General features: G+C 45.6%; 3 protein-coding genes across 5 annotated transcripts; 1 reads left to right on the top strand and 2 right to left on the bottom strand.

The window, feature by feature from the left end:
• Positions 1–5,877: 5,877 nt before the first annotated feature.
• LOC126517485 (uncharacterized) lies at positions 5,878–78,728 on the top strand. 3 transcript variants are annotated; one of them, XM_050167213.3, is made up of 13 exons: positions 5,878–6,284; positions 20,716–20,921; positions 45,816–45,952; positions 46,521–46,619; positions 49,009–49,119; positions 55,758–55,844; positions 57,990–58,115; positions 59,805–59,879; positions 63,245–63,349; positions 65,776–65,871; positions 69,013–69,064; positions 71,597–71,651; positions 72,700–78,728. In XM_050167213.3, exons 1-13 carry the CDS (start codon positions 6,094–6,096, stop codon positions 72,707–72,709), a joined length of 1,350 nt encoding a protein of 449 aa, XP_050023170.1. In that variant the 5' UTR covers positions 5,878–6,093; the 3' UTR covers positions 72,710–78,728. The 3 variants fall into 3 exon arrangements, with proteins under 3 accessions (XP_050023170.1, XP_050023169.1, XP_050023171.1); XM_050167212.3 differs by having other exon boundaries at positions 71,594–71,651; XM_050167214.3 differs by lacking the exons at positions 5,878–6,284; positions 20,716–20,921 and adding exons at positions 36,403–37,914; positions 39,219–39,346 and having other exon boundaries at positions 71,594–71,651.
• Positions 78,729–84,221: 5,493 nt separating this feature from the next.
• LOC126517487 (tRNA wybutosine-synthesizing protein 2 homolog) lies at positions 84,222–93,024 on the bottom strand. Its single transcript, XM_050167216.3, has 5 exons — positions 92,663–93,024; positions 92,090–92,240; positions 90,048–90,157; positions 88,394–88,551; positions 84,222–85,612 (listed from the first exon to the last, which is right to left on the bottom strand). Exons 1-5 carry the CDS (start codon positions 92,943–92,945, stop codon positions 85,274–85,276), a joined length of 1,041 nt encoding a protein of 346 aa, XP_050023173.1. The 5' UTR covers positions 92,946–93,024; the 3' UTR covers positions 84,222–85,273.
• Positions 93,025–96,303: 3,279 nt separating this feature from the next.
• LOC126517489 (uncharacterized) lies at positions 96,304–101,873 on the bottom strand. Its single transcript, XM_050167219.3, has 3 exons — positions 101,687–101,873; positions 100,528–100,806; positions 96,304–96,728 (listed from the first exon to the last, which is right to left on the bottom strand). Exons 1-3 carry the CDS (start codon positions 101,780–101,782, stop codon positions 96,525–96,527), a joined length of 579 nt encoding a protein of 192 aa, XP_050023176.1. The 5' UTR covers positions 101,783–101,873; the 3' UTR covers positions 96,304–96,524.
• Positions 101,874–107,302: the final 5,429 nt, after the last annotated feature.

The following is a 107,302-nucleotide window of genomic DNA, read 5'->3' as shown; positions in this document are numbered from 1 at the left end:
CTAGAAGAGCAAACATCCACAAACGCTGCCATGGGAAAATTATGATGATGCATACCCACTGAACTTATGGGCACCGTGTACTAGGAATCAGTGTTTGTCCGGCGTGCCAGTCCTGGCACCTAGCTCCGCCCCCCCCCCCCCCCCTTCCCTACGCATGACTCTTTCGTAAGTGGTAAAAACATCCAGATGCAACACGCATCTTGGAATCTCTGTAAACCGAAGCTTTAGTATAGCGGTTAGTTAAATGTTTTCTAACTACCTCAGATGCGTAAAATTTGCTTTCATCCATAGCAACGTGTAATATAATGCGATACTTGTGCGTTGGCAACGCAAGGATCACAAATGTATACTTATTCAATTTTTATGTTTATGCACTGCATCGTTTACAAGCTACGCCGAAATGCGAACTCCAAATTAGGCGGATGACGTGTGAGAGATCGACGCGGCGATGTCACAAGCACAAAGGCGATGTATGATACTTGTCGAGGGAAGAATGGGGATAACAGGTGTACGCACTGCAATGTACGACAGGTGTCAAACAACATTTAAATACTCTGTACCTCTGATGTCACAGTGGCACGTACCCATTCTGGAGGATTTTCCAAGAACTGGCACGCCCACTGGCACATACCAAACGCCTAAATCACAGAAAATAAAGGAAATTAAAAAAAATCTGTCAAATATTTTCGCGTCTTCTCTATGCCTACGGCAAAGCCAACCACGGTAGTGCGGAAGATCCGAAAACTAATGCGGCTCTACGCTTGATCGACTTCTGGAAGATCCTCTTCGACGTCTTGAATTGGTCATTACGCTTCTTGTGATACTGTCTCTTGGAGCGTTGGCACTAGGTCACTGCAATAGAAACGTATGTGATGCCATTTTAATTTTGTAAATGAAACAAAGAGACCGCCGTGTGAATTTTATCGTTTTACTTTCCTCAATATGAACACAAAATTATTAACTTCAAATTTTAAAATAATATTGCCTGAAAATTGATATTAACGACTGGTATCCATTTATTATCATTCTTAAACAACAAAATTTTGTGTAAAATCAAGAAAGGGGCTCACAGAGAGAATAGCACACTGTGGTATAAAGGTTATAAACAGGGATAAGGTACCTCAGAAAGGCTGGCCAACAATTCGATAGGAAGACCTATCTTCGTCAAAGGTGGTCTCGTCATCCTCGGCATGTTAGTTTTAAAGGGTTAGTGCAGTGACGTCACGTTCGTTTGTTGTCGGTGGCGACTGGCCTATAACCTTTATACCACAGTGTGCTATTCCATCTGTCAGCCCCTTTCTTGATTTGGGATCTCCATGCCAGCTGACGATGACGGAACAGGGTAAGTGCCTCTTGTTATCCTTTGTCCATGTAGCAGTCCTTGGAGACAGCCAGTACAGATACCTGAAGGAACACTTTCCACCAGGCCCACACGCGCCGTACATAAGATACCTGAGTGGGGCGCAAACATCAGATATTCTCCCGCTAGTTTGTGATACGCCAATTGACAGCACACACTTCATTCTCAATGCAGGCACAAACAACCTCGGAACAGAAAGCGCCGCGGAAACGATCGAGTCCATGAACGTCGTAATACGAACTATTCAAGCCGCTCACTCAAACGCACACATAATCGTAACAATTGTCGCTCCCCGCCTAAAAAACAAACACCGCCCACTAATACACCAAACTAACGCACTCATCAAGCACAATGAGGAGACTAACAAGCTCAACTCATTAATTTTCAACTTACACTTCCACAAGAACGTTGACACGATGCACCACGCAGAAATACACGAAGCACCGCACGAGCACCTAGCTTGGGACGGTTTCCACTTAAACCGCATAGCAATACAGCTAGTTTTTCAACACATCAAATCCTTTATTAAGGACAAGTACAGAAAAAGACTCTTTAAATCCATCTCAAATACCACCCCCACCGACTCTACCGACCGTGCCGGGCAGGACTGTGCTAGCGCTATGCCGGGCTGTTGCGCATATAACTGCAGCAAGAAGGCTGAAGATGGTTATGCTGTTTTTATGATACCACAGGGAAAGCGTGACGGCTTGCGCAGGAAGCAGTGGCTGCATGACATTGGTCGAAACAACTTTGTTCCGACAAAGAACAGCGTTGTTTGCGAGCTGAGGCGTCTTATAGCTCGTAGCAAAGCATCCCGTAATGCTACATTTTTTCTATTTTTTTTTTTCATTCTTCCGGCCTGCTCACCAGCGTTTTTGTTGCAGTTGTCCTCAGTATGCTTAATATTATGGGGTGGCTTGTCCCCTCGCACGTCGCTAACTGTTGTTATTCAGTCGGAAGTGCACCATTATAGATCCTGTTTTGCGCCCTGAAAAAATTAGTGGCAAGTATACCCGTGGTATTGCAGGTGATGAGCGTTAGCTAGTCAACATTAAGTTTTTTTTTTAGTTTTAAGGCGAAAGCCTTTAGATCTCTATGTTTCAAGGTAGCGTTGTAAGCTGGAAGTATCACGTGGCCCAAGGAAGGCCAGAGGTGACCCAAAGCATGTCCACCCCTGTATAAGAGAATGATTACCCAAGTTAATTAATGAATCATTAGTGATTGACATCAGGTGGATTAGAGAGGATTAAGGTGGATTAGAGTGCATTAAGAAGGATTAAGATGCATGAATAAAGATTAAGGTGGGTGGAGGAGGACTAAGGCAGATTAAGGTGAAGGGTTGATGAAAGGGTATTAAGACCGATTAGGGTGGCTTAGGGTGCATGAACAATGATTAAGGTGGATAAAGGAAGATTAATGTGGATTAGGGTGAATTAGGCTTGATAAAGGAGAATTAAGACCGATTAGGATTGATTAGGGTAGATTAGGATGGATTGGGGACCATGGAGCTGGATTAGGTTTGACAGAGGTGTATTAGGGTGTATTAAGGTAGATTTGGACTACTAAGCAGGATTAAGTTGGATTAAGGTGTATGAATAAGGATTAAGGTATATGCAGGTGGATTATGATGGATTAGGGTTGATAAAGGAGGGTTAAGACCGTATAGGGTAGGCTAAGGTGCATTAGGAGCGATGTAGGTTGATTAGGTTGTATTAAGGTGCATTGGGAGTATTAAGGTGGATGAGGGAGCATGAAGGTGGATTAGGGTGGACTAAGGTGAGTTAGGGTTCATTGAGTATTAAGACCGATTAGCCTACCATAATCCTCCTAATGTACATTAATCCACCGAATCCACATTCATCGACCTTAATCCTCCTTCATTCACTTTAATCCACGAAAGTCCTCCTTAATGCACCCTAATCCACCTCCCTCGACCTTAATCTACTCTAACCCTCCTTAATTCACTTTAATCCTCCTTAATCAACCCTAGTGCTCCCTCATTCACTTTAATCCACTATAATCTTCATTAATTCACCTTAATCCACCTGAATCCATATTCGTCTACCTTAGTCCGCCCTAATCCTCCTTAACCCGCCCTAATCCTCCTTCATTCACTTTATTTCACACTAGCCCACAAAAATCCTCCTTAATCCACCCTTATCCTTCTTCATGCACTTTAATCCACCCTAATCCACTATAATCGTCCTTAATGCACATCAACGCACCTTCATCCACCCTAATTCACGTTCAACGACCTTAATCCAACTTAGTCCTCCTTTATGTACCTTAATCCACCTTCATTCACCCTAATGCACCATATCGACTTTAATCCACCTTAAAAAACCCGAATTCATCTTAATCCAATCACTAATCAATCATTACTTTGCTAACCATTAATCATCTCTCATACGGGGCTGCACATGCTTTGGTTCGCTTCCCGCCTTCTTTTGGTCACGTGATATTTTCTGTAGCTCACAACGGGACCGCGAAACAGAGGTCTAAGGCTTTCGCTTAGTAAGCCACCCACAAAGGGATGTGTCACAAGCAATACTAGATCAGACGCACGAAGTAAAGCATCTGATAATGTGGCAGAAAAATTGTCTGGAGTATGGAACTCGCCTCAAAGCTCCCTTTACATCGGTATACCCCGTTCATACATCTTTAAGAAAAAACCAACCTCCTCATAAACGTTGCCTCCAGCATTGTCGATGCCGTTATTAGCATTTCTCAAAATTTTCAACCCCACTGGGGCGCGCAACTGGCCCAAAATAAAACGCCTCCATAGAATCCCGTGGCCCGTCCGCGGGAGCCCAGGAGGAAAAGCGCGCCGTGCGCAGCCGGCGGGGGAGGAGAAGCGAGGAGGAAAGCGCCGTGAGGAGGAGAGTGTGGCTACTTTCAAATTATCAAGGGATTTTAGGCGGATGCTGCTTACGGCGCGGCCATGCGGCCGCCGTATCTTGAAAGCGATCTGCGACGTTGCCAAATTGCGCGGCCGCCATCTTCGAAGCGATCTGGTGTGTTTTAAGAGCTCGCGTAGTGCTGGTAGCTTCGTATGCAGGGTGCTTTCGATGTTTCGTCCGCGTTGAAGCGAGAAATGTACTAAGGTCAATTCGCTCGCTGCTGCTGCCGCGATTCCTCCCTCCAGCGCTTTGACAGCGTGTTTCAGCGGTCATTCAGCGAGATCTGTTCATGTTTAACTGTGCGCGCGTGATACCGTGAGTCTTTTTTTTTTTTCGGTTAGTAAGCGAATGTTTACGAGTTTATGCAGCCGATAAATCTACTGTACTAACTTCGTATAAGTATCTACTAATTTTCTGTCGCAATCGGTGATTCGTCTTAGGGAGTAATTGCGACTGTTTTATCGCGATAGCAACAATATGGACACTCCAGACGCATTTTTGCTGTCGCCGTCGCCGCGATGTTCGTTATAAAGTCCAAGGGCGTAACACCGTCGCCGCGCGCCGTATGCTGCATATGCGATTGAAAGCACGCGAGGGAAGCAGACTATCGCAGCTCAATCTGGCGCGCGGGAAGGAACAAAGCGGGAAACGCGCTGTCTTCCGTCGCGCTATTGGTCGGGGGCGACGGGAGAGGGGGGCGGCAGGAACTGTCCTCTGGCACGAACTGCGCATTTCTCCACCGCGCGCAAGGGGCTCAATCTCGCGCGTTCTATATGTAGGAAAGCGGGGGGTGGGAGGGCAGCGCGGGAGGGAGAGGGGCGGCTTCGACTCCGCCAACAACTGCGTACTTGGGACAGCCGCGCGCCCCGCATCTAGAAAGGGATCTACAGACTGCCCATACCTTAGTGCGGACTGTGTTGCAGCTGCTCTTGCGTTGAAGCGATAATTGGCACGAAGGTCACTTCGCTCGCTACTGCTGGCGCGCTTGCTCCCACCAGCGCTTTGACAGCGACCGTCCGCGCTCATCGAGTGTTATGTGTTCATGTATGCTTGTGCGCGCTGACACCATGCTTTTCAAACACTAAGTAAGCGAATGTTTCCAAGTTTACACGGCCGATAAAACTACTATCCTTACTTCGTATAGCTGCCGACTAATTCGCTATCGCAATCGATGTTTCGCCCTTCGGGCGAAACTGTGACTTTTTTCTTGAACCACCTTGGTGTAAACCGACGAAGACAAGTCCTTGTATTGTGCGCTAAATGAAGTAATGGAACACGAACATGTGCAAACTTACGTTATTTCAAGTTCCAGTAGGTCGTAACATACACTTGCGTTATGACCACAATGTTTTTAACATCACCCAGGTAGAAGACATGTGTTCTCTTATGTTCCAGCACAACTTCTTTTTCCGGAAACTGTATTGTCTGTGCTGTATTTACCAACGTTACAAGATAAGTGGTATTTACGGCAAAAGCTTTCTGTGGGCAGTGGTATATCGCGAAACACCATTAGTGCTTCATGCTGGTTGCGCCTCAAGATGTTTTATACCTCTAGTTTGTGTAATGTCAAACACTGACTTCGACTCAGGTCAACGCAAGTCGATCCAGACCGCACGACAATCCGGTAAGGGGCCCTAAAGCAATCTTATTGTGAAAGTCTGAGAAGACAGATGTTGCGCTAGAATACGATGCAGTGCCCTCGCCTCGGGTGTTTGCGGATGTGTTTGTCTGTCTGTACCTGTCACCGTTGCGTAGTGAAATGTGCCGTGGTCTGACCTTGCGACGGTAGCAGCAACAACGACGATCGCGGCCGTCCGGGCCCACTGCGACGGCATGTCCCAAGAGCTACCGTTTCAAGAGTGGACCAACAGCGGTGCGCCAACCACGGACTCGACGTTCCGACGCGATGGCCCCGCTCCCAACAAGAGCGAAGCGGCCAAGCTACTCGAGTTGTCGTCGGAAAGTGAATCCGAACCGGAACCGCTTCAGCTTGTGCCGCCCAAGCGCAAAGTGCGCTTCCGAAAGTAAGTCGATCGGAGCGGGCGCTTCTAGAAAGCGTAGAAGTTCACACACGCTGCTGGTGCGTCGTGTAAATCTCAAGGTGTTTGGGGGGTTATTCGCTGTAATGTAGAAATACTGACCTTCCGGAGTTAAAAGGCCTGGCATAGGTTCTCGTCACGGGCTTGATAAGCCTGACTCAAGAGTCGTTTGCTATCTCTGTACATAGAACTGCTCGTATTGCTTTATCATCGGCTCGAATCGTAGTTGTCATCACCTTGGTTGTCTGGCACCCGTTGCGGCGAGTCAGTCCACTATGTGCAACAACTCGTGCCTCAGGTCTGATAGCTGCAAACTTAGTTTCGAAGATTGAACAATTCCCTCCTAGCATTTCTGAAAGAAAGAACTCTGAAGCCTGGGGCTTCTCCGTTCAAACAATTTGGCCCACTCGTTGTTTGGAATTCGCTGGGCACCTCCAACTGATTTTTTTTGTTGTTGTTGTTGTTATCAGGGACATATGTTATGACAGTCCTGTTCTGCAACCTATGCGGCCTTCGGGCATTAGTAGAGCCTTATCGCCTTTCCAGTGAAATAGGGCAGGACTGTTGTTGTCTTGCGACAACAATACGCCCTGACGACGAAGCTGCACCTTCGAGGTTAACTGAAAGGAGGTGCGCAACATTCACAAAACTTGTTGCGGGGTGCAAGAGGTGAAAATTTTGTGAATGCATGGGAAAATGTATGCGACGTGTACACGCCGATCAACATTTCCTTTCGTTTTCAGTGATTGTCGCTTCACCTTTTTAGAGAGAGCCGTAAATTCACCATTTGACGCTTTGTCACTCTGTTTGAGAGTCATAATGAGGACTTATTCTTGAATTACCAATTTTGAAGGTAGTTTCACTCACGAGAATCAACACTGGACGCATGCACATAAGGGTCTGGCAAATACGAGAAAGCAGTTCATTGGCTCTCTTGGGCTGAGTCTCGCAAAATGTCTTGGAAGAGAAACTATTGCCGAAAATGATCGCCTGAGAATACAACCCTTGGTAGTATGGGATTTTATCTCCAGCAGTAGTGCTAACCTAAGTGCGGGATCACTTCTGATGCTTTCCAAAAGTTTAGCAGCAATCGTTTTTCTGATTCCATTCTGTTCATTTGTCAGTGTGTGAGAGATGTTGTTCTCATTCAGTATTCATTTTCCTAAACCACTGTGTAAGATGTTGTGGCGCGCATCCCCGTTCAATTTTCGATCTTATATCATGTGCACAGTAACTTGCTGATTTTCATGCAGTAGCTGCCTCACAGATTTTACATTTACAGTGGTATGTAATGTTCACGGGCTCGGGATCATTTTGCACTGAATTTCTGCTCTTGGAAACCTTCGGTGCCATTCAAAGCCATCACTTCTCAATGATGCTTTATCACCATACACGTTCCGAATCATGTTCCATGCCTCACTAGGGGTAATATCTAGCCTAATGCATAACTTCATGTTAATTGTCTGCTCAGAATTGGCGTCCATCGTGTCACTCCTGTAATGCTCAGCTAAATTTGCCAAGCCAAACGACACATTGGTAAACGTAACCCTGCTGCCTAGGGAGTTTATGTGGAAACTCTTTCAAGGCCATGTTTTCTCTGAGCACATACAAAGGAACTCAATAAAAACCATTCTTGGATTTATGTATCAAAAAAAGGGAAATACGAAATCTGTCCTGTAGCATATGAGACCAACTCGGGAAGCTTCCCTTTGTGTGCTTCATTTGCCAAGTGCCATATAGGGCAGCGACACGTCTCTCATACTATTTTTCACTTTCATTGTCTCTTACTGCAGTGCATGGGTTCTTACAAATGGTTACTGTGAGAAAAGGTTTGTTGATATCGCACACATTGTCTTGCTTTTTTCATGCTTTGAACTTTTTAACCCTTTACAACAGGGTCAGTGCACTTCATAAGTGACTCCATACTGCCACAATATTTCCTCTTGTGCTTGCTTGCAAATACTGCTAGCCATAAACTTTCCATGAAGCGTGCCTCTGCGAAAGTGGTTTGGTGTCATAAATGCCATCATATATTTGATTTATGTGTCGGTATCGTTGACTAAAAACTGAAATTGATTCTTAAATGTCAGTCAAGTCCTGCCTAGGTCAGTGACTACAATTCATCGCAGGAAGCACGAACCAGCGCAGGACATGCGAAGTGGAGGCAAGCACTGTCGGAAAGGTTTATTCCAAAAGTAGGCAGTTTAACCCTTTGACTGATAACCCCAAATATGCTCGTTTTGTCTTTTCACTGCATTCCCTGCCTCTCAAGACACAACTCATGCAAAACTTAACATTGTGTACCTGTTGTACAGTCTATAGAGAGGTTGTAAAAACACCTAATACTTGTCAGTTAAATTTGCAATAGCAGGTGGAGCAAATGTCTCGGTGCTCTGTCACCTTGTCTCAGCGGGACAGCCATGGCAAACCAGGTTGGCAGGTCCGTCTGCAGTTTGACAGACGAAGGGATTTGTAAACTATCGGCGATTTCTGTGACGGAAGAAAGCGACCATGAAAAAGCAGTTTATGTGTAGCACAAAACGTCCACAAATCAAGCACTGGAATAAATCTGGCAGTCAGAAGGTTAAATGAAACCTTGAAGTCATGACCTATAAAAAAGGAAGAGCAAAGGAGAAACAACAGTAAGACATGATACTAAAACAAGTAAAAGTACAGTTCAGGTGATATCGTTTTTTCACATGTATGTAATGAACTAAGTCTAAAACTTCATTTGGTGTGCTTTATTTTGGTGAATATTCTGCTGTAATGATATAGAAAGATATGAAGACTGAGATAACGTTGGTTATAGTGAAGCAAATACTTGTTCGCTCGGCAGCTAGAAGTATGTATTCTGATAGCAAGACTCTGAAATACTGAGCAAAAGTAACATGAAGTTAAACATTCTGGACTTGCACGTGCGTTTTAGCCAGTAGCTTGACATGGCTGGCCTGCAGCTGGGAAGCCAACGTGCCGATCCCGCATGATTGCACCGATCACATCGATACATGTTCAGAACAATGCAAAACGTCTTTGCTGTTTAATGCTATTCATGTGGCATATATCGGCCTGGAAAGCTGCCAACAGCCCATTGAAATTTACAGGAGACCTTTTGCTGGCCTGTCAGAGGCATCAGAAACACTTGAATTTCTGTACGCATATTTCCGATTATGACATTTTTTTCAATGATGTCACTGCGTACACTTGTGGTGATTATCAGATAGGTAGTGAAGAGGAATGCCCGGCGCCGCAGCCACATCGCCAGTCGCCCGGGAGGCGCGAGCTTGAGATTGCCTGAGCTGCTCTGGTTGAGATACGCTGCCTGCTGCTCTCTTGGACCGTATTCATATTAGATTCTGGTGGAGGTGCTACGGTTTTCCCCAACCTGGAATTACGCACCCAAACTCTGCCATACGTCATGCCTGACGACCCCAGCCCAACATCCCCACCGGTTACTCCAGCCATCGTATGTAGCCAGTGCCCAGCGTCAGTGGGATCCTGATATCTTCAGCGGCACTGATGAGAAAGACGATGAAGATTGGCTGGAATCGTATGAACGCGCCAGCAACACCAACAAATGGGACGATCCCCTAAAGCTCGGCAACGCGATCTTCTATTTATCGGGCGTCGCCAAGCTGTGGTTCAAAAACCACGAAGCCGATCTCCGCACGTGCGCTAGCTTCAAAACCGACATCGCAGAAGTTTTCGGCCGCCCTGGCGTGCGCAAACTTCGCGCTGAACAACACCTATGAAGCCAATCCCAGCAAATTGGTGAAACGTTCACCAGCTACATAGAGGACATCGTCGACCTCTACCGGCGTATCAACCCGACGATGGCGGAGGCGGTCAAGGTACGTCACATCATGAAGGGCATTTCCGACGATGCCTTTCATATGCTCCTCTCCAAAAACCCAGGCACTGTCTCTCAGGTCATTGATCTTTGCCCGAGTTTCGACGAGCTCTGCAGACAGTGCCTTCTCACGCGGCACCCTCCTGCGTCTGACGAAACCCTCGCGAGCATGGCCGCGGCTCCTGAGATGGACTCCCTGCTTTTCCAGGTAAAAGAGTTCGTCCGTGATGAGGTCGCTCGTGAGCTTTCGCTGCTGTCCTCAGCCACGCCACCACCTTCGCCTTTGCCGGTCAACCTTCGCCAGGTCATCCAGGAGCAAGTGTGCGCAGCTCTCCCTTCTGCCTGTGAGACTCCGCCTGTGCCGACTCCCATTGCTTTTCCCAAGGTGACTGCACCTCTCAGCTATGCCGAGGCTCTCGCGCGACCACCACCTCCGACCTTTGCACCATCCCCATCGGTCGTGCCACTGTGGCCAGCTCCTCACTTCGTTCAGCCACGGTACAGCAGTGGACCATGGTGCACTCCTGACAACCGGCCAATATGTTTTGCGTGTGGTGTACCTGGCCACGTTGCACGATTTTGTCGTCGCCGCGCAAAGTCCTACCGCCGTAGCTTCGATGCCGCACCACACGTTTCCCCATACCGTCATCCTCCGCGTCTCAGAACCCCAGCCAGATGTCTTCCTACTCAGACCACCGCCCTCTTGTTGACCGCCGTTCGCCATCGCCTTGACGCCATTCGCTTTTGCTGATGCACCGTCGTCCTTACTGGAACGGGAAAACTAATCGTCGCAGTTCCAGAAGCAAGAACTGCGTCACCCATGAACAGACCAAGGCCTCTTCCTTCTCCAACTAATGTTATTGACGTATATGTGGACGGCGTCACTGCACTCGCCCTCCTTGACACTGGTGCCGCAGTTTCAGTTATTAGCACCAAACTTTGCTGTTCGCTCAGAAAAGTTACGACGCCACTGTCCAACGTGTCACTTCATACTGCCAGCGTAGACCGCATCATGCGTGCAGCTGCGTGTACTGCTCGCGTTGTGATCAACGGCCTCCTCTACATCGTCGAATTTTTGGTGCTGTGTTCTTGTTCCCACGATCTTATTTTTGGCTGGGACTTCCTTTCTGATAATAAGGCCGTCATCGACTGGTCATCGAATGCCCCACTCCTTGACGCTCGTGAACCTGTAGATAAAGTATTTGTTGCCGAAGACGTTACAATTCCACTGCACTCATCTGCCCTTGCCACAGTGTCATGCAATATTGTTGCTGATGCCAGCGCACTTTTTGCGCCATCTGCAATTTTCGCTCGTTGCAAATGTTCCCCGCTGCCTTTCGCTCTTTTGGACGTTCATGCCGGCGTCAGCAGATTGCTCATCGCCAACCGATTGTCCTCTCCTCTCACTTTGCTTCGTGGGGAGTGCGTTGGCCATGCCCAGTGTGTCGACCCTGCTGCCGTCATTGACATGCCAACTGGTCCCATAATAATATTTATTTAGTTAGTTAGTTAGTTATTTGTTCGGCTTTTATATGAATATGCCTACTTTGTGGCTGTTTTATCATCTCTTGATGTGCATGATTTATATAGGTCTGTTGTTTGTGCAGTGTGCTTTGTGTTTTAAAACTTTTTGTTTTTTATGATGGCTATAAGAGCCTTGGTGGGACTGACAGTTTTAATAAATAAAATGAAGCCATTCAGGTTAAGGCACCTACAGGTGCAAGTAATACTTGATTTTTACGTGGTGAGGATTATAGGAGTTTGTCTGCTATACCTTTGTACTGAAGTTTCATAATTACGTTTATTTATTTATTGTACCTGCCGGCCGTATTGGCAATAGAGAGAAAAGTGGACTTGTAAGCACAAAATTAATGAACTGATAGCAGTTATTATAGTTACGTACCTTGGTATGGGGGGGGGTGTTTCCGATTAATTCATCTCACAAAGCTACGTTCACTTGCAGTGATAACCTATCTATTAGCGATTCCAGATTTATTCTGGATCGCCTCATATTTTTAGCGTCATGTTAGTTCTATTAGGGAGCTGGCATTGTACGTGAAGTTTGGTGGAATGGTGCCTCGGCCACACATCACAAGGCTCATTGAAGTTAGAGGAAGGAAGCCAAACTTTTTTTTGATGATGTCTCGTTACCAATGTGCAGTATTGGCCAAGTTTAACCCGCAGTGGATATGACGTATTTGCAAGGGTAATTAATAGGGAAAGGACTTAATAATATTTGTTGTAGTAGAACAGGCTGCTTCCCAGGCACCACTAGAGTCAGGAACCATGCTATAGTCAGTCACAACACAGATACGTCACCGTCCAACTGGAAAAAAAGTTCTGTACATGCACTAGCCAATTATGTTTGCTCATTTCCACATTTCCACAAAGGCGAACTGCCTTCAGCATTGACGTCTTACCAAAACTTTTTTTATGTAGATGCACAAAGTGTAGGTGTACTGTGATCAGTGGTGTAGCTTGGTCGTCTGGCACCCGAGGCCGATAGCCCTTCTCCCCCCGGGTGTAGTCGAGGAAGGCGAGGATATCGACAATTTTCGGGTGTTTTCAGACATATATTACAAACCCCCCCCCCACTGGCCCTGTGCACCCCCCCCCCTCGCTTGTTGCTACGCCACTGATTGTGATTGTGTGGGCAGAACTTCTACTGAATGTTTAGGTTGGTGGTCGAATACATGTTCTGCGCCTTTACCTTCAAAAGGGGCAACATAAAGCTTTAGATTTCCTTTTCTCATTCCTTCTAAGCATTGGCTGATATGACAAGCTTAAGCTCATTTACATCAACACGATCACCTTTGCCTCACCTGTACGTACAGAAACCTGTGTTATCCACTTAACAACTTAAAAAAAAAGATTTTGTGCTTACCCAACCACACCAGCACGGAACTTCTACTACAATTAGGTATCCACAACACGCTAGACAAGTTAATCAAAGCCCAACGTCGATCCCAACTAGAACGGCTTACCCTAACGGAAACAGGCTGCAGCATTCTAAACAAGCTTAATATCACCTACCACTGTCAACATGGAGACAAACACCCAATACTACGCGACATTCAGCAATGGATACACGCTGACCCTATTCCAAAAAACATGCACCCAGACTACAACAAAGAACGCAGGAAGGCACGAGCTACCTCCCTCATCAAAGCTTATGCCAACACCGTGAGCGTGACTTCGTCGACACAGCTGAGTACCAAGATGGACGGCGCTTTGTGGCGGTTACCAAGGCAGGCGGCTTGCTCCGACATGCTGCCAGCATCGTTACCAAAAATGCCGAGACGGCCGAGGAAGTCGCCATCGCCCTGGCAACTCTTGACCCAGCCTGTCACACCATACTGAGTGATTCTCACGCAGCAATCAACAACTACATCAAAGGTCGTATTTCTCAGCAATCACTCCGTATCTTACGACAAGCCCCACATTCGCCTGAAAATCAAATCACCCTCGTCTGGATCCCAGCACACGCCGACGTTGTCCACCCGCACCACACCAAACTCAACGAGGTTACACACTCCGTAGCACGAGGACTAGTCGACCGTGCCGGAGACGGTGCTGGTGCACCCGCAGGACGCGACCGCCTTACAAGATACAACGACCTTGTGAAATCATTTTACCTCGCAAGAAGAACCTTCCCCACCCCTCACCGCAAGTTAAACAGGGTACAGGCAACCACCCTTCGCCTGTTACAGACGAATACATACCCCTCCCTCACACGCTATCACATTATATACACCGACATCTACCCGAGCCAGACGTGCAAGGTCTGTAAAACTGAAGCAGCAACACTCCCCCACATGCTATGGGAGTGCAAACGTCAATACCCAGACCTTAATCCCGTGACCCTCTAGTCAAGATGGCACGCCGCCCTGCGCAGCTCCCACCTCGACGACCAACTCTGGGCGACCCAGCAGGCCTACGAAGCGGCGAGGAGGCAAGACCTCGACGTCCCATCGTGGGAGGCCTAGGCCCAGCCGACTGAACTGCTGGTGCTCATTAAAGTTCACTCTCTCTCTCTCTCTCTCTTACCGCTCCTTCATTCTTGCCCAAATTTCGCAGCAAGATTGCATTTTATGATCTGGTTCATTCAGTATAACACTTAGTACATTTACTTGCCCAGTCTGTTCTGCAAAAAAAAAAATTTATTTTGTTGCCTTTATCCCAGCCTCTCGCTGTAAAAAATGTCCAAAACAGGGCAGCTATGAGTCATTTGGTTGCTTCTGTTGTCTGCTACACGGCAAAGCATGGTTTGCTGCTGCTTTGTGAATGCTACCAGTCTGAGCTACCGTCTGGGACATAGAACAGGGAGAGAGAGAGAGACTTTATTTATCCCATCCTAAAGGGAAAGGGGCTGCGAGAAGAAGGCGAGAGAGGTTATCCTACTCATGGTAGGCCTCCTCTACCACCTCAGCCCACCTCAGGATAGCTTCCTGAAGTTTGGGGTTGTAGCTGCGCATGGTAGCCTCCCACAGCTCCCTACTAATCAAAACTCTGCAAAGGTTAGGGGGAGGGGAGTGGTTCTTGCATTGCCACATAATGGGGTTAAGGTCCACTCTGCTATCAGCACAAAACTTGCAGGCTTAAGTAGGGTATATTCCTGGGTGAATTTTGTGACTTAAGGCAGGAGATAGAAAAGTGCGAGTCTGTAGTTTACGCCATAGTACCTCGTCTATGCGTGACAACCGAATCAAAAGGAGCGAGGGTTAGGCGACCTAGGCGGTAATGCCCGCAAATGTCGTGGTATGTAAGTAATCTGTCTTTGGAGGGGAATGCTGGAGGGAGATCATTGGCGTCTGAACCATCCCCTAGTCTAGCCTGTGCTGGGTTTGTGAAAGCTCGAGCACTTAGGTGGGCCGCTTCATTGCCGTTTAGGCCTGCGTGAGCAGGTGTCGAGATTAAACTCAGAAGTTGGGTTGGCGGATTGGGAGATAGAATGGCTAGGGCTGTCCTGCAAACCCTACCCGCTCCGAAGTTGTGTATGGCAGTTTTTGAGTCACTTACTATGACAAAGTAATTGGGTATTGTTGCGGCGAGTGCCACCACGGCCTCCTCCGAAGAGGCTATAATGGATGCTCCCGTCGCAACAATGCCTGTGGAATCAACGACTGATATGGCGAATTTGTGTCCACAGGGATACTCTGCGGCATCGACACAGACCACGTCTTTGTCGTTGAATAACTTTTTCTGCAGGGCTTTAGCTCGTTGTTGCCTTCTATGTTCGTGGTGAACAGGGTGCATATTCTTAGGGAAAGGAGGGATATGAAAGTGCTCATGTATCAGGTGGCTAATATTGAATTTCTCGTTGGTCATGGGTGCTGGGGCAATACTTAGGAAGTGTAGGATGTGCCTACCAGTGTGGGTATTCGATAAGCACTGTTATTGAGCTGTCAGGTGGGCTTCTGCGAGCTCACTAAAAGTGTTCAAGGTACCTCTAGCCAAAAGTCTCACAGTCGAAGCTCTACTTGGCACTCCAAGGGCAAATTTGTAGAGTCTGTGTATCAGTGAGTCAACTTTATCTTCCTCAGCCCTAGTTAAGTGGAGATAAGGCAGGGAGAATGTGATTTTACTGACAGGAAATGCCTGTACCACTCTTAGCAATTCTGCCTCGCGGAGACCTCCGTGCTTATTGTACACCCTTCCTATAAGCCGTGTGGTGTGACCTACGCTGGCAGTAACCGTTTGAAGTGTATATGTATTGAGTCGGTTAGATTGAATGTTCATGCCAAGTGCACGGATTTTGTCTACTACAGGAACTTGCTTCCCATTAATGTTAATCTGAATGTTGGGCGTAACATGTTTATTTGCGGATAGAAGTAACAGCTTAGATGTGGCGGGCGTGCACTCGAGGTTCACGAACCCGGCTCTCATAGCCACTGTATCTGCAGCCTCTTGTAAGGTATCTTGAATGTAGCCGTCTTAGCCACCCTTAATTCATAGGGTAATGTCATCTGCATATAAAGAATATTGGAGATCCGTTATTTGTGCCAGCTTCCCAGCAATAGGCCTCATAGCTAGGTTAAATAGAAACGGCAAGCGCACAGATCCCTGAGGAGTGCCAAAGCCACTTAGGGTGATTGGGGGAGAAGTTTGATCATTGAGACTAATGGCAGCTGTGCGATTGGTAAAAAATTCGCTGATGTAGTCATGCATTTTTCTACCAGAGTTACCGTAATAACATTCAATTCACGTAAGATAGATCCATGATCTATTTTGTTGAATGCACCACGAAGGTCAAGTCCTAAGATGGCTTGGGTGTCATTACTAAATGTAGGAGTAAGAAGGTCATGCTTGAGCCTTAGCATGGCATCCTGGCAAGAAAGTGACTCGTGAAAGCTAATCATCTCTGGCAGGAATAACTGATTGTCTTTCGTGTATTTATTGAAGCGATTAAGCATAACATGTTCGAGCGTTTTGCCCAAGCATGACATGAGGGAAATAGGTCTAAGATTAGCTGTCAGAGTATTTATTGGGTTTGGGAATAAAGATTACTTTAGCAGTTTTCCATGCATTCAGAAGAGAGCTGTTACCGAAGCAATGATCATAGTATTCTGTGAGGGCAGAGATAGATTTGTCGTCCAGATTTCTGAGTAATTTATTATTTACATTATTTGTACCCGGAGAAGATGTAGTTTTAAGGGAAGCTAAAGCGTGTCGAACTTCTGTCTCCATTATTGGGTTGTCGAGAAGTCCATCAGCCTCGCCTGTATAATCTGAATTCTCATGAGTTGTGGTAGAAGGGAGGTGTAATCGTGCAAGCTCCTGAAAAAGATAGGGAATATTATCCTTGCGTTTGTGCAATGATTGAGTGATGTAGTGACTATATTGCGCGCCTGAGGCCAAGGGACCAAGCAAATGTCTCAGCAGTTGCCAAGTCTTTTTACTACTGAGATTACCATGCATGCTCTCACATACTTGGCCCCATTGTTAATAGCTGGGTCGCATATACTTGGACGTCATCATCAAGTCTAGCTATACGGATGCGAAGCCTGCGGTTATGGCGGCGTCTTTTCCACCGCTTTAATAATGATTCCTTCGCTTGCCACATGTTTAGTAGTTTGACATCAGCTGTTTGAAAGGGAGCATCAGGTGGCATAGTTGTAGTATAATTGTCAACATGCGTTTGGAGTTGACTGATCCATTGCTTTAGATCAAGTATGGAATTGGGAGCATTATTTGCATGAGTTATACTAAATTTGTCCCAATCCGTAAGTTTGGGAGGCAGAGTGGGAAAGGGCTTGTGAGAGAAAGTAACAGAAATCTGAATGACGTAGTGATCGCTACCAAAATTGATTTGAAGGTTTTCCCATTTAGTTAACCAGAGAGATGAGGGTGAGACCTGGTGATGTACCTTTGGAGACACTATTTCCTAAGTGAGTGGGTGTGTCGAATTCATTGTGGAGGGTGAGTTAATGATCCTGAATGTGGGTCCATAAAGCTCGTCCTTTAGGTGTGCAAGTAGTATGACCCCATTGCTGATTTGGAGAGTTAAAATCGCCAACAATGAGGAGCGGGTTTCTCCGAGCTTCCTTTTTAGCACAAGCAAAAACGTTAGTAAAACGGTGGTGTTTAGAGCTGGGACTGCTGTAAACATTAAGGATGTAAATAGGAGCCAACCTGGTCTTTTTAGGAAGTATTTCTACGAAGTCATGATCAATCTCGTTACCCTCGAAATGGGAGCAAGAAACAGTCAAATGCTTTTGTGCTAGGATCGCGGTATTGGGAAATTCGCATCTTCTGCATTGGAATGCGTTGTATCCGGGGAATTTAACGTAACCATTAATTTCTTGTAAAGCAATGACTGCGGGCAGTTGTGTGCGATTGGCTATGTAATGTTGCAGACTGGCCTTCTTTTTCGAAAACCCCCTACAGTTCCACCGCCACACAACTAGGTTGGAGTGCTTAGGGGACGCAGCCATGCAGTCGATCGAGTCTTTCGATAATTTGATTGAATTGCTCATCAATTTGGGTAAGTCGCGCGTCATCCTGGGTAAATTTAGTATTTATGTGGGTACTGAGGTTATGAACGTTAGTAGTGAGGGACTCAAGCTTGGCTTCTATGGCATCCATGCGTTTTTCAAGGCCTTCAAAGTGATTGTTAGTTTCTAATGTGTGCGGCGAGTTCACGACTTAGCTTATTGTGCTCCTCCCAAGTATCTCTCCCATCATCAATACATTTGTGCTTTGTGGTAGTGGGAGGAGGAGGACTGTCCATGGTTAGAGTATGATCGTCATTCTCACTGACAGGGGGAGGAGTTACTGTGGGTTGTTCATCAGTAGAGGGTTGAGATCGAGTGGTAGCAGTCGTACATGGAGAAAGGGTTTGGAGGTCGAGAATTTGTTTATGCAGAAGACGATTTTCTTCCTGAAACTGCTGTAGGAGGGCATAGATAGGGGCATCAGGTTGCTTAGGTTTAGGTAAGCTGTGGGAAGCTACCAATGCCCATCTTACCTGAGGAAAGCTTGATTTGTTGTTAGAGGGAGCAGCGGATAAAAGAGGCCAATCTTCATCTTGTTTTTCTTAGGAAGAGGTCCCTGCTTCTTGGGCGAAGGAGAAGACTTGGTCTTGGATTGAGGAGGAGTCTTGTCAGCCTTGGAGAATGAGATTTTAGGCTTATGTCGTAGTGCACATTGAATGGATCCAGTCTCATGACTTCCACTACATAGTACACACTTGGGAATGCACACATGATCAGTCGGACGATTCACAGTTCCACATTTATGGCAGGTATCCTCAGTGTGCGTAGGGCATACGTCCGGTCAATGTCCAACTTTCCAACAGCGTGTGCAGGCCTCCATTCTTTGTTGAAAAGGCTTGCACCAGAGCATCGTCATTTCATATTTGACCCAAAAAGGAACTTTTGTTTCCAAGAAAGTCACGAGGACTGCGTCGGAAGTTTTTCTCATTCGTCTGGCTTCTAAAAAGTGCATTTGTGGGTTGCACTCACAAAGCATGGGTAGAATGTCTTTTTTGTAGATAACTTCTCCCAGGCATACTCTGTCGATGTAGATAATGCCTTTGCACGTCTCGGAGTTTGGAACGCTGTAGGAGGTCACTTCGTGCTCTTGGCCGTCGGCCGTGAGCGACTTGATGGCGAGATATTTCTTCAAGTGATCGCAGCTTTCTATGTTGAGGGTAACTGCGTTGGTGGTGAGGTTGATGGTAACGACGTCTTGGCGCAGCTTCGCAGTGGCTGGAAAGCTGGCTGCCGTAGAGAGATGCTTTGTGAGTTGGAAGTAGCTGAAGCGAGAGGTGTCGAAACCTCCGCAAATGCAAAAAACGGCCTTGTATGAGCCTTCGGGTAACTTGGGAGGCCTCACTTTGTTACTCCTGGAGATCGTCTGTTCCCATGCAGCAGCGTCGGCCATGGCAGTGATGGCGTTCTTGCGGAGTGAGTCTTGATATGCGGCATTGTATATGTGCGTTTGTCGCCACTTGAGCATCTCTGGGGGAAGATCTTTCCTTTCTACTACCTCAACCTGGTTCATGACGGCCACACAAAGCATGTCAACGCCTACGGCGTCGGAGAGCCACCAAGCTCTTGTAGGCGAGGAACCACAAAAGTCACAATAAAAGGCTTTCTAATGTACAGACCTCTTCAAAAATAGTCTTCGAACGTCACGGAAATCTTCACACATGTCGGGTGAAAAACCCACTGGGATATAACAAACATAACGGGCGTTACACCCAAACACTCACAGAGCCGATGAGACACGTTCACACGCGGCGATGCCACCTTGCGTTCCCCCCTAGAACAGGGAACTTTCATTATGTTGTCAACACCAACACTAGACTTTCTCTCCTTCTCCTATTCTTTCCCTCCCCTTCCCCCCTGCAGGATAGTCAACTGGGCCCAGTGATGGTTAACCTCCTTGCCCTTCATTTATCCTTCTATTTCTCTCTTAAGCCTTTCAAGTAAATTCATCTGGCAGCTGATGCATACCTTTGGCTGTGCCCGAGATAACTCGTGAACCTGAAACATCTGTAGATGGATTGCACCAATGACTCCAGAAGTTGGTTAAACTAAAATTTTATGGTTGGCCTTGATTTTATATGACAGATGGCTCAACAATGTTTACCCCCTGTCGGTGTTGTTTATATCTCTCGTTTCTGACTTGGTTGAACAGTGCAAAAAAGTCCACGCCTTTATTAACAATGCAGAAATAAAACAGCTCCTTTTGAATGCCGATTCACAGGCCTTTGATGTTGGTTATGAGGTTATGAGGTGACAAGGACAGCAACGAAAGACCATGTTCCCTGCGGAACACTATCTGATAAAAATCATTAAGAAACATATGTATGTTTTTTTTTTTTTTTTCAGGTTTAAGTCTAAAAACTTGAGCAACATATCGCCAATAAAAAGCATTTGAAGTTAATGTGTGCTGCTGTGTTACTTACACGGAAGTTGAATTCATTGCATTTCAGAAAGACACCTGGCACCCAAATGGTTAATAGGCATTCTAATTGTATGTGTGCAGTAAAAAACTTCGCCTGCTCTGTGCTTCAGGCATGCATGCACCACTCTTTGACGCATGGGGTCATGATCTGCGCAGGCGGCTTCGTGGCGCCCGCGGCCTGGTGCTTACTGGTGGCCCGCACTCTGGCAGTGCGTGCTGTGGGGGCAACAGTGAAGGATGCTTATCGCTGGCCAAAGTTCTAGGCTTTCTGCTCGGGGTGGCCATCTTGGTGGCCCAGGCCTGGTTCCTGCTGAGTGTGCGCTCCCGCCTCGACCATCTGTACACAATCTACCGACAAAATAGTAAGTGTCCACGCTCAGGTCCCTCTGGTGATGGTTTTCCAGCGTGCAAGCAGCTGTGCTCCAAAAGCGCTCTCGCGTGTGTATGTAACTTAAGTAGTGCTGACATGTATAATTTGAATTTGTAGAAACTACCGTACACATCGCACACATAATAGGAGAACACTCAGCAAGTGTGAAGGTTGGGAAGCACTTATATTTGAACGCAATACTGGAGTTGGTCTCAAAATGCCATAACCGGGCATTATCGAAATTAATCGGCATCATGACACAGTGCAAAATTTTCTGGTGTCATGTTCGAATAAGGCTAGGTGTGATGACACTGCTCATAAAGAGTAATCAAGAGCGCTATGCACATTTTTTCTGGCTGTGCTTCCTTGTGTCGGCGTAGCTGCTGCAATTGCGGGAACCGAGTTGGCAAGTGTATTGCAACAACATGACACGTCCACCTGCTGGGTACCGAAACGGAATCTACTTTATAGAAAGAAGTCTTGCAGTAAATTATTCATGCGAAGCATTCTTCTCTGTAAGCCCACTTTTTGTTTTGTATCTAGTACCTGGTCTCTTTCGTGAAGCAGCAAGTAAAACGAAAGAAACTGCAGTTTGGATAGGCTTCTGCACAATGTTAGTTAAAGGTTTTGTGCACTGAAGTAAAGGGTGTAGAAGTGCATAATTAACCATGACATGAATGCTCCTCTTGAGAACCTGCTTTGCACCAAAGGCTGGGCATCCTTTGCTCTAGATTTGAGGTCACACTTGTAGTAATACGAGGGTCCACTCCAGTGCAGTCCTTCTCTACTCGGGTTGCTCCCAGAATGCACTACTTATGCAATTTGCACTCACTCCGCCGTAGTCACCTGCGAATTTCTAGAGATGCGCACTCTCAATGCCAGTGGATGTGATGCCCCTGGCTCTGTGGTATATATACATATATATATTACACGTAGACAGATCGCAAGAGCAATAACACCTATATGATTCGTAACCATTTTCTACTAAACCAAGCATGCTTCGAATTATGTAGATGTCAACTGGAGTTGAGTATGCCTAATATTTTAGGGTTCATCATTTAATGCAATAAAGTGAGAAGTTGCATATGTCATCTCAGTACTCCTCTAAAGTGACAGGGAAAATACAGGCTGAATCTATCTAGCATGGATTGCTTACCCTTCTATAAACCTCACAACTTTTGCTTTATGCAAAAAACAACTTGGTTTCAACAGAAATCATGACTGAAAATGGCCATGCTATTCCTTCATGATTCAAATTAGCTCCCAATCAAATGGACTATTTTGAGCAGCTCTGCTAGTAATCTCGAAGGTCAAGCTCTGGTGAGCAATACTTCCTGCTTTGTTAGGAGGCCCCTACATAGGGTGTGCCACGCCTGTGTAGAAAGTGCCAGTAGGGCAGATAAAGAGGTGGCACTATTGAGTTTTTCTGTAGTAAGAGGGCAATAAAGGTTACAAGCCGCTTTTCTTTTCATTGCTCAAATGCACCATGCAATGTTCAATCAAAATTGTGAATGGTGGAATACAGTTTGTCAGTTATAAGTAGCACATACTACAACATGAGAGATTGTACTGCGCTTTCACAGAGTTAAAGACTGATCCTATCTTACGTTTACATCATTTTTTTAACATGTAACAGATATTTTAACATGAAAAAATCATGTTTAACAAGCTCTATTGTCTGTAAATGGATTGATTTGGGTATCTTGGAGCACTAATCTATCTCTGTGGAGGGACTTGATATTTCCATCAGGGTCCCTTCAAATTGTTCAAACAAGACTTCTGGATTTTGATCATTTACTGGGCTTATAGGAACAAATTTGCTGTGCTTGAGACCAGTTTAGCTGCCACCCCATTCACAGCCCAATCAATCAGTTTTATCGAAAAAAATAAGGAAGGAACATGGGGTTTTATTTTCTTTTTTTATTCATTTAGAAATACTATAGCCCTCACTTGAGGGCAATTACATGAGAGGACTTGTCACATAAAAAGATAAAGTTCATCACCGGCAATACAACATTATACAGCATCGTCAAACACAAATTACAGAGAGGATGAACAAGTGTACACGTGTAAGGTCTTTTAGAAATGCAAGAATAACAGTAAGCATGATCAATTCTTAATTATCCCTTTGCCTGTAATACAATTCTAGTTGAGTATAAAATTCTTTAACATCTTTTGCTGTTACAGTGCAATCCAGAAGGCCATTCCATATATTAATACATGAAGGAAAGAATGAGTATTGAAAACCACCAAGGCTTGCTTTATAAGGCTGTATACTAGCACTGTGGTTTAAACGCGCATTGTGTTCTGGAGGGGGGGGGGGTGCAAATGCATGTTTGTTTGTTTATTCTTATTTGATTTCTGGTTATCTGGAAAAACAATTGCATTCATTGTTTTTCTCATCGTGTTTCTAGCAGTTCCAAGTCTCAACATTTCAACATGTGTGTTACAGAATCAAGTCTCCGATAACGCGACCACACAAAACGCACAGTGGCTCTCTGAATTTTTTTTCGAGTTTATCTCACAAGTACAGCTGGTGAGGGCTCCAAATTGGGGAGGAGTACTCCAAAATCGGGCAAACAAATGTTTTGTACGAAATTAGTTTCAAATGTGTTGGTGCATGCTGCAACTGTTTTCTCAAAATTAACAGTTTCCTGTAGGTCCTAGAGCAGACCTCCTCCACTGGGAGGCGCCAGCACAAGTCGTGATGAATGATCCCCCCTAAGTACCTAAAGTTATGTACATTCGACAAAGGGTTGTCACCAATTTTACAGTCAAAGGAAGGGGTGGTTTTCTTAATTGTTACGAGCAAATGTCGATTTCAAATAATTTATTTCCATTCCCCATTTTATGCACCAGTCATGTAAACTTTGGAGGCATCGATTAATTTTCCTTTGGTCGGTTTTATCTGCCACTGTAGAATAAAGCAAGCAATCATCGGCAAAAAGTTTCATTTCAGCAGGTGATTCCAGAACACTGCAAATACCCTCTTTACTCACTTAAGGATTGCACTTTCTTGTCAAAAAAATTGGCGCAAATTGAGGGGCGCGATCATTATGCAGGTTAAATTTCCCACGAAAGGAAACATTTTGTTTTTTCATCCCGCATTTGCTGTGAGATGACAAGCAGACGGCTGCCGCTGTCAGTGCAGGTCACCAAAACAAAAATGGCGGCCGGAGGAGCAAACTGAACACGCTGAACACAAATTTTTTTTTATAGTGAGTACATTACGCGCATTGAAACACTTTCTTTCGTATCAGTAATGAATATTATTGTTAATATCGGCAAGCTTGCGACAGTAATGTAGCCATGTCCACTTTGAGGGGACAGAAACAGAGATGGGCGCACTTAGCTGCCAGTGACATAGAAACACATGGTGGGCATGCTTCGGAAACTGCGGCATTTGTTTTCACTGCTATCCTAATACGATACGTTTCCGCTAAGGGTGAGCGAATATCTTAGCTGCGTTACAAGCGTCGGCATATGAATAGGGTACACTTCTAGTGTATCAGTGTAAGCGTGGCCACTATCATTGCCGATTGCGATTTATTGCGTGCCCACGAGTGCAGATGAGAAGATTCGAAAGGCACCCTTTATGTTGTTGTTGAACAAGACCATTATGAAGCTTACATATAATAAAGCCCAGGCAAGTTTGGTTGTAGCCTTTCTTTTTTCATGAAAGTGCAGAAAGTGATGAAAGGAATAAAATGGGGCATCTGCTTAAGAATGTTGGGTGCATGCAGACCACCTGGTATGTCTTCAAGAGTCATTTGCGTAGCATTCGACGGATGGTAAGCGCGATCATCATTAGCTAGACTTGGCACACGACATATTGCTGCGACAAGTGCAGGGTGCGATCATTACACGGGAAAGAAAAAAAAAGTCGCATTTTGACGACAAAATTCAGGGGCGCGATCATTACGCGAGTGCGATCATTATGCGAGTAAATACAATATCATTGATGTAAATCGAGAACAATAGCGGCACTGACACTGACCCTTGTGGAACCCCTGACAAGACTTCTAGTGGATGAGACATTATGCTTTCAATGCGAACGGATTTTACATGCCCGCTTAAATAGGGTGCAATCCAGTTCACAGTGTCTGGAGCAATACCTGAATTCTGAATTTTAAAAAGCAGTTTACAATGCGGTACCTTATCAAAGGCGTTTGCGAAATCTATGCAGATGACGTCAATTTGTTCGCAGGCATCCAAAGCTAGATAAAAATCATGAACTGTCTCAATGAGTTGCAAAATAGTGGATAATCCGCTTCAGAATCCATGTTGTAACGAAAAGAAAAAGTTATTGGCTTCAAGGAAAAGAATGATATGCTTTGCTACTACACGCTCTACAGACCGTTTTTTCGTAGGCGCCGCCATATTGTGAACGCAGCGGCGCCACCTATGAGCAGCGCCTTACTGGCTTGGGTGAAAGTGGTCTTTTGCATGGCAGGTATACGCTCGGCGGTAGGTTCTGTCGTTTGTTTTCGCGGTCATGCGGTCTGTTTAGTATGATGTGCGTCTTCTACGGGGTAAACGGTTCTGTGAGACGCGCTGAAGTGGTTTAAGGCGTCATGGCCGGAATTTCTGCTGGCGTTGAGGTAGACAGAACACACAGCGTGATGTGCGCACGCATATTTGAGCCTACAATCAGCCTCGGAGATCAATTGTGTATTTCTGAATGTTCCGATCACTAATGTGACCTTATTGCAGTATTATCCTTTATTTCTAAGCTGCGGTTTAGGAGCCATGAAACATACGTGACGATCGCGACAGCGTGGGTACCGTTGTGCTACGATAGGAGCTGTGCTGTTATACTTTGACAAGCGTTCAAACTGTTCGCTGCAGGTTACATTGCGTGACTACTTGGTTGGAACGATGAGATTTCCACTCATGAATACCTTACAGTCTGAATTAAGCTTGTCCAGCAAAGCGACTGTATACAACTGCACGAGCGTCCTAAGCAGTGGTAGGTGCTGGATTACAGATATTTCTGTTCTATATAGCGCATGGTCCAAGCATACGAAATCAACGGTTGTATATTTATAAACGTTGTGCGGTGTTAGCCCGTTTTCTCTTGCTTTTTAGAGAAAGAGTATGCATGATAACCGAACTTTTTTTTTTTTGGTTGTGCTCATTCAGTTCTCTACGACACACTCACACATATTACGGAAATTTTGCGCTCTAAAATAGCCATCGCATTCTTTTTATGCAAACCCTCTCATATATTATGGCTGTATACAGGCCAAAAAGGCAATGCCGAAGCACATGTGCACAGCTTATATATGTATCGTGCTGGCTCACCAACCGCAGTGGTCGCTGTGTTGCTCAAGCAGTGCCATGGGCCTCATGCAGCAAGGCTAGCGTAGACATATGGTAATTTCAAGCATACTAGACTTGCAATGTGCGAGAACGATGCCAGTGTATCACAAATATTTGATAGCGCCTACCGTTCAGATGTTTCGTGGTTGCCTTAGGTTGGCCGTGCACAAGCATGCGCTCTTATGTTTTATGTTTTACTGCCTACGCCAATCGATCAGACAGTGAGCTGATTTACCATTTAATGCTGGTAATACAGCGGCGCCGGTTTTCTTTGTTGAATTAAAATCGATATAAGCAAAAAAGTAAACAACACATACACGCACGGTGACTGATAATGCGCGTAAACCGCGGCTGATTATGCGCGTCACATTATTGCGCCCCCAAGACATATTTCCGCCTACAGTAGTTACCGATGCACCGAAAGGCTTCCCTGATGACATTATATGAACGAACATGGCATAAATTTTACAAAGTAAGATCTAAAACATCTCGAAATCATTCCGCAGCACGTGACAGCAATACTTTCAAGCAGTGCCGCGCCGGATCGCCCAAGCCAGAGTGGAGAAAAGGCTCTCCGCGCGCCCTATCCTCCTCGCCCAATGAAACGGTTTATAATTTTACAAATCACAGCAGTAAGTGATATGGGACGATAGTTGCTAACTTGACTTCGACTGCTGGATTTAAAAACTGGAATCACTACAGCGTTGCGCTAATCTTGAAGTAGTGAACTGGTTTCCAAGGATTTTCTGAAGATTATTGTTAGGCAGAATGACACCCATTCAGCATATCACCGTAAAAATTCACTTGGGATCCCGTCTGGCCCGCTTGCTTTCATGGTATCAAGTGTAAGCAATTGCTGAAATATGCCTGCCTGAGTGATTTCTAGCGGGCGCATTGCGCAGGCGCCTATGTCACTGCGCTCATTGTTTCCTTGCTCTGTTCTCATCTTCGTAAATACTGACTGGAAGAATATGTTGAAGCAGTCTGCTATTTGTGTCTTTTCCGTGATCATTTGAGATCCGCTTTTTATCTAGTGTATCTCTTCTTTTTTATCCCTTAAGTGCATCCAAAACTTTTGTGGCGAAGACTTCACGAACCCAGGAAACATTATGTTAAAGTACTCTTTCTTAGATTCTCGTAACGCTACCTTTAATTGAGCATGCAGATTTATTGGAAACCTGGGCTGGGCTATGTTTATTTTTTCATTTTATGTGTATTATTTCCCTAGTTTTCCATGGGCTATGCTGCTTCGTTTTTTTCAGGTGGGTAGGAATAAATTTATCTGCGCAATGCTTTACGATTCCCTTGAAACATTGCCACAATTCTTCTACAGATTCACTTGATGACGCAAGTTCGAATTCACTAAAAATGATAGACTTATCTAGTGTTGTTGTATTGTCTGCCCATGCATAGTCTTAGTATAAGTTTAAAAGCATGTGAACGCCGGCGACTGCATATATCGTTTGGTATATCGACGGATATCATTTTGCGGTCTGATATTCCTGGTTCGACTGACACACTATTAGCAGCTATTTTGCAAGATAGGAACACAAGGTCTAACAATGACATAGAATATAAAGTTTCTCGTGTATTTTCTTCAACAATTTGCTGTAAATTATGATAAATCATAATTTCCAGTAGTTTTTCAGCACTCGAAACTTCCGTGTGTCCGGGCAAGAGAGTTTTCCAGCTCATGTGTAGTAAATTAAAATCTCCTGTCATTATTACCCTTGTACTATTATTCAAATGAGTGCACAAAAAGGTGTTTAATTTGTCAAGGAACTCGGGTGTGGTAGCAGGGGCCCTGTATATGCCTCCCACTACGAACGCAATTCCATTAATGAGATTTTGCACCACACTGCTTCTGAAAGACTACAGTCTATTCTTTTGGCCCTAACTGATCATTTCAAAACTACAGCTACCCAAGAAACCCAAGAAAGTGGACGGGGAAACGGCGCCGCGGTAGCTCAATTGGTAGAGCATTGCACGCGAAATGCGAAGGTTGTGAGATCATTCCCCACCTGCGGCAAATTGTTTTTTCATCCACTTTCATTTCCATTGATTTATCGTTTCTTTATTTCGTTTATTAAGCACAAGTCGTTCCCCCTATGTTGTTCTTGGTGTCAGTGTTTATTGGCTTTTTAGACTAGCCATTCACAGTAACTCTTACCTGTACTGGTTAGCCAGGGAACCAGTGCACGTGTTTTTATACAAATCGCGACACGGTGCAGCGAAAAATTGTTCAAATTCGTTGTCCATGCAGGGTAGTGGCCCTGGTACTTACTGTTAGTGTGATATCAAAGCAGTGCTCTTGCTGTTCTAAGTTGTTCTGGTGCTGTGGCTAAGGTTAAAACATTGTTAACAATGTATGTATCCTGCAAAAGGCAAATCCATGCTATTTTAACACTTCAGTGCTGACACATAACGCACCGACGCATTTATGTATCACCTCTAATGTGTTTATGGTACCAGAATTTCATTTAATGTATCATCTTAATGCTCGAGTGATTCCACGTTCTTAAACATCATTAAAGCTATCGAGCTGGTTTCGGCTATCTGGCTTATTCTAAAACTATTCGCAACTTTCACAGACGGTGGCGCCATCATGCGGTGGCGGCCGGAAACAATCGAAAGATTATACTCGCCGCTGGCTGCCGCCCGTTCACGTAGCGTATTAGTGTTGTCTACGCTTTTCCTTCCCTTTTGGTTGGTGTTTTAACGCATTCGAAGCTCCTGTGGGATCCTGAAGGACACTTAATGTGCTCAGAATCAGCAAACATAGAAGTAGCCGTATTTTCTGTGTGCCGCAATGCAAAAGTTTTGCGGTAGGTGATGTGAGCCTTCAATCATTCCCAACGGCTGCGTCCGTGAGAAAGAAATGGATTATTAAGCTGCGGATCAGCCAAGCTGTCGCAGAAGCGATAAAGGTTTACAATGCACAATTCATGCCGGAGGACTTTTTCTTGAAATACGGCAGATGAGTGACAATTCCAAGCAATTGAAATCGCGAATAGACGCACCTCCATAAAGACGCAGGCATAGCGCTATATTATGTGCAGGGAAAGAACTAATGCGTAATCTTAACTCAAATGTGTTGTAAGATGATTGATGCTTGCGTTTTTGCCACCCATGCCTTTGCGACTACGTTGGAGTGCGAACATTCTCCGTGAAGCCTTGTACCTGCTTCAAAATTTCTTGTTCTTGCTCATGAGTTCATGCTCTGCAACGCCAGCGTGACATTCCGTCATTTTTGAACAGAGAGATGAGTTTCTCATTTGCGCAAGGGAGCAAAGTGACACAGGCGTGGAGCGGCCTGGAACTCGTGCTTGTCGTTGTGTACCACTTCGATGCGCGGCTGACGTGTGCACAGGCGCACACGACTGTACTTGTAAGGTAACAAATCCTTAGTCCAACAAACGTTAAACCACTGTGCAGTGTTCACGTAGCGAACCCTCTGCTGATTTGTGTGTATATTATTTTATAAAGATAACTGGAAGAATGAAGCGAGCATTGCCGCGGACCGGTAAATATCGGCTATGTATCGCTTGATCTGTCTATATGCAAGACACGGTAGGACTGATGCAGGCTGTTGAACTACCACAAGACTAGCTTGCACAGCATGCATAAAGCGCAATAACTAAATTACAAGGGTGAATGGTTATCGTTAGCTCGCAAAAGCAGTTTTTGTTTACTTCTCGTGTTCAACATCCAGCTTTGTGAACACAGGCAGAAATAACTAGACAAGAAATTTTAGCTCACGAAACGCTCATTTAAGGCTGCTTTTCACGCCGTTGATGTAAAGAACATGGGTCGTGCAACACCAGGAAGATTTTTTTTTCTCGACACGGCGGCTTATTCAAGCGGTCCAAGTAACAACTTGCACAGTGTACCGCACCGTATAAAAGGTCATGGTACCCGTTCAAAGCGGTCGAATTAATAGGATAGGAAAAAGAAAGCACGGTCACTTCTCTTTATAACACCATCGCGGTAAAACTAAAACCACAGCTCATGTGGTTTGCTTCGAAGCCGCGAAGTTTGCCTGCAAAGGCCTTCAGCAGTCACGGACGTTGACGTGCACGCTTTTATACCGCAGCACACAAGATGACCAGAGTTTAGGACTTCCTCGCCTTCAAGCAGGCTTCGAATCTGCATTCTGCTTGCCCAATGTGAGCCATTACACAGGCTAACGACTGCGGGCGTGTAAACTGAAGAGACATTTGAACATGACGACGCGAAACATGTCACTGAGCAAGACGACTGCAGCACTGCACCGACTGCTCTAGTTCTCAATCTCTCGGACAGCCATGTTGGATTTAAGGTGGCGCCCCCTACAGGCCGTGAAAGTTGCGAATAGCAGAAGGCTACGCCCATCCTAGCTGTGCACATCCCTTCTTCGTGTTTTTTCTCTTGTGCAGATGTCTATGCTCACATGAGCGCAACTGCTTGTATTTCAGCTTGCACATTGCATGACTAAGCTGACCTAAGAAAGCCATTATGCACCTGTCACTTTATAGTTTTACCATTGCCTTTAGGGAAAGAAAAATGTTGAATGAAATGAAGCTGCAATGTTTTCACTGATAGACATAACACAGGAAGCGGCAAGTCATGGTAGCATTATGAGGCTTTATGCATTCTTATCAGGTGCACTTTTCTTTTTCAGAAGAAATTAAATCACCTAGGAGCATTTAGGGTGGTAAATCTTGATTGTGTCATGTTGTGCACATAGAACTCCTGATTCCAGAAGCAATAATTTGTCTCTTCAAAGCTTCTGACCAATCTAGATGCAATCAGAAGCTAGCTGGGTGTCAACCGCAGTTATGCATACAGTGGTCTAAGTTATTTTGACAAAAGCTGTACAGACAGTCTATATCACTGGATATTCCACTACACCAGCAGCAAGAACTTGCTTACAATTGCTGCATGCATTTCAGTCAGCTGGGAGAAACTTGCCATCGTCGTTATAAAATTTTATGCAATAATAATGTTGCCACATAGCATTAGGAGTAGTTAAGTGGCACTACACAAAAATATGCTGTTTGGACACCCTCCTTTCTGCATTCATTTAACGTTCGATTTTGGCCATGGCTTTCCATGTCACATATTTTATGTGCCACTTTGCCTTTTGCTACAGCTACTTTCAGAAACATTATCCTATGCTTTTGAAGTGCTGCCACTTGTGTTTATTTTAACTCGATTGAAGCATCCAGCCTCTATTTCTGATAAGAGCCAGATGTAGCGTTGCTTGGAGTTCTATGAAATGTGCCTTCGTCACAATTCTCAATGGCACCATTGAGACCATAGAGTTTCTTATAATTACCTAGAGGTAAAACTGGTGCTGCGGTATAGGTGTAAGTATAAGAATGACAGGCATTGGTGGCTCTGGGTTGGCATCTTTGTCTGAAAGCCAGGACATCTTGAAGGCACATGTCTTACTAACAACGTTCTGTCTGTCACAATGCTCCATTTTTCACTAAAGCAGCATGCAAAATGCAGTTTTTCTCTTGTTATTATGTAAAAAAAACACTTGTTAATCAATTATGAGAACTTATGCTGATTCTGTAGAATTATACGAAAGATGAATGGTAATGGTAGGCCGCTAAGGTTCGAAGAAGAAACCAGTAAGGTCTGTGCTTACTGGACCTCAATTTCAATTGTCTGTTTTTGTTTGCTTTGTTTGCTTGCTATATTAAATCTGATTTAATAATAATGAGATATATTATGACTAAGCAAGGACTTCTCGTGATTTCTTTCTACAAAAGCTTTATTTATGTATAAATGATAGCCTTAAGAGGAAGCTTTAGCTCGGTCCAACTCCGACGCGGCCTGTTCAAATACATGTAAAAAGCAAGAAGGTTTTTCTGAGATAACCCGTGGACGCATTTTAATGAAATTTGTTTTATTTGAGAGAGAATGTTAAGTTCTGGTGACTGTTGGCAGCGGAATTTCGATTTAGGGCTTGAGTTTTGTTAAAAAGATTTTCTAATATTCGACCGTTTGAAAAAAATAGAGGCACGAAGTTTACAAACTTATAGCTCTGCATCAAAAACAGACATCACGCTTCTGTAAACGGCATCCATTAGATAATTCAAAGTGGACAAATTCGATGTATAATTTTACATCTTACATGAACTTGTTACGTTGGTTACAAGGGTTCTGCAAAAGCTGTATTTCGATATTACAAAATTTTTTTATGTTCATGTGTAACATATCAATTTTGTCCGCTTTAGATGTAGTATTAGATGCAATTCACAGAATTGTATTATAATTTTTTGTTGTTCAGTTACAGAGTTGTAAACTTGATAGTGTTGTTTTTTGAAAATTTTCGATTTTTGCCAATTTTTAATAAAAAATTAAACACTTAAATAAATAATTCGAAACCAACAGTCACTAGATTTTAAATTTTTTTTTTTTAAATGCGACAAACCTCGTCAAATTTGGTGCAGTGGTTGCCGAGAAAAACGAATTCTCCTTTTACATGTATTTAGATAGGAGCACCCAAGCTAAAGCTTCCTCTTAAGAGGAAGCTTTAGCTCGGGCCCAACTCCGACGCGGCCTATTCAAATACATGTAAAAACGCAAAAACGTTTTTCTGAGATAACCACTGGACCGATTTTAATGAAATCTGTTGCATTTGAGAGAGAAAGTTAAATTCTAGTGACTGTTGGAAGCGGAATTTCGATTTAGGGCTTGAATTTTGTTAGAAAGATTTTCAAAAAATCAGACGTTTGAAAAAAATAGAAGCACGAAGTTTACAAGCTAATAGCTCTGCATCAAGAACAGATATCGCGATTCTGTAAACGGCAATCATTAGACCATTCAAAGCGGACAAATTTGATGTGTCAGTTTACATCTTACGTGAATTTGTTACGTTGTTTACGAAGGTTCTGCAAAAGTTGTAATTACACATTACTCCATTTTTTGAGGTTCATGTGTAACATATCAATTTTGTCCGCTTTAGATGTGCTATCAGGTACAGTTCACAGAATTGCGATATCATTTTTTCTTGTTGAGTTACGGAGCTGTAAACTTGATAGTTTCGTTTTCTGAAAATTTGCGATTTTCGCCAAATTTTTATAAATATTTGACGACGTAAATCGAAAATTCGAAACCAACAGTCACTAGATTTTAAGCTTTTCTTTTAAATGCAGCAAACCCCGTCAAATTTGGTGCAGTGGTTGCCGAGAAAAGCGAATTCTCCTTTTACATGTGTTTAGATAGGAGCACCCGAGCTAAAGCTTCCTCTTAAGCCAAACCGCATGCATGACAAGCCTCTCACAACCATATCTCGACATTTACGTGGTGGCTTAGCACCCATTAGGGAATTCTCATAGACAGTGGTACCAGATTTTTTTCTAAGTAGTATATTGTAAAAACTTTATGATCGATACTCTCACAAGAGCTTTATTCAAGCTGTTCTGGGTACTGCTATTCACCCACTTGAAGGCATCATTACTGATGCCTGCTTCCCATATCACACCCAGAAACTTTGTTACCATCCTCTGCAGTTTCTTCTCCAGTGAGGGAACACGAAATCGGTAATCAGTGCCTGAAAAAAATATGAATTAATATAAAACATTTTTTTGGAGAAGGGATGGCTGTATGACTTGGATAGGGTAGGGAGGCTGTTGGATGGAGCTATTGAGATGGTTGCAAAAGTGCCGAGGTCTAGTCAGGTCAGTCCCGTGAGGTTAGTCTTTGTGGTAAACTACCGTACTGAATCAGACATTTACAAAGGGAGATGGGGGGGGGGGTGGCAGGGCGGATGGAAGAGACCCCTCCCCATATCTGGTGGCACTATATGCTCCACTAAATTTATCTCGCGCATCTCGTGTGATGGGACAGTTAGTTCCAAAGCAGTGTTTAATGTTTGGTGTGCTTCTTCTGTGTGACATATTGAGCAGGATGTGCTAGGCTCCTTGCGTGTTTTTGTGTCCTCCTCAGCACTGACAGATGTGTTCCTCCTTCTGTAAGCCCGCCATTTCACCATGATGTGGGGGTCAATGCGAAGCCAGAACTACGTTTTGTGTATTAGAGCATGGCAGGCTCAGGGAAGGTTTTCTGGTAGGGGGGGTCGGGAGTTATGACCACCTCCTTGAATCAACCCTCTTGTTCTGGATTTTTTTCTTTCAGAATGTGTCCCTTTGGTTAATGAGAACTATATCTGCAGAGGACATTGACATTTTAAGCCACAGGGTACAGAAAGCTTGTTGCATGAGCACAGAGTCAGCAATGCAGGAGATGCCTGAGAAAAAAAAACTGCTCATGAAGCAGAGTTTTCAAGGTGGCATTTGTGTAGGGTGCAGCTGAGGTTGTCAGCTGCTTTTGAGTTTGAAATATCTGGTAAAGCTAAGTTGACATGAGTTATACTTAACTGGGGAGCTTGTTGAAATTGGCATTCTGGAAGCAAGACTTAGTTATAAAAAGCACGCTTAAAAAGCACTTGACACAGGAAAGATGAGGACATACATAGCATGCTGATACTTCAACTGGTGGTTTATTACTAAAAGGCTTGCTTTCACTCTCGTTACCGTGAGAAATGTGCTCATTTTCAGTGCTTTTATGATTTTGCATTTTATTTCAAGATGTAGTAGTCGCAACAAAATACTGCAATACATAAAATTGTACCCTGATCGCTGGTGTTTTGAATGGTTCGTATAGCATATGTAGTCTGCCAGTATGTAGTCTGCCAGTCAGACAATGTTCGAGTATTCTTATGTGAAACATTAAAGAAGCACCTCAAGGAACATAAATGAAATTAATAATTTCTATTTTTGGTTTAGGTGCTGAGAGAATAAAAAATATCTGAAATATACAATATATCCACAATATGCAGCTGGTTCATATTTCCCAATTTTTGTAAGTCAGATCACAAAAAAAATTAATATGAAGACTTGTTGGCGTGAATACTAGCCATAGTGATGCCCCTGCTATGCAGGAAAGCAGCAGCTTTGCAAATGTAAAAACTAATAAAGTTCCTGTTGTACAGGAAGAATTCGTTTTTGCTGATTACAAGAGGCACCTGGTTCCTGTTTTACTGAATTGTTTAAGCTTGCCAAGCAATGGTTGTCAGGTTAGAGACCACGCAGAAACCTCATCGTACTTGGTTATTTCAGTCGATCAGCTTTTCTGGGCAAGCAAGGTGGTCTCGTGTGCGTCCAGCTTGTACTGGTGCCTCCACATGCATTGTTCTTGATCCTGTACAGTGTTATACAGTAACGTGGAATGTTCCACATTATTGTATGCTCAAAATGGAATCACATCTCCAACTCAAATAGCATTGTTCTTTTTTCTGATATGAATGTACTATCCATGGCCAGAAATGAGAATGAACACGTTTTCATTTGGGCATTTGGATGGGATTTGGACTTTGTGGGGTTAAAGCAAGACTTTCTTTGTAGAGCCGGATGGGATCTTGTGGTTTGTAGTTGTACTTGAGGAAGGATGTGGTGAAGAGGGGGTGTTGTGGAGTAGAGGGTGCATGCTATCACCTACTACCATCGTGTATCACTTACTGCCATCATGTAGTGGGCACGTGTGCTTGGTTGGTGGCAGAAAAGATGCACCCGGCATTGCATGTTGTGTCAGGCAGGATGTGTTATATGTTGCATAACACTACACGATGAAAGTGAGATGGCCGTTTAGGATGAAATACAAACACAGCAGTGTGTCTGGCTTTCATGCCTGCACTAGATTATGAGGTGCAGCTGTTAAACAGCCACATAAAATGATGCTTCAAATAGGCAAGAAAAGAAAATGGAGAGACAGACGCAGTATGATTCAAAACAGTGTAAGCTTCGCCTACTATGACAATTGTCTTCAATGGTTTCTGCAGACCTTTCTATCTGTTCTTTCTAGCATTTTTGTATCTTCAAAAGCATATGCCTTATGCTTTTCTATATTCCCTTCTATATAATTTCTGCATTGGTTCACAACATATAAAGCAGAGATGTTCTGGTCTGGCAAAGTCCCCGAAGGTGTGTGGATGACTCGTTATCAGTACCAGCTTCATGCAATGGGGTAAACGTATCTACATGGAAGGTTGCAGTACTAAGGCTCTGCATGTGTATGCTCCACTGAATTGAAAACCAAGCTTTTGTCGTTTATGTTGAGAACCCAGCCAGGGGCCTTTCAATGCATGCGACTGTATGTGGAACCTTCAATCAATCAATCAGTCAGTCAACCAATTTTTTATTCAGCAATTTTCCAAGGTGCTAGGAGCGTGGCAGAAAAAGCCAGCTGAAGCATTGGCTTGAGAGGTACCATGTCCCAGTTACAGTGGCAGTGGCATCATTATAAGTACACAAAACAGGTGTCTTATGGAAAAGGAGTGTTGTCAGTGTCCAGAATTATACAGTGCATAGGTTATAACAAATTATCAGTGATTCTTGAAACTTCCATATTATATCAAACAAAAAAGAAATAAATAGAGAAGGACGAAGCTAACTCTGTTTCAAGTAGACACTTTGCATCGTGTTGTTTGAAAATCACAAGAAAGTTGGTACCTGTGGCATGTTGCAAGATGATCTGCAGATAGGGCAGTGAAATAATTTTGTGATTCTGATGAGAAAACATGCGCAGTAGCCAAACACCATATAGTTTCTGCCAGTGATTGGCGTCCAGTGGGTAAAAGAATAAACTGCAAACACGATCTCATTTTGTGAAAAATGGATTGTAGATATCGCAAAATTAATTGCAGCAAAACAGCAAGGTAAAGAACCACACTTTCTTTTTAATTAACGACTATCAGCTTGCCTCGTAGCAGACGACAGGCACCCCTAGCGGCCAGGTGCAGTAGTTAGGAGCCTGGTTCTTCGTCACTTCCGGCGAGTAGTAATGGCGGCGTGTTTATAGTTTCGGAATGAAAAACAAATTTTTGCGAGTTGCTTCTGATGCGCTCGTTAGCGTTTCGCACGCACACTTTTGCACTGAGCCCTCTCTATAAGAATACAATCACTGCAAACACCGTGACTGCAATTCACACGACGTTGACCACGAATCAACGCGCCCTAGGTAACATCCGCGCTCTCCCCGCATCCTTTCCCCCGTCCCGTTGCTCAACCGCCACGCTTCGCGCTGTTACCGGTCCGAAACTTGCGCAACTCTCTCTACAGCTTGTGAAAAAAAAAAAAAGGTCCATCTCGAAGGTGTTCCGCTGCTGCGGCGGATCCAGGGTCGAAGACTCGTCGAGTCCGCAATGCGCCCGTCGTCACGTCACTCGCGGTCGTCGTCCGCGCGTCGTCTGCTCGCGTGAACCGCGTGCCGTCTGGCCGCGACGCGGCGGCGTCGTCTGCCGCTGCCGCAATGGCGTCGCGGGATTGATCGTTGGCGCTTCGCGCCGTATCGATCTGCTGCCGGGCCGTCGCGGACCGCGCGTAGTCGTGGTCTCGAGGCGCCGCGAAGCTGGCGTGCCGTCCGGATGCCTGCTCGGGCCCGCCGTTCAAGAAGATGAAGAAGCGCAAGGAGCTGGACGCCCTGGTGTCGTGTCGTGCGACGGCGCCCCGCGCCGTCCTGTCGCAGCAACAGCAGCAGCACGCGGTGCAGGAGCTGCTCCGCAAGGGAGCCATCGTGGCCGCCGGCTCCAACGGCGGCCATGGCTCGGACTCGTCCGACGTCGAGACGTCATCGTACGCGGCCCTCGCCGCGTACCGGTTGCCCGCGGCGCCGTGAGTGCCCCCCGGCTGTCTCGAGGCGGGAAAGCGCGCGCGGGAACCCCCCCCCCAAGTCCGCAGTCGCCGTCTCTGAGTCATAGCTACGCTATCTGCACTGTCGGGCATGGCCGGTAAAAAGAAAGAGAGAGGTCGATGGAGAGGATGAAGTAGATAGACTTGCGAGGTGCGAAAAAAAAAAATAAGAAAGTTGTACCTTTAAATTTGGTGCTTTGCTTATGTGCTATGGGGTCAAGCAAGAAGAGAGAGAACTCAGAAATGAGGGAACCTGAACGCTGTCATTCCAACTTCCCACTTTCGTCATGCTGCATTTTGTGGCATGAGAGCTGTCTGGTTCATGGCAGTCACAGATGCCTGAGTTGTTCATCTGTACAATGCAGAACCTGTCACAAAATAGAGAGGGGTTATCTATAGGCAAGGATTGTCCTAGTTGTGAAAAGAGGCTGTTTCCCTAGTTTAACAACTGGGACAAAAAACAAATGATTGCATGTGAAAGCATACTACGCCGAGCAAGCATCATGCAAGAATTTATGAACCTGTGTTTATCGTTTACGGGTCCTTGTTTGTAATTTACTGTCCACTGCTATAGTCCTGTCTAAGCTTCTAGATTGAGGCGGGCAGAAAAATGACGGATGGTAGCTTTCTGATTGTTTGTTTTTTGAGTCTCCTTCAGTTCTTCTGTAATGTGTACATTAAATCAACAGATGAAAAATTATATAGGTATAAACCTTCTGGAGTGCTAAAGGAGGTTACTGCCCTTTATGCCTGCCATTTCTTACACATAAAAGCGGGCATTTTATTTAATGCCGAGATGGATGTTTGAATCATAACCCCCATGCCATCCTTATGCAGACCTCCGTAGCTTTATTTGAAATGGCCATCATATTCCCCAGTTGTGAGTGCAGTACACTTAGAGTTGGCTATCCCTTAAGGGTCGGCCACTTCAGGATTAAAGTAATGGGTACAGATTCTGTGTTGTGGAGAACGTGGAGAGAGGTTCTATTGCTCAGTGTGTCATAGCTAAGCTGATACTACACCCTCCTAAAGAATTCCTGTGGTTTACCTTTTTCTGAACAGTATCTTAGAACTAGTGGCACCTAAGAGCTAAATTCTATAGTGGTAGACATAATTCTAAATTCCTGTGAATGTTTCTTGTATATAGAGCCACTGTCGTCGAGATAACGTCTCGAAGCTGCTTTCATTTAAGAAGAGTATCAGGCACAAACCCATGCGTCTGCTCTGATTATCTTTTAATGGGAAAGGCCAAGGTGGTGACTCTGTTGCCCCTTGATGCAACCCAGGCCGGTGCGATGGTGGGCCTGGCTACCTGTGGGGCTGGTGCTGCTGGTGGGGGCAGCGGGGGCACTGGTGTGGTTGCACCTTGCCCTGAGGCAGGACCTGGACAGTCTCCGGGCACACCTGCACCGAGGTAATACTGCCACGCGCATTTGGATAGCCTTGTCTTTACTTCTATCGCAGTCACATTATGCTCGTTTGTTTACCATGCTCTGCAACCGGATTTAGAGTCTGACCCAACGTCCCAGTACAAAGTTGATCCCAGGGTACAGGGGATGCATGTGAACGTCAGGAGGAACGAAATGGAATGGTGGAATGCATATCTTTATTTGCTTATTACTTGTCTTTTACACGGATTATAAGTCTATGAAAGTGGTACAACTTGTCTTGGCCTCATGTTTATTATGAAACGCAATCCAGCCTTATAAAACATTCATAAAGGTTCTCATACTTTAGGTACAAGTTCACCTTGATTTTAGAGAATTGTAAAGTAGGCTGATGATGGTGGGTAATATCTAGTTTGTCAGCAATCTCAAGTTTGGGACAATGTTGGACAAAAAGAAAACTTTGCAATATACAACATGCCTTACATATGTAGTAGATATGCAGTAACTCACAAGATGCTAAGTACATGAAAATATCTGCCATAGATCATAATTCATGTGCTGAGGACACCTCATTCTAGTTCACCCACTGATCATTTTTATATTATACTATCACCATACTTTACCATTAATTGCAAGTATTAGTTAGGTTTTATGAACTCTCGTGGACAAAGGAACCACTGACAAGCAGGGTATCAAACTGAAACTGAACCAAAAGCTAACAAAAGCTGTTATTTACGGGGAAAACAGAACTGAATCGAATTCACTTTTTTACACTCCGGTATAAAACTGCAAAAAAAAAATTTAATAACAGTTTGTGGTTCAGGTTGGCCACCTTCTAGCTTTTTATCCATCCATTGCCTGCACTTGTGGCTCAACCATGTCACCTCGCCTGTAGATGAACATGAATTTGCAATCATTTTAGAAGTGGCAGCATCATTGGCGCAGTTTTCAAAGTATCATATCTCGGTAGGCAGGCATTTTAGCAATACACTCATGAGTGTGTGATGTTGGTGACCATCAAATATTTCTTTTGGTACTGGGAGACCTGTATAATAATAGCTGAAATAAAGAAGCATATCCTAGTTCGGCAGTTGCTTCTGATTACACTGGTACATAAACTAAAGTAGGTGAAATAGAAATAGAAATTAACTATTGCTTTCGAGGTTGTGCTTCCACAACCTGATTGTCTGTTTTGACTGCTTGTAACTTGAAGAGCAGCATGTGTACCTTTTGTGGGGCCTCCCTGTGCAGCTTTGAGTGCACCGTTGTGTTTTTGTGCAAAGTAAGTCCAGGCTCCTTTACTGGAATTATTCTTAATTTATGCAAACAGACATAAACGGGTTCAGACCAGTTTGAACTGCTAATTTATCTTTTAGGAGTTGTTCAGTGAAAATCGCTGAACCGGAACACAGAAAGTTTGTTTCTGTCTATGCCCACTTCTTGTGATGTCTGCGTGGTTTCTGCTTGTGCACTTATTTGAAACCTACACTACCTTTGGTGGGTGGACACCTACACGCCTGCAAAATCACACATTGGGGTTATTAGTACTCGTAAGTGGCCGTCTTGCACTCCTTGCTTTCCTGTCCATATTTCACTTCTCCACAATTGAACTCAGTGCCAAGGACATGCCATTCATGCCATATAATATTCTTCACTTCTATCCTATCATGTGTCCCTTGCTTGTTGCACAGAAGTTATGTAAGTGTGCGAGTCTGTTATTGCTTTGTTGCCATTACTGTAAAATCCCAACTCACTGTCACTGGCTGTGGTATTCTGCTGCTGAAGAGCTGAAGGTTTAATTACCCAGGGGGGTGGTATGTGGAGGCACTTACATAGTTTGATTTAGGTGCATGTTAAGGAGCCTCAGGTGGTCAAAGCTAACCGAGAGTCCCCCTTCACCCCATACGGTATCTCTGATTGCCGGGATATTTCATTGGGATGTTAAAATTAATTATTTAGTCAGTACAAAAGCCCTCTGTCGTGTTTGCAACACAAAGCCATGGTTACCATACTGAGTTGTGGGGAGACAAGGCACTGTGGGTAGCTATTCTTGGTTCCATTAAGCTCTTGCTATGTGCAACCCTCCTAACCTTTCGTTTCCTTCACCACTGAACTGTTTGCCGAGCATGAGAGTTTATTATTCTGCTTGTAGAATTGCTTGCTCCAATTAGATATCTCTTTTGCAGTAAGGTGTGTTAATCTGCATTTGAAAAGCTAGTCTGCGCTTGCTAAATGAACAAGGTGCTTGGAATGGGTTGGATTACCAGTGTTACTATTATTTGGATATCTGTCCAAAAGATTTTAGGCGTATTTGCAGATCACTTATTGTAAAGTACGCTTCCACTTTTGGAGCAGTTGTTTTAGGAGACCATGTATTTTTCAGTGCCCACTAGTTTTCTTCTTTAACATTTGCTTCAGCCCCACAATAATGTCAGAAAGCAGTGATTATAAATAAAAGATTCGCTACAACAGCCAGCGGCCTTTTTATTGTATCCTAAAGCACCCTACCTCAAGGTTGCCTTGCAATACCGCCAGTTGCCTTCTACTGAAATTCGTCTGATTGCGGCTCATGTTTTGTAAGGTTTAGATTGCACTATGTGCACCTGACACTTGCCTTTTCCCTTTCAAGAACCTCTATGCTTTCCTTTGCACTACCTCATTTGTGGTCATTCCACTTGTCACATTCTTAATATGCCACACGCTATGTTACTGAATGTGAAATAAGCAGCATTCAGCAAGTGACAGCCTGCCATGGTCGCTCAGTGGCTGTGGAATTCCGGTGCTTACTATGAGGACATGGGCTCAATTTTCCCTGTAGTGGCTGAGCCCGCATTCTGATGGGTGTGGAGTGACATTCATGTATTATGTGGACATCCTTGTGGGGTAAAGAACCCCAACTGATCAAAGTCAATTTACAGTCTTTACTATGGCATCTCTCACCAACTACTCTTTTACTTTAGGACATGAAACGCTGTCCATTAATACATCAATTGATCGATTAATCAAGCATTCAATCAATGAGTCAATCAATTATATCAGCATGTGGCACTCTCACTGCATGTGCTACTAACTGGCATACCGAGAGCACAGAAAGCAGAGAGTTGGTGGCGCTACAATTAAAAGGAAGCCCAGTAACTCTGTATTAGAGGAGCTGATAGGCATTTGATTACTTCTAATGATGATTATCATTGTCATAGTAACATGACATGCACACCTAAACGCTTCCACTAATACAGGCGGTTCCGCAGTAATGGGCTTCTCCGCATAATGACTCGTAGTGCGGAGAAGCCAGCTTTAAAGTTACCCACAATTGCATTTGATGTAAATGAAGCTGCGTCATTGTTCGCAGGGAGTGTTTTTCCTCTGTAGAACGGATTCAATATTGCCACGAGTATTATTATGGTGGAAATAAGCATAGTACAATGCTAAGCGTGGAGGTTCCATGCTCCTTCAGGGTGTCTACCAACCGGGAAAATCGGGAATTCTCAGGGAATTTGAACAGTCTGGAAAAACTCGGGGAATTTGTGCTTCTATCAGGGAAAATTAGCTGTAACTTTATTGAAAGGGAGCGAAAGTCGTGTTAATGCTGGCTCCAGCAACAGAGGAATCACAACGAATCGTCATTGGCGCCGTGTCATTGGCACGATGTATTGCCAGAGCAGTTAACGACCGATTTTCCAGACGCTTTTTCGGACATGCCCGATAATTTGCACGGCTTCGTGGCACCACCACGTACTCCATATAGTCAATGTATATTGCCCTGACTGCAAGTCTGAAATGGCATTAATCAAAGCCGCCACCGCCGCCATTTTGATTATCTCGCCGCCTCGAACCAGCACTCTCGCACGCAGATCCGCTGGCAGCCGTAACCACCACCGCGGCAACGTTAGGCCTAGCTGTTTCTCCGTTAGCTATTAAGCTTCTTGCCGTGCGGTGCCGTGTTTTTCACTGAAAGAATTCGCCGCTGTCAACAATGGCACCGACTCCGCCTTTGTAATCCTCGCGATTGACTTCGAAGCATGCAGAGCACAACGTGCTGCGTAATGCCAGTCTCTGAAAGTTAGCTTCGCCTCAGTACAGCAATGTTAGGCAGTGAATCATAACAAGCGTGGGAAGGGGCAATCGTCACTGGACACAGTATGTATTCCTTAATTATACACGCGTACACCCCCATCTCCCGTCACAGTACGAGCACCGATATGCCTCATAAGTGTACTGGCAGGCCTTAAAAGCTTTTTCAGACGTGCCTGTGGCAATTTTAGCCCTTAAGGGCTAAAATTGCCACAGGGCGTTGACTGTACAACTCACCAAGAGGATTCTTCAAATGATTCATGGGGTGAAAGCATGGCAGATGGAGGATGAGAACAGAAAGGACCGACGCACTGAGGAATTAACGGGAAAGGAAGCGTGCCGCCGCCTTTTTGAAGGAGCTTGAGCTCAAAAAATAAAGTGTTGGCTGACGCTGAGATACAGGTGTCCCTCATCCAAACCAAAATAAACTCTTTAAAGCAGTGAAACCCAACACTGAGATGTTGTGTACGGGCTGAGAGTAGGACAGTTGCGGTTGACTTTCCAGCTGCTGAGAGAGAACGTTAGTTCTGACAAAGTTCAGGCCTCATACCGATGAGCTTGCTACCAGTTGCTAGAAATAGCTCATATTCATAAATATTTACTTATGTATGCATCTCTTTTTCATTTGTATTTGAATATGTTCGACTCAATTTGGAATGGGTTTTACCATTTATTTCGCTGCGCATTTTACTAGCACCTTCCTTCTGTTTCCTTTTTAAATAAAATAGATATTACTCCTTACTATTCAAACTGGATTAAGTCACTTTTTTTGTTTCAACATGCTTACTTGAGAGTGACAGCATCGGGCAACATGGTGTCAGCCTGTCTTGAGATAAAACAATGTTCTGGCTCTTTCAGGGAATTTTGCAAAGGTGCTCAGGGCTGGAAAACTTGGGAAAATTAGAAATGTCAACTTGGTAGACACCCTGTCCTGGTTTTGTTTTAGCATCGACAGATACTGGCACATGAAAAAGAGGCACAGGACACAACAAAGCACTCAAAATAAACCAGTTGGGAGTAAAACACTTCATGTGTTCTGTGCTTTTTATTTTTCATTCGTCCATGTCTGTCACTACTAAAAAAAGTTTGCCAAACTCACAACACAACCCTGAATCCTCCTAAACAGCACATATAGTGCTCACTTAACATCATGTCATTGTTCCACATCCACTTGTGTAAGCACTATCTCTCCATCAAGGGATGCAAGAAGAGCAAAATGAGTGAAGTTGTGGAGGGGATAGTTATAGTTCTTCAATGTTCCTTTGAGTGCGAGAATCACAGAGCACTTTGTGCCTCTGAACTTTGCAGCTCAGCCACTAACGTTGCTGCAACACTTCTTTAAATGAATGGACTAGACCTTCTATAATAACTGCATTGTATTAAACATACTTGGAGCTCATTTAGTTAGGCCATTGGACAAATAAGCAGATGTTTTTAGACTTTGGCTCACTTTTCTTTTTACAGCAAATGTGTTTTTCTCCTAAATATGGAGCTTAATCATTCTGCTGTGTTGACTATTGCAATGTGGTGGCTGCACTAAATATAGCGTGCACAATTGAACCATTACTGATTTCAGGCTCTGATCTATGCTTGGTTCACTTAACCTATGTACCACCTTGAAGCCACTGTGCTCATTGCTCTAGCATTGGCAGCACACACCCACAATGATTTCAGTATGCATTGTCAAGAAGCATGAACAAAGCAGTGTGTCATTGCTGCGTGCACAAAACAAATTAATGTTATGCATTAAAATGGGGAGAGTGGCTAAGAACGCAAGGGAATGAATGCAGAACTGCTGCCAGACTTCAAGCTACTGCTGGCTTTTGAGAATTTCTTCTCAACCATGAGTAACAGCACCTACACTGAGAAGGACCCTGCAAGACAGAACTAGGATAAAGTTTGATGAAACAAACTGCAGTTAGCTACTGACGATTTTCTTTCGAGGAGTTCCTTCTAAGCATGGCTAGTAGATGTGTATTTGGTGTCAGGTCGATTGGTAGCCACTTCTGGTGGATTTCTTAGCAATGCAAATTATTCTTGTAAGTCGCTCGTGCAGCAACATCGCTGCATTGGTAATAATCACAACAGAGTGAAGCAGTGTGACACCTGCACATAGTGTGGGCTTAAGAGATGAACATTTGTGCACTCTTGTTCTGTGTCATGGCACTATTACCACGAAAATCTTGATCCATATGAAATTTCAATGTGGAACTTACTGCATAAGCTGTATCTCTTGGGTGCAAGTTTTTAAACCATGCACTGGCTGCTGTTTCGAGTACAGTCTTTCACATTTTCCCTTTCCTTCCCAGCAGTGTCACTTTCTTCATCATTCATTTCTTGGTTTGGTGTCGGCATTTTCAATCGGCACATCTAGCTTTCGACATGCGCAGTCCATTTGTGCTCAGTGCCCAGTCGTATGTGCAGTGGACGTGGATGGCAAGAAACTGCCGGCACAGCTGCACGACCTCCACGGCCAGATTAAGGGCCTTGAGCAAAACCTGAGCAGCACAGCCACCGAGCTGCACCGAACTGCGGCAGACCTCGTGGCGCTAGCCAAGCAGGTCAGTGCGCACCACACTCCATGGGTGCTTCCTCTGCCTCACTTTCCGCACAAAAACTGTGCCAATATGTCCCTCAGGCTGTAGGCCTCTAAGCTTTAAACTGTGCCTTCTAAAGCTTGGAAAACATCACGGGGACTACATGATGGTAGTAAAAGAAGCTTTATGGGCCGTAATATGAAGACCATACCACCTTGTTGGCGAGTGACAAAATAATGGCAATTATGAACAGCCCCTGGAGCTTTGAGAGAAATGTGCGACATTAGGGGCTCCAGAAGTAACAATAAAGACATCTTAAAACACCAGTCAGATTAGCCAGTTCTAACCACTTTTTAGCAGGCAGTGGATAAATGTAAGTTTTGTCTAGTCATTAGCTGGTGGCGTATTCATTAGCATTAAATCAATTAACCTTTCACATAAAGGTGTCCGATCAAGCCCTTTGCTTGAAGCGCAGTTTCAGAAGTGTTATGATTAAAGAACTATGGCTACAGGCAGTATAAGCTGCCCGCATTGGCCAGTCCACAAGAGCTATCTGGCAAGATGCACATGTTTCTCCTGGTGCTGTTTGCAGGTGGCTGAGCTCAAGGCAACGACTGGCAGCTTGCAAGAGAGCGTGGCATCGGCACCCCAGATCAAGGGACTCCCCAGTGCCGTCACTGACCTCAAGCAGGTGCGTTTCTGTGCACACTGTCACAGTAACCAAGAGGGCATACACATGCAACTGTTTTTCATGCCATGTGTGCATTGGCCTTATGTGGGAAACTAATCCGAGAAAAGGGTGTTAAACAGTGACATTCGACAGGTACCTACATCTGGTTGGGCAAGTCACTGAGTGACGGTATATAACAACCAGCAAGGAAACTTGAGTAAAAGCAGCAATGCTTACAAATTGTCTCATTTTTTCCTGGCCAACTGGGCTGCTTTTTCAAAGGAGACTGCGATAAAGTAGAGATAGCTGCTTTTGTGAATTGCTCCTTATTTTGTGCAGTCGTGGGGCTAGCTGTGTTTGTTTCCTGCATAATGATGGGAGTCGCTTGCGTGGACCATTTATCGTGTTTCTAAACATCAGCCATTACACACGTAGCAAAATTGAAAAGAGGCTGATTGAACTCTGAGTTGGATAGTTGTATCGGCAGCATGGTGTGAAAATCTAGAAGAAAGGGTCGTTATGACGGGTGCACACATCCACTGAGAGAAGCGCAAACCAAAATGTGGCGCAAGAGAACCAGACAAACGCTGGGTAGTTGTGGCCTCCTGCTGCTGAACAAGAGGTTGAGGGTTCAATTCCTGGCTGAGGCGACCATATGTCAAGGGTGGTGGGATACAAACACACTTCTTTAGGTTTAGCTGTGACTCAAGGGCACATCAACCTTGAACTGATGATAACCGTGCTCTGTTGCGAGCTGTTGGGAGACGTTCCACTGATGAGCACGTTAAGGTCGCAGGTTTGCCACTGCTACAATGTTACATTTTCACTACCTCCACAAGTGCACAGCATTTCTGATGTGCAAAACATAGTTGAGATCGAACACTCAGAGTGTCGCATTTTACTTGTGAAGCATTGTACCTGTTTCATACGTAACTGAAACACAGCTTGTGTTCAGCTGTGCACATTTTCCTATGTGCACATTTGTATATGGGGGTGTGGGTCTGCGTGTGGGCTATATTGCACCCAACATGATTTGCTTCACAGTGGAGTCAACATATGAGATTGGTAAACTAAATACCAGTAAGTAGAAGGGTGTTTAGTTCACCATTTTCTCATATTATTTGCTGCTGTGCATTCTCCAATAGAGTCCCGGCATAGACTCCCGCAGGGAGCCAGTCATGCATCTCTTTTCTTCGTGCCAACTGCTTAACGTGTAATCTTAACGCAGGTGAATTCTTGACATGAACTTGCAAATCGGGCAACTTAGTGGTTGAAGGCAACGCAGTGCATCAGCGAGTGTGTTCTTTCATGGCACGCATACAGATTAAATGGAGTTCGTACAGAAACCAACAAGTAGTAGATGTAGCAGCGTATGCTGTTTTCATGTGGGCATTCATGTCGTTCAGTCTCTGATCACAGCCATGGTTGCATGCCTGTGTGATCGAAATCCCAACTACTGCTTGCAAGCCTGACATTATTCTTGGTGCTTGGCGCAGAAATCTGAAAATCTGATAGACACTGCCACCGTGCATCAGTATGCATGCTTTGCATCATTTTTAGCAGTCATAATTAGATTGGGCAGGTGAATTTTAAAAAATGAGGCACATAAACATAAGCACAGTAATCCAAAATGTGAACTTGAGATGAGAAATCAGGTGCTACTTGTTACCTTTATTAAAAGAAGAAAAAAAACGGTGCTCCTGAGAGTGTCGACAGCACGCATGCTCCTCCTGCATGTACAGAGAGTGGCTTTACCACACAGCTTTCGAACCCAAGATGGCAGACCTTTTTGCAACTCTGATTCCCTGTGAGAGTCTACATGGGGACTCTAAGCCTCGGGTCCTTTGGACCATAGGTCGACAGTATATATAAGAGAACACTCACTCACCATTATTTCTTTAACGCTTGGTTCTCACTTGCACTCATACTTATATCTACTCCCACTCAGTAGCACTCAGTCACAATTGCACTCATTTTGACTCACACAAACAGGTATTCACTCGAATTCATATGCCCACTCAAACTCAATGGTAACTCACTTAAGCCCATACTCACGTTGGCTCATACTCACAGGCACTCAATCACTTTGACAGTCATGCCCACTCCTACGCAGTCGCACGTACTCATTCACGTTCACACTCACATCCATTCGCACTTCATACTCATGTCCATTCACACCCTTCGCCACTCACTCATTCACGTGTGTGAAGTCAGTCTTGAGTATGAGTGAACACTTGTGAATACACCGACTCTTGCCCTGTACCATGGGCGCCATGCGGCAACTCATATTTAGTGCGACAGTACGTGTGTGCATGCAATTTCCAGTTTTCATTTGATATGACCATGTACCCAACTGGAATCAACGTTCAGACTCAGTGTGCCTTCCCTTCCCTCTGTTTGTTGTGTGCAGAATGTAGCCAACCTGGGCAGCCAGGTGTCCAGCCTGGAGAATGGCCTTCAGGCCCTCAAAGAGCAGCACAACAGCCTACAGGTGCTGCGCAAGGACATCGACCAAGTCAAGGTGCGCACTCCTTTTTTTGTATAAATATATTATTACGATATTATCGGGAGATACTCAAGAGACGAGCAGCCACGAGAACGACAACGAAGTGGGTCTGTGCCCTTGGCGCGAGCGAATGTCGGCCGGGCGCTCTGGCTCCAGTCCAGTGTAAATAGCCTGTAAATAGCCTCTTCCGTCTGTGTCTTTCTACACGTAACATTCTGGTGGAGGTGAGGGATCCCTGTCCTCGCCACGGAACTCCAGAGTGGTCGGTACATCGAGCTTGTCACCATGCCTCCCGGTGACGAGGCCGCCTCTGCAACGGCTTCGGCTTGTCCGACTGCTCCAATCGTCACGGTTGCCCAACATCGTGACCCTGGTGTGTTCTCTGGCCTGGAGAGACAGGACGTTGACGAATGGATCAAGCTATATGAACATGCCAGCGCTAATAACAAGTGGGACCCAATCATTATGATTGCCAATGTCATCTTTTATCTCGGCGGCACCCCACGTGTGTGGCGCCAGACGCATGACGACGAGATAACCAGTTGGGACAGTTTCAAAGAAAAGCTACGGGAACTGGGATCTGTTCGGCGACCCCATTGGCCGCAAGGTTGCCGCGAGAAAGGCTCTTGCGTCTCGTGTTCAGACATCTACAGAGCCATACGTTTCATACATCCTCGACGTCTTGGCTCTATGCCGCAAAGCTGACGATGCTATGTCTGAAGCAGATAAAGTGTCACATGTTCTAAAAGGCATCGCCGACGACGCTTTCAATTTGCTTGTTTTCAGCAACTTCTCGACAATCGACGCCATCATTAAAGAATGCCGTCACCTTGAACAAGCTAAGAGCCGCCATATCACACACGACATCACGCGGCTACCCAACACTGCTGCTACATCGACATGTAAGGGTCGACCGCATCAGGCCACTCCTTGTGACGACGTCACCCGTATTGTTCGCCGCGAGCTCAAGGCTGCCTGTTCGCCAGCTTTCTCCGCGACGCCTCCCGATCTGCCAGCAACCACGATTGCGATGATGCAGGCTGTAGTCAGACATGAATTTGAGAACATGGGTCGGAACTCCATGTGTTACACATCCCAACCCAGCGTTCCCCAGTTCTCTACCGACCCTCCCCGTCCCCGGCAGTCTTTTTCTGCCATATCTTGCCGCAACCCGTCCGAATGGCGTATCCCTGATGACAGGCCGATCTTCTTCCACTGCTGTCGCATCGGCCACGTCGCTCGTCACTGCCGCAATCAATGGCCGCCACCTCCTCGGACATATGCTGTCGCTCATTCCCGCCCCTTTGGACCTTCTGTCCCCTATGCCACCCGCCATGAACCCATTGCCGCTGATGCTCCTGCCCCGAACCTTCGCTACAGCCGCTCGCCCTCACCTCGACGCCGTCAGTCTCGTTCGCCCCAACCCCGTCGCTTCTCTCCGTCGCCTATCGCTTCCCAGATCCAGCCGGAAAACTAGGCAATGCAGCTTCTGGAGGTAAAGCTGCATTGTCGACCCTGCCCTCAAATCCTCTGCTCACGTTACCTACGAACCAAAACCTTCTTGACGTTGACGTTGATGGCTATCCTGTCACGGCACTCATAGATACAAGCGCACATCTTTCTGTTATGATTGCTGCCTTCCGACGACGACTCAAAAAGCTCCTCACCCCAGCGTCGGCACGCGTCGTCCGCGTTGCGGATGGCGGTACTGTGCCTATCATCGGCATGTGTACGGCACGTGTGAGCATCGCCGGCCGCCACACTCCTGTCCTCTTCACCGTGTTTGCTCATTGCCCCCACGACCTAATTCTCGGCCTCGACTTTCTCTCCGCTCATTGTGCCCTTATTGACTGCTCTGCCAGTACTCTCCGCCTTGAGTTGCCGATTCTCGCAGAACCTTCTGACACACCCCAGTGCCGCTTACGCCCCACCGGCTTTCTTTGCCTGCCACCAAAGTCGATAGCCTTTATTGAACTGTTGTCTTCCCCACCAGTTCCTTATGGCGAGTACCTCGTCATATGACGTTATCGTGCCTCACATTATACTTACTATTACTGCGAACCACACTCGCATACTTATCTTTAACTTTGGATTGGCAAAGCAAATTCTGCTGCAAGGTATTTGCCTTGCCAACGTTGATTGTCTCGGCGACCATCATGTGGCAGCGTTATCAACCGATAGTTCTTGTGAGCTTCACAGGCCCCTCGCACCAGCCTCGGGCGCCGATCCCAACATAAAGAAAATGGTTGCGACACACCAATGGCAGGACACCTCAGCGTATCTCGAACCTATGACCGTGTACGTCGCCATTTTTTCTGGCCGGGCCTTGCCCGTTCCGTACGACGTTACGTCGCCGCTTGTGAACTTTGCCAACGACGGAAGAAGCCTTCCCAGCTCCCCGCTGGTTACCTGCAGCTGCTCTACATCCCTGCCTAGCCCTTCCATCGTGTCAGCTTAGACCTTCTCGGCCCATTTCCGGAATCTACATCAGGAAACAAGTGGGTTGCAGTCGTGGCTGACTACGCGACCCGCTATGCCGTAACCCGCGCTCTTCCGACCAGTTGCGCAACTGATGTTGTGGACTTCCTTCTACATGATATCATTTTGATGCATGGTGCTCCGCGTCAATTGCTAACAGACCGTGGCCATACATTCTTAGCCAAAGTCATTGACGACATCATGCGTGCCTGCTCAATAAAGCATAAATTTACCACCTCCTACCACCCTCAAACGAACGGCCTCACTGAACGTTTGAACCCCACCCTTATCGACATGCTATCCAAATACGTTTCCGACGACTACCGTGACTGGGACCTGGCTCTAACTTACATTACCTTTGCGTACAACTCTTCCCATCTCGAAACTGCTGGCTTCTCCCCGTTTTACCTCTTGTATGGCCAAGAACGAACGCTACAACTAGACACTGTGCTTCCGTCCACCACAGCTTCAACTGGCGCTTATGCCCGTGATGCAATCGCCCGTGCTGACCATGCTCGTCAACTTGCGTGCGTTCATCTACAAGTGTCTCAAGACAAAAGCAACGCTACGACCTCCGTCACCGTGATGTCCATTTTGTGCCCGGCACCCTCGTGTTGCTTTGGTCACCATCGCATCAAGTTGGGCTTTGTGAAAAACTGCTTCCCTGTTACACAGGCCCATATCGCATGCTCCACCAAGTGACCGATGTCACCTATGAAATGGTTCTAGCCACGCCCACTACGTCCTCTGCTGTGACAACCAGTAACATTGTCCACGTCGCCTGACTCAAGCCCTACAACTCTCTACGCGCTTTGGATATTTAACAGCGCCATGACGGCGCTTTTGCTGCCAGGGGGTAGTATTACAATATTATCGGGAGATACTCAAGAGACGAGCCGCAATGAGAACGATGACGAAGTTGGTCGGTGCCCTTGGCACGAGCGAATGTCGGCCTGGCACTCTGGCTCCAGTCCAGTGTAAATAGCCTGTAAATAGCCTCTTTCGTCTGTGTCTTTCTACACTTAACAATATGTATATGTGCCTTTGTATCAGTGAAGCTGATATTTGGAGCTAGCATCTGCACTGCTTCATCTGTTGCATTTGGGGTTGTGGATGAAACTCATAAACTTGAAGCATGGTGCACTGGATCTGCATACATTTTTTGGTCTTCACGCTGAAAGCCAGTGTGAGTGGCATTTGTCTCCGAGTTCGTTCCTGAGCCAGAGGGGTCATGCTGGGGTTGTACCATCGTCTTGCCTTTCTGAGATGTTCTCTGGCTCATGTGTGGTATCTAAACCCATGCTGCACGCTTTGTCAGTTGCAACTGTAGCATTGATTCTAGTATATACAGTAAAACCTCGTTAAACCGTACCCGCTTAAACAGTAGTTTCGTTTTAAAAGTAGTAAAGTCAAGTCCCCGACTCAGCAGTCATTGAACATAATGTGTTTCTATTCACATAAACCGTACCAGGTTATTGGGTATGTATTGGTTAACACATAGTGTTTCCACTTTTCGTCGTGCAAACACGGCGGTGCGTCGTCTCCATCGGGCCGCCCGGCGGAACAACAAGCCCTCAGAGATCACAACGGCCTCCAAGCGCCCTGTGCGTTTGCGCGTGAAGACACATCAACATCATTTCGGCACCGTGCCAGAGAGTATTGTGGCATCGTGCAAAGAAGGACTCGCGTCGTGCCGAAGCTCAGATAAAAAAGACGCCGGGTGCTCAGCATAGAAGAAAAAATAGACATTGTTTGTGCTATCGAACGTTACATCAAGAAGTCGGCGCTGGCACGCGACAGGGATCTGCTGTTGACTACAGTGTGTGGCATTTCGAATGCGAAAAAGTTGCTCGGCAGCACTGCTGCAACCACGAACAGATGTCAGCTACGAGGTTTGACTTTTCGCCATCGTTGCCTCTGTTGTTGCCGAAGTGTCGACTAGCAACAGTGTTGAGGACGACACGGAAAGCGACAGCACGGGCGGTTCAGGCCCGACTGTGGCAGAAGCTGTGCATTACGTCAGCCTCATGAATGCAATTGTCGCGACGAGAACAGCACCCCGCAATGAAAAAGGCATCCCGCGACTTCTGCAGCGCTACCGTCGCGTGCGCAGAGAACGTGAAACGCCAACAAGCAAATCTGCCGTGCGAGGGTTTGCCGAAAAGAGGGGGCTGGCTGAAAAGCTGGCTCGCAGCTTCTGTAACTTTGAGGCTGCTGTCGTCGCTGCTAGGCTGCCGCGGCATCAATCAATTGAAAATAACACTTTTTGTCGTGCGAAGTGAGTAAATACTGCATGATTTTCTTCCCTTTCATCGCACTCTCTCCGAGTTTCGTTTTTGCCAGGTAAGTGGGCGATCTCATGCTGTTTCGGTTAAGCAGTACTACCATTTAGTACATACTTTTTCCAACCTTTGCCCAACTACGGTTTAACGAGGTTTCACTGTATAATGAAAATGAAGCGTGAACTAGATTGGATAGCCCTCCAACAAAGCAGAAAAGTTTTCCTATTATAGTTCTTCATTCTATTTGTGATGATGAAACCAGTATTAATAAATGTTCCCACATGATGAGTCCACATATCTCTCAGTAATGATCGCGCTTTTTTTTAAAGAGCTCTGAGAAATAACTTCATATAAGTTCAAAAGCGTGGCAGTTTGGGCGAGTTGGTATGTCATTACTTTTTTAGGCTTGTAGCGCAGCTCAGAACGAGCTAAAAGGACAGAGTGTTCCTTTTCGTTACCCCTTCCACCCTCCTTTTAGCTCGTTCTGAGCTGCGCTACAAGCCTCAAATAATTCATATAAGTTGTTGGTAGATGTATTTTCACACTTTTTCTTTTTTACAATTTGCTAGTCGAATCAATTGGATGCCAATGTTGCGGGTGACCTCGCATGTATTTTCCTCATCCTTACAAGATGGTTTCTACTTAAGATGAACTTTAATTGAATGTACAAGTTATAACTGCGTCTGGTGTTTGCATGTTTACAGTGTCATTACTGTTTTGACCCCCCTATAGAAATGCACAACTGGGCAATGTAGGTTCTTGATTGTAAGTGGAATAAAAATAAATAAATTGACTTGACAGCAGCCCTCGAACATTCTGCCCTGTTCAAGGGCACTGATCACGTGGCTGTTTCTATAAGGGGGGGGGGGGGGGGAGTGTACATTTCGGTGTCTTTACACCTTCAAGCCTGCAAGTTACAGAGTGGTGCAATGCCCACCTAACTCCAATCGAGTTCTTGCATAAGTAACAATGTATGGACAGGTAGTCGTGGCCACATACACAGCCAAGCCTTTAATTTGAAGCATTCTCTACTTCACAATAGGTGCTTTGCATTTGGTAGGTAGCTTTTGTCTCAATCCGTTTCAGGTGTCTTCCATAAAAAAAATTCATGCCTCTGATTGTGGGTTTAAACTACGGTCCCTGAAAACAAAACCTTGATGCTCTGTGTGTTAACATGTGTGCCCACTCTCTCTCATTTTTCTTAACCTTTGTGAACTTGGTCTCGTTTTACAATTTTGCCAGCGTTTCATCAAGCTTTACAAAAAACATTTGTAAAAACGTTTCGCTCGCTAGTGTCGGAACCTTAAGTTTGCTTCTGTCACGTTTATACAGACAATTTCCTGAAGCAGGCAAAATCAATTAGCACAGCAGTGTCACCACAATAGTCACTGTGATGTAAAAAATTTTTGCTTGTCAGGTCCCTGCTGTTTTGTCTACGTTGCTGCTTGTATGCTGTGTCTAAACTATATCATCATTAATAAAGCGTGTATGTGTCCCATGAAAGGCATGTGCTCAAGGCTGTCCTTTCTTAAGTGTGCCATAACCATAAATAAATAATTGAAATGTGAATTAGTGACTCTTCTTAATTATCCACCTGGAGAGTGCTATTTGTCGCACAGGTACCATCCACCTCTTGAGGTAATACACCTGAACAGACTGAAATGCACTATATTTTCCATGCCTTTCTTTCTTTATCGTCCAAACTAAAAAGAACATGGTATATTCGTGTGTACATACTGTACTGCTAACAGTAGGATTCAATTCAATTCAAGGCTCAACTAGCTTAGCACTGCTGTTTAGTGTAACTCGAGGAACTGTGCTTAGCGTCGTGCGTCCTTGGGTGCCAGCTGCCACATTCCTTTCCGTTTTTTTTTTTTTTTTTTTGCAACGCAGGAGCAAGTCCAGCGGATCAGCAATGCCTCCGCTGTTGCCGTGGATGACCAGAGCTCGACACACACCAGTTTGCATGACTTGGAACAGGTCAGAGTCTGTCTCTCTCTGGCTTTTACCACTGTTTGCTTTAGCTGTCTCTACGAACCTGCCGAGACTTGGCAGTGACAAGAAAAGTGCTCTGCACTGAAACCATTTAGCCAGATACTGCAACAGAAGCCCAAGGCAGAGAGTAGCTTGCTTGTAGGGCAAGATATTGAGCGCAGCGCTTAATTGTTGTGTACGATGCACGTGAGTTGTTTTTGGTCCTTTGTTTGCATTAACGTTCGCATACTGTGAGTGGTTTACTACAATTTGCCAATAGTAAGAGACACACATGGCATTGTGGGAGCTAGACTACCCACTTGAGCTGTAATATTTGTTTGAAGTTATTTGAGCCGTAGGTGGCGAAGGTTATTCTGGAGCCTTCTGTTACAGGTACCACTTGTAACTCAGCTGGGACTTCGGGACATCAGAATGAGCAAATCGGCCTCTCACCTCCATATTCATTTGGAACTCATTTCCAACTGTTATCGAATTATGCAATCATCCGACCCGATTCCACAATTTCCATAAGTTATACTTACGTACACCTGCTTAAGCTATGCTAGCTTAACCTGTGGCGTATACAGTGAAACCTCATTAAACTGTAGTTGGCTGGAGCTCGGAAAAACTACTTACTAAACGGTAGTACTGTTTAAACGAAATAGCACGAGATCGCCCACTTACCTTTCAAAAACGGAACACAGAACGCTGAGAGAGTGCGATGAAAGGGTAAAAAAACATGCAGTATTTATTCACTTCGCTGGACAAAAGGTTTATTTCCATTTGATCCTGCGGCTGGCACGCGGCTGAAAAGCTGCCTGCCAGCTTTTCAGCCAGCCCCCTCTTCTCCGCAAAAACTCCCATGGCAGATTCCTCGTTGGCATTACGTATTCTCCGTGTACACGCGAGGTAGCGCTGCAGAAGTTGTGGGGTGCCTTTTTCATTGCGGGGTGCTGTTCTCGTCGCGACAATTGCATTCATGAGGCTGACATAACGCGCAGCTTCTGCCACTGTCGGGCCTGAACCGCCCGTGCTGTCGCTTTCCATGTCGTCCTCATCACTGTCGCTAGTTCACACTTCGGCAACAACAGAGGCAACGATGGCGAAAAGTCGAACCTCGTAGCTAACATCTCTTCGCAGCCATAGCAGCACTGCCGAGCAATTTCTTCGCATTCCAAATGCCACACACCGTAGTCAACAACTGATCCCTGTCGCGTGCCAGTGCCGACTTCATGTCACGTTCGACAGCACGAACGATGTCTAATTTTTCTTCTATGTTGAGCACCCGGCATCTTCTTTATCCGAGCTTCGGCTTGATGCAAGTCCTCACTTGCACGACGCCACAAAGCTCTCTTGAACGCCGCCAAAATGATGTTGATGTTGATGTGGCTTCATGCGCAAACGCACAGGGCACTTGAAAGGCGTTGTTCCGATCTCTGAGGCTTGTTCTGCCGGGCCGCCCGATGGAGACGACGCACCGCCGTGTTTGTGCGACACAAAGTGGAAGCACTACGGGTTAACCGACACGTACGCAATACGCTGGTACAGGTTTATGCGGATGTAAAACACAATATGTTCAATGGCCGCTGAGTCGGGGATTCGACTTTACTATTTTTAAAACGAAACTACTGTCTAAGCGGGTACAGTTTAAAGAGGCTTTACTGTACTATGTGCATTTAAATAAAAGCTCGGAGACCCTCCCAATGTAGAAATTGGATTAGTGGTTTAGCAAACCTATTGTTAATGAATTATCACCTGTACTGCTTTTTATTCTTTATTTACTTACTTCACTTTGTTTGAAGGTCAAGCAGAGGGGTAACAACCAAACAAGGTTCATGACAAGGTAACAACACGAGTTGGACGAGAGTATTTCACGGGTCACATTAACAATAGCGACAAGAATAAATGCAATATTTGAACCGTTCGGTCTGTTCAACCTGTTTATAAATTGGCAGCTCTTTACGCATTGACTTTGTACTTGCCAACTCCTCTGTATCTTTAGTTAGAGGACTTGCATGGCTAGTTCTACTGTAGGTACCTGCGGCAGTTTTACTTTGGGAGCTCCTTTTGCTAACCTTTTTCGTGCAGTTTATTGTAACATGAAACTGATGAATAAACCTGGCCCCGACCTGGCCTGAAATGTCATTGCAGAGTGTGCAACAGTGCCTGGGAGAGGTGCGAGCCGTCGTCGACCAGAGGCTAGTCGGCCTCGAGTCCGGTCTCAAGGAGGTGCACACCACTACCGAGAACCACACTGACATCCTGCTGAGGCAGCAGGTGAGTCAGCTTTGCATGGCCGGTGTGATCGAATGAAGTCACGCCTACCACATAGACCAAGACAGAAGCTTACAATTTCAAATTTACAACAAGAAACTTCTGGGAACATTTTGATCGTTTAAACAATGTGCAATTTATAATATCCAACGCCATATACAGGTGGTTAACGCTATTAAATATCTTGGGACATGAATATTCTTCAATGCCATTACAGTTAAACATGATATAACAGATACAGTCAGCAACCAAGTTTTCTGGCACCTGATTTTTTTGGACCTCGCTTGATTATTCAGCCTGAACCAGGGCACTGTCACTTACCCTGTAGAACCAGTGTGTAATGCGACCGAAATTTGACACTGCGTGGCATGTTGCTGAACTTCAATGCTTAAGCATTCTAGGGCTACTTCCCTTGGAAATCTGTCCGTTTGTCTGTCTGCAGCATGTGAGGCAATGCGATCCATAGGTATACACAGGGTCCTATGGAGGTATATATGAGCATGCGTTATGTCCGCGTATGACTACGCGATGCTGTACGACTACAAGCACCACAGGGAGTTTCTGCAGTAATTCTTTTCGGACTGACCTACGCTTTGCGATGTCAAAAACTTGGCAGCTGCGAACAAAGCTGCTGCTACTCCAGTTGTCACCCATCCTCCAACTTTCGTTGTCGAGCTGGCTCCTCTGCTTTGCTAATACCACCACACTGCCACTGCAGAGAGTTTCGTTTACTCGGCGTCAAACCACAAATTTGCTCACAGACTCCCGACGAGGCAGCAATGGCTAGGCCTATACTGAGCGGGAAACGGGTGTGGCGGGGTGGCAAGGTGCTCCAGGAAACTTGCCCTCAATATGTTCATACTTGTAGACAGTTATACCGAAGGTCACGTAGATCGGGTACAAGATGACGCAAACGGGCTGGACTACAGTGACGCTCATGAAACCAAGTTTGGGTTTATAGCCGATCAGCCGGCGACTGCCACAAATGCCTGCTCGCATCTGCTGATGTAAATCTCGGCGAGCAAAAATGGCAATTTTGTCTCAAATAATACATGACATACTGTTGTAGATGCCATGTTTAGACAGTAAAGTTTCTTACAAAAATTTATAGCAGGAGGCCTGGCTCTGGTGTCTGTGGGAGCTGGAAGCATGGCCGCTCAGCCGTCGTGAGAAGGATGATGGGTATGTGGCATTAGCCAAGCAACTAAGGAGGTGGGCCACCAGATAAAGCATCTGTACTGGAGGGCACGAGCAGCCAACATTTTGCTGCGGGGGCGTGCACTGCATCGCAAGAGGTGGACTCGGCTAACAAGGTGACACGTCCTCTCAGGATCCACTGTTCTGGCCACGAGCAATGACACACTTCTCATGCTGCACGGTCACAAGAACAAAAGGTGCTTCATCGTCATTGTCAGAGGCTGATGTGTCGTCTGCCACACAGTGAATTGGCAGCTGCTACCGGGCGTCCAGAGACCGACGGGAGCCTGAACGATATCCGCTTGTCAGAAGGTTCTCGTGCAGAAGGCCGAGAGAGCGTTTGCGCTAATGAAACCGCAGAGGGAAGCTTAGTTCGGCTTGTGCAGAAGGCAAATTAAGCTCTATGAACATTGCTGGTTTCGGCCTGTCGACCTCTTAAGTCTCTTAAGTCTATAAAACCAGTATAAGGATGTACCGTGTGCCCTTTCTATGCAGACTCAGCTGGAAGGCGTGCTCAACTGCACCCACAGCTGCCCGGCCGACCTGTCACCTGAGAACCTCAGCCTAGCCGTGAGTCATTGCTTCAACCTTTTAACACGAGCTTGGCAGTTGTTTATATTTGTAGATGAAGAAACTTGCTGAAGAGTGTATACTTCTGCTGCTGTCTCCTTTTAATTGATTTGTGTGATTGATATTGTAGTTAGTTTATTTCTTTTCTTCTTTACAATTTTTATTTTCTTTCTTCTTTACAGTTTTGCTCCCTTGCAGTTTGCCATGCCATATTATTGGTTAACTTTACTGGTCGATTTATTTATTTGTGTATTGTGTCCTGTTGCATAATATTTATATAACAAAAAGCTCACCTCATTTCCTTTTCTGTATCGCCCCCACCCTCTAATGTAATATATTTTCAAGAGCCTTTAGGGATATTGGAAATTAATAAATGATGCCGAAGATGTGCACAATGCGCTAAAGATAAATTCTGGCAGAACCCATCTCACGAGGAACGTTGACAGTAGTGCAATTGCCATTGAAGCAGTGTAGTGACACAGCGTATTGCTGCTGCAGTGACACATTATATATGAGACGTGTATACAGTAGGATTTCTCTCTCGCACTTTCCTCTAAACACGCTGCACTAACGACGATGACGCAAAGTCCACTTGTGGAGTGTGCAGGAATATATATCCAGACAAAAATTGGCTGAACATATGTGACGGTGGTTCGACTCCGCCTGTCACCACATAATATTTTATGACTTCTTTATTATTGAAAAGTTGCATATACTCAGTGGCACATGCCGGTGAACTAAGTTGCCAGAATTTTTTTGTGCCAGGTTTGTCCTCAGTAAACCTTCCTGTGAAATTGCGTGCAGCCGAAGACTCGCCTTGTGGTAACACAGAGCCTAGTGCAGGTATCATCATCATCTATACTGTAACTGTTATCATCATCTATCTATACTAAGTACAACCCAAAACCACAGTGGCTTAGTGGCTGTGGTGTTGTGCTGCTAAGCACAGGGTCGTGGGATCAAGTCCCAATCGTGGCAGCCGCATTTCGATGGAGGGCAAAATGCATAAAATGCCCGTGTCTTATGCATTGGGGGCACGCTAAAGATTTCCTGGTAGACAGAGTTAATCTGGAGTCCCCCACTATGGCGTGCCTTATAATCAAATCATGATTTCGGCTCTTAAAACCTCAGAATTCAGTTCAATTACTTCAACCCTGACAGGACCGACTAAATTTGACCAGAAATAAGGTGCAAAAAAAAAATAAACACCAAAATGCATTGCTGATTCATTTGCAGTACTTGCGTGATTAGAACAAAGCTCTTGGGTCAAAGAAACAACAACACAGTAGTGCGGATAATCACAAGGCCATTTATTGTACCTTTCATGCACCAATGCCAGCCAGCCGAATTACTACCAATAGAACATGCCAACGGGCATGGACAAATGGAGGAAGTTTGAGTCACCGTAACAGGGTAGCGAGCGAATATGTTCACCCCCACACTGGACAGTAACCCCTAATCGTTTGCATGTACATTCACATGAACTGTAGTGTGTTTGAACAGTCGAGTTCATCCATCCTCTTGTCCCACTCCAAAGCCTTTGCAAGATGGTCCTGCAGAGCATGCTGACAGGCATGCAACAAAGTCCGCACACTTTGCCAACCTCGGGCCAAAGAGAAAGAGACTACTCCCTTTTGCGCCCAAGTAACATCGCTGTTAGGTAGCACTACCAGCGCCACACTTGCGCCATCTCTTGTACTATTTTGCAACTACACCGACCGCCGGCAGCGCTTAGCTAAGCGGCGAAGCCAGATGACAGGAGATGTGAGAGCCATGTGGGGAAAACAAACAAGGGTGCAAGAGAGTAGAGCGTCCCCACAACATATTCACACTGCTAACTGCACAGATGTGCCAAAACACTTCTGTACATCTTTCTCAGCTTATGACCCTTGGCAGTGGGCCTTGATCATATGGGGGCTGGGGAAACCTTAAAGAGCTTCAGTTTCGATTTATACTTACTAAGTTTTATGACAGCACCTGGTCGACAAAATATTTCATTGCCAGGTACAGTCGCTAGCAAAAGTCTGTGGAGCACGGATTCTGCAAAAAATTTATCTTTTCTTTGCAGCCTAAGAATGCACATTAAAATTAAGCAGTTCAGTCTGTGTGTGCCTTTTCAACCAACGCAATGTATTGAGAGGCTGTCACGTTGTGCAGCTGTAGTAAAAGAAATTTATATTTTTTCTTGGTGCCGTGGTCCACATACTTTTTCTCCTTACTGTTCTTGCACACCTATTTGACTACTTTCACTGTTGCTATAGCACTCACAATCACAGCTGCTGCAGTCACCTAGTTTGGTGCATAAATCATTGATGCTTAAAATATTTTTTAGTTGCAATCAACTTGCCATTGACTCTCGTCCAGATCAATGTATGAGAATCCTGTGCTCTGATTTTAACATATCTGCACAGAAAAATGTTTCCTGCAACTTTGCCGGTCGCAGCATACGTTACAGAACAATCGCAGCCAACCAGTGCTATTTTCATGCGTGGACCGCACGTTTTGTACCAGATGACTAAAACATGTCTGTGCTTCCAGCGATCATATGTATCAAAAAGACCAACAGCTGACGTGTGTCATACACGTAGACATTATGTTCTACTCAGCAATTTTGCCAACGGAATGCCTGTTCTGGCATGAGTTATGGGCACCTATGGCTATCTGCATAATTCCCTATGGCAAAGACCTTTGCACAAGCACAACTAGCTTCACAACCTCAGAACTGGTTGAGTTCTTTTCTACTGTTGGTTGACCATGCCCAACTTCTTAGGCTTAGAATTTTTCACGTAAAATGTTAGTTCTCTCTCTCTCTCTCTCTGTTTGTTTCTAAATGAATGCATTAAACACCGTCATTTGTGGTCAGTGTAAATGCAATTATTATTATGAGCAGTTGCTATTTCGTCATCGTCAAGAACGACACTTTGGATTTTAGTTGAAGAAACAGACGATCAAAACAGTGAAGCTTGCAGTAAAAAGTTGTTCTCCACATCGTCTGCTTTGTCTCTGAGCAGTGCTGGCTAACATACCCACAGGTAAACTTGTGCACTTTACACAAATAGTAAGCAACACGATGGTCACCGCAGTAGCTTAGCTGGTAAAACACTGCATGTGTAATGTGGAAAACATGACTTTGGCTCCGACTTGTAGCATGTTATCTTTTCGTCCACTTTCATTTGCCTTTACTGGATTATTTCTACACTTCAACTGAGCATAATTAATTTTCTCTACGCCTTCTCTCACCTCAGTGTCTCTTCCTTCGTGTCGTCGTGACTAACAAAATATCTAGCTCTTTGAATACTTTTAGTTTTCTTGCTCTTTAAAACATGTTTTGCTTGTTTCCCCCCCCCCCCCCCATGTTGCTGCAGTTGGACCGGCTGTTGTCTCCGAATGCTACGGTCAATGGCTCCACTGTGGATGTTTTGAGGGAGGCCAGTCACCTGGGCACCGTCTACCACGGACTGCAGGCGCAGGTAAGCCGAATGGCCTGACTGGTCAAGCTTGGACATTGAGACGGTTGGTTGCAGCACTGTGTCATTATTTAGTCATGTAACAGCTATTGGTGAAGAACAGAAATTTGGGATAGCTAGCATGGCTTCACAGCAGCAGTCTTTGCACCGAGCAGAACACAATAAGAGGACAATGGCTCTACTTGCAACTGAAGTTGCGAAAACCATGCGTTTAAATTATTCCCAAACAAGCCTCACCACCCAAGTCATGCAAGCACAAAAAAAAAAGAAAAAAAGAAGGAAGGTACGAAGGAGTTGCAGACAGCAATGCTAATCATATGCTTTACTTAATAAAGTCTTTCAGATACGAGTGGTGCCTGAAACACCACGATGTGGCGAGGTGGCATAAGATAGCACCATGGAGATTGCATGCAAGGCGTTGCCAAAAGGATGCCTTACGAACGCTTGCTTTAACTTTCAACCTCAACTTAGCACTATTGGCTGTGGGTGCAGGCATCTAGTGCAAACCTTCTAACCTCTCCTTTCTGCCGTCCAAAGTGTGCTTAGCATTGCGCTCTTATTGATAATTTTTTAATGTAGTATTATGCAAGCATATTACCTAAGTATCGTACCAGTGATACTTAAAGCATGCTGTTTTATCATTTTCTTATTAGTATCAAGCGTTTCCCTGTTACTAGCTCAATGCATGCGACATACCTTTCTGCCTTTTTTTTTCCTTTGTGATCAGTGGCTGTTCTTCCTTGTTTATGGGTCTTTTTTTGTGAACTTGTGATAGAGTCATCCTGTATGGCACCACCCCTATTCCTGCCCCATCCTTTATGAAGGCCCCCGCAGTGTAAATGGATCAGTGAATGAGTCAGTAGCTCCTCATGCTAATCCACAGTTTTGTATGTTAGGGAAACCAGCCGGGGTGTCAAAATACCGGTCATAGCGGCCGCGTTTCGATGGGGGTGAGATGCAAAAACACCCACGTACCATGCATTGGATGCATGGTAAAGAAGCCCAAATGTTCAAAATTAACTCGGGAGCCCCCAGTTATGGCATGCCTCATAATTATATCTTGGTCTTGGCACGTAAAACCTCCGAATTTAATTTTAATTCATTTTTTTTTTTTTTTAATATAAGAGGCGTAGGAAACTGCAAAATATATGACGGAGACCGGGAAAACACACGACAGGTCTCATTTGTGGCCTCCATCTACGTTTATTGAGCTGCTTCCAACGCCTTCCAAGACGAACCAAACTAGTACATTGTCGTACCCTTTTGCAGTTGAAAGTTGGATGTACGGCCTGTTGCTCCTGTATATTATTTCCATCACGGTTGTGCTATCAGTGTACCGGGTGTCCAACATAACACAGAACAATATTTTTTAAAAAGAAGAGCTAAGCCTTGCGAGAAGATAAAACCACTTGTGTGTTGTTTACAAACCTCAGAAATAAACCTCCCGTATTTCATTGTGAAACTGTAGGTGGACGGCACCCACTTTGTAGGTATATATGTCCGATTAAAATTGAGGACCAATCCTGAAGTTGGCGCAGTCCAACACAGCGTCTCATGGTGCTGGCAATCACGAGAGGAGAACGTGACAAACTGTCACGTGACACGTGCACCATATGTTTCAGAGAAAGACTTGGGCACGAGAGAAGCTCGCGTGCTATCGTGGCCTCATGGTTGGAGCATCGGGCTGCTCTGCTGGAAGGCCGAAGTTCAATCCCATCATTGGTCACGCATTTCTTTATAGCAGGATACGTGGGCTTCACCCACCTTGGAACTAAGATAATTGAAAACTCAACATGTGTTGACTACATGTGAGCACGTCCCAGTGTTCAATTAGCAGTGCCATGTTCTGGCCTTGCTTTCTTGTGTTCTTATTAACTTCGTAATTAGTTATTAATAAACAACTAACTTAACAACACTTAACAGCTAACTTGTCCATGCCCTTTTTTGCACTCTTCTATATTTACATTATATCATGAACCAACTAGGCCCAGCACCAAGCCGTGTTAAACAACTAACTTTTCAATTGTGAACTTCGTGGTGACAATGTCAATATGAGATTTGTAGAGCACATTTTAAAACACCAGTTGTCATTGTTTTTGCAACGTGTTACTTCTTGCTTAGCTCTTCTTCCATATATAGAAGAAAAATACTGTGGGCTTTCCTTTAAGCTTAATTAATCAGTACTATAATTACTTTATTAACAAGAAAAAAATACAAGAGGCTTCTATGGGGGTCGCCAAACAACATAGAGTTGGTTCCATCTGTCCAGAAAGCTTCTCTCTTTCTCTTTCTTTCTTTTTTAACTTTCTTCATCTTGGTTGGGACAACTAGTATAAACCGAGGTGCTGTCCTCAAGTCAGTTGTGGTGAATGTACTAAAGCGACATGATTAATGCCTCTTTTCTTTCTCTTTCACCATCTCCTTGGCAGCTTGGTGTCAATCACTCGGCAAGCGACGAAGTTGCTGAGCTCCTACAACAGGCTACCCTCTACGCACACTCCCCGCCATCACATCATAGCACCCAGGTACCCATATACAGTATACTTCCGTTAATGTGGCTCCAGTTACTTCAAATTTTCGGTTAATTTGATCCTGACCGAAGGTCCTGGCCGGTGCCCAAGCATTTCTGTGGAGCAAAATTTTCATTATTTCGATCCTAAAATTGACCTTCGCCGAATGATTCGAACGTGACCAGTCATCACGCACGAACCCAACCCCTATGGTAATTTAAACAGCAGCCACTTTAGTCGCAGCGTCTCTCTTGGCGGAGCTTGAGGGACAGTGAGTGTGTTGACACATGTCATCTCCCATTGAAAACCTGACCCACCGTGGTTGCTCAGTGGCTATGGTGTTGGGCTGCTGAGCACGAGGTCGCGGGATCGAATCCCGGCCACAGCGGCCGCATTTCGATGTGGGCGAAATGTGAAAACACCCATGCACTTGGATTTAGGTGCACCCTAAAGAACCCCAGGTGGTCGAAATTTCCGGAGTCCTCCACTACGGTGTGCCTCATAATCAGAAGTGGTTTTGGTACATAAAACCCCATAATTTAATTGAAAACCTGTTTTCGGCCTGTCCTAGGAAGATTTTTTCAGCAGTGACCGCAGCTCACAATGTACGGTTACGGTATTTACCCGATTCTAGCGCGCGCTTTTTCTTTTCGGGAAGATTGGGCTGAAAATTGCGTTCGCAGTGCAACCAGATAACCAGTCAAAAATGCCGTCGCGATGTTTGTATGCTTTACCGCATAACAGGTATGTATTGCGGCGAAGCTGACTGAAGATGCCGTGTGGCGAAGGTGATTTTAGAAAACAGGCTGCCATTGGGCAACACATGGCCCTCCCCCCCCCCCCCCCCCCCCTCCTCCGCCCTTTTCTTTTTGCTAAAAATTGGGTATGCGTTAGATTTCTACTTTGTTAAGGAGTTTTAATCACATTTCTACGTTAGTTTTCTACATTGGACACATGGAAAGTGGACATGCATTTGATTCGGGGCATGCTAGAATCAGGCAAATACTCTCAAATAAATTAGTGGTGTGTTATGGCGTTTTTTCTGCATCTTCTTTAATTCTACCCACCGGATAATTCGATCAATTTCGTCGGTCCCGTCGGTGTCGAATTAACGCAAGTTGAGTGTATTGTGCCTCAGTCAGCTTCCCAAAAGAAGCAGCAAACCGACAAAGCATGTTTAACTGCGCCAAATTATTCTATCGCCTAATAGGTACTGACAGACTAGTCAGTAATCCATGATTTTGGTGAAGCAGCGCACTTGTAAAAATGACGTTCACACAAACGTGATTGATTTCGACACACGCAGGCACTGAAGAGAAACTATTGGTTTATCGCTCAAATGCATACTTTCATCTATGTGTTACTTTTTAAAGCGATTGGCAGTCTTAGGGTACTTCACGCACTTTCCTGGGGCTAACTGTCTTATCTACCTGTTTATGGCTTTAACCATTTTCCCCGCCAACCTGGGTCACTGGGTAGGCCAAGTTAGAATAGTTAAATCGTTGGGCTGCTGTGCTGTAGGAACAGGGCTCGGAACCAACTGTCCGACTAACGTGGGTCGGTGTGCGTGTGGCATTGTGTAAATATGTGCCACTCTTCGCTGAACCTCTCTGTTTGATGCCCGCTTCGGTCACTGGGTGTGTCCACTGAGCATGCACGACTCTTGGGTGATTACGCCAGCTTGGGTGACTATGTGCCACTCAGCATGGCAAAATGGTCAACGGCAAAAAAATCATTTAAAAATTCCCCACTGCCTTGATGGAATCGATCCGGCGCCGCTGAATGATGCAGCACATTCAGTGGGAATCTAGAGAGGAATGCGATTGCACACACGCCTTGTACATAACGCATCTCTGCGGTGGCAACGCGGTGTGTGGATGCATTGCTACAGTGTTAATCGCAAGTAACGTCGACATTCATGGTGAAATTGGTTGTGCCAGAATTTTTGTTATTTGTCTTCCTCGCCATGCAGCTGGCCTGGCGTGTGTGCCTACTGAAGCGCTTACTAAAAGAAGTTTGTCTTTGAGCAGTAAACAAGTAGGCACAGTTCAGCACCTGTGTATGTCCCCGTCATTCATGTTTGTGCAAACGTCTTTTATCCGGGCGCACTGCTTCGCCACAATATTGTACTGCATTGTATTTTTTTTTAACTATATCGTCTTTTTCTTTTTTAATGTGTAAGCTACACCAAAACATTCACGAAGCTTAATGCTGGTGCTCGTTATAACGAGTTTATCCTTTGGGTGCAGGTTAGTGTGAGTGCAAAACACATTGCCGGGGAACGAAGCTGCGACACAATTCAGCTGAGACCATCAGTGCAGGTGGCCTTGGCTGAACATGCAAAACGTGATTGTTTTTGGAGCTTTTGCCTTGCACTGACAGCTGTGCTGGATCGCCTTCATGAACATTTGAATGTTGTTGTATGTATTTACCGGCACAAGTTATGCAGATTGTTTTCATTTCTTTTCTTTTTCTTTTTTTTTTTCTAAGAGGATTGTCCTCAGTGATCCAGCTTATATTCGAGGGAATATCTCACATGTGAATATCCCAACCACACCTATAGCAGTGGTTAAATTGTGCGCAACTATTCATGTCAACTCCAAGTTGAACAACCATATTTGTTTGAATATAAGGCGAGGAATTTTTTCTTCCCTCAGAATTCTTAGTCTTGAAGTAACCCCTTACCTCATACGTGATTTTTGCCTTTAGGTGTGGCTTCACGGCAGCAGACGCTACGATGCCGTGAAGCCACACAGTAAGGCAATATTCATGCTGCCATGAAGCCACACCTAAAGTCAAAAGGCAAGATTCGTGCTGCCGTGAAAGCACACCTAAAGTCAAAATTCGCATATAATCCACACTCTGTGTGTTGAAGCTCCTTTTCGCTCTTTTAATGATCACTGTCTGGCGTTTTGACTCTGTTTGTAATTCATTATTTTGGGAAATCCTTGCCAAGTCTGAATAACCCTTTGGCTACTCCATGTCACTGCACCCTGAGCACCCCAATTGCACCCTCGCCTTACAATCGAACAGATGCACTATGTCAGAAGACGGGAGAGTTTTCACAGCATGTTCTGTTGGGAGCAATTTTGTCATGAATGAATTTGCTGCTGCACCAGGAACAAATGCTGATGCATTCGCAACGTCTCCTTGCAGCCGACCGCTGCACCTGTTCAGCCAGTTGTAAACAAGCAGCTCAACTCATCAGGTCAGTGAAATTCATTCTAGTAACACTGTATCATTATTTCAATCAGTCAATCAATCAATCTTTATTTTCGCTTTATGCATACACGCTTTCTTCAACAAAAGTTCACCTATACCTTCAAAACCATTATAGATTACATCGAGCAACAGTGCGGTGTATGCATTAGGAGCAACTTTCAATAGCCTTAGGCCTTCTTTTCTTTTTTTTTTATCTCTCCTTTTTTTTCTTTCATTTCTTAGTCATTTTTGCAAACGCACACAAAAGTGTGCATCACTGTCAGCTGTCTACAAAGCACGCTGATAGTTTCGTCATTCTTGGTAACTTCTCAGGGCTGTGTCCAGTCCACTCTTTCTTGCCCAATTTCTGCACCGTGTTTTTTTATCGTGAAGCTGCACCATTAATCTCGAGTTCAGGCACTGTTCTAATTTCTTGCAATCAGCTTCTGAACTTCGCAGCGAGCATTTACAAGACCCAACGTCCTGTAAATGTTCTTCGATAATTTATGTCCCGTGCAATTTAGGGGATGTGGCACAGTGGAATGTAGTCAATTCATACATCTGGTTTAGTTTAGTTATGTGTATTTCAGTGTGCGAAAACGACTGGTAATTTGAATGCGTGAGCATTTGCGACGACTAATTCTAACACTCCGCACCGCCGACAGTGTACCCCAGCAGTGCGAACTCAGGCGGCAGCATCCCTGACCTGGCAGTCCCCCTGCTCCCACCTTCCATTGGAAATGCTGTATTTTGGCGCAACAAAATTTTTTTTAATTGAACAGTAAAGTGGGTGTGCGGATTATATGCGAAATTCACCTTGAGTTGTGGCTCCACAGCAGCAAAACCTTTGCATAGAAGTGCAAATAAGTACAGCCACCAATTGATTTTTCTTACACGAAAAGGGGCCGCAGAATTTTTCGAATTATTGGGCAATTGAAAAAAAGCAAATGTTAATGTGAAGACAATCTGTTTTGATATATTTGGTAGTCGGCAACGAATGATGTGGTTTCGTGCCAGGTACGTCGGCCATACCTTCTTGGTGGTACGAATTAAGTGAAGCCCAGCCTCGCTTTCGCGCGCACTCTGCCCCCACAATGGGGCGACGCTATCAGGAAAAGTGCCGGCTGCGGCGAGCGAGCGCTTCATCCGCCTCTCGCTCGAACGGTTCACCGAAACTCCAGATTACGCAACCTCCTATACTAGATGTGGGGTAAGACAGCTTACATGATGCCACGCCGCCTCGGCATGCCCACTCTTTGCGCATGCGGCAGATTACATCTAAAGTAGAGTATGCGGCTGCATATGCGCTCAGTCGCGCTTATAGCCATGTGCAACCACGGCTAAGACATGCGCCAACTTACGCCACACTCCTCCCGAGAGGTGCGTTTGCAAGCAGCTGCTTGTAATTCAATCATTTGACCATCTGCATCCACTGAAGTTTCCATTTGTTGTCTTGGCATTCCTTTGCAGCGTCATTGAAATTTCGTTATATTGGAATTGCATTAAAACACACATCGTTATATTGAGGTTCTAAATACGTGGTGTCCTAAGGACAGGAGGTTAAGAAAAGTTAAATACTTTGTTATATCGAGAATTTCGTTTTGTTTAAGTTTGTTATACCGAGGTTTAACTGTACATCAAATTTGTCCACTTTAGATGTATTAATACGTGCAGTTTACAGATGTGCAGCATTGTTTCTCATTGCCGAGTTACAGAGTTGTAAACTTGAGAGTGGTTGAGTTTCCCGAAATGTTTGCAATTTTCAAGAATTTTTCTGAAAAAGTTGGTGGCCCAATTGGTGCAGTGGTAGCCGAGTAAGACGGTCTCTCTGGTCCCATGTATTTATACGGTAGCTCCCAAACGAAAGCTCCCACTTAAGTGTGTATACTAATTCAGCTTCTTCCACTCGGGCTCGTGTCAGCCAATCAGCAACGAGAGCTCGCTTCATAGTTCAGAGAACGGGGAAGACAACCAATTCCTGATCGCTGCGCAGATGGCGATCAGTGGTGGATAATGGGGGAGCCCTCCTTCTGGTTTTCTGTTGCGATTGGTTGACACAACCTGTAGCTTACACTGTCCAGCCAGAGTTGGCAACATGGAGTTGAGGTGCATAGATGACATGATGTTTACAGTATATTTGTCTTCCGAAACAAGGGTGCCAAATTGCATTACGTCAGAATAAAAGTAATCAAAAACAGCAACTTTGACTAGTCCTAGTAGCCATGACAAATAAGAGGCAGCAGACAGTATGGAGTGTAAAAGAAAAGCAGAAGTGAGAAAGCTACAGCTACAAACTATACGAGCAATTACAAAGCAGTGGAACAGCAATAACGAAAAAAAAGAAAGGAATATAAATGATATGCTATTACCATAACGCAGGTAGAAAGGTCTACTGCGTACTACATTGAGCACTGTCTGTCACAAAAATCGAGTTCACCTAACGGAGAAAGACATGAAACCTGTGTTAGCCAAACTGCACATTGTTTTGGTTGTCATTGGCTCTTGACTTTTGTGTTCATTTTGTATTTCTTTTCAGCAGAGGCCAACACTGGCCAGAAAGTGGTTCCAGCAGTGCCAACCAATGTGCCAACCAAGTGAGTAGTCAAGTGCTTAACCAGCCAATTTTATTCTGAACTTGGCAGTACTATACCGCCATTACAGTAGGACTATCGGTAATAGTAGAGTCGGAATTTGCTGTTCAGCCTGCCAGGATGGCCATGGCATTCTGTTGCTGGGCGTATGGTCAGGGGTTAGATTTACCGCTGCGGTGGCCACACATGTATGGGGATGGAACGCAAAAGTACTCGTGCAGTATTAAGCTCTATCACTAGTAAACTTGAACCTAGTAAACTAGCTGCCCTGAAGCTTTGCTTAGAGTATTAAGCCTAGGCAGCAGATTAAAAGATCTGAGGCAACCAAAATTAATATGTAGCTCTCCACTGTGGTGTTCGTCAAAGCACATAGTTGCTGCTGTAAAACATTAAATACTCTATTATTATTATTATTATTATTATTATTAATAACTCTGTTATTACTATTAGTACATCACCTGGCAGCCGTGACAAAGGCACCTGCCAGGTGATGTAGAGCAACGTCATTGCTATATATATATATATATATATATATATATATATATATATACACACACACACACACACACACACACACACACACACACACATATAAGCTGTATTTGCTTTGCTTTACCTTGTGCAAGATTGTCACTCGACGCGCGGTCTGCATAAAAGGCTCGAGCTCTTTTGCTTATGGCATTTGTGACCCAAGATGCCAATTCATTATACAAAAGGTTGGTGAAAAACTGTGGCTGTTTTGTCTAACTTTGGAGACAGTTGACCTCGATTCTTTTATTTTTTTCATTCTGGGTAGGAAAATATATTGTCTTTGTGTGATGTCAAGAGTTTATGGACACTAACACTAAAACACTAAACTGTTAGTTAAGTAGCAGCATTCTATACTAAACAGTTATATAGAAGCAGTAAGTACTTTAGCTACACTTTAGCCACCTGATTCTTCATTTGGCTACTTCCAAGCACTTCTTGTGAGGAATTTTCTCAGTTCTTTCCTTGTGTTCTTTTTTGCAACGCTATCCCAGAGTGCAAAGTGTTCACGCTTGTGACGCAGGCAGCCGTGACAAAGGCACCTGATGGCGGCTGGCGTGAGTGAGCCGACGTGAGCCCGATGTCCCCGAAGTCCGTCCTTCGTGGCGCACCACGTGGCGTCGGCAGACCCTAGAGTTAGGGCGTCGGCAGCACTCCTTCCCGGATTACGACTGCCTTGCAGCAGTCTAGAGCAAGCCATGCTGAGGGAGCCAAGGCCGTATACGGAAAGCAAGCTGTGATGTTTGCTTGCGTTAGCGCACAGAGTAGGCAACACCTGGGAGGAGAAAATTTGTTTCCCGGCATGCTGGCACGAACGGATATTGTCATGAAACCCTCGGACGATGGTTAGACGTCATCCGGAGCCATTCCCTACAACGTCTCTCCTCTTAGCCGCAGTATTTGCTTTGCGACATCAAACCCCATGAGTCAGTCGAACAATCAGTCAGCCAATCTGCCGGCCAGCTCTGAAACTGTAATATGCTGGTAACACCTGGTGGTGACACAGGCAACTGTCCCGGGCAGTTGTTGTGGTTGCCTTAGCAACCTAGCATATTGGTGCAACTTCGCATTCTGCACCGTGAAACGGTACTTGTAAACTTTACACCCCGTTTAGGATTTTCCGTCCCATTGTGTTTATTTTTATTTTTTTTTCATTAGGTTTTTCTGCCCACACTAACGCTGCCAGGGAATTTCTCCTCCTAGGTATTACTTGTTCTGGTGTCTCCCAATTCCTTCCAGCTGTTTCTAAAGGTCTATTCCTGCACACAGCTGCAGGTGCAGATGTGACTGGAATGTGCCTGCAAAATCTGGCCGTTCCACTCGCACAAGCCAGAACCATTGCCTCGCTTGGTTGGCAACTGAAACCAATGAATCAGACATGCAGCCTAAAGCTGGGGATGCAGTTGGATCTGCTTTTTGATTGCACGAAACGTCTTACCGGAATTGGTTGTAATATTCCAGCCGTCTAGTGCAGAAGTGCACTAGACGTGCACTAGCAGCCATTTCTCTAATTTGCGGCTGCAGCAGTTTGGTGGGAATAGACCCTAAACATGGCCACTTGAGGAGCTTTCGCGCTAAGCTTCATCCTCCCGTGACATCTTGGTGCTGCCGCTGCCCTCTAGTGACTGAGGTGGGACGCGTCACTCCTAGACTCTAGAAATATGGCTGTACTAGGCACTGCAGTGTCCCTTGGCCTGTAAGAACCCTGTCAACATAACAAATCACCAGACATAGATGCTAAGGGGAAGAAGCGTATGGCAGCTCACATTTTGATGAGCTATTTTTCTTTTCTTTTTGTCTTCAAAAGGCTAGTGACTAGCTTTTCATACAGCAGTCCCAGAGGACTTTGAGTGAGGAGTATGGCATTGTGTAGCACAGAAAGGCTGCCTGCCGTCGACAGCTCAAGCCAAACTCCCAAAAGTGGTACATCGTGACGCTCGTTGGAAACTTCGACTGGGAAATGACTCGGCCAGCCTATGCGTCGGTAGAATGCTGCACGCATTTTTATTCCGGCAGTGTACCCGGATTCCTGTTCCTTAAGCTCTCGTTAGTGTCGCCCACGTACACGACTCGGCGTTACGTGGCGGTTGGGCCGAATTTTGCACCTCGCGAATTTTGACTTCCAACCACGACAGCAATCAACCTCTAGCTAGCAGCATTGTTGTGGGTGTCATTGTCGCACCATGTTCACTCGTCGCCGAAGGCTAGCTGCTCTTTCATTTTCTCAGGCTTTGCCCCGGTTTCAATTTGCTTGCCAATCTCGTGAATCGCAATTCTGAGGCATGTATTCGGGCAGGGCCGCGTGTCCTGCTCACCGGAAGCGTTTCACCGCCACAGACTCCCAGGTTCCAGAAAGTGTGAAAATGCCTAGTTTGAGGTGAAATCATTGCTTCACCTTTTTCAGGCCATTACCTGTGTACGTGGTCCCCTCGCCATAACCGCCAGGGCTTGTGTTTGTGTGCTTGTCTGCAGTTGACTGTTGCCATGGCATCTTGTCGCGCCGCTGTTAACGAAAGTCCAGATTCTGCAAGGTCACTGCTGACAGCGCAAGATGAAGCTTTGAAATGCTCATAAGTAGTCAGAAGACCGTGTAAGTCAGTGTACAACTAGGCCATCAGCAGTCAACCCTATTCTTAGGACGTGGCAACGAGTCTCGTACATTTTTGTCGGGGTACAGAAGTTCTCGATCTATATAAAAAAAAAAAATCCGTGCCACTGAATGTCAAAGAGACTGGCTCAAGTTTCATACATCACACTGACATCGAGTGCAGGTCATTTGGGATGTGTGGTGAAGCGTACCTGCGAGTTTTCGTTGCGGTGCCGTTTAAGTTGTGGCAGTTTGTTCTTGGTCCACATGTGCGTTGACTTGAACACTGTGACTGTGTAATCCTTTCCTTCGGATTGCCAGAGCAGGCATGCCTGTTTCTGCTGCTTATAGTATCACGTACATTACCCATTCGCAGACCAAGTCGGACTAGTAAAGAATATGCTGGCATGTTCGCAACCCGAAAGCTCAAAATAGTAATAGGCACAGTTTATGCAGGCTGGCTCCTTGAAATGGTGGTATCTTTCAAAGAGCGCATATTAAAAATGGGGCCAGCTTGGGACACCGTTGTAATGGTTTGGTATTCTTGGTCGTCAGTAGCTCTTTTCTCATGGCCCATTGTGAACAGGAAACATGTGAAGGCTTGGACCATCGGTTTGACTCCTCTTCATTTAATTGCCAATCGCAGTTCTTCACATCTCTACCGCATTCACAAATTAATGCGTGCCACATGAATGGCCTAAAGATGCCTGGTAGTGCTTTTTTTTTTTGTTTCTGTGTATAAATTCCCGAGGGAAATAATGCTCGAGGCCTATCCTCTGGCTGTTCTTCGATATGATGCTGTAAGAAAACAAAGAACACATCTTGTTAGCCCAAAAGAACCTAGCGTTTGCTTGGAAGAAAGGGCCCTGTCACTTGTTATCGAACCAGTCACTCAATGTTTGGCTTTTAAAGGTGCCATAGCGCAAGCTTCCCGAGAGTCCGTCGCTGGGCGACACACTTTTGCGTCCACGAAAGCTCACATTGCAACCGCGCCATGTTGCCGTGCGGCCCAGCTCTGTCCACACGCAGTTGCGTACCTAACCCAGATTGTCCGCGGGAAGGTTGTCTTGCGAGTGAAGTGTGCCATACCTTCAAGCTATGGCAGCCACGAAGGTGCTGTTTCTTCGGCTGAATGAGTGTCATTTGCATGCGCGTTGATGTATGAAAAGAGGACGTCGGAAAAGACAAACTGTAAAACAGAGCTGCCCTCTTGAGCGTGAGGTCATCAGCTGCACGCTCAAAGATTCCGGGTGGTGAAAATTAATCCAGACTGCCCCCCCACTATATAACACCTTTCATAGCCAGTGTGTTGGTTGAGGACTTTACGTCCCATAATTCACTATTTAATTTCGAGCCGGTTGAATCTTGTAGTAAAGCTCTAGATGCTGGCCTACATTACCTTTGCAGCCTAAAAAGCTGAAACACAGTTCAGCGTTAAGGAAACTTGGAAGAACTTGTTTTGCGGCCATGGAGAGTATATTTGTGCAATATAAGGAATGGAATGTTTTCCAAGTAAAAAGACAGTATAGTGATGAGCTTTCTGAGCTATCCTCAATTTAAATCTCGCTCCAGGGTATCAAAAATGCTGCCTCAGAGATAGTATAGTGAAAAGATAGTACAGTAATGAGCTTTCTGAACTATCCGCTATTGAAATCTCACTCCAGGGTATCAAAAATGCTGCCACAGGGTTTGTCACACTAAAAACTGATACATCTGAGGTACCAATCTCGGCGTATCAGAAACTTATGTTACACTTTACGGGGTTAGAGATCCAGTTGGAAGATGTCGCAAGAGAGTTAACAAAATAGGCCCGTCTGTTTCGTGATGGGTGACAGTCTAAATTACGCAGGTGCCCTTGCTTAAATGGAAGTGTTGGCTACACTGCTTAGAGCTCCTCATTGTAGTTGCTGTCCAAAGGATGAAGCCAAGTGACAGAAGACTGCAAATCGACGTATCTCCTCGCACAACCCCATTTCTCTGGTAAAACCGGGGAGCGGTGCATTGTTCAAGTCATGAAGCAGTTATATGTATAGATATAATCGATAGCGAGTCACAGCAATGCTCAAAGAGCGGTTGTAGAAATAATCCAGCGTTTCTCTTTTTTCACGTTAAATGCGGCGAAACCGCCGGCTCACACTGCGCTCCTTTTCCAAGAAAGCATTCCGAAATAAATTGCCCTCGATTCCGTTCTGCATTTCAGCATTGTCGGCGCAGTAGAAATGTGCTATTGAATGCTGCTGTATTTCTAAATGTGACTAAACTTGGCAAGCATTTCTTAGGGTCAGTCAAAAAAAAAACTTTTCTTTTTTTTTTTTCATTTTAGAGGCCTGTGGAGATGAACGCGTGGATCATAGGCGATTTGTGTCTGTTTACATTCTAGAGACAGTGCGAGATTAATTTCCAGGGATTACCGCTAGCTTACGGTGAATCCCACTGATGTATCTGGAGAAAGTCATTTTTTCTTCCACCTATGGCAAGGAATTTGTTTTCTACAATTTGATTTGGAGTATTGTCGAATTTTCTACTAGCTGTTTTGAATCGTGTTGTTCTACGACTCGAGGGACAGGTTCGGCTGAAAGTTCTAGAGTCCATAGCATTGTGAACAAGGAACCTGTATGCGTTCCGATGTGTAGAATAATAAGTCGATTTCGTCAGTCACCTTAATTTTTCACTTTTCGCATAGCATTACTTCTGCTGGATGCGTGCGACAACTTCCACCGTGATTGAGCGCACAATGTTATGTATTTCCTTTGTCAAATATCCAGGTGCAATTCATCTGCTCACTTATGACACCAGGTAGTGGAATTCACTATTAGATTCTTCTTATCTGCTGTGGATTTTTTCCCCACGTACATTGTGTAAAGTAATGCCCTCTTATACGTTTCAGCCTTTGCCAGTTTAGAATTGAGCTCTCGTTTGTTAGGCCTAACTTTTGAAATAAAATTATGTGAGCCAGTCGTGTCCATAGCTACCAGGTAACTCCAGAGGTTCAGTGCGTGCGTGATGCCTTGTTTGGATGTAACAGGCATCAGGCATCACCCACTTCTTCTGAACTAAACTGATGCCCCGAATTAAGGTCACACTTTTCTCATTTCTTTAGATCTCACACGAGAGTGTGGAGCCATGCAAGCGTTTGCGATGTGCATGCATAGGTTGTAATGTTTTATTGCACTGTTACTGTTTTGTCATTTGTCATCATTCCTGCTTTTACTGCAACAAGCCTCTTTGAATTGCCCACACCTAAAAGGCAAACTACTGTCTACCTCGATATAACAAAATTGCATCCGGCACAAAAATAGCTTCGTTATATCCAGTATTCTTCATTTACACACTGATATTGCCAAGTAAGCATTTTGTTTACTGTGTTAAATTTGATTTGTTATATCCGATAGTTCTTTATATACACTATTTCGTTACATCCAGGTTTGTTATATCGAGTTTCGGCTCTACTGGTGTCGCAACATTTTTCATCATTGCATTTACTAGGACATTTGCAGACTGAGATGTTTCATTAGTTGTTCTCAGCGATCATTCATTCTGCTTGCTGAACGATCACGATGTGTCATTGGACAGTGTCGTGCCTTTGCCACTACACACAGACTTTGACGATACCTGGCAATTCTGAGCCCGAAATTCGCACGTTGCCAAAAGCGTTTCGGTCAAAAAAAAAAAAAAGTCTTTTTTTTTTATTGCGGAGGTACGGCAGCTCAGGCTAGACATCTGTCCAATGGCACGATTTAATGAGTGTCTCTCCACACGGCTAACCTTGTTGAGCGCATTTTCTCGGTGTTGCTGCAGGTTGTTGTGTGGCCGTCCGCACGTCACAGCTTGCGTCCACAGCATTTGATCGCAATTGTTGCTGCTCCGTCGTGAGCCAGCAACAGGTGTGCATTCCAGTGCAATGAACCGATGCCGGCCATAGTGCTAAGTGAACAAAACAATAAAACATGCTTTGCCAAAATATACCTGGTGTGTGTGTGTGTGTCTGTTTGTGTGCTGACAGGGCGTCCCCCCACTTTTGGTGCGACGCTCGCACTTCAACGATCTGAGCTCAAACTACTGTAAACTGTCGTTGTAAGGTAATCGCTTTATTCGACCTACTGATTTTTACAAATCTTTTCGTTGTCCTGCTTTACCGACTCTTCCATAGCTCATCCGCATCTATAATAAAGTCAATTTCCCGTCCCAGTGACATTGTTACAGCATAGGTGTCCACAGGTGTTACAGAGACAGTAAAAAGAAAAATCAGTTAATCTGTATTGGCAAATTATTAGTTAGCCTTCTAAATCACCATAAAAGCCACTTCAACTGTAAGAGCATGTTTGAAAGTCAGCAAAGGCACGAGAAAAGCTGGATGGTGACACTGCTTAGAAGTTCCTGCAACAACTCACTCAGATGTCACGAATTTGGACGAGGCCTGCTAAGACCTAGTTGATTTTTTTATCGATAAAAATGGACTTTTCATCACAAGGAGTCACAAAAAAGTAGTTTCAAGAACTTTACTTCACTTAAGTATATCCTAAACCATATATCAACAGCCTAAATATAAAAGAATACATATTTTTAAAAGTCCATGATGTCGCACTGGCAAGCCAATGCTGTGATTCTGGCATGAAATTCAAAGATTTGAAGTTTGGTCTTCATTTTCTCTTCCAGTAATCAATCTCTCACAACGAAATTAACAAATACTGAGTTTTTGACCATTACTTTAAAGCATAGCAGCTGTAATCGTCAAGTTACTATTTTCTTACGTTCTCTTGCACAGTCTCACTCTGATTCACCGAACTGCACGCCAACACATCAATTATTGTGGCTCAGAAGAAACTGTCTTGCCTACTTATCACTTTCGCAGTGACGCCACACTGGTAGTTGGTCGCTCGCATCGGTGCTTCTGTAGTGGACGATCAAGTGAAGCGAGGCTTGCCTAGTTTCGCAGCGAGTCCAACAGCTTTTTCTGGTCCATAAATATATCTTGAGTACCTAACCTCTAAAACAGGTTGGGCCCTGCCCATTTCGACCTATCATGGAAGGCTAATGGTGGATTTGGAGTAAAAACTGATTGGAATAGTTTTCCCTGGCCCAGCGTACAGTAAGTCAGGCAGTTGTGTGCAACAAAGCCACAGAAATCTGCTGTCGTATTATTGTTGGCTGACGGTACTAGTTTCGCACAGTACTGTGGACAACCTTCATGTCATGTATGCACAAGAAAAGAAGCTAAATATGGGAGTAGGTCGGAGAAAAAGAAATGTAAAGACGGGGAAGTTGGAGTGGATTCATAGCTGGTAGTATTTGGGTAGCGCGACAACACAAAGAATGAGGAATGACAGGACCACTTTTAAGTGGCATTTCTCCTTTTCAACTAAAATTCTGTTAAGCTACCTCATGCCACCCGATCCTTGGCCTATGCCCCTTAGTAAAAACAGGAATTTCCATCATCACCATCAGGTGAGTTGGGACATGTGTTGTTAGAACAAGTTCATCTTTTATTGATCGCCAAACACCTTAATACTCCTAGGACTGGCGAAAGCAAAGTTAAGAAGACCATATTAGATTCAGGAACACATGCTTGCCTTTGTGAGTTGTCGGAACAGCACACGGCGGCCCGTCACACCTTCTTTCTTGCCCTCATGTCGTGGCACTACCAAAACAGGGAGGGAACTATACGCACAATTGCTATCTTGCTGTTACTGTACGTCTCTTATGTTTGCCGCACTCCACATTTAAAACAGCACTTTGGGCTGGTGTAATGTAACACTTCTTTTCGCTCAATTTTATTTTTTCTATCATTTACCATGCACAACCAGGCAGATCGTGGTCCACTGACAAAAAGCGAAAAGTAAACGCATTGGAAGTAAAATTATCACTACGGCATCCCGGCCCCAGTCTCATTCCTAACATGCCGATTCCTTTAACGTACGCTGGAGCTGACATTGCGAAGCCTTACATTTTTGGTGAGCTGTGAATCCAAGCTGCCGAGCTCAATGGGGGTGCGTGACATCATGTCAGAGGCAGTAAGTCTGTTTGAGGAGGAAATTGCATCTTGTCTTTCCTGGTACAAATCAAGCATCATTCAGAAATTGGCATCGCTGTGTGTGTTGTTCTCAATGCAAAGCCCTTTGAGCATAGGGTACGGCTCAGGAAGTGTTCGGTGCACGTTGACTAGGGCATGGAGGTGTCGGCACTAGAAGCAGGAGGCTGTGGTTGATGCTTTCATCTAGATTTCTTGTTTCCCCAATGCAAGTAGCTGGACAGTCGGCACATGTGATACTGTAAATGGTGCCTTGAGCAGTCTCTCTTAGAATACGGTCCTTCGTTCATGGGGAGAGGCTATCAAAGTGTTTGTCGGTTTGTGGGCGACGTTTAGGCCTCTCTAATATATCCAGCTGGTCACCTCACTGGTGCCCTTAACGTAGAGGGCACCATTTCTAACTCATTTCTAAGGAAGGTGGGCAAGTAAGGGGTTGTAGTTTCTGTAGTTTAGCTTTCTTCTTTTATTTGATGACTTTCTGAATGAAGTCACTAGACTAGCCATTCCTTCCGAGTTCGCAAAGAACTGTTTTTCTTTCTGTCGGATTCCAATGTGCAACAACTTCCATCTCTAAATAAAGTATTTACAACAGACATCTCGTGGCTTGCTGGATGGTTCAAGTTGAAGTGTAGGTAGCAGCCTGTATGGGTTGGTTTATGGCAGACGCATTCTAGAGAGCCGCTAGTTCGGTTTACTTGTATATCGAGGAATGGGAGGGACCCTTCTCTTTCTCACCCATATGTGAATTGCACGTCGGGCTCTACGAAGTTTGGGTAGTTGAGAAGGTTCTTGATGTGATTATCATTCTTGGGGTACTTCACACACTATCTGGTAGCTGACTATCTAACTGTTTATTTATTTATTTAGTTATTTAACATTCCTATTGCAGACATACGTTCAAGCTGGAGAGGGTTACAACATGAATACATGCAACAAAAAGTAAGCATAGAAAAATCCACATCACAAATAGTAGTAACAATACATCGACAAAACATACCATCATGCGGGTGCTGCAACCAATTGGAATTTCCAGGTAATGCATTTCAGTCACTAATTGTTCTCAGGAAAAGTGAATATTTAAAAGAGTTTGTTCATGGCAAATATTGGTTTAATACAGCTTCTGTGTTTGTGGCGGGAAATTCTAGATGTGTCTTTGGTCATATAGTTGTACTGTTGTACTCTATGCTTTGGGAAGAAATGTCCGCAAGAAAAATTTTGTCTGGCAGTTTCTCTTCTGTCTGTTAGTGTTTGCTGTTTTCAGCATGCCAGTTGGAGAATCACGTCATTTATAGCGTTTATAAAGAAAGCAAGCAGCTAATCTTTGAATATTTTTTTCTACTCATTGAATACCCACAGCTGTGTGCGGGCCCCCAACGACACTGGAATATTCAAGTAAAGGTGTAATGTATGTTTTATAAGCAATTAATTGTAATGAACATGTGGAGTCTCCTAAATTAAATTTTAGAAATCCTAGCTTTTTACGGGCTGCAGAGGTTATGTTGTCAATGTGAGGCATCCAGGACATCACACCATTCTGCCAATATATTCAAAGTAGCTTCCAGAAAAAGCCGATTCGAGACTGACCAAATGGTACTAAATATAATACAATCATCTGCAAACAATTTGACATACACAGGTAATACCATAATTTTAGCTATATCAGTAATGTAAATATTTAATAGCACTGGACCTAGCCCCGATCCCCGAGATATACCTCGAGTAATCCCTAAAGACCGAGAGCGTGATTTATGTCCACGTACTGCCTACGGCCAGTCAGATATGAAATTACCCATCTAATGATATGTAGAGGTATTCCGAGACTTTTAATTTTGGTTATTAGCTTCGAATGCAAGACTGTCGAATGCCTGGAATAATCTAGGAAAATAGCGTCAATCTGACTGCCCCTGTCAGGTACTGAAGCAAACTCGTGGACTGCGTCTATTAACTGTGTTGTAGAGTATCCCAGCGCAAAACCATGCCGGGTAGCAGTGAGTATCTTGTTTCATTCTAAGAAATCGTTAAGGTAGCCAACTATGATGTGTTCCAACATGTATTATAATAGATTGTAACACACATTCCAACACAAATTAGTGCAAAAAAGACAACTCGCACATTGACAATTTTCCCTGTGAAGGATCCAAGACCAATTAGGCCCAACAATTAATTCTTCTTTGAAGCCAGCTTGGGTAACTGTGCATATGTGGCACACTTCAATGACAAAAAAGATCCTTTAATATTCCTCTATTGCTCGGCAGAGTCGAACCATGGCCTCCGAGATCCACCGCAGTGCACGCGTTTCGAAAACACGTGCGGGGGTAAATCTCGGAGGCCATGGGCGAACCCGCAAACTTTGCAGCACCGCAGCTAGATGGCGCAGCATGTGCAGTGGGAAGCGCGAGAGCACCCTGGCTGCATACATGTGGCAGCACTGGCAGTATGGTGTACCACCGTATTGCCTCACTGCAAATCGCATTACATCGACATTCATCGCGAGATAGGTTATATTGAAATTTTGATTTGTAATGTCTTTGTAATGCGGAAGCAGTTGTCCATATACCTGAGAAAAACTTTTGGCCTAATGTCACATGTACCGAGAGTCTTTCCCTCAATATTTCTGCACAGGGTAAGTTGGCCATCGTCGCAAAATTTGATGGCCCCCGTGGGTGGTTCTCTTCTCTGCCTGCACTGCTCGCCTCTTAAAGAAAAGCAAGCACATACCTCGAGAAGCAGAATTCCAGGAGCGCATAGATCTACTCTAAGGGGGGTTGTTTCGTTGAGAACGTCGTCACATTCCGGGGCGTTTCGAGCAGCAGTCACGGCCAACCTTATGGCCACTTTAGTACACGGGGAGATTGCACCAAAGGAGACGAGGCATTCGTTGCCTTCAAGACGTGCCTTTGATGCCAGCATGATGAAGTCCTCAGAAATGCTCACGTGGGCCGTGGTCTATCTGGTGAGTGGTAGTAGTATGATTGTGTGTTGTTGTGTGATCACATTGGAAAGCATAAGTCCACAATCAGGCGTAGGGGAAATTCCGAGTTTATGGATTTTCTGTAGGCCGTAGAACACTAGTGCCGATCCGTTTCTGCATATCAGCTGTAGGTAAATGCTTGAAAGATTTGGGTGGCTGTGGGATATTTCGGCCAGCGTCTTGCTCAACACTGACTATGTTCTTGTGGTGGGGTCCTTCTTTAGGTTTTCGTATTCTTGGCTGTTCAGTAAAATCAACACCTTCTCCTCATAGTCCTACGTGTTGAAAACAACGGTGGCGTTGCCTTTGTCCACCGGTAGAATTACCATACCTGTGCCCTTCTGCAAGTTTTTGGTTGCTTTCATATCGTCGAAAGACCGGTTTCCTTCACTTTTACAGTTGCGAGTGGAGCTGATGATGAAGCTGATTTACAAAGGAATGACTCGGTGCCAGCGGTAGTTTCCAGCACAATAACAGTTTAATCAAGTCGGTTGCCCAGCAACTGACCAATATAAACAACACTGCACATTCCACATAAAGTTGGGGTTATTGCGTATTTTACAAATGGCCTGCAGGCATCTCAGCAGAAGGTGAATATAGAACATCACAACATTTACGCATTTTGTGCAAATGTAACAATTGAGGCACCGTTTACGATAACAAGTCACGACCCAACGGGAAGCTGGTAGGTACAGGTCTCCAAGACATTAATGATCTTGAAGCACCACCGACGAACACGACGGTAGATGCCAGGTCGCGGAGCACACCTATGAAATTAGCAACAGCAGGCACATGCGTACGAAGCATACCCTTGTCTGAGCATTGTGTGCCAGGCTATTCTGTTAAGCTCTGCCTAGCCCGTGCAGCTTTATCCCCTTCCAACGCAAACGAAAATGCACACATGTGCACACAATGGTTATGTGGAGGTCGTTGTGAAAGCAACCACAGCCACATTTATTATACACTGCGAATGCGAAGGTGCACGAAGCAGAAAAAAAACTGCAGCTAGCCCAGGCGATGATCGAGTATCCACTCACGATAGCTATGTGGAGGTCGTCGTGAAAGCAACCACGGCCACACTTATTATACACTGCGAATGCGAAGGTGCGCAAAGCAGAGAAAAACTGCAGCTAGCCCAGGCGATGATCGAGTATCCACTCACGATAGCCGCTCGCATGGCTGTGCTCTCCTTTGTCGGCAGCACGGTTGATGACAATGCAACTGGTTACACTGAGCAGACGCAAATGATCAATGAGCTGATAAACAGCAAGGGCTACGTTGGGTTCAATGCAATAGCTTAGCAGACGACGCTCAGTCACTAAGATGCTCTGCACATGTGCCTACCCTCTCTACTTTTGCAGGTGCGCACCATGACACGGCACTGACCGACAAGCTAGTCAACACTCCCGTGGGGGTACTGAAATGTTGGAGAGCTATACAGACTCTTCAAGTGGTGTCTTTTTTCAGCACGTAATCAATGTTAACCACACCACGGCAGGTAGGTATGCTATTCAGCTCGCCATCGACTGATCAAATCTCAAGTCCATTACTACATGGTCAACGTGGGGTGCGTACGACTTGACACGCTCAACGTGCGTGCACGTAACATTCCAGTTGCGACTTGAATGGCACTGCCTCATGAGATCCGCCATGGTGGCGCACACCTGATGGACACGCTCTTCCAAGTGCTCGGATCCTTTTGCGCCAGGCTTCGACTCCACATTTTCGTGGACGTGCATCCAGCAGCTCTTGCGCTCTGGGTTGAGTGCCCTGCAGGCCGCCGGCCAACCCAAGGCAGACGACGGGATGAGGCCTAAGTTGACTCGATCCGCCACACCTTCGGGGCAGACCTGTGGCAGAAGAAAGGGGCACTGCCCATGTCTACAGCTGCTTGTCAATAGCAGAATCTTGATATAATGAGCTATCAGATGTATAATAAATCTAAAATGCTACAACAAATATCGGATATAACGAGGTTATTTTTGCATCGTTCGCGACTTCGTTATAACAAGGTTACCGTCAGTACGGATGTACAGTCAAAGCTCATGATAACGAGGCCACATCCGGCATAAAAATATCTTCTATATCCGATATTCATTATAAGCATAGCTTCGTTAGAAGTTAATATCAGCGGAAAATGTTTCAGATTTATTTTGCTATATCTGATAACTCATTATATCTATGTTCTCTTACTACAGAGCTCTGACTCTATCAGTACTCATCAGTACTGACAGCTTGCCAATACAGTACGACTTGTACCACCGAACCGTCGCTTGTGTTCTAATAGCTCGCCTCTGCATTGTTCATAACTTGTGACATCAAACAGCTTAGGTAATAAACACTGCTTGCATGCCTGACATACAGTTAGTATACACCAGCGCACAGTTACTGTTATAGACAGATTTCGATAAAGTGAAAATGCGTGATAAGACGGTGTTTCTCATCATAAGATAGACGAAAGCTGACATCGCCGTCAACTGTTCATTCACTTGCACTTGTCAAATACGTGACAGAATAAATAGTAAACTGTAGTAAAAAAATATGGTCTCCAATCCACACTGTCAAGGTGGTTGGGTGGCAAAGCTGTAAACAACTATAGAACTATTACACATTGCAACGTATGTTGAAATTATTCACGTGGCGGCACTTTACCTAATTATTAGCCTAAGACATTTCGACGGCCTGCAACTTGTCTTGTGCCACTACTTCGCGCACCTACAAAGCATGGACCAGAGAGAAGAGAAATTCGCTGCGTCTCGTATGCACGCTGCTCTTCAGGAGTCCTCACTCTACGTGGCCTTCCCATAGCACTGTCACAACACAAATCAGTTGCCAAGCAGGTTCTTCTTTTACGTACGAAAATGTAGTTATGTCAATCTCTGCTTCATACGCTACAGTCAAGCTGCCATCGCTGCGGAAGCTTGCACAACAGTAATCTCTATCGGGAAACGTACACGGGGAGCGCCACGTGCTTCACATTGCATGTAGACGCAGGAGCACCTTATCACCAATTATGTGGTTTGGATGCTTGTTTTGAGCTTGTTCTTTATTGAAACATATGCAGTTTTGTATGTTGTATGTGTGATTCCAGAGTGTATGCACCGTTCACTTTCCTGAGCGCTTGTAGCCTTTGCTTTATGGGGGTATGAGCCATTGCATTTGGGGGTGTAAGCCATAGATGATGATAGTTTTCTGTCAACGTTATGCCGCAAGGAAATCATGGGATCCTAGTCACAAACAGTTTTGCTGTAAAAGCATATCATAATGACGTTCCTTCGAAAAACTGCACCCAGTACGACTGTCCTTTACATACATTACCTTTGTTCTCCCAGAGGCATGGATAATGTGACAGCACGGTTGGTAGTGAGGCACCTCAGCATAAGAAGAGCTTTTGACTATCTCTCTGCATTTTGAACACGAACTGAGTGAAGGTTTTATCAAAGATCAGACAACGTCCACAACGAGCACAAGGTAAGATTGACAGATGCCTGGAGAATTCCAGTTGAATTAAGATTTTATGTACCTGTGTTCTCTTACTCTTGCTATTGCAAATGGTCTACCTTATTCCCAAATGTAAAATGCACCTGCAAACAAGGTTACTTGGCAAACTGATAACCATGCCACGCATGACCAGTAAGGTGCAGGCAACAATGACTGAATGCCTTATAATGTCCCAACTGACTTAGAAGGCTTGTGTTTATGAGGCTTCTACCAGTGGCGACAAGGAACTTTCGGGTCACGCACGGCAAAACCAATGGCCCCGATTTGCCTGCAACCAGCAATGCACTGTAGCATCGCAGATGACTCTACAAAGCATCATATTCGCATGAAGTGTGGACAACTGAGAGAGGAAGTCAAGATTGCTCAACATTATGGCTGCCCATACAAATTGATATGCAGCAATTAGCTTCGTCGTACTGCAGCCAGTAATGATAAGTAATGAGTTGAACCTTCTGCATGTTCAAATTTTCAGAAATAATTTTGTGAACTGTTGTTTTGCACATGGTAAGGTCTTCAGCAATTAATCTGATACTCAAACGACAGTCGGAGTGAAGTGATTTTTTACTTTGGCCACATTTTCAGCCAAACCACTCATTGAAGGGCGCCCAGATCATTCCATGTCTTCAATGGTCTCCCGTCCGTTCTCGAACTCACTGACCCACCAGAACACCTGAGCCCTCGACAGGGCGTCGTCTTTGTAAGTCTCCTTAACGAAGGCAAACATCTCAGAAGCGGTTTTGCCCAGGTGAGAGCAAAATTTAATTGTGTACCGCTGCTGCCATGACAAGAACTCGAAAATAGATTTTGTGCCACTTCAGATCCTCACTGCATCAGAGCTCAGATGCAGCTGCCGCCCAGTGCATTACGCAGCTTAGAAACCCCATCACAAACCCCACCTTCGGGGAGCATGCTACTGGCAACTGCAACGCCGGGCAACGAGTAGTCACATTACTTTACGGACAAACCCTGTATACTGAGGTTTGTCCGTGTAGACTCTTTATTCCAGCTTAGCTGTTTAAGCTATATGTATGATCTACTGGTGCTTGGTGTGCATCAGCACACATTCCAACCTCCGAGGTGCAGTTGCACGGTGGTCAGCTCCTAGCCATACACAGCTGGTGCCAGCTCACCTCTCTGCAGTCACCAGCATGGACGGTGCATCGGTCTTGCACTCCATTCAGCTGCAGGTTCCTTCGCAATGCATCTAGGGCATCAGGGTTCCACTCGCAGGCATGCACATGGGCTGCTCCGGCATGCAGAAGGTACGGCAAGGTGAAGTAGCCAATGCCTGTGTTGGCCAGCAAGAAAGACAACTAAATCGATGCTTGGGACAGAAACATTGTCAGAAAAAAAGAAAATTATCCTCAGCAGCACAAGAGCCAAAAGCCAATGCAAGTTTAATGCTGGCCCTGGCTCCATGATACAAGCACGGGCCGTGATACCATATCTGCACAACACGAGACTGCACTCACGACTTCGAGCACGCAGCAGTGTCGTTCCACCAATACCCTTGTCATCATCATCCTCTGTCTCTTTTTCATTCCCCCCCCTTCCCCAGCACAGAAGTAGCAGGTTTGAGCACACAAGCTCAGGCCGACCTCTCGGCCTTTACATAAACACAATACCCTTTCTCATCATTGGTCCACACTGGTGTCAGGTTGGGCCACACTGGTGCAACAATGAGCCCACATCCCACTACTTGAGCTACTACTTGGGACGAGATCTGAAATCTTAACACCGGTACACACAGTGAGCTATGAGGGATGCCGTAGTGAACGACTTCGAATTAGTCATTTGACCTACTGACACCCTTCATGTGCAGCTCAGCAATGCGAGCCCCTTTGAATTCTGCCTCTATTGGGACATGGTAACCAACACCAGGGCTCAAACCTGTGACCAAAGGCTCAGCAGCACACCAACCGAGCCGCCGTGGAAGGCATCAGAGAGAGACTATGGATGGAATATAGTGTCGCACAAACATTTGCTGCAGATAAATACGATGCCAGAGCAACACGGCCACAAAGGTGCTCATTTAAACAGCGTGCAAGTACCCGAATATTTTCTGACTTGTGGCAAAGCTGACAGCAAATGTGATTTTACTTTATTATATTCACTGTGACGGCACTAATTAGTCATCACACATTTGCCGAATGGCAAAGTTACATTGATTAAAAGTCTGTGTATTGCTATCGAACAGTACTTAAAACTTACAGCGGACTTTATTACGATAATCATATAGGTAATATAACTGTGAACATAAACAGTGTTTTTTTATTGATGTCCAATGCATGTTATAAATCGCTGCATGCTGCATAACATGATGGCAGCTTTAAACAAACGCTTCTATAGCATATCACAATTGCAAAACTAATGTTATTTACAAGTTGCAGTTGAGTGAATGAATGCAGCCTTATTTGGGTTTTTCATCTTGATAAAAATTAAGCTTCACTGAACAGTGGAGGCTTCTCAGACATTAAAACCACTTCTGGATAGCCACTTTTAATTACCATTTGAGAACTAGAGAACCAAACAATGGTAACATTATTGTAGCAAGTTTTCAGCGTGACAACATTACTGCAGTGAGATGAAAGTGCAGCGCCTACCATCTGCTCAGATGCCAAGTGGTGCTCACCGCAAGCCACGAACGAAGAAAAATAAAGATATGCATGTGGGCGTAATCTCGGTTATCGGTTCTGCTACCTATATATGTGTCAGTTGCCTTTTCTTTCGAGCTCTATGATAGCAAACAAGAGTAACTGCAGTTTAAAAGGCTCAGCAACAGACCTGCAAAGAGGTCAACGATGACCTCGCTTCGGCAGTCCATGTTGGAGACCCGGAGCTTCTCTGTGATATTTCCCGCACTGAACATGCATTTGGTCACGTCAAAAGTGTACCTGCAATAGTGCAAAACAATAAATATGCATGTGTCTGTAAGCACGCATACCGAGAATACTGATATTCGACGGGTTTGGCACACCAAGATCCCCCAACCGACTATTGGCTGCATATGGACGTCAGACTCTAGAGCTTTGCAAGACGCGTAGCGCCACCTGCCGTTGCGAAGAGGCAGTAATTGAGTAGTGCGAAGCCAGACTCCCTTGCTATGTTGCCTATGCAGCTAGCGACTGCGAAACAACGATTTAACTAGATTTTGGTCCATATTGCGAGTGTTTTGCGCATTTAACACCCAGACAGAGAGCTATGAATTTCTACACTAGTCGGACGCACCGCCGAACTGCCATAAGGCGCTTGCTGGCTCACTCTTCAGACTGATGGCGGAAATGACGGCAACCGCGATAGCTCCGTGCGCTACGAAGAAATGGCGAAATCGACGCTACGGTTGTGTTGTAAACTGCCATGAACGTGAAGGACGGAATAATGACGTTCAGTTTTACCGATTTCCATCGCGATCGTATGAAGGGGGAAAGGCGAGAGCGCTGGATACGGGCCGTTCAACCTGTTGGTAATCGGATTACTTGCATTCCCCACAACACAGTGGCTCGCATGAGAAAGTGCAACAGTTTTGTTCTTCTGTAATTATGTTGCGTAGCCCTGACGGAGGACTGTGGTAACCAAGCGAAAACTCAAGAATCTGCAGCCGCCACTCCGTTGGTAACAGAACCATCCTGCTTACGTGCCGTCGATATCTCCACCTTTTAACATACGTCCGCCTCCGCTTGACTCAACAAGTGGAACAGAGAGATTTGACAGGTCACCTTAACCAAACATTTTGGTTCGTTTATGAATTCAAAATCCTGCTCTAGAGTATCGTTGTATCGCGAGCTCATTTCTACTATCGGTATTTTGTATGTCCTGCGCCGATACAACAAGCATGCTTCGCAATTAGCTGAGCCTGCTCGACTGCGTTTTTCAAATGTGAGCAATAAAGTTGCTGTAGGAGCACTGGATGAGTAATTGCAAAGTAACGCACGTGTGTAATGTCGCATTTATTTACATTTATTTGTGCACACTTGTTGCTCGAAGCGTCTGCGAAAAGTTCAGATTAAGGTACTGAGCGATGCTGTAGCTCCTGCGAGAAAGAAAGATGCAGCGCATAGGCACTGTAGGAAGCTTACTTTCATTATGACTGCAGGCTGTTTGCTGCCTTGGAAAACGTTTTCTGTTTGCTGCCCTGGAAAAGGCTATGAAAGGATTTACTCTCTGTAAATAATTGCAAGATAAAACATTACGATAGAATACATAAATATATAGGAGACACTTAAGTCTTGTGTTCAGGACATATTCAATATGAACCAATTTGAAATGCTTAGATTTTTATGCTGATATGCCTATAAACAAACCTGATGCTCTCTGTACTTGCGAGTTGCAGCACGCCGAAATAACACTTGAGACTTTATTTTATATTGCACACATACTTCGCCCTGCTGAGCTTCCTTTCCGAAGCGTGGATGGGCGGAAGAAGCTTTCCAGGTCCTTGATTTTTAGGAAACCGTGCCTCAACACAAACAAAAGAGAAGGGTCCATTGTGGCCTATGCACCTTTGCTTGCGGACAGCTCTCCTTGCACTACTCAGTTAGCGCCAAGGCTGCGATGGGGGCGCTGGTGACGGGTTTTACCGCAGCGCCGCCTGGGCAGAGTCTGAGGTCTATACTCAGCATAAAGAGACTACTGTTATGATAACCCAGATGGGAAATTACACTTTCAGCATTGCAAACAGGACGTCACATAAGCGGTTGTCTACGCACACTATCTCTCATACAGCACGTATCAAACACACATTTGAAGGATGACAACACAATGCACCAAATCTGGCATGCACAAGCTTCGAAGCGAAGCGCAAGAATGTAGAGGCCAGCGGCACGTACTTGATCTTGTTGTCGACGTGCACGACCCAGCCATCCAATCCGCGCACCAACTCTACCCGGGGTGTCCGGTGTCCGTCGTCTGTGATCCTGCCTGACAGTGCTAGCCTCTTGCAACGAAGGGCATCGCATACGACGTCCCATAGCCTTTCCCCTACAAGCCAAATGTGCCGCAATTACACGCAGAACGCCTTAGACAGCATCGTGTGCGGCACAGTGCAGCAGCGCGTCGGACGTACACTGCGTCTTGTGTCATGCAAGATCGCTTTGTCAAGTGCCTGTATATAAAGGGGTGAGACACTGCAAGTTACAAGTGCTCTCTGTTGGGACAACGAGTACTGAGCCACTGCAGCATGCATTGTAAGCCATGTACCCGTATGAAAAGCTCGTATTGTATACCACTCTCACACGTCCACTTTCAATCGCGATCGAGCCCAATCCGGATCGAAATACTCCGCCGCGACTGGCTCCCTTCAGCAGCTCGCGCAAAGGACCCGATCGCAGCCGACAAATTCGATCCCCAATCGAGCACGATGGCGATCGAAAGTGTGCCGTGACACCAGTAGGAACACTTACGGACAGGGTCCCAACGGCGATCGCCAAAAGCATCCCGTTTAAGGATCACCAAGTCCCCGTGTCTCTGCCATCGCTTCGGCACTTTCTCGAGCAGCTCCTGTACATCATCGTCGGAGTAGCTGGTCGCCTTCAAAACGTGCTCAACGCCGCTTCGCAGTCGCTCGGGCTCGCTCTCTGTTCGGCCCATCGTCAAAACGCTTTTGCCGTATTCAACGCTGCAACACGAACGTGCCGAGCAAACCTCCACGGTTACGACGTCTTCGAGTCGTATTAGTGCACGCATTCAGCCTAATTGTACCATCAGACACTGTCGGGCAGAAACCGAAACCGCGCTATAAACTCTTGCCATGCCTTTGCCTTGAACAAGTAAACAGTAAAACCACAGCAGTAAACAAACTCCACGCGTGGCGCCTCGCGATGGCGATGCGGCCGAGCCATACTAGGGAGTCGCGCGTTGTCAAAATAAGCAACTGAAACCGCAAATTAATAGGAACGCGTTTTCAAGCAGTATTTTAGGGCTAGCATTTACGCCTTTCAGAAGCTACGATATGATTTGCTTGCACCAGCAAGAAATGCAGCCTTCAAAAATTGTAGGCGGGCCAAAATTGTATGCTCTCATGCTGGCCGTAACGAACCGCAGGATACCCGTTTACGTTTTGCTAAAACTCAAGCAAGTTTAGGGCATTTTAAATGCTGTAGCATTGTGGTAGTATTCTGTACACTCTTAAGCAAAGTTACACCCTTTTGCCACACTACACTCTAAGAACAGTTTACACCCTTTGGCGTGCCCCTTCTGCCACACAACGATAATCATCATCTCCCTTGATTGGTTTCCTTTCTTTAACGCTGCGAGCCCGGTACTTTCCAGTAAAAAACGGCGTGCGCGTTATCAGCATGATAGCATTCCCGACAGGAAAGTAGCAGGCGCGGCGTTTTCAACAAAGGAAACGCATCAAGGCAGATGACGATTATCGTTGTGTGGCAGAAGGGGCACGTACGCCAAAGGGCGTAAACTGTTCTTAGCGTGTACGATAATCGTCGTCTGTCTTGTCCGCATTTCCTTTCTTTAACGCGGCGAGCCCAGTACTTCCCAGTAACGAACGGCATGCGCGTTATCAGTGTGACGCAGCATTCTCGACAGGAAAGTAGCGAGCGCCGAGTTTTCAAGAAAGGAAACGCAAGCAAGGCAGATGGCGATTATCGTTGCGGAACAAATATACACTCCAAAGGGTGCAAACTGTTTTTAGAGTGTACACTCTTAGGCAAAGTTACACCCTTTGGAGTGCCCCTTCTGCCACACAACGATAATCGTTATCTGCCTTGATGCGCTTCCTTTCTTGAAAACGTCGCGCCCGCTACTTTCCTGTCGGGAATGCTATCATGCTGATAACATGCGTGTCGTTCGTTACTGGAAAGTACCGGGCTCGCAGCGTTAAAGAAAGGAAACGCATCAAGGCAGATGACGATTATCGTTGTGTGGCAGAAGGGGCACTCCAAGGGGTGTAACTTTGCCTAAGAGTGTGGCAAAAGGGTGTAATTTTGCTTACACTCTTAGAAAAAATTACACCCTTTGGGGCGTATCTTGTCCCACAACAATAATCGTAATCTGTCTGGCCCGCGTTTCCTTTCTTTAACGCTGCGAGCCTGGTACTTCCCAGTCACGAACGGCATGCGCGTTATCAGTGTGACGCAGCTTCTCGGCAGGAAAGTAGCGAACGCCGAGCTTTCAAGAAAGGAAACGCAAGCAAGGCAGATGACGATTATTGTTGTGGGACAAATATACACCCCAAAGGGTGCAACCGTTTTAAGAGTGTAAGAGTGTACGGAATACTACCACAATAATCCCCAAAGAGTGTAAACTTTTCTAAGGGTGCGCCCTTAGACAAATTTACACCCTTTGGGGCGTATCTTGTCCCACAACGATAATCGTGATCCGTGTTGCCCGCGTTTCCTTTCTTTAATGCTGCGAGCCCGGCACTTTCTAGTCACGAACGGCATGCGCGTTCTCAGTGTGGCGCAGCATTCTCGACAGGAAAGTAGCGAGCGCCGAGTTTTCAGGAAAGGAAACGCAAGCAAGGCAGATGATGATTATCGTTGTGTCGCTCGAAAAAACGCTTTGCGCTCACCGCTGCACTGTTCCTGCTCAAATATTGCAGAAAGATCGCATTTTGGAGTCTACGTCGTTCAGTATAACAATTGGCATAGTTCATTACCTGCTTTTTTACAAAAAAGTGCAAATTTTCTTGTTTCGAGCTGCTGCCGCAACGGCGCAAGCATAGGCAACGTTTATTGTATGAACGCTGGGCATAAACTCCTCTCACGGCCTGCCAGCAGCTACAGAAAGCAGCATTTCAGGGAGGGCAGTCGCGTGTTCCAACACACGGCAGCCGTTTTGAAGGCGCTTAAGCTACGTAAAAAAAAAAAAAACTTAGGGAAATGCAGATCCAACCCACATGTTGGAATGTGAGAATCGCAGCTTTCGTGAAGCCGGTCAAATAAGTAGTAGACGAATCCTGCAGACAGTGCAACAGTAAACTGCGCTTTAGTTGGCGAAACACCGACGAAGCAGATATGCGCCAAACCCCAAACCGTAGGAAAGTAACCATAGAGAGGCTTGATTTAATAAAGGAATTGTGATCTTAATGACGTATGCTTCTTTCAATGAAGATATATTTGCTCATCATTTGTTTGCTCACTGAGTAATTCCGCAGAAAGCAAGGCGAGCACCATAAACACCTGAAACACCTGAAAGGTGGCAGTGTTGTCCTCCGTGAGAGCTATTCGTCAAGACAGCAACATAGCAGCCACGGCCAGGAAAGTCCGTGAGATTTCGCAAGGAAAGCTTAGCCTTAAAAAACGAGACGCAGTTTTTTTCAGCAATTTAACCCAGGGAAGGACACACGTCGAACAGAAGAAAAAAGCGACAAATCGACTCTTCCGCGTACAGATCGGGATTTCAGGGGCCCGCACAAGTTTCCGGGATCAAGCTTCCACCACCTCCAAAATATTCTCGCGACCTTGGTGCGGTATAGGGCGCAGTCAATTGACCGAGATAGGGGAGAGCGAGGCGGTGCGGACGGGGGCTGCGCAGGCAGGTAGACACGGTGTACAGGGCAGCTGCGCAGGTAGACCTCCACCAAGAGAGGTATTTACCTGTGGGACAAATAGGGAACTCGTCCCCCTCGGTGAAGTAGGGGGGGAGTATGCTATTTGACCCTCTCTCTTGCTTTCGTACGCTTCAATCTCCCCCTCTCCCGCGGAAGGAGTTTTGCAGGTAGGTACTTGGTACGTTCGTGCTTGTCAGCTAAACAGAGATGATGTTCGTCCGGACGCTGTCGAATTCCACCAAGTTGAAGTTTTGATCCAATCAAAGCGGCGCTCTCCGTGAGCCAATCAGAAATGACAAGATGGCGAACTTGACGATATGGCAGCGGGGCTGGATTTGACAACGTCCGCGATAGTACTCGAGGACGCGTCTAGCCACTGGCACCGCCAATAAGGGCAAACTAGAAGCTAGAACATCACTGGTTTGTAAATCTGGCACGAGCACAGACATACACGGTATACAAGCAGACGAATAGCAACGTCAGACAAGGACAGACTTATTTTCCTTGTCTCGATTTCACCAAACGACCCGCGGGTTTCAGCGCGAGAAGAAGAATTGTATTTCGGGCAAAGGGGGGCGGTCAAGGTGGGCGGATGCGGACGAGGCGGCTCTGCGGCCTCGACCGGCGGCGAGAACAGACGTGGCTCCTTTCTCGGAGAAGTGCGGCAGCGCGGGACGACGGACGCCCTCCGCCGACGACCTCGCTCGACGCGTGGTCCGCCATCAACCACGGGTCGGCGGGCGAGGCGGTCCCCACTACTCGGTGAGGCAGCTGCCGCCACCCTCGCTGGTCAGGTCGTCGGCAAGCAGCTTGGCGGCGGCCCGGGCATCCTCCGTCAGCCCTTCGCCGCGTTCTCGCCGCAGAACCGACTCGTCGGCCACCCGCTCCTTGTCCGCCTCGCCGGCGCACTCCAGCGTCAGGCGCATCATGAGCACCTCCGGGTTCAGCGCCAGCTCGTCCTGCGTCGCGGCGAACGCTCGGTCAACCCGAGTGGTATACCGTGCGTACCACCAGCTAACGCTAGTCAAGCTGGTCGGCGAAAAAATGTATTTTAAGTAACACGTCGTGGAAGGTACAATTATAAGGCCTACGGTGTTCAGCCGTTAGAGGTCCGACGTCCAGACACCGTAGGTGTTCAAATCGTATACATAGTATGCACGTGACGTCACATCCTCTGCTGTCGTCTGCTTCCGCCATCTTGTGGAACCTTATCAAGAGGCGCGCGCATAGGCCTATAGGCACGGAGGAAGGAAACTAAGGAGAGGCCCTACCTCCTCCGCGCGCTAGGAGAAAAGTGTGGCGGAAATGACGTAGTAGGTTCTCATTTTTTGCTGCTTTTTTATTTTTTTGTTGTTGTATGGCCACGCCTTTTGGGCCACAATGGCGGCGTTGTTATGGTTTTGAGCGCTCACACGTGTTGCTCTGGTAGGTTTCGGGCCGTGGCAAAGGCGCTGAGTGGGCGGGTTTGCGTTAGTCACCGTGTCTTGTTGCGCTGTGTTACCTGCACCCTGCTCTGCCAGATGTTGCGCGAGCGCGCGCGACACCACGCGCAGCGCGGCGTGGTTTCGCGAAAGATGTAAACAAGAGAGGAGGGTGGCCCAAAAGGCGGAGCATCGCCATGAGCAACGCCAAATTCCGGCTTCACTTTTGCTTCACAAAGAGTGACGTCAGGGCCTCTCCTTAGTTTCCTTCCTCCGTGCCTATAGGTTACCCAACATGGCGCCGCCGTGAACTGGAAGTCGCAGAGTATCCTTGAATGACGTACGTGCATACTATGTCGTTATTTTAATCTCTTTATTTATTTATTTTTTGAGTGGCACAGGCGGGGTAGAGTTAGCTGGGTCACCGTATACGCGTCCGACTATAGCAAAGTTCGAATATGGATGTAAATATATCGCTGGTATAGAAACGAATTTTCACGCCGGAGCCTCAGGGCCGTTACGTCAGTATGACGTCACATATGGCACTGTATCGGCCGTGTGGTTCACTAAAAGTTGTTGATTCCTAAGCTCTTTTACAATGCAATATAATTCATTATTACCGATAAAAATAATCTAGGGCCGAAGAGATGGCATTGAAATCCATGAGGTCACGGCTAGCCGGTGGGCGAATTTCAAGGCGCCGTCTCCACCCATGTTTATTTATTTATTTATTTATTTATTTATTTATTTATTTATTTATTATACCTCAAAGGTCCCTGAACAGGATATTGCATGAGAGAAAAAAGAGCGTGTCAGGTTAGGTAATCTAACTTGAAAGATTGTCTTCGATGGCAGCTTTGAAACGAGAAATGTCAGGGATGAGGGCGGTGTCAGAAAGAACGGTATTCCATTCATGGGCTATATGTAGAAAAAAAAAGAACGCTCATACTTAGTGGAATGGGCGCGTGCCAGATACACAGCATTAGGATGCGTGTGACGGGAGAAACGATGTTTATCTTTCTTGCGTCTTAATTTTCTGGCTTGTCAAGCGTGTTCTTGCGGTAAGAGTGGCCTTTTTCGGTACTGGTGTAAGGGTAGTTTGCTGATACACGTCAAATGACTTTTCTCTTTAAGTATAGACTTCGTGCAAGCGATCCTGCCAGCGACATGTGACAAGCGACAACACGATGGAGATGGATGACGCGTCCACTCGTCGATGGTAGAATGTATAAGCGCGACTGTACGAGGACGTAGGAAGAAACAGATACATGGACACAGCGCTTCACTTTCAACATCCACTCGTCGCCTACAAATCGAACCCCACGCGATCGACAACTTTGAGCGACGTCTCCCCAGTGTTGCCGGTATGAGGGCAGCAAATACGCGCAGGGAAAGCGGCGTGTCGCATGCCTTAATAGTTTAGGTTCATTTGTTTTACTGTGCAGAGCAGCGCAGAATTTTTATGAAGGTCTTGCAGTACCTTTTTTTTCCCTCCTTGCACGTATCAAAATGAGGTCGTTTGCTCGTTCCGTGCGACAACCGGTAGTATGTTACTGATGTAGTACATCGTGTTTAGGGTGGGGGGCTTCGCGCTGTTGGCTAGTCGCTCATAGCACTTCCGGGCGATGAGCGACGAATTCTAAATTTCCAAAATCGAGCGACAAGAACGGGTGATCCGTTCGTGCGATAGCCTGTTTCGTCGCTCGAAGCCGTCGCTCGTCGCTGTCGCGCACAAAATCGCTCACGCGGGACTTGGGGTTTAAAGGGACACTAAAGCGAAACAATAAATCAGTTTAGACTAATGAAGCATTGTTTGAGAACCCTGCAGGTAGTCATTTCAGAAAAATGGTTTGATTATTAGATGATAAAATAAAGGTCCAAGTATCAGTATTTGAATTTCGCGCCGAAACCCCAGCGCCGGTACGTCAGCGTGACGTCAGGGATTCCAAAGTATGTTCTCGCATTTGGGCCGCGTTGGCTGAATAAAGGTTCCCGAAACTTGCCATGTTTAAGATTTGGTTCCTTTAGAACACAATGTAGTTAATCTTTACCGCTATATATAATTAGTAGGCCCTAGAAGATGCCATCAAAATCCATGAGGTCACAGCCCCCAGGTGCGGGAACTTAAGTAGGCGTCGCCACCCCTATTTCGTTCTTGCGCTTTTTCTGGCTTACCAAACGTCTTATCGTTGTAAGCGTGGTGTTTTTGGGGTTGTAGAACGGTAATTTACTGATGCAGAAGAAATCATTTTTCACTTTAGTGTCCCTTTGAGGTCCCTGTAAGAGTAACTGACGCGGGCTTCTCCGCGCAAAGACCCTTATTGCGGAAAAGCCAGCTTTAAAGAATGAAGTAGGTGCACACGCATAGATAAGTGTCTAGGCAGGTTTCGTGCCACGCACAGACTGTCAACTGGAATACATTGGATCCCATCCGTACCCTGTGTCGCCCAATTTCCCTTTTTTAAGCAGGAGGCGCGCAATAGTGTGGGCAAATTTCTGGGAAATTCCGAAAAACAAAGTAGCACTTACGCGGTGTGTCATTACTGTTGAGAGCGTCTTTTCTGTATTTACCTAAACAACTCGTTAGTATAACGTCAATTATAGGCACATTTATTCATTCAATGGCCCAAGTGTAGGTTGGAAAGTCGCGTTCACTCGATGCACTTGTTTGACTGAAGTTCAGACTAGACTTTCAACGAACTACCAACATATTTGACTTGAAAAGCTCGCAACAAACTCTGCAAGAGTCACTGAAGAGCAATATTAACCGAGGTACGCTGTATGCGCAAATCACGCTTCCGCAATAGCGAAACGGTCGCCCGTACTGCGAAGGGAGGCTTGGCAGGGAGGGGAGGGTAAAAATACAGGAGGTGGCTGCGGACGCGACTAGTTTTCGCTCATCCGAAATACCACTTGCTTAACACTAGGTGGCAGATCAAACGCTCGACATAATAGTGCATCTAGCCTACATCTAGCTTAGTGTTAAGCTATAGTATTACGATAACTAGAAGCTTCATTTTGAAAACGATGAAAGCCGGCGTCCTCGAGAATGGACACACGAGGGTGCTTCACACGCTGTTCTTCAGAACATCGGGAAAATTCCGCCACATTGGTGGCTGGAGCAAATCAGAGAGGCCGTAGAAGCAGCAGCAGCAGCGTGAGCCAATCAGAAGTGGCACGATGGCGAAATCAACGGTATGCCAGAGTTCGGCGATGTCTAGAACAGCATATCATCCCAAGTCTCGTTCAGGAGAGTATAGGGCACGACAAGTGTTTTCGAAGACACACACGTCCGAGCTGTACGAAGGTCACCGTATACATTGGAGGCACAACGCACCTTGTGCTGCGGCGGCGCCGGCTCGTGAGAGGAGAGGCTGGTCTGCGAGGCAGCGCTGGGAGGCCGCGAGCTCTCGCCGTGCTCGTCGGGCGGCGTGGCCGACACGGCGCAGTCGGTGCGCGAAGGCCGGGGCGTCGGCGCGCGGCCCACGATGGGCTTGAGCTTGAGCGGGTCCACCTCCGGGTCCAGGTCGGTGGCGATCACGCGACGCTTGCCGTCGTCGAACGACACCGACCGGCACTGGCGGCCCGGGTGGGGCTCGTGCACGGCCATCGGGCCCTGCGTGCGACGTTCGTTGCGCGCCCCGAAGTTCTGGCAGCCGTGTACGTATACGTTACGCGAGCTGTACGCGTGCTTAGAAGAAGGCGATGTTTAACCACATGCGGCGTTTCTCTCACGCGCCGCACCGGCGCGTCGCGTCGTCTCTCAGCACCGTCACATCATCTCCGTTAGCCGGTCACTTCACGTTACCTCTTTCCTTGTGAGCAGAAATGTAATTCGTTACGCTAAACTGCTGCTTATCAGTTTTGAAGTAGACAATGTTAACCCCTTGAAGCGTTTCCTCACGCGCTGCACCGGCGCGTCACGTCTCTAAGCACCACCACATCATCTCCGGTAGCCGGTGACTTCACGTTACCTCTCTCTTTGTAAGCGCAAATATAATTCATTGCACTAATTGTAAGCTGCTGCTTATCAGTTTTGAACTAGACAATGTTAACCACATGAAGCGTACGTTCATTTAGCTGTCGACCTGGCGCTTCACGTCTCAGCATCGCCACACCACTGGCTGGTTGGATCTTCGGTAGTGGGTATCTTCGCGTTACCTCCTTCCGACTACAAATGTACCTACGAAACGCTAAACTGCTACTCAGCGATCGTCAGTCAACAGCCCGACAACGCGTAGGTCAACGTGACAGCAGACGACGCGACTCGGCCGCGGCGCGTTAAATACGCTCCATGGAGGCCGGCATGCTCCACGCGCGGCCCGTCACGACATCGCGCGTCTCTTCCCTGCGATACTATAATGGGACGCGGCTTAATTGGCTGCCTCGTGTGGGAGGTGCCCTCCTGCGTGGCGCGATTGGCAGCTGCTTGGAGCAGCGATTCTGCCGACGGCGCAACGTATACCGCGCCGCGTAGCGTCTCCCGTTGGACTCACGTCCAGCCGTGTGTCGACGAAGTGGGCTGTGTGCGGGGCGGGTAGCGGTTCTCTCCGGCGGTCCGTGGAACGCTCGGAGCTGCTGCCGATGGCCATCGGCCTCCCCGTGGGCCGGGCTGTGGGCCGCCGCCCAAACCGGCACCGCTGGTGACACGAGGTACCTGGCTCGCGCTCGTCCCGGCGACGACGATGATGATGCCGACGGCAATTGTTTCAAAAGGATTCTCGCAAGTTCTTCGTGCAATATTCCAGTCCGTTTCCATCTGACACCTTTACCAGTTTTTGTAACGCCAACGTCTTCCTATTACCATCCAAATATCTTGCCCAGTACCCCGCAGTGGGTACGCACCATCGAAGGAGGATGTCCTATCCCATCCTTAAGCGCAGGGTAAAGTCACGCCGACGTATCGACGTGCTTTTGGGCAACGTGTATATAAGCATCACGATGAGGAGGATGAGTTGACGCAGTATTCTTTCCGTCAGACAAACCGGAATGCTGCCCTTTGCAGTATCCATCACGATAACTGCACGTGGCAACAGACACATCCACACTTAGTTTAGTCTGACGAGATATTTTTTTTTCGTTATTCGATTTGTGTTTGTTTGACGGGTAAAGATGTGCCATTAATTAGCGGAGGAAATGAAGTGCAAAGTTTTGTGTTTTCGAATTTCGCGCTCTGTACGCAGCGCCAGCACGTTGATATGACGTCACTGAATTCAAAGTAACTTCGCACGTTGGGACCATTATTCATAAAAAATTATCGAAGCTTCCTAGGTAAAGCCTTTGCCCTCTTTAAAATCCAATATAGCCTTTGTTTATCGATGGGCCATTAACTAGTCCCGAGCCCGAGTAAGCGCAACGCTGGTGTTGGTAGGGCGACGTCCAGACCTCATGACGTCAGCTCGATAGGGCGGGAACTTCAATCCGGTGTATCGTTCTTTTTCTTTATCAGCAAGAGTTCGCTCGCGGTAAGGCTGACAGTTATGTGTATTCCCGATTCACCACTTCAATTTAACTCAACATCCTGAAGTCTGTTGGGTCTGTCATTATCATGTTTCTTTGTGAAAAGAAATGGCCAGAAAAGAAAACATCATTGAACGTGTGCGTATGAAATTGTTAGTGTTCAGGTTCAGCAAATGAATTATCTGCTTCGGAAAAAAAAAAGTGCAAAAAGCTGTCACATGCGAGCAAGTGCATAGCCCAGTTTTCCGAGAGTGACGTCAGTCGTGCCGGAAGCACCGGCGAAGACCAATCAGCGAGCGCTTCCTCCTCCTCGGACCTTCCTATGGCGCTGTGCCCTTTCCCTCCGGCAGGACACCAGCTGGCAAGCGGCATCCAACCAAACGAAACGGGGTAGCCGAAAGGACTCTATTCACTTTAAAATATGGCAACAATTGCAATATAGCCCATCCCACGGCTTCCAAAGGAATGCATGTTGCTGCTACGCGTGATATGACCAAACTTGGTTTAAGAGGAAGCTTTAGCTCGGGTGCTCCTATCTAAATACATGTAAAATGAGAATTCGTTTTTCTCGGCAACCACTGCACCAAACTTGACGAGGTTTGTTGCATTTAAAAGAAAAACTTAAACTCTAGTGACTGTTGGTTTCGAATTTTTGAGTAAGGTAGTCAATTTTTATTAAAAATTGGCAAAAATCGAAAATTTTCGAAAAACGATACTATCAAGTGTACAACTCTGTAACTCAACAACGAAAAACGATAATACAATTCTGTGAACTGCATCTAACAGTACATCTAAAGCGGACAAAATGGATATGTTACATATGAAAGTAAAAAAATTAAGTAATGTGGAAATACAGCTTTTGCAGAACCCTTGTAAGCAACGTAACAAGTTCACGTAAGTTTTAAAATTACATATCAAATTTGTCCGCTTTGAATGATCTAATGGATGCCGTTTAAAGAACCGCGATATCAGTTCTTGATGCAGAGCTATGAATTTGTAAACTTCGTGCTTCTATTTTTTTCAAACGGCCGAATATTTAAAAATCTTTTTAAGAAAAATCAGGACATAAATCGAAATTCCTCTTCCAACAGTCACTAGAATTTACCGTTCTCTCTGAAATGCAACAAATTTCATTAAAATCGACCCAAGGGTTATCTCAGAAAAACGTTTTTGCATTTTACATGTATTTGAATAGGCCGCGTCGAAGTTGGGCCCGAGCTAAAGCTTCCTCTTAAGAGTTTCATAACTGGTATGATTTAGCATGTCTGGCATCTGTACTTCCAGGAGAGATAGTGATATAGTAAAGTGTGGTGCAGCTCGAGGAAAGTGCGTCCAGCCAGGCAAAATACGGAACGGGAAGATTTCCGAAGGAGGGTGTCGTTGGCAAATATTGTGATTAAAGAACTACGCTACATATATTCTTCTCAGACTTGAATACCAGTCTGTGCAGCATCCGCTGCCACCACTGTTCACCTCGAGAACCATCACTGGCCAACGCCAAGCAGCTCGGCCTCTCTGTACCGACGTGGGAGCGGCCAGCATCAGTCCCAGACTGATCCCTCAGGACCTAAATAAAGTTATTCATACCATGAATAACAGTCTTTCTTTCAAGTAGGTTCTTATTATACTGACTGGTATATCGCTTGAGAAAGGAGCCTGCGCCCTAAATTCCCGTTGACACTTTCGTCAGCACACACAGACAAGAAAAAAAAAAAAAAAAAGCTGGGATATTTCGAGCCAAAATCACGATATTATAATGAGGCACGCTCAAGTGGGGGACTCCGGATTAATTTTTACCACCTGGAGTTCTTTGACGCGCACTCAATGCATGGTACTACACGGTCGTCCTTGTATTTCACCCCCATTGATATGCGGCCGCCGCGGCAGGGATTCGATCCCGCACCCTCGGACTCAGCAACGTAACACCAAAGCCGCTACGCCACATCGGTGGATTTGCTGACGTTAACAATACTAGGACGTGAAGATCGTTTTATATCGATTGTGAAAAACGGCCTGTTGATTATTCAGAAAGCATTCGGAATTTGGTTCGATTGGTATTCGATTCGGTTTCAAAACTTACCATTCGCACACCCTTAGAAATTGCTGACAATTTTCCAGGAAAGCTGTCAGCAAGAAAATGTCTAAACCACTGCCACACGGTCCCGCGCTGATACGACTTTATGATTCTATATCCGGGATAAACATTCCGCGTATAATCGAATTAATCTTGGAAACCAATTGACGGCAATATCCATTACAATGTACTAGAGGTCTCACAAGGACATAGCTCTAAGGGTCACCTACGCCTGTTCTGGACAAGAAATAGAAGACTTAACGTGACGTAAGAGTTGGGTCTTGTTTGTTCCCGGGGCGGTATTCTCGCGGTCAGTCAGGTTTGAGGGTACAATAATTGTCGCGAGATTTCTCACGAGTAGCACCCCGGAGGCGTAGGTGTCTACAGGAGACAGTACTACTGGCGCAGTGCTAAAGCAGCACGCTGCCTTCGCCCAGTGCGAAAGTGACTGACCGATAATACCGCCATGTGGTTAAGACTAAACATCGTATACTGTCGAGATCGAACAGACACGGACGAGCCAACAGAGCTAACAAAACAACATCTAAGTTTCAATGACTGCTTAGAGAGTGAACATGCAAGCAGAGACTATGGCGACAAAAAAGGGGATCTGCGGCGTCCACAGGTCACGGCTTCATGACAAAGGCAGCGACTGAACGGTGCCACGTGCTTTCTCTCTGGTAAACATTTTGCTACGTGCAAAATAAATGCATGTGGTAAATAACAGTCTAGCGTGTACCATGTCGTCCTCTTTTCACTTCGTGTATTTTTCCGCTATAGTACAGCTTCGAGAGAGATGACATAAACTCGCGTTACGCTGAGCCTACTTCCACCATCGACTCAGTGACATGCGTTTCCGCGTGCAGCAAAGCTTACAATCTAGTGTAAACTGGCTCACTTTCATTATCAGAGAATAGCACTGCAGACAGTCTAAGGGAGAACAGAAAGCACGAAGACGAGTCGATGTAAGTTAACTGCATTGTATTTCGCGTTCCAAAGGCTGTCTGATGCTTGTTGCCTTAGCTACCCGAAGCATCAGCTAGGATGTGGGAGATTCTTGGGAAATGGGGAATAATTTTGACCTCCAAGAAGAATCTCTCTTTTTTTTAATGAGTGCTGGAATCTCAGTGCAGCATGTTACCCAATTCCACATGAATGCGAAAACTATCGGCGTTATAAAACTCCTTCATTGCGGTTGCGTTTGGGCCTAAAAAAAGTGATCATGCACCGACAGGACAGTGAAGCATGCCTAGAAATCGATTAGGGCCAGACATGCTATAAAGCGATAGCTGCATCTGTAGGCTGCTGCAGAAATTACGTAGGGCACAATCGACAGCTTCCTACAGCTCCTCGGTTTGGTTTGCAGCGATGTGGAGCCCTCTGAAGATTAGAACCAGCTTGCCCGAGCCGAACGTTTCAGCAGCTCCCAGAGCAATCGGAGCAGCCGTCTGATTGAAATTCTGTTGAATCCAGTCTGCACTACCACATCAAAAGTGACAGCCCGTCCTAGCTTTCTTAGCGCTCTGAATGAACCAGATGAGACTTCCGATCATGAACCGACGCCTGATAGTTGAGTGATAATTTGAGTGTAAACCGTGCCATCGGAGCACTCTGGAGCGCTCTAAAGGAACCTGTCGAATGTACCAAAAAGCACTTAGCCGAGATTGGATTGGATAGGAAAAACATTAATAGAAGTCCTGCAGGACGCACCTCAGCGCGCAGTGGGCGTCTTTCACGCAGGGACCGACAGGGAGTACCTGGCGGCCGCTGCGCGAGCCTGCTGGACTTGTAGGACTTGTGGATTGCTGGTCTTGTAGGAGCGGGCTTCTTAGAGTCTTTTATTTATTTATTTATTTAGTACCCACAGCGCCCATTCAGGCATTACAGTGGGGGGGGGGGGGGGGGGTACAGATGAAAAACAAGCATCAAAATTGCAGGTTTGCATAAATTTGTGTAAGTCAACAACACATTACTATAGGCCGACAAAAAAAAAAAAAAAGAGGAAAAAAAGAAAAGCACACAGCTAAGTTGTACACAGCCATATCGGAAACAGGCACGTTGCAGATGTCACATGTCACATTTGAAAAAAAAAAGAGTACATAAAGCACAATGATTACAGAGACTCATAATGAAAAAGCGAAAAAAAAAGAATAACAAATCGAATAATAAGTTGCAAAAAAAAAAGAAACAATGTAGTGATTAAGATACAGTGCGACAAGGTGAAAAAAAAAGGCACTAAAAGAAAATGTCATTTGCAGCTGGGATTGTTTATAGGTCATGATGATTGCTAGACGTACACGGGATATTTACCAAGCCTTAGGGATCACAAGATTCTATTGCTTTTAATGCAGAAAAGAACTTGTTAGGACAAGAAATTCCTACAATTGAGGAAGGAAGTTGGTTCCACTGACTGATGGTCCTTGGGAAAAACGAGCTGCTAAAGGCCGATGTATTACATTTGTATTCTCTTATCTTCTGTTCATGATCTTTGCGTGCTGATGTGTAGTGAGGCTGGTTTATGTACACGTCACGTGGAATTCGAGTATGAGAGTGATATATGCTGTGCAAAAGCTTCAGT

The sequence above is a fragment of the Dermacentor andersoni genome, chromosome 11, assembly GCF_023375885.2.
Source record: "Dermacentor andersoni chromosome 11, qqDerAnde1_hic_scaffold, whole genome shotgun sequence".
NCBI classification, from domain to species: Eukaryota; Metazoa; Arthropoda; class Arachnida; order Ixodida; family Ixodidae; genus Dermacentor; species Dermacentor andersoni.
Note: the sequence above shows the minus strand (reverse complement) of the source record. Positions and strands in the feature narration are given on the sequence as shown.

Excerpts from the sequence above, each read along its gene's own strand:
- LOC126517485 (XM_050167212.3), top strand. The coding sequence starts at position 6,094 with ATGTCCCAAGAGCTACCGTTTCAAGAGTGGACCAACAGCGGTGCGCCA. Across the intron at positions 20,922-45,815 it reads CACAATCTACCGACAAAATA|TGGACGTGGATGGCAAGAAA; the intron begins GTAAGTGTCCAC and ends TCGTATGTGCAG. Across the intron at positions 63,350-65,775 it reads ACCACGGACTGCAGGCGCAG|CTTGGTGTCAATCACTCGGC; the intron begins GTAAGCCGAATG and ends TCTCCTTGGCAG.
- LOC126517487 (XM_050167216.3), bottom strand. The coding sequence starts at position 92,945 with ATGCGTGCACTAATACGACTCGAAGACGTCGTAACCGTGGAGGTTTGC. Across the intron at positions 92,241-92,662 it reads TCGCCGTTGGGACCCTGTCC|GGGAAAGGCTATGGGACGTC; the intron begins GTAAGTGTTCCT and ends TTTGGCTTGTAG. Across the intron at positions 88,552-90,047 it reads CATCGTTGACCTCTTTGCAG|GCATTGGCTACTTCACCTTG; the intron begins GTCTGTTGCTGA and ends TGGCCAACACAG.
- LOC126517489 (XM_050167219.3), bottom strand. The coding sequence starts at position 101,782 with ATGGCCATCGGCAGCAGCTCCGAGCGTTCCACGGACCGCCGGAGAGAA. Across the intron at positions 100,807-101,686 it reads TCGTCGACACACGGCTGGAC|GGCCCGATGGCCGTGCACGA; the intron begins GTGAGTCCAACG and ends CGTCGCACGCAG. Across the intron at positions 96,729-100,527 it reads CGGCGCCGCCGCAGCACAAG|GACGAGCTGGCGCTGAACCC; the intron begins GTGCGTTGTGCC and ends GCCGCGACGCAG.